General features: G+C 52.0%; 3 protein-coding genes and 1 long non-coding RNA gene across 11 annotated transcripts in view; 3 read left to right on the top strand and 1 right to left on the bottom strand.

The window, feature by feature from the left end:
- Nucleotides 1-2295, top strand: part of U2AF1 (U2 small nuclear RNA auxiliary factor 1) — an 11983-nt gene extending 9688 nt beyond the window's left edge. For 3 of the 4 annotated variants that reach the window (XM_082655392.1, XM_082655393.1, XM_082655395.1), the window contains 5 exons: nt 714-763; nt 916-1014; nt 1573-1706; nt 1778-1870; nt 2021-2295. In XM_082655392.1, coding sequence (XP_082511518.1) covers nt 714-763; nt 916-1014; nt 1573-1706; nt 1778-1870; nt 2021-2159 — 515 coding nt within the window. In that variant the 3' untranslated portion in view covers nt 2160-2295. The remainder of the gene's footprint in view (nt 1-713; nt 764-915; nt 1015-1572; nt 1707-1777; nt 1871-2020) is intronic. The other variant, XM_082655394.1, reaches the window with a different exon arrangement.
- Nucleotides 2296-18077: 15782 nt separating this feature from the next.
- On the top strand, nt 18078-48519 carry CBS (cystathionine beta-synthase). 2 transcript variants are annotated; one of them, XM_082655126.1, is made up of 16 exons: nt 18078-18167; nt 21808-22015; nt 25189-25286; nt 27246-27380; nt 28749-28828; nt 28908-29042; nt 29583-29652; nt 30906-30997; nt 31764-31889; nt 32532-32616; nt 32938-33043; nt 40767-40844; nt 41008-41142; nt 41859-41967; nt 45710-45794; nt 47682-48519. In XM_082655126.1, exons 2-16 carry the CDS (start codon nt 21816-21818, stop codon nt 47825-47827), a joined length of 1680 nt encoding a protein of 559 aa, XP_082511252.1. In that variant the 5' UTR covers nt 18078-18167; nt 21808-21815; the 3' UTR covers nt 47828-48519. The 2 variants fall into 2 exon arrangements, with proteins under 2 accessions (XP_082511252.1, XP_082511251.1); XM_082655125.1 differs by having other exon boundaries at nt 25189-25295.
- A 16247-nt stretch (nt 48520-64766) lies between these two features.
- Nucleotides 64767-112576, bottom strand: PKNOX1 (PBX/knotted 1 homeobox 1). 3 transcript variants are annotated; one of them, XM_082655233.1, is made up of 12 exons: nt 112453-112576; nt 93548-93616; nt 92485-92591; nt 89845-89972; nt 87659-87830; nt 85700-85870; nt 81852-81951; nt 80868-80965; nt 75266-75394; nt 71550-71626; nt 69228-69400; nt 64767-66885 (listed from the first exon to the last, which is right to left on the bottom strand). In XM_082655233.1, exons 3-12 carry the CDS (start codon nt 92533-92535, stop codon nt 66674-66676), a joined length of 1311 nt encoding a protein of 436 aa, XP_082511359.1. In that variant the 5' UTR covers nt 92536-92591; nt 93548-93616; nt 112453-112576; the 3' UTR covers nt 64767-66673. The 3 variants fall into 3 exon arrangements, with proteins under 3 accessions (XP_082511359.1, XP_082511361.1, XP_082511360.1); XM_082655235.1 differs by lacking the exon at nt 75266-75394; XM_082655234.1 differs by lacking the exon at nt 93548-93616 and having other exon boundaries at nt 112453-112536.
- Nucleotides 112577-113417: 841 nt separating this feature from the next.
- On the top strand, nt 113418-131809 carry LOC309823091. Of its 2 annotated transcripts, XR_014296809.1 has the most exons (6): nt 113418-113577; nt 114202-114255; nt 127081-127210; nt 128640-128950; nt 131108-131253; nt 131443-131809. It is a non-coding gene; the product is annotated as an uncharacterized lncRNA (long non-coding RNA). The 2 variants fall into 2 exon arrangements; XR_014296808.1 differs by lacking the exon at nt 127081-127210.
- Nucleotides 131810-140746: the final 8937 nt, after the last annotated feature.

Here is a 140746-nt window from a genome sequence, read left to right as displayed (position 1 = left end):
CACAGAACTGACTTGATTTCACTTAGTGCATGTGAATTATGAAGAATAAACTTGATGAAAATAGTTTGAAATAGAAAATAATGCTTTCTTCAACGAAGCATTGTAACTTTCCCTTTATGTGAAAGAGGGCGTTCAAAATACTGTAATTGAATTTGGTAATTATCCTACTGAGTCTTTATTTTCGGTCATTTGGGTTTTAATCGCATCAGAAAGAACTTTAATGACATTTTGTGTGGCTGCTAATTGGTAAAAGAACCTAGTCAGGAACATAAGCTTTTAATCATTTACCCTGATTTCAGCTTTCATTTTAACCTAATAAAGGAAAGGAAAAAAATCAGTGTGATTACTTGGCCTGTATCTTAAATCTAAAAAGGAAGAAAATTTTCACTTAAAAGTTTCTTAATTTGAGAGTCAACCTTTTCCTCACACTTTCTGAAAATGTTGGCCCTTTGATGCTGATTAAAACTTGTTGTGATTTTAACATTTTAATAGCCAGAATTGAGATTGTCATAAGGGGCATTTAAAAATCTCACCACACTTTAAAATTTTAACAAGTGGCTGTGTAATGCAGTGTCTTCAGTCTCCAGTAGAACGCAGCTCTCGTTTTCTCTCTAGATAATCTGATGTGTGTTATGTAGCAGTTTGAGTTTAAGCACAGAGCTGTCTCAGTCACGGTTCCCTGCTCTAACCAGCAAGATTTCTGTTGTTCACAGGTGCTGTGAGCGATGTCGAGATGCAGGAACACTATGATGAATTTTTTGAGGTGAGCTGTTGACTGAAACCCACTGACCTGTTGTTCACCCTCTGTATATGGAATTAGGACTTTTCTCCATTAATAAAAATGCCTAAACGTGAGTTATGTTCAGTTACTCTTTTATTTCTGTTGTGATCCTCAAACCACTGTCCTCCCTTCAGGAGGTTTTCACAGAAATGGAGGAGAAGTACGGGGAGGTGGAGGAGATGAACGTCTGCGACAACCTCGGAGACCACCTTGTTGGGAACGTGTATGTCAAGGTAGGAGTGAGACGGCAGGTGAGGCTGAGGAAGGGTTAGTGCCCTTAGCCGCTAGCCTCGAAGTTCCACGTGCTCGGCCCTGTCCATGAATTCGATGCGCTGACCGGCCCTCGTTGGCTGCGGCTTGGGTCCGGTGGCCGGCCTGCGGGTGCCGGGAAGGCGCAGGGAGGGCCCCGGTCGGCGGGTGTCTTCAGCTGTTGGTTAGCGGCTGTTGGACTGGGGAGAAGAAGCTGGTTTATATGTTTGGTTTCTTCTCCCCCCACCCCTTTTTTTAAACAAAAAGCTTTCATTGCCTGCATAAATCATGACGTGTTCTTTTAACCAGTTGAATTTGAAAACCATGGCAGCATATAGGGCATGAGCTTGGACCGTAGCAAAATGAACTCACTGTAAATAAAGGGTGGGCTGGTGCTTAAATTGCTGTCCGACAGTATCCCACCCGAATTACTTTATCCCATGTGAATTACTTTTCCTGTGAGCGGGTGACGCGTAGTTGAGTCAGTAGTTGAAGACGTTTGTCGTGGAGGTGTGGGCGGCAACGTTTTTGCCTGTCTTCAGTTTCGCCGTGAAGAGGATGCGGAAAAGGCCGTGATTGACCTGAACAACCGCTGGTTTAACGGCCAGCCGATCCACGCCGAGCTCTCCCCTGTGACCGACTTCCGAGAAGCCTGCTGCCGCCAGTACGAGATGGGGTAGGTGTGTGCAGGCCCCAGGGGCGCCCTGGGCGGGGGGCACGCGCGTGACCCCGCCTGTTCTCCCGCAGGGAGTGCACACGGGGAGGCTTCTGCAACTTCATGCACCTGAAGCCCATCTCGCGGGAGCTGCGGCGGGAGTTGTACGGGCGCCGCCGTAAGAAGTGAGTACTCGAGTGAGCCGTGCCTGGTTCTCCTTTGCTGGCCTCATCGGCGCGATGAGCTGCAGTGTTCAGACGTGTCAGTCCCCCCGTCCTGTATGTTGCGTGCTGCGGTGTGGGTGCCACGGTGTCCTTTTCTGTCCTTGCTTGCAGGCATAGGTCGCGGTCCCGCTCTCGGGAGCGTCGCTCTCGGTCTAGAGACCGTGGCCGCGGCGGCGGCGGTGGTGGCGGCGGGGGACGGGAACGCGACAGGAGGCGGTCGAGAGACCGAGAGAGGTCTGGGCGATTCTGAGCCGTGCTGTTCTTGCCGCGTGTCTGCTGGGAAGCGTCGTCCGTCGTTGGTTGACCGAGCCAGTTCATAATGGGAGTTTTTTTAAAAAAAACAACAAAAAAAACAAAGATGGGTTTCTGAATAAAATTTGTAGTGATACAGAATTCCTGTGTGACTGATTTCTTGTGCCAAGTCTTTGTTTCCAGTCTCTTCCTTTACAGACCTGTGCATACATCATCAGCCCTTGAGGTGAAGGTATTACATCAGGCACTTCGCGTATAAATAACACACCTACCGGTTAAGGGAAAACTCGTGTGCGAAAAAGGCCTGTTTCCTGCCATCTGCACGTTAACAGGTAATCCAGTGTTTCTCTCCCGAAGCTGTCGGCAGACTGGAGTGGAAGCCCTGCAGACTGCGCTGGCGTCTGCAGGAAACTTGATCTCGACCAAGCGCAGTCCGTGGAGCCTGCAGTGTTGGGTTCTTATCCGTGAGCTTCTAGTTCTGCCCCAAGGGCTGCCTTGTGTCCTGAGGCACGGGTGGCATATAACACGGGGATGCGCTCAGGCACTCGCGTTTCTGTGTCACCGACTGATGGCTGCGTCGTAAACCACTAAGGGACAGGAGCACAAGCCCTGTGATCACATCTGCCTCGGCAGAACCCTCCTGTCTGGTGTCACCTTCCCAAACCATCTTCGTCATGGCAACGCAGGGCAGTGTGACTCAGGGCAGCCGTGGAGTCGTGTCCCGGCTCCTGCCGTGGCTGCGCCTCGGCTGAGAGCACAGAGATCCTCTTAAGAGAATGTCTTACCCAAAGGCAAACCGAAACACGCTTCCAGGTGACCAGCACACGGCACTGCGTGGCATCCCCGTGTTTCCTCAAGACAGCCCCAAGCACGGTTGCCCGCAGGCGTCCGACCCTCTTACCCATTCCTGAGAGGTGTGCCTGCTGAGTGCAGGGAGACACATTACTTCCCTGACCAGTTTGTTTCATGGAAGTCAGCTTTTATCTGATAAATTATAAAAAGTGATTTAGTGATTATGTTAGTTTTGTTCAGGCTTGCAGTGTTGAAATTCTGGGGTTTTTTGTCCTTTTGCAGTAGTGGGCAGATGATTTTGGATAAAGCGGCACTTGGAGTCGGTGGTCTGGGAAGTTGCCTTTAAATCAGTTTTCATACTCGCAGAAGAGTCGGCACCAGTACTTCAGAGTTTCTATCTAAGTCTCGTCAGTTGAAGAAATGACTGAGCCATTTCCACTGCATCTGAAGGCGGCAACGTGACAATGTTTAATTTGTATTTCTTAACTGTGATTAGAGTCACCTTTTCCTGTGAAAGTCTCTAGTTTCAAAAGTAAATGAAGATCCCTGGTGGTCCAGTGGTTAAGAATCCACCTTCCAACGCAGGGGACTCAGGTTCGAGCCCTGCTCGGGGAACTAAGATCTCACATGCCACGGGGCAGCCAAGCCCGCGCGCCACAACTACTGAGCTCGCGTGCCTCAACGAGACAGCCCGTGTGCCACAACTACAGAACCCACACGCCGCAGTGAAAGATCCCGCGTGCGGCAACTAAGACCCGTTGCAGCCAAAAATAAGTAGACTTTTTTTTTTTAAGTGTCTTGAAAACTTTGTCACCAAAGTCAGAAAGAGGAGCTTACAAAGTAAAGGGAAAGGAACCCTGCTGCCCCGCCCTCCACACCCTAATGCAGGTCTGGAGTGAAAGGCCGTTGAGGGCAGTTTGGGCCTGAAGCTGCCCCGTGTTGCCACTGGTTTGGGCATGCTTGGACCTACCCACGTCAGCAAGGAGCAGCTCAGTAGATAAGCCCAAGTAAAGGTGGTAGCAGCCAGGTCCAAGGGGATTTTTATTTTATAAAAATGGGGGGGAGCTTCCCTGGCGGTGCAGCGGTTCAGACTCCGCCTTCCAGTGCAGGGGACATGGGTTCGAGCCGTGGTCTGGGAAGATCCCACATGCTGCAGCGCAGCTAAGCCCTTGCACCACAACTACTGAGCCTGCGCTCTAGAGCCCACGAGCCACAACTACTGAGCCCGCGTGCCTAGAGCCCGTGCTCCGCAACAAGAGAAGCCACCACAACGAGAAGCCCGCGCACCACAACAAAGAGTAGCCCCCACTCGCCACAACTAGAGAAAGCCTGTGCGCAGCAACAAAGACCCAACGCAGCCAAAAATAAGTAAATAAATTTATTTTTTTTAAAAAAGCCACTTGAAATAATTGATTTGTAATGAGGACGGGCCCAAATATTACTGGAAAAGTTTCTTGTCCTGAATATTACACGATGTATATTAAGACTGAAACCAAATAGAGAACAGCTGCTGAAACAAACTCAAACACGGTATCAACACGTTTAATTCAACAGTTGTGTTGAATTACTTCAATTAACTTTTACAGCCTTTGTTTTTTTGCTTGCTGTTTTGACACACGTATAGCAAGCTTACCCTATGCATGTGTATATATATAATAGTTGAAAATCATTTTAAATATTTCAAACATTGGTGTTTGAGGTCACCACCACTATCGACTGGAGAAAATTCACTTCCTTTGAACAAGCTAGTATTGGAGAAAGGGTTGCTGGTGTGGTCACTGCAGTATCACTTTTTCCCTTCTCAGTTCAGGAGTCCTTATTTACCAAAAGGGGATGAAGCAGCAAATGATTTTTCTTTTTTAAAAGTCTATTCAGGGGCTTCCCTGGTGGCGCAGTGGTTGGGAGTCCGTCTGCCGATGCAGGGGACGCGGGTTCGTGCCCCGGTCCGGGAAGATCCCACATGCCGCGGAGCGGCTGGGCCCGTGAGCCATGGCCGCTGAGGCTGTGCGTCCGGAGCCTGTGCTCCGCAATGGGAGAGGCCACAACAGTGAGAGGCCTGCGTACCGCAAAAAAAAAAAAAAAAAAAAAAAAAAAAAAGTCTATTCAAAACACTGGCATTATAAATGTGCTTCTAGAGCCTTTGTAGTGGAAAGTCAGGCTGGGGTCTTGGCAGTCAGAGTGTCACACGGGACTCAGCGTGGCTGGCCCTAGTGAGGTTGGCTTTGTGTAGTCCAGTGGTTCCCAGTCTTGGGGGTTCTCAGACCATTTAGAATTTTCCAAAGAAACAACATAGGATTGTGGTCAATATAAGATTCTCAACTTCTGGTCTGCTAAGTGGGACTTTTTTAATTGCTCTCATCAAATTTCACCCATCGTTTGCTGAAGGAGCATTTCAGTTTTTTAAACATATTCAAAAGCAGAGAAATTGTGGTGAAGCCCCAGGTACTTAAACCTTGTGTACGTAAGATGTTTGCATCCCTGAAACGTAAGGACTTTTCCATGCTGCCACCTCGGGAAAGCACAGCCCGGAATAAGCTTGGCTCCATCAGCCATGGTGCCTTGCCTTGCCTTTCGTATCTCCTAGGGTTGGGGTGTAGCAGCACGTCCATCAGGGTGCTGTGACGTGTGTGTGTGTGTTTGCACACACGCTTGTGCACCAGCCAAAAGTGAGCAAGGTGGAATAAATGGCTTGTTGGCACTTAGCATTTTCGGCTGGCATTTCAGGGCAAGAATAGGCAAAGCTCTACACTTGAGAAAAGGATGCTCAACTGGAAGAGGCGCTTCAGAAGACCAGGTGCTCCGAGAACTCTTGGGTCCAGCCGAGCAACTTGGGAAGAGGGCTGGGGTCTGTCTAGGGGCGCGGGGATTAGGTTCTCAGAGGGCTTTGGAAGTGGCAACAGGAACTAGCCCTGGAGGCCGAATTCCTGTCCCTGTCAATCCAGACACAGGCAGCATGGAACAAAGCAGGAAGAGAAGGCACCTTGTTGGGTCAGGCTTTTTATTCCAGTTGATCTGCATAACCTTTTGGGAGATAGGAGGGGACAGCTCTAGAAATCAGGTAAATTGAGCACGTTGTCCCAGTGCAAGTAACAGCAGATACGGTGAGCTAGTTCCATCAACAAAAATAAAGGACGTATTGGCTGTGTTGACCCAAAACACATAGACTGCCAGTTATATCTCCAGCAAAGATGGGCTTTTTCAGGATAAGCAGAGAATCCAACTGGGGTCTGTAGCCGTGAGGAGCCGTGTGCAAGTCCCCGCAGCGCTCCAGCTCTAGTTCTCTGCCTGCCCCACCCCGTAGGGGTTTGCATCGCCTCAGCTTCTCCAGGGTTCACGTTCCAGAGCAAGGACACCTTCCCCCGGGACACCCAGCACCTGGCATCTAATTGACCCAAATTGTTACTGCGTATAGCTTCCAAATTCTTCATATGAAATGAGTACGGTACTGATAAAATCTCCAAGAAATGGGACACACACACACAAAACTACAGGGGAGTCTCAGTTCTGAATATGGATGCAAAAGTCCTAAATATGGGCAAACAGAATCTAGCAGCATATTAAATATGCCACAGTTAAGTGGGATTTATTCTAGGAGTTAAGGATGAATTATAACAAATATTTAATTTGTTCTATTTAAGTTTTCTTAGGAGAGTCCCAATCACATCTGTGTTGTATCTCTTAGCCGGCTCCATGATTGTCATATTTTTAATGAGCTGCGTGATGCCTACCGTACAATACTTAGAGAACTGTTATGAGGTGAACCCCCTAGAAGGTCCTGCCCAGTCAGGAAGTAGCTGCACCGGCCAACGCCCAGACCAGCCTCCCAGCCACAAAGCACCTCCCTCCTCGAGAAAACGACCATCTCAACACGTGTGGCCATCGACCATCTCAACACGTGTGGCCATCGACCATCTCAACACGTGTGGCCATCGACCATCTCAACACGTGTGGCCATCGACCATCTCAACACGTGTGGCCATCGACCATCTCAACACGTGTGGCCATCGACCATCTCAACATATGTGGCCATTGACCATCTCAACATGTGTGGCCATCGTCTTGTTTCGATTTGGTTTTATTATCTTAAACACTGTACATAGATAGACCTAGAGATTATCATACAAAGTGAACTAAGACAGAGAAAGACAGATATCATAGGATATCACTTATATGTGGGATCTAAGAAACCAATACAAATGAACTTATTTACAAAACAGACTCACAGACATAGAAAACAAACTGTGGTTACCAAAGAGGAAAAGGGTGGGGGGTGGATACATTGGGAGTTTGAGATTAACAGATACAAAATACATAAAATAGATAATCAGTCAGACTTCCTGGTGGCGCAGTGGGGAAGAATCCTCCTGCCAATGCAGGGGACACAGTTTCGAGCCCTGATCCAGGAAGATCCCACATGCCGCACAGCAGCTAAGTCTGTGCGCCACAACTGCTGAGCCTGCGCCCTAGAGCCCGCGAGCCACAACTGCTAAGCCCTCGTGCCACAACTACTGAAGCCTGCGTACCTAGAGCCCATGCTCCGAAACAAGATAAGCCACTGCAATGAGAAGCCCACACGCCACAATGAAGAGTAGCCCCCGCTCGCTGCAACTAGAGAAAGCCTGCATGCATCAATGAAGACCCAACACAGACAAAAGTAAAATTAATTAATTTTTTAAAATAAAAAAAATAAAAGAACCAACAAAGACTTACTGTATAGCACAGGGAACTGTATTCGATATAATAACCTATGATGGAAAAGAATCTGAAAAAGAATAAACATTGCAAATCAACTATACTTCAATAAAAACAAAACTAAAAATCTAGGGGGTGGAAGGATTTGGGAGATTGGGATGGACATACATACAATATTGATTCTATGTATAAAATAGATAACTAACGAGAACCTACTGTATAGCACCGGCAACTCTACCCAATGCTCTGTGGTGACCTATGAGAAGGAAATCCAAAAAAGGGGATATATGTATGCGTATAGCTGATTCCATTTACTGTACAGTAGAAACGAACACAATATTGTAAAGCAACTGTACTCCAATAATAATAAAAAACTCTACATAGGCTTCACCAAACATTACAGTTTTGCCTGTTTTTGAATTTTATATAAATGGAATCATTGCGTATCGCCTTGCCTTGCTTTGACTCAGCTTGTCTGCAACGTTCAGTATGTTTTTGGACGCCGCTGACTTGAAATTGCAGCTCGAGGCATATGAATCGAGTAGTTAATACCTGTTCCTGGCACAGCTGGCCAGCTGGAGGAACAGAAGGAGGAAGAGGAGGGGGGGCCGGTGCGGACGCGTCCCCTGAGGAAGGAGTGAGCTTGGACATGCCTGGATCAGGAAAGACCGGCACTAGGCTGTGCTGTGGAAGCACGGGGCCCTCATCCCCCCTCACCCCATGTGTCGGCCGAGGGCCAGCTGCTCTGACTCCCAGCACCGTCATCTTCCCTGGGGCGGCTGGTGGGGCAGCCCCACCTGGATGGAGCGTGGCCAGCCCGCGGGTGCAGAAAGGGAGGAAAACCCCTTGCCGGTTCTTCAACTCTGATCAGAGAGACACGTGAACTTCCTTCCACACTTCGTGGGTCAAAGCAAGTCACAAGGCCACTCAGCACTGCAGTGGGAGGGGCGCCAGAGGGAGGGGTCCTGGGATGCTGGGTGGACAGCAGCGTCCTCCAAAGTGCATTCAAGGCACAGCACACGGGAAAGAGCGTCAGGGCGACATTGTACAGGGCCTCGTGAGTTTGGGAAGGACCTGGAGCTCGTTCTGAGTGGTGGGAAGGATTTGAGCACGAGGACGATACATTCTGATTCGTGTTTCTGAAGTAGTGTCTCACCGCAGGGTGCTGGAAGGGGACCAGAGTGGAAGCTACTGCTGTGGTCCAGGCAGGCGGGGAGGGCAGCTTGGACTGTGGCAGGTGTTGGGGGCCGTTGAGTCTGGGACAGACGGTCTCTGTCCCCTTTGCCTTCTAGCTCTTCCAGTGGCTGCAGTGGCAGGTTGGCAGGTCCCTGGCTTCACCTGGCACGTCCACAATGGACGGATGAGGTTGGTGCCTTTTCGTGCCATTGGCCATTTGCGTGTCCCTGTGAAGGCCCTGCTCAAGTCTCTGCCCATTTTAAAATCAAGTCGTTTGTCTTTTTCCTGTGTATTTCTAGCAGTTCTTTACACAGTCTGAGTCCTTTGTTGAAGGTTGCGAATATCTATCCCGGTCTAGGGCTTCCTTTTCCCTCTCAGTGGTGGGATGAACGCATGTCTTCCCATGTAACTAGTCCAGTTCAGCAATATGTCTTCTGTGGACGGTGCTTTCTGGGTCCTGTTTAACACACCTTTGCTGCCGAGTTCCTGCTGATGCTCTGCCTCGCCATAAGCCTATCGTCTTAGCGTGCACACTTAGGGTACACGCAGGATTGCTCTCTGATCGTTTTGTGTGTATGGTGTAGGGGCGCTTGTCATTCTACAGGGTTAGCCAATCGTTCCAGCAACTTTTATTGTGGAAAGAGCCACAGCCTTCCCTGCAGAGCTGAGGGGGCCTCTGTTGAATCAGGTGACCACACGTGTAGATGGGTCCGTTTCCAGCTTCCCCAGTCCCGGGTACCTCCTCGTGCCTCCCATATAGTCAGAAAGAAGGAGAGCCCATAGGACCTGCTGGCGGTCAGATGTGGTCAGAGAGAAGGTTCCAGGTCGCCTCCACGGCTTTAACCTCAGCAGATTTTTTTTTCTTTATCAATTTCATTACTGATAAAGCTGATTGGAGAACATGAATGTGGGTTTTAAGGCCCGTAGAACTCGTACTGCCACCTCCATCCATGGTTTGACCTTGGGACAGCCCACCTGAGGGACAGCCTGTGTCCGCAGGACAGGCACAGTCTCCAGGATACTGCCAATGCCAACCTGGGGAGGGGACAGGAGAGTTGGTCCCCAGGGTTCGCACCTTTTAAACGGATCAGTGTCTTGCAGTCGGGAGAGAACGGACAAGTCAAGGGCCTCCGCCGAGCAGACCACCACTCTCCTCTCCTGGGAAGGAGGGGGCATGGGAGGGGAGGGGAGGAGGCAGCACTGTGATGGGTGCTGGTTCCTTGTGGAAACACAGTACTGAGCTAAAGGGGCGTCACTTCCCACCCCAGGATTCCTCAGAGCTCTCTCCCAGCTCCCTGGGAGGAGGCAGGTGGGGTCCAGAGTGGGCTGGGGAGGACTCACCCCTCAAGGCTGCCCTCCGTCACGCACAGGCCATGTCCCCAGTACCCCTACCCCTCCTGTTCCACGGATGGGCGGTTGGCTTCATCCCAAGAAAGTTTGGAACAGGTGAGAACCGTGCAGTAATCAACTCAAGGGCCGCCCTGAGGTCAAGGCTGAAACTTCAATCCCGAAGCATCTGTCTCCCCTGAGCCTCGGTCCCACTGTCCAGAGAGGCTTCCCAGCACCTGTGCGGGAGACCGAATGAGAACAAAGCCAGCAATCTGAAACTTCGGGAATTGAGAAAGTGTAACCCTCCTCCCACATCAAATCCCTAAGAGAGGGTAGTCCAAAGCCGCAATCACCTTCCCCCATAAAGTTCAAAGACATTGAAGCTCAAGGTCTCTTCCTCCTATGGCATCTTATGTAATGGAAGCTTCTCAACCAAACAGTCCTGAGGCCACCAGGTGGCTGCCTTCCCTTGCACCTGTTCCAGGAAGCAGGACGGGCCTGAAAACACAGCCCGGCAAGTCCACGTGGCCCGTCAGGAGAGCTCCCTGCCCGTGACGTAAGAGCTGCACCCGTCCCTGGCGGCGGGTTCCTGGTGGCCGGATGACTTACGTGGATGGCACCGTATGGGTCTCGGGGGGACCTACCATGCCCCCCCCCCGCTTGGGACTTACTGTTAGAGTGAGCTCAGGAGCTCTCACCTCCGAAACGGGGCCCCCATCTCAGGACAGACTGTGGCCTTTTGCTCAGAAGATGCCAGGTTCATCCAGGTGAACTTGGCTCACTCCCAGCTGGAGCTTCCTTGGCGTGCGTGTTCAAACCTTACACAGCAGAGCCTTAAACTCAGACAATCCCCACCTGCATCTGGTGAACAAACATTCAGGCACCTGCTTCAAATCCCAGGTCTTTTTATTTCTTTTTTAACAAGTTGAATCAAATGAAATTGCCATTTTTTTTGTAGGTTAAAAATGGTCAGACATCAGCAGTTTCATGTGGGTCAACCTGACATGTCCCAGGGTTGGGTTGATTGCCATTGCAAGACGGGCAAGAAAAGCAGAGATGCAGGCGTCCGACTGCCTGGGTCGAATCCTGGTTCTGCTCCCCTTTAGCTGCAGACCTTGGGCAAGTCACCCAACCTCTCCTCCTAGGGTAGTTATGAAGATTCCATTAGTTAAAGTTAGGTAAAGTTCCTCGAACAGTGAGTGGCACGTACATGGTAAGTGCTCAAGCAGGGCTAGTTGTTGTTATTAGTGGTAACACTATTCGTAGCTGAAGGTAGGACATGGTGGTACGGAGAAGGACAAGCAGAGGAATAACCAGGAACCCTAATAGGCTTGTTTTACAAGGTGAGGACTTGACAGGTGGTATAAGAAGTTACTGAGTACAGGCCTATATGGAAAAGAATCTAAAAAAGAGTGGACATATGATTCACTTTGCTGTACGTCTGAAACTAACACAACAATGTAAATCAACTATACTCCAATAAAATTTTTTTTTAAATAAATATAAATAAATAAAAATTTTCAAAAAGCAGTTACTAAGTACAAAACAGACTCTGAAATTGACAAAACATTGTTGGGAAAACTAGAGTAGAGCTAAATAAATAGACCCCCCACGTTCATTCATGGGCTAGAAAGTTCATTCCCCAAGTCAAAAAGAATCAAATACTTAGGAACAAATTTAATCAAGGAAGTGCCAGATTTGTACACTGAAAATGACCAAAAAATTGCAAAGAAATGAAAGAAAAACTAAATAAGTGGAAAGGTATCCTTTGTTCACAGATTGGAAGGTTTAATGTTGTTAAGATGGCAGTACTCCCCCAAAACAATCTCCAGATTCAGTTCAGTCCCTCTCACAATCCTAACAGCCTCTTTGTGCAAATGGAAAAGCTGATCCTAAAATTTTATGGAATTGCAAGGAAATCCAAGTAGCCAAGGCAATCTTGAAAAAGAAGAATGAAGTTGGAAGACTTGCACTTCCTGATTTCAAAAGTTAGTACAAAGTTACAGTAATGAAAATGGTGTGGTACTGGCATAAGGATTGATGTATAGCTCAACAAAATATTTAGAATTGAGGGTCCATAAGTAAACCCTAACATCTGTGGTCAATTGCTTTTGACAAGTGTCAAGACCAGTCAATGGGGAAAGAATTATCTCTTTAACAAAGAGATAATCCCTGCGCCACCAGGGAAGCCCAAGCATTTATTTTTATTGTTAAAATAGCTATGGCCTAAAGTTCATAAATCAAGAAAAAGAAATACTGGATATTGTCTACATGATGGCGATGAATACCATTTTGAAAATGGCCAGGGCTTCCCTGGTGGCGCAGTGGTTAAGAATCCGCCTACCAATGCAGGGGACTTGGGTTCGTGCCCTGGTCCAGGAAGATCCCACACGCCACGGAGCAACTAAGCCTGTGCGCCTGTGCTCTAGAGCCTGCGAGCTACAACAGCTGAGCCCGTGTGCCACAACTGCTGAAGCCCACGCACCTAGAGCCCGTGCTCCACAAGAGAAGCCACCGCAATGAGAAGCCTGCGCGCTGCAACGAAGAGTAGGCCCCGCTCGCCACAACTGGAGAAAGCCCACACGCAGCAACGAAGACCCAACGCAGCCAAAAATAAATAAATAAATAAAATGAAATGAAAATGGCCAAATAAATTGTCTCTGGGACCTGGAACTGGGGGTGGAAAGAGACTCCAGTTTTATTGGCGTATAGTTGATTTACATTGTTGTGTAATGCTTCTACCATTAGCTGTTCTCCTGCGTTTGCTCTGTCACCCTGTGGATGAGAACCATTTCCTCCTGCTGCCCTGTAACTGGAGGGGCCAGCCAGCCATCTGCCACCCAGACTCACCTCCGCAGGAGAGTTCACACGTCCCTCATCTGCCTCAATGTCCTGCCTCTTCCTGAGCTGCAAGCCCTTTTGCTGGCCCCTAGGGCCCTTGGGTGCAGGGACAGCAAACGCCTCCACAACAGACATTTATTTTTTCACAGTTCTGGAAGTCCAAGATCAGGTTGTTGCAGGATTGGTTTCTCTCTCCTTGGTTTGTAGATGACCGCTTTCTCCCCGTGTCCTCATGTGGTCTCCCCTCTGTGAGTGCACCCCTGGTGTCTCTTCCTCGTCTTATAAGGACACCAGTCAGATTGGGTTCCAGCCTGCTATGGACTGAATATTTGTGCCCCCGTCCCCCAACCAGAAAACCCCCAATGTGACAGTATTTGGAGGTGGGGCCTTTGGGAGGTGATGAGGTCATGAAGGTGGAGCCCTCGTCGTGGGGTTAGTGCCCTTATAAGAAGAGACACAAGTGAGCTTGTCCCCTGCTCCTTCCCCCAACGTCTACAAGCCAGGAAGAGAGGCCTCACCAGGCTGATCTTGCGCTTCTAGTCTCCAGAACTATGAGAAATAAATGTTTGTTGTTTAAGCCGAGCCCCTACTCTTGTTAAAGAAAATTATTCTGACACCTGTAAAAAGGGTAAAGAAGACGTTATTTGAGACTGTTGCAATAGGAGAGAGAGATGGGGCTCAACTCCAAGTACAAGGAGGAAGCCGGGGATCTGCTGCCAAAGAGCAGAGTGAGGACTCAGTGGATGGAAAACTACTAGGAGACATCAAGGCAAGGAGATTCCTTTTTTTTTTTTTTTTTTAATTTATTTTTGGCTGCGTTGGGTCTTCGTTGCTGCACACGGGCTTTCTCTAGTTGTAGCTAACGGGGGCTACTCTTCGTTGCAGTGTGCGGGCTTCTTATTGCAGTGGCTTCTCTTGTTGCGGAGCATGGGCTCTAGGCACACGGCTTCAGTAGTTGCAGCACGCAGGCTCAGTAGTTGTGGCACACGGGCTTAGTTGCTTCACGGCATGTGGGATCTTCCAGGACCAGGGATCGAACCTGTGTCCCCTGCACTGGCAGGCGGATTCTTAACCACTGCGCCACCAGGGAAGCCCTAAGGTGGGGAGATTCTTGATAGACAGACCTTGTAGAGTTCTTGCTAAAGGCAGGCCAGGGACTTCTACATCAAAAGGGGGGGACCTTGATCGAATGTCAAGGGAGACCAGATATGGGGTGGGGCAGTCTCTCTAAACTGACTTAGCAGGATTCCTGCTAAAAGTGGCCTAGGCAGGCCCAAAACAAGGTGTTGGGGGGATGCTAGTGGAGAAGAGGGCTCAGAGGAGCCTGACCAAGGTTTGGTCAAGGAGTCTTAGTTACCCTAAAGGCCTCTTTTTCACTTAATCACCTCTTCAAAGACCTTATGCACAAATATAGTTACATTCTTAAGTGTGTGTTGGGGGGCGGCACTTGACATATGAACTTGGGGAGGTCACAGTTCAGCCCATAACAAGGACACATTGTGCAAGCAGATAGGGTAGGGGGTCCCTGGAGAAAGAGAACCAGGCATGGCCTTCTCAACACAAGAGAAGCCATTTTTGGCCTAAGCCACTTTGTTTTTTTCTGTTTGTTTGTTTTTGCTTTTGTTTTAAAATTGTATTTTATTTATTTTTTGGCTGCATTGGGTCTTCATTGCTGCGCATGGGCTTTCTCTAGTTGTGGCGAGCGGGGGCTACTCTTCATTGCAGTGCGCAGGCTTCTCATTGTGGCGGCTTCTCTTGTTGCTGAGTGCAGGCTCTAGGTGCTCAGGCTTCAGTAGTTGCGGCACACGGGCTCGGTAGTTGCAGCGCGCAGGCTGTAGGGCACACGTACTTCAGTAGTTGTGGCGTACAGGCTCAGTAGTTGTGGCTCGCAGGCTCTAGAGTGCAGGCTCAGTAGTTGTGACGCACAGGCTTAGTTGCTCCGTGGCACGTGGAACCTTCCCGGACCAGGGATCGAACCCATGTCTCCTGCATTAGCAGGCAGATTCTCAACCACTGTGCCACCCAAGAAGTCCCCTAAGCCACTTTGTGATCTAAGCTTGGCCACAGTGCTTGCCCTTAAACTGGTCTCAGTAATTAATGATCTTTGGGGAAGTGAGGGAATGCAGGAACACAGGAAAATCAGTAAAGAAACAATAGTTCAGACGCTGACTTAGCACCACTGCTGTGGTCTCCATCCAGAGTGCATCCCCTGGGTGGAATCAGACCAAACCAAGGACATTCTACAAAATCCCTGGCTTGTACACTTCAAAAATGTCAGTGTCCTGGGGATTCCCTGGCCGTCCAGTAGTTAGGACTCCACGCTTTCACTGTTCAATCCCTGGTCAGGGAACTAAGATCCCACAAGCCACACAGCACAGCCAAAATAAAAAAGGGAGGGAGGAAGGAAGGAAGAAAAAATGTCACTGTCTTAATACAAAGAATAGCTAAAGAGACTGAGCCACTGAATGTGGCATGTGGTCAGGGACTGGCTATGCAGGACACTGTGGGAATGATTGGCCAACTGAGGAAGGTCTGTTGGTTAGATCATAGTTTTGTATCAACGTTAACTTTTTGTTTTTTAAAGTCTTTAATTTTTTCAAAGCAGTTTTAGCTTAACTTCTTGATTTTGACAGTTGAAATATGGTTATAGGAAACAATTCTTTGTTTCTGGGAAATACACATTGAAGTAGTTGGGGGTAAAGGGACATTATATCTCCAACTTACTCTCAACCGTTCAGAAAAAACAGATAGATAGATGGTAGATAAATTGATGACAAAGACTTACATACATACTTTATATGTAAGAATCTAAGGGAGACACAGAGAGAGAAGTGTAAAGCAAACATAATAAAAATTTAACATTTGGAAAATCTGGATGAAGGGCACCTGGAAATTCTTTATAGTATTTTACTATATACTATACCACTATAGTATGTACTATACTATAGTGTGTGTGTATATATATATATATATATAGTATATATATATACTATATACTATACCACTTTTCTGACATTCTAAAATTACATTAAAATTTTTTTTTAAATTTTTATGCTTGCCCTTTAAAACAACACAAGTTCATTGTCTCTCACAGCTCTGGAGGCCAGAAGTCCAAAATCACGGCGCCGCAGGGCCGTGCTCCCTCTGAGGCTCTGGCGGGGGTCATTCCTGCCTCTCCAGCTCCTGTTGCTTGCGTGTTCTTGTCTTGTGCCTGGATGACTCCAGTCTCTGCCTCTGTCTTCACATGGCCATCTCCCCTCTGTGGGTCTGTGTCCAAATTTCCCTCTTGTAAGGACACCAGTCGTACTGGATTTAGAGCTCCCCTCTTTATTCACTATGACCTCATCTTAAGTTGATTATATCCTCAAAGACCCTATTTCCAAGTAAGATCACACTCAAAGATTCAGGGGTTAGTAAAAGTTTAACATCTGGGAATCTTTGAGTATCTGGGAATTCTTATACTATTCCCGCCACTTTTGTGGCAGTCTGAAATTATGCCAAGATAACATAATTCGGAGCGTAATTTAAAACTCCCCACTGGAAACCCTCCCAAGCGCCCCAGGTCTTTGAGGCTAAAGTCCAGATCGTGGCCTGGACTCCGCCTCCCCTCCCACCTCTGACCGCACCTGCTTCTGCTCTGGCCACAGTGACCTTCCCTGCTTCCCCAGACACCCTGCTTTCTTCCTGCCCCAGGCCTTTGCACTGGCTAACTTCAGCCGGGGACATCCTTCTCCAGGACAAGATGTGGTGCCTAAGCTCTCTGCTCTAGGGTCACCTGTCCACAGAGACTTCTGACCACCTGATCTGGGACTCTGCCGCTCCTGTCTTTCTCCATTCCCCTCTGTATCATTCTTTATTATCAGTGTCATTAGTGGAAGTTTTTTTATGAAGTGATGTCTGTTGAGCCCCCTCCCCTAGAACAGCAACCCCACAGGCACAGAGGCCATTTGTCTCAGCCTGCTCTGTTTCCCATGCAGCGCTGGGAGCAATGCGGGCACGTGGCCAGCGCACTAAACAGTTGGGTGCTGGGCCAAGTAACTCCATCCTGTGTGTCTGCCCAAGCCTGGCGGCTCCACCTTTCACTTAGTCACTACGGTGCAGGAGAAACTCAAGGGTCAGGGATTCTCCATTCAGCTCGGAACCTCAAGAGGCAGGCAGGCTCTTTAAAAGTCGAGAGCACCCAGTCTGGAATATTGTTATTAGCGGTCGCCTTCCCAGCGACCAGGGCCATCCTGGCCGTCAGCCTTTGGCGCCTTAGGCGCCCGTGAGAGCCTGCCGGCAGCCCGGCTCCCAGCGGCTTTGTGGCTTCTGGCCATGTCCACGTGCGCTCAGCTTCCCTCCCGGGCTGGGCAGACAGAGGGGCTCGGCCGGCGAAGCACTGTGTATGCTGGGCCCTTGGACCGTGAGGGGCAGGAAATAAGTCGGGACAAACCCGCCGTGGTGGATCCGAAGCCCAGGTGCAGAGCGCCTACTGTCTGCGCGCTGGGTCCGCCCGCAGCTTTCAGCCCCCTGGGGTCCCGCGACCAGACAGAACCGTGTCCGGTGGTCGCGGGACCGGGCCAGCGTGAGGGGACCTAGCAGTTGGGATGCGTGCTGAGGCTCATCCTCAGGGCCTTCCAAGTCCTTCTTCTCTCCAGACCGCACGTTTTTAACTCATCAATCAATATTTATTTATTACACTCCCGCAGAGCAAGGATTTACCCAAGTAAAACAGAATCGGGACATTGGGTACAGTGTTCGCACACCCCTGGATGCGGGGTTCGGGTTGGGGTCCCGGGGCGGGAGGTGGGGAGAGGGTAGGGGTAGGCGGAGCGTGCTGGGGTCCCGGGAGTGAGGGGAGAAGAGGGGACAGAGGCCAACGGCCCACGGCTGCGTCAAAAGAGAGTAGGTGATGGGGGTGGGGTCTTGACCCAAGGTGCGGCAGTGGGGGAGGGGTGGGGGCGTGGCGGGTGGGCGTGGCGAGAGGCGGGTACGAGAGAGGTGGTGGCCGCGCGATCCGCAACCCGGGATTGGCCGGAAGCCGGCCCCCGCCCCTTCCTCTCGGCCAATCGCCTTCCTTCCACTCTGGCCGCCCGGTCCCCGGGGTGCCACCCAGCCCCGGGGTCGCGCTTTCCGGGTCACCGCTCGCCGCTCCCGGACGCGCCCAGCCCGCCGCTTTTTCCCGGTCTCGGTCCAGGTGAGCACTAGCCGGACCGTGACTCGCTCCACCCCTAGGCGGAGGGATCTGGCCGGGGTCTGGGACGGGGTCCTCGCCTCGGCAACCGCTGGGCCGGTGTTGCATCATCTACATCTGCCAGCCGCGGAGCTGGCCACGCGACCCCCGCGTCCAGGACCCTCCCCTTATCGCGAGTCCACACTGTCTTGAAGCTGGGGGTTCCGCGCCCACGTGGCCCAGGGCCTTCACTCCAACTCCTGCGGCTGCGGAGGGGACGGCAGGGGGCGCGAGCCGGGGGGCGTCGAGCTGAGACTTTCGGAAGATGCGCTCTAATGGTGGCATCATTGATTTTTCGCTGCATTTTGGATGGGAAATGGTTGTCTCGAAAATTGCTCTTTTCTGCCAGTTCTGTGGAGTGGGCGGGGGGGGGGCGGGGTGTAAAATATTGATGTAGTTGCGTAGGCTGCGCGGGAGGTGGCTGCCCGCGGTGGGAGGGAGCGCAGGGCAAACAGGGCCCTGCCTCCAGCACGTACTAAGGGGATGGGGGAGGGTGAGACCCTGAGACCCCCACTTCGAGCCCTAGGCTAGGCGGATGGCTGAGCCGGAGAATGGGGAGTGGTAGTGGGGAAGGAGCGGGAGCGCAAAACTTAGCCTCCCAAGAGTTACCTGGGGGTGTTTATCCCAAACGGTATCCCCAAAGGCCAGGTGACCGGGCGGTCTCCAGATCCTCTGTAGCGTCTCAATTACCCGCCTGAAAAGTCTCCCTTTGAAACGGGAGTTTACTACCTTCCGCACCCTTGGCCCTAACTGGCCCCCTTTGGCCGACTGGTGCGCGCGTGCAGGGCGCTGGGGGGCGCGGGGGGCGTGACCCCAGGAGGGTCTTGGGGTTTGGAGTGCGGCAGGAGCCAACAGGACCGCGTCAGGGGAGCCCGCCTTCCCAGCACGCACGTGCGTCGGCGCGCAGGGCGCTGTGCCCGCGGGGAGCTGTGCCCGCTGGGAGCTGAGACGGGCTGCACTGGACTGAATCCGCGGGTTCGAACCCGGGTCGCCCAGCGAGGGTCCCGCCGAGTGCCTGTGGGTTCCACGGAGGCTCTGTCGGTCTCGATTTGAGTTCCAGCAGCCCCTTACCTTTCGGGAGGTCGCTACAGGCGAGGCAAGTCGCCACATAGGAGGCGCAGGGCTGCCTGCGTCTGCGTGGCAGGTCTGCGGGGTGTTCTGGCCAGGGGGCTGCCGGCCTGTCGGCCTCTGATGGGGAGAGAGGTATACGACAGGGGCGCTTCTGCACGACGGAAGAACCACCTACCCGTGGGCGCACCGCGGAGCGAAGGCAGTGTTCCGCTTACCTCGGGGGCTTTTTAAAAGGTGGAAGAAGGACGCGGGGACGTCCCTCCGTGGTTTCACGAGGGGAACTGAACGCCTGAAAAAGTACTTGCTGATCCAAAGACTTGAAGGAACCTCTGCTCTAGGCACGTTTGGGGGCAGATCGGCTGGGAGGCTGGTTTCTCCCGGAAAGCCGTGCGCCGCGGGCCTCGTGGATTTGAAACGGATGTGATTGCCAAGAGTGGGGGTCTCCGCTTCCCCGGCGCGCAGGCTCCGGCCTGGGCATCTGGGGCGACCTGCTGGGCGCTGGTCTGCACCTGGCCCTGCGCTGGGAGACAGGGAACCAGCTGGGGCGGCCTCTGCCCTTGCTGATGGTGGCGGTACCTAGATGGGGCCGCTCCCGAGGAGAAATCCAGCGGGTCCACGAGCCTCCATGTGCACCTCCAAGTGAGGGGCCCTTTGCACCTTCAGCCCAGTTCCGCCTGGGCCACCGAAGCTTTTCACAGCAAACTGCCTGCCGAAATGTCCTGGGGAGCAGAGGGGCAAGGCTGGGGGCTGGAGGAGTGGTGAGGGCTGCATTCAGAGGTCACCCCGAGCCACATCCCCTACCTTGAGCTCCTCGCAGGGGCCTTCCAGACCCACAGGGCTCCAGAGACTTGGGGTGGGGGGAGCTTTAGGTTTACAGAAAAGTTGAGGAGAGAGCAGAGTTCTCACGTACCTCCCCCCTCACACTCACGGTTCCCCCTATTATTACCATCTTACGATTTTTACAATGAATGAACATTATGGTTAACGAAAGTCCCTACTTATTCAGATTTCCTTAGTTTCCCCTAATACCCTTTTCTGTTCTGGGATTCCATCCAAGACACCTCATTCAATTTACGGAACTCCTTACGGAGTTGGAGCCGTGGTGAGTGTTCGGTCATCAGCCTGGTGAGTGATGGCTCCGCGCCGGCCGTGGACCGGTCCTCTGTTCAGTGTGGGAAATCACAGGGCGGCAGCCGAGCGGCTGAGCTCAGTCCTGGTTTCTGAAGATGAGAGGTGGGCGTTTGCTCATCGTCACCAGAAGGAGCTGGGCAGGGCTGCAGCCTCTTTGAGTGTGCCCATTCCCTTTCCTTTCTTTCTTTCTTTTTTTTTTTTTTGTCATCTATTTTAAGGTTCCATGAGATTTTTAATTGATAAAATACATGTAATATACTGTTTAACTATTCATAAGTTTCTGAATTCAGTAGCAATGCACACATTCACAATGTTGTGCACTATTATCTGTACCCCAAACTTTTTCATCATAACTCTGTACCCATTAAACAGTGACTCCCCTCCCCCTGCCCCTGGGAATCTCTATTCCACTTCATGTCTCTCTGATTTGCCTATTCTAGGTACCTCATATAGGTGGAGTCATGCAATATTCTTCTGGCTTATTTGACTTCGCAGAATGTTTCATTCCTTCTTTTTTAGGGTAAAAATATATTTATTAACATCTTCATCTTCCTCTTGTTATTTCCATCATATAAATGTAGTCTTTTAAAATATATATATTTATTTACTTGTCTGCTCCGGGTCTTAGTTGCAGCATGCGGGATCTTCACTATGGAATGCGGGATCTAGTTCCCTGACCAGGTATCGAACCTGGGCCCCCTGCATTGGAAGCGCGGAGTCTTAACCCCTGGACCACCAGGGGAGCCCCTAAATGTAGTCTTTCTCAAACAACTTTATTGAGATCTCTTTGATATATAAAAGTCATATATATATTTAAGGTGTACAACGTGATGTTTTGATTTATGTATACATTACAAAAAGACAGCACAATCAGGCTATCAAGATGAATACACTCATCACCTCTACATAGTTGCTGTGTGTGTGTGTGTCTGTGTGCGTGTGCATGCGCTCACATGTTGAGAAGATTTTAAAACTTCATTGTTTTTTCATGGCCAAATACTCTTCCACTGTGTGGGGAAACCACATTCTGTTTATACATTCATCCGCTGACAGACACTTGGTTTGTTTCCAGGTTTTTGCTATTGTGAATAGTGCCGTTATGAATGCGGCGGGCACATACTGTATGTTTCCATTTTCTTTGGCTATATGCGTAGGGGTGGAGTTGCCGGGTCACACGGTAGTTGTGTGCTTAACCCTTTGAGAAGCTGCCCAGCTGTTGTCCACAGCTGGTGCCTGCGTAGTTATGCCTTTTCCTGCCGAGCTACTTCAGTGAATGGAGCTCCACGCCCAGTGGGGGCCGGGCGCGCAGGATTCCCAGGACAGGCAACAGAGAAGCAGGCCCTTCTGCAGGTGTTTGGAAACTGCCCGAACTGACGGCATCTCTTCCCCTTGCCTTTGACAGATCCCACCATGCCTTCTGAGACACCCCAAGCAGAAGAGAGGTCTGCAGGGTGCCCCCACCTCTCAGGGGCACACCTGGGGAAAGGAAGCCTGGAAAAGGAGCCTCCGGGAGACAAGGAGGTCCTGTGGATCCGTCCCGATGCCCCGAGCAGGTGCTCCTGGCAGCTGGGCAGGCCTGCCACCAACTCTCCACATCGCCACACTGCTCTGTGAGTCCCCTTTATGACCATAAGATGGGGGAAGAGTTTGCTACCTGAAGCCAGGTCGCCACAGGGACCTGGGGTGTGAACCACCACCCCACCACCCCCGTCCCTTGTGGTCGCTCTGGATGGATGGTGAGCTGGGGTGGGAGGTGTTTTATAGCTGAGTCCCCCAAGGCTCAGAGAGGCCAAGGCTCGTTTGTGCTGTAGAGCAGCACCTAGTTCAGTGCCTCCCAAGAGCGGATGCTCAATAAATAAAGGGATGTGCCCAGGTCCCACGCTCTGAGTGACAGGTGGGGGGGGAGGTTTCTGATCCAGATCTGTCCGGTTGCACACTCTTGTAGTTAGGATCATGCCTGCCCTTCTCTGCTCAACTCCAGGCTGTGAGATATTTCTCTGTAGTAGGGTCTTTGTGGTTGGACTGAGACTGTTGGATGAATAAACCGCGACTTTAAGCCCTCTCTTGGGTATTCACGTGTCTGCAATGATCTCATTATGAATAACTGCAGTGGAAAATGCAGTTCGTTTAGTCACAGCACCTACTATATGTGTGCCCTGTTCTAGGTGCACAATCAGATCAATCAGTGGGAAAGGAAAAAAAAAGGCAAAAATCCCTGAGCCATCATGAAACTCGAACTGAGTTCACTAAATCTTAGGATTATCTTTATTTCCTTAGTGTTCTCTCCCAGAAATACAACAAAGGAGTCGGAAGAACATGCCTTTTGGATGTTTGGTTCTTAGCCTTCACACACTGCTGTACCAACGTTTATGATTATTGATTTTCGATTCAGAACTGGGGAGGGGGAGGGGGAGGGGTGCTCTCCTCACTGGGGCCAATGGACCGAAGTAACATTTACAAACCCAGAAGCTCCCAGCGTTAAACATACCTCGATTCTGGGAGCTCAGGAGGCCAAGTTGGCCGCCGGCCATAGGGCATGAGCCCCTGCTTCCAGAACAAAGCAGGGGGTGAAATGGCTCCGTGAGCTTCTCACTGGGCCTGGGGTGGCTGGGACACCATCCTATCCAGGCTGCAACCTAGCATCCCACCTGCACTTCACGTGGTGGCCTGACCCTCCTAAAACGCCCTGGTGCGGTTGCTGTCCCATCCTGAAACTGCTTGTCCCAGTTCAGGTTATGAGGAGCTGGGCCCGGGCCTGAGGCTCTGGGGCTCACCCGCTGTCAGGACGCTGGACCCGGGTCCCTGGACGAGGCAGCCTAGGCAATCCCGGTGGTGAGAGCACAGGGGTGATGAGACGGGTGGCCTGGGGAGACCTCAGAGCCGGTACCTGGATGGGCAGGAGGTGCCAGCCCTGTGGGTATCTGGGGAAGGGGTTCCAGACGGTTCCCAGGTAGGGTGGGCTTAGAACGAGGAACAGAATGGGAGCAGCAGAGGGAGGGGAGGGGCTGCTGAGGGGAAGCAGAGCCAGGCGCCCTGCCAGGCGAGGGGGTTTCAGGTTATTCCAGGGGGCTGTAGGGCTCTGCTCCCGGAAGCCTGCTGGGCTGTCTCAGGGAAAGCAGCTGAGATAAGGTGTTAAATTCCCTCCCCAGGCCCGGCCGATCACCTCAGGCAAGCTTCCCAGGTGACTTTCTGCGCCCCCCCCACCCCCCCACCCCCCGGTGCTGAATCAGGAGCCCTGAGTTCTCCGCAGGGGCGGGCTGGGCCTCCCCGTTCTCAGGCCGCTACAACCTCTGCTGGGGGTGGATGACTCAGCCGCCCTCCAGTCCCTCCCAGGTATTTACCCCTCCTGCCCTGGCTTTAACTAGTTAATAAGTCAACCCCGAGGTCGCCCCTAGAGCCTGGTCTCCCTCCAAGTCTGGGGTCAGGAGCCCTTTGCCCCCGCCCGGCTCTCCCCTCACCCCAACTTCCGCACCTCTCTTGGCCAAGCCTGCCTCTGGGGGGGCTCGGGGCGTCCGTGCCACCTTGGAGGGTGCAGCTGGGCTCTGGCCAGGCCGTGTTGCTGCCCGTGTGGGCCCCGGGGTGGAAGGCGGCATTCCCGGGAAGCGGGGAGGAATGTACATGGTTAACGGGCCCCTGCAGTGGGGCCCGCGGCTCACGCAAGCGTGAGAGCCGTGGGGAGGGCACCTGAGAAATCCAGGGTGTAGGAAGCCTTTGAGTTTCTTGGAACTCACGTCAGTTTTGCATATTCCGGGATGAATAGTCGGTCCCTGAGGATGAGGATGGAGGCAACATCGTGGGGGCCACTCAGGAAACGCAGGTATCACAGCGTGCACAGCTGAGCAGCAGCTGAGCTGTCCCACACCTTCCTGTCACCTGTCACCGGCTGCTCAGCTGGAAGAACCACTGGGGGGGGGGCAGTCACTCGAATGTGAAGGGGGACAGCTGGTCCATGAGAAGCGAATCCCGTTCTGAGCCTGGAGGCCCACCTGGGAATTCGCCTGACCTTAGCCCCAAGGACAAGAGATGACCCGCCAGAGGCCTTTGTTCTTTGGTCTGAGTATCAGGCTTCCTGCCACCTGTGCCAGACACTCTGAGTGATGCCAGGTGCCTGGGTGGGCTCTTTGCAGTCACTGTCACTGTCACTGCCCGGTGGCCAGACCGTCTGAGGGAGGCTCTGTCCAGGGGTCCCCACCAGTTTTTTCATCGAAGAAAAGGAAGGGAGGTATCCCAGGAGGCAGGTGCTGAGGGGAGGAGATGAATTGAAGATCAAAAACCTAAAAAGATCAGGACTTCCCTGATGGTCCAGTGGCTATGACTCCGCCTTCCAATGCAGGGGGCGCGGGTTTGATCCCATATGCCAAAAGAAAAAAAACCTAAAAAGGTGGACCAGGACGTGATGTTTTGAAATCAGTGTTTGTTTGTTTTAACTTTTTTATTTGGAAATAACACTCAAATGAAGTTGCAAAAATCATACAGAGAGGTCGTGGGGACGTTCGCCCAGCTGCCCACTGATACCATCTGTTACCACAGCGCGTTTTCAAACCCCGGAAACGTTGGTGCAGCTGTTCACTAAACTGCATTCGTTTTCATAGGTTTTGAGGTGAACTTGCCTGTGCATATGTGTGTGACCTTTTAGCAAATGTGGATGCGTGTACTTGCCACCCAGTTCCTCATGAAAGGCAATTCTTGGCTTTACTTCTTGATTTATTTAAAAGAATGTGCTGGCGTGCCAAGGCTGGTACCATTTTGTTTTTCTGAGTAATCGTGGACTCCTCTGTTTTAGGGAGAAGTCTCCCAAAATCCTGCCAGACATCCTGAAGAAGATTGGGGATACCCCGATGGTGAGGATTAACAAGATTGGGAGGAACTTCGGCCTGAAGTGTGAGCTCCGTGAGTGCCGGCTTCCTGCGCGCGGCTCGCAGGCCGGGGGCGCGGGTGGGCCCCTCACACCCTGCGGGAGGGGTGTTCGACCACGTCAGGTGAGGTCGGGAAGCACCCAGGACAGGGCGGGCTGCTGGAGGGTGAGCGAGCCCTCACCGGAGTCGTGTAAAGGAGGCCGTGGCCTGTGAGCTGAGGCCTGGATTGTGGAGGGAAGCGTGTCCGGGCAGATGTCGGGGGCAGAACCCGAGCCGGGAAGGCGGTGCTCTAAGCCGGCAACTGCAGGAGCAGAGCGGCGCCGTTCTGTCTCGGACTCTCGTAGGGAGGGGCAGCCATGCCGTGGGTGGGGTGGGCTGACCTGAGAGCCGGGGCGGGTTTTGTGATGAGGGTCCCAGCCATCAGCCGGGCAGGAACTGGCTGCCCCGGTGCTCAGACAGACAGTTCGCGTCTCACTTAGGAGACAGAGTGGGCATTTGGGAGCTGCGTCTGGTACACGTGGGGATCACCTGAGAGTCTTATCCAAGTCCTATGGAGAAGGGACTTCTTTGCAGGAGGCTGTTTCCAGGAACACAAGAGGGTGGGGGCCTTTCTTCACCTCCACTGTTCTCCCAGCTCGGAGCCCAGGTAGATGTCAGCCTTGTCCCAGAGGAAGTGACAGGTGCAGAGGCCCTGGGGCGGACCAGGCCCGGTGCTGCTGGGGCAGAGAGAGCTGGGAAGGGGAGGGCGTGGGGGTCCTTGGGGGTCAACACCTCCTAGGGGAGGGACCGAGGCCACGTGGTCGATTCACCCCAGAGGCATCACCACCAGAGGCTTCCCGCGCATGCCTCTGGTGAAGAATTCTCTCATAAGCAACAAGCAGTACGCACTCCCAGGCGCTGCTGGGGGTGTATCAGAACAGCCCAGGAGAGCTATCTGCTCTGTGCTCCTCCATCAGATAACAGAGACCAGTAACTAGTACCCCGTAGGCATGGGCCTGCTGCGTGCGCGTCAACTTGGCAGGAGCCCCTGAAGCAGGTTTTACTGTGTCCATTTTACAGATGGAAAAACCAAGCCCCCGGTTGGTTACTTGGCTTGCCCATGGCTGATCAGCTTGAATCCCTGCGTCTCTGTTGGCTTTCCCAGGGGCTCATTAGAATTTTCTAACCAGTAATTCAAGTGTGTGACCTACAAGAGTCTGGGGTGCAGGGCTCCTCAGCGGTCAGACATTCAAGAGCCCCTCCTTCCCTGTCCCGGCAGGGGCCTCTCTGGGTCTTGTGGATTTCAGAAACCAGGACAAAGCAGGAGGAGCTTGTTTTGTGGGTGCTGCAGGCCGGCCTGGGCCTTCAGTCACATTTGGTGCCACTCTCCCCCTTTTACGAACACTGCATGTTTTTGAGAGGTGGGAGGGAGCCCTCCCCCAAGGAAAGAAGAGCAGAAGCAGAGGCTTAGGCACGGGAGAGGACGTCGTATCTGCTAGGTGGGGAAGATGGCGGGAGGCAGGTGTGGAAGGTGTGTGGGTCCTGGTCTGGGGGTGTGACGGGCGAGCTGTGGCTTCAGGACATCAGGTCGTCTGTCATGATCCGCTGGGTACGGCGGGGCTGTCTGCCCTGATTTAAGCCTGGCTCCAGTCGGCCACCCCCTGCACGCCCAGCAAGTCTCTTCGGGACTGTGCTGCGTCACGGGGGTGGCTCTGCTCCATCCATCCAGTTGGGGGGGCTCCTTAGGCTGCTCTGTCTCATGCACTTGGAGTTGCCACGTGGTCCATGGGGGGGTGGGACGGGCAGGTGGCAGAAGCTCCCGTGGGCAAGCACCCTCACCCACATCAGGTGTGGGAGGTGGCAATGGAAAGGCGATGATTTTCAGGACCACTGAAGCTTGTCCCTGCGTCCTGGGCGTATCGGCTGCTGGGGAGGGGACGGCACGGCAGGCATCCCTTAGCGGTCGGGGTCCTCTTCCTCTCTCATGATGCGTCTCTGGCTCCAGTGGCCAAGTGTGAGTTCTTCAATGCGGGCGGGAGCGTGAAGGACCGCATCAGCCTGCGAATGATTGAGGATGCTGAGCGCGAGGGGACCCTGAAGCCTGGGGACACCATCATCGAGCCGACGTCGGGGAACACAGGTGGGCGCTGCCACGGGCCAGAGCTCCCGGCCCGGGTGACCCGGGGCTGCACGTGCCGGTCTGTCCGGCGGCCCCTTCCCTTCCCTCCACGCACTTCGCTCGGCTCCTGATACCTGTGTGCAGGTGTGTGGCTGCGCCCAGCTTTCTCTGATATCTTGCCGTCCCAGCTGCACTGGTGATGTTGGAGTCTGTTATGTGGGCAACTACACCTTGTAGTAAAAATCTGTCCGAGTTTCCTTTGGCTGCGGTAATAAGTCCCACAGCCTAGGCGGCTTAATCAACAGACATTTATTATCTCGCAGTCTGGAGGCTGGACAACTGACATCAGGTGTCAGCAGGGCGGGTTCCTCCTGAGGCCTCTCTCCTGGGCATCTTCTCCCCGTGTCCTCACGTGCGTCCCTCTGTGTGTGTCTGTGTCCTGATCTCTTCTTATGAGGACACCAGACATACAGGGTTAGGGCCCACACCCATATGACCTCGTTTAACCTTAATCTCCTCTTCAAAGGCCCATCTCCAGTTAGAGTCACGTTCTGAGGGGGGTTGCAGGGTAGGACTTCAACAGATGAATTTTGGAGGGACACAGTTGAGTCCATAACACTCCACCCTCTGGCCCCCAGAATTCATGTCCTTCTCGAATGCAAAGTATATTCACCCCCATCCCGACAGCCCCCCAGAGTCTGAACCCGTTCCAGCACCGCCGTTAAGTCTCATCTAAGGATCACCTAAATCAGAGGCGGATGAGACCTGAGGCTCGATTCCTCCTGAAGCAAAGTTCCCCTCCGGCTGCGAACCTTCAAACCGGACAATTTATGTGTTTCCAAAGCACAGTGGCAGGCCAGGCACAGGACAGACATTTCCATCCAAACCCAGAAAGGGGTCGTGGGTCCCAAGCAGGTCCGAAGCCGAGTGGGGCAAACTCCAGGAGATCTTGAGGCTCCAGAGCCCTCCTCTCTGGCTCCGTGTTCTGTCTTCAGACTAACTGGGGTGGCCCCTCCCCTCAGCCCGGGGCAGCGGCCCTGACCCCTTTGGAACCAGGGAGGAGGCGTCCGGCCCGGGCCTGTGCCCCGGCCCCGTGGTGGGGCTGGGGACGGGAACACGCGGGCTCCACAACGTCTGCTGCTATCGTCACCTCCCAGGCGCCCAGTAAGAGCTGGAGGAATTGGGGTTCATGGTGGGCAGCCTGCTTTCTTCTCTGGGCGCACTTGCCTTTTTATCTCTGCCTCCGCATTCTCCTCTTATCCCCTCATTTGAGGGCAGAAGGGGATGACGTAGGGCATTTCTGCAGCGCCCTCTCCCCTGGGCCTTTGGGGCTGGAAGCGGGGTCTCGGGGGCACTGTGGCCCCCTCTCACTGCATGTGCTGTCCCCAGGGATCGGGCTGGCCCTGGCTGCCGCGGTGAAGGGCTACCATTGCATCATCGTGATGCCAGAGAAGATGAGTACTGAGAAGGTAGGCGGGCATCTCCCCGGCCCCTGCCCCTGCGCTGTAGGCCCGGTGGAGAGGTGAAGGCCACCACGTACCTCTGCAGGTGGACGTCCTGCGTGCCCTGGGGGCCGAGATCGTGAGGACACCCACCAACGCCAGATTCGACTCCCCTGAGTCACATGTGGGCGTGGCCTGGAGGCTGAGGAACGAGATCCCCAATTCTCACATCCTGGACCAGGTGAGGGCCGGGCCCTGGGGGCGACTGTGTGCCCAGAGGCTTGGGACCAAGTGGGGCCTTCCCTGGGGGATGTCTCCCGGGGGCTTGGGGGTGGTGTCACATCTGCAGCAGGAGCAGAGGCTGCAGAGGGACCGACGCGCTGGGACGCGGCCACTGGCCTCTCCCAGCCCAGCGTGTGGCCGGCAGGGTCGGCCAAGCCTTTGGCTCTGCTGTCTGTGTGCTGGCTTCGAGGGCTCAGCTCAGTGCGCTGGAACGCCCTTTGCAGAGGACCCGGGAAGCTCTCTACAGGCATAAAATACATGCAGACCTTTTGACTGGAAGCTCTTCTTTGTCACTCACTCCACGTCTGGGTTAATTCAGAAATCGCACCTTGTGGAGAGCTGGTTTTCGTGCTTGGTGTCTGTTGAGGTGCCCGGGCCATTCCCCGAGCTGCCGGCATCCTCTCTGGCTTTGCACTGAGCTGTTCGCCTGGTGCCCTGGGGCTGCTGCCGGCTCTGTGCCTCGACCTCAGCACGACTCCTTTGCTCTCTTTCCTTGCAGTACCGCAATGCCAGCAACCCTCTCGCTCACTACGACATCACGGCCGAGGAGATCCTGCAGCAGTGTGACGGTGTATACTTCTAACCCTGCTGTCCATCTTGACTGGGAGTGTACAAGTCACTGACCCGCTCCTTCGTAAACTCCTTTTAATCCTTCAAAACCCAGCTCCAATGTCCCTCTCCGTGAAGTGCTTTCCAGAACATTTCTCTCGAGCGGTTTCCTCCCTCTTGGACTTTGCCCGTGCCTCTGCTATAGCGCCAAACATACCATGTGGTTGTGTCTGCTTACCTAGCAGTCTTTCCTCCAGACCTGTAGGAGCTCCTGAGTGCAGGGCACAGGGGCGTCCCCGGCTGGTTCTGGGCTCACAGCTGGGGCTTCACGTTGCTGGACGGCACTTGGCCTCCAGTCCCAGCCTGGGCACTGAATTCAACATTGGGGTTTTCTCATCTGCAGAACTGGGGTGGTGACATCTGCAGTTAGCTTACTCTCTACAGACATGAGGCTGCTTGGAACCTCTCCGCACAGCTGGTGCCGAGGCCGAGGGGGTTGCGATGTTTTCTGACGGGCCGTTTCCCTAAGAGGTCTTCGGGAAGAGTTGCCGGGGGCTTGGCACCCCTGGCTTCCTGTTTGGAGCCTAGCGTTGGCTTAAGTGCCCTCGTTCCGTGCCCAGGAGCCGGGCAGCAAGGCCCAGGCATTTGCTCACCCAGGTCTTATGTGTGAGAATCCTCTCATTCGGTAAACACAGCCTTTCCGCCTCCGCACGGGTGCCCGCGCTGACTTGTCTGCAGGTGCCTGAGCTGGCCGCCGGGCACTGAGAGAGCCCAGACGACGTCTGAGCCAAGCTGAGCGGTTTATTCTGGTCCCTTTGATAGTTCAGTTCACTTATCCACGTCGTCTGAACCAAACAGCTTAAGGAAGCGTGAAGAGCCCCCCTGGGCTCAGCCCTCAGCCAGCTGGGGCCCACCTCATGCAGGAAGTCACCTCGTTCTCGATTCACGACAAACAGGGATTTCAGGGACTGGCGCGTTTAGCCTGAAACGGGGCTCCCTGGGGCTCTGTTCCTGTGACTGTGTCTCAGAGATGAAGGACTGTGATGAGAGGCTTTACATTTGAGAATAGGTTTGCTTTTGCCCTTTCTGATAACTTGCCTTCGTTGTGGTTGAGGACCTTCTTGCTTCTTATTAAGAGTGGAGGGCTGAGCAGAAACTAACACGCCATTGTAAAGCAATTATACTCCAGTAAAGATGCTTAAAAAACAAAAGAGTGGGGGTCGGCCGCTCCTGCCTGAGGATGTTCTCCCTGACATGCCTTCTCCCCTGTCAGGGAGGCTGGACATGCTGGTGGCGTCGGCGGGCACGGGGGGCACCATCACGGGCATCGCCAGGAAGCTGAAGGAGAAGTGCCCTGGATGCAAGGTGAGGGGCTGCGAGGGCGCCACCCTGCCCCGCCCGGGAGATGTGGGCCTGGACGTGTGCGCGTTTCCCACCTGCGGCCTGAACTGCAGCTGGAGGCTTAACTGTCGGGCTCCTTGGCCTTGGGCCCACAGAGTGGCCTCTGCTTTAGAGCCGGAAGTGCCCATTTCTGACACTTCTGCGTAGACGGCCTTGCATCTTATATAGGGGGTGGTGTACCTGTGCCTGCCCCGGGGATAAAGGACCCAGCAACCTGGACGCCCAGATGAGCTGGGGGTGGGAGAGTCCATTTGGGTGGCCTCCAAGGGTCATTCCAGAAGCCGAGAGCTCTCAGGTTCAGGTCCTACCGCTGCCCCACTGGGGCTCTGAGAGTAGGGGAGGGGCACCTGAGCCTGGGGAGGGGCTCAGAGAGACCCTCACTGGAGGTGCCAAGCGCACCCTTCCTCTCTGCCCATTTCTCCGCCATCCAGGAGAGGTCAGTCTTAGAAGCCCCCTCGCCCCAGGCTCCCGCTGTCCCGGGGCGTCTCCTGGGGCTGTCCTCGGGCACCCCGCGCAGGAGAAGCTTTCCAGGACGCCGCTTCCCCCAGCCTCGTGCTGCCCCTCGAGTGCCCTGAGCTGGACATTCATTTACCTTGCGATCTCCCAGCGCCCGGGCCTGGGTTTGTGGGTTTCGAGCCTCGTGCCCGAGGTCCGGGAACAGGGCCCGCGCCCGGATGACAGCCGGGTGCGTCCAGGTGAGACTTGAGCCCTAAGGCTGCCCACCCTGCAGATCATCGGGGTGGACCCCGAAGGCTCCATCCTCGCAGAGCCCGAGGAGCTGAACCAGACGGAGCAGACGGCCTACGAGGTGGAAGGGATCGGCTACGACTTCATCCCCACCGTGCTGGACCGGACGGTAGGCGGGGCGGCAGTGACAAGCCCCAACCTCAGGCCACAGCCTTGCCTAGCTGGGCACGGTGTGTGGGGGGGGGCGGGGCCTGGCTGAGCGGGAACAGAGACGCGAGCTCCGCGCTCCACGGGGCAGTAGTCTCGGGGGTCATGACGTGGTGACTCGCGGTACTTTACCTGACGAGCATGTACCACGGCCCTGTTGGGCAGACACAGAGGCCGTTGGGGGGTGGCAGGTGGCACAGACCACCCTGGCAGGGGGAGGGAGCCAGGTGGCCGGAGCGGGTAAGCAGGCCGACGTGGGAGAGCTAAGGACCCCAGAGAAGGCTCCTTTTAAGGACCCTAAAGGATGCTTCGGTCAGAGACCTAGACTAGAAGTGTGGCCCTCAGCGGGGCTGCTGGGCGGTTTTACTGGCCACGTGCACAGTGTGCTGGACCCGGGAGGAGGGGGTGGGGCGCGACCTAGGTCTGCAGATGCGAGTCCTGGATCCCAGACAAGGGGCTGGGCTGCATCCCTGGAGGGTCACGACCTCCTGGACCGAGGTCCTCTGTGAGGTTGCAACCTGGGCGGTGGTGCCCACGCCCACCACACCCCCACTGCCCGGCGCCCGGCGCTGCCCGGCCTGACCGCCTGCCCTCGGCCCCCCAGGTGGTGGACACGTGGTTCAAGAGCAACGACGAGGATGCCTTCGCCTTCGCGCGCATGCTGATCGCGCAGGAGGGGCTGCTGTGCGGTGAGTGGGGCGCCGGGCGCTCGGCCTCTGCCAGCTGCTGGGCCAGCGCCGGAAGGACACCCTCGCTCTGGGGCTGCCCGGCCCACCTGTACCCCATCTGCTGCAGGGCTTGGAGGTTCTGTGCGAGGAGGGTTTGGTCGTGACAGTCGGTGGTAACGAGGAGAATGTGGGTGGACAGTGAGAATCGGGGGTCCTCCCAGCACCCCGAGCCCGGTCCCTCCACCGAGGACCCCTCCAGAGCGTGTTGGGGCGTGCACACGCACTGGCACGCACACGCGCATCGCACGCCCCCGCCGGGTCTGACCCCGACCCTCCCGGCAGGCGGCAGTGCCGGCAGTGCCATGTCGGTGGCCGTGAAGGCCGCCCAGGAGCTCAGGGAGGAGCAGCGCTGCGTGGTGATCCTGCCGGACTCTGTGCGGAACTACATGTAAGGAGCAGTCCCTCCGGCCCCTCGGCTGCCCGCACTCCGCCCCCCAGGCGCCTGTGCCGGCTCTGCTGCCCACCAGGCCTCCCCGAGACGCGGCAGCAGGAGGGAGGCGGCATGGGGGTCTGTGAGGCCGCGGGGGACGCGGAGGAGGACGCAGCCGTCCTAAGAGCGCCTCCGCAACCCCCGCTGCAGGGAGCACCGGCTCTGCTGCTTCACTCACACTGCAGCCCCAACCTGGCGAGACCCAGGCTGGGCTCGGCAGCCCCGGGGACGGGCTGTGCGATGCCTGCCTGCTGGCCTCCGAGGCCCCTTCGAGCCCGATGGTGCTGAGTATCTGCACACCTGCCCAGGTGGCAGCTTGCAGCCTCCTGCTTCCAGTTCCCGTCCTCTGGGCCGATGGCGCCCGTCTGGGGCCACCGGCTGAAAGAGCCAGGGTTGCTGTGCGGGAACAAGGGCACGGGGAGCTAGAGACCTCCCCCACGGACCCGTGGGCTTCCTCCCTGGCCCAGGAGTGGCAGGTTACATACCTCGGGTGAGCTCCGCTGCCCCTGGTGGGCGCCCATTCCAGCAAGGGGTGAGGCACGTCTGGGTGTCCACTGCCAGGTTGCCCTGAGCATGGCCGTCCGCTCACACCGCACGGTGCGTGAGAACGGCCATCTCGCCGTGTGCTGGGCCAGCCTGCTGTGCGTGCGCACTCCTGCCTGTGTGTGTGAGAGAGAAATGGCGAGAGTGTGACTGAATGATCATGTCTCGGGCACACACGTCTAGGCTGGGGGGCTGGGGGTCCTCCCTGCTCCCCACTTTCTTGGTCCTCGTCTGCCTTTTTTTTTTTTCTAACATCTTTATCGGAGTATACTTGCTTCACAATCGTGTGTCACTTTCTGCTGTATCACAAAGTGAATCAGTTATACATATACATATGTTCCCATATCTCCTCCCTCTTGCGTCTCCCTCCCACCCTCCCTATCCCACCCCTCTAGGTGGTCACAGAGCACCGAGCTGATCTCGCTGTGCTATGCGGCTGCTTCCCACTAGCTAGCTACCTTACGTTTGGTAGTGTATATATGTCCATGCCTCTCTCTCGCTTTGTCACAGCTCACCCTTCCCCCTCCCCATATCCTCACGTCCATTCTCTATGTCTGCGTCTTTATTCCTGTCCTGCACCTAGGTCTTCAGAAACTTTTTTTTTTATTTTTAGATTCCATATATATGTGTTAGCATACGGTATTTGTTTCTCTCTTTCTGACTTACTTCACTCTGTATGACAGACTCTAAGTCCTTCCACCTCACTAAAACTAACTCAATTTCGTTTCTTTTTATGGCTGAGTAATATTCCACTGTATATATGTGCCACATCTTCTTTATCCATTCATCTGTCAGTGGACACTTACCATGTCCTGGTTATTGTAAATAGTGATGCAGTGAACATTGTGGTACATGACTCTTTGAATTATGGTTTTCTCAGGGTATATGCCCAGTAGTGGATTGCTGGGTCATATGGCAGTTCTATTTTTAGGTTTTTAAGGAACCTCCATACTGTTCTCCATAGTGGCTGTATCAATTTACATTCCCACCAACAGTGCAAGAGGGTTCCCTTTTCTCCACACCCTCTCCAGCATTTATTGTTTGTAGATTTTTTGATGATGACCATTCTGACCAGTGTGAGGTGATATTTAATTGTAGTTCTGATTTGCATTTCTCTAATGGTTAGTGACGTTGAGCCTCCTTTCATGTGTTTGTTGGCACTCTGTATATCTTTGGAGAAATGTCTGTTTAGATCTTCTGCCCATTTTTGGTTTGGGTTGTTTGTTTCTTTGATGTTGAGCTGCATGAGCTGCTTGTATATTTTGGAGATTAATCCTTTGTCAGTTGCTTAGTTTGCAAACATTTTCTCCCATTCTGAGGGTTGTCTTTTTGTCTTCTTTATGGTTTCCTTTGCTGTGCAAAAGCTTTTAAGTTTCATTAGGTCCCATTTGTTTATTTTTGTTTTTATTTCCATTTGTCTAGGAGGTGGGTCAAAAAGGATCTTGCTGTGACTTATATCATTGAGTCTTCTGCCTATGTTTTCCTCTAAGAGTTTTATAGTGTCTTGCCTTACATTTAGGCTTTAATCCATTTTGACTTTATTTTTGTATATGGTGTTAGGGAGTGTTCTAATTTCATTCTTTCACATGTAGTTGTCCAGTTTTCCCGGCACAACTTATTGAAGAGGCTGTCTTTTCTCCATTGTATATTCTTGCCTCCTTTATCAAGGATAAGGTGACCATGTGTGCGTGGGTTTATCTCTGGGCTTTCTGTCCTGTTCCATTGATCTGTATTTCTGTTTTTGTGCCAGTACCATACTGTCTTGATTACTGTAGCTTTGTAGTATAGTCTGAAATCAGGAAGCCTGATTCCTCCAGCTCCGTTTTTCTTTCTCAAGATTGCTTTGGCTATTCGGGGTCTTTTGAGTTTCCATACAAATTGTGAAATATTTTGTTCTAGTTCTGTGAAAAATGCCATTGGTAGTTTGATAGGGATTTCACTGAATCTGTAGATTGCTTTGGGTAGTAAAGTCATTTTCACAGTGTTCATTCTTTCAATCCAAGAATATGGTATATCTCCCCATCTGTTTTATCTTTAATTTCTTTCATCAGTGGCTTATAGTTTTCTGCATACAGGTCTTTTGTCTCCTTAGGTAGGTTTATTCCTAGGTATTTTATTCTTTTTGTTGCAATGGTAAACGAGAGTGTTTCCTTAGTTTCTCTTTCAGATTTTTCATCATTAGTGTATAGGAATGCAAGAGATTTCTGTGCATTAATTTTGTATCCTGCTACTTTACCAGATTCATTGATTAGCGCTAGTAGTTTTCTGGTAGCATCTTTAGGATACCCTATGTATAGTATCATGTCATCTGTAAACAGTGACAGTTTTACTTCCTCTTTTCTGATTTGGATTCCTTTTCTTTCTTTTTCGTCTCTGATTGCTGTGGCTAAAACTTCCAAAACTATGTTGAATAATAGTAGTGAGAGTGGGACAACCTTGTCTTCTTCCTGATCTTAGTGGAAATGGTTTCAGTTTTTCACCATTGAGAATGATGTTGGTGGTGGGTTTGTCATATATGGCCTTTATTATGTTGAGGTAAGTTCCCTCTGTGCCTACTTTCTGGAGAGTTTTTATCATATGTGGGTGTTGAATTTTGTCAAAAGCTTTTTCTGCATCTATTGAGATTTTCATATGGTTTTTATCCTTCAATTTGTTAATATGGTATATCACATGGTTTGATTTGCATATATTGAAGAATCCTTGCATCCCTGGGATAAACCCCACTTAATCATGGTGTATGATCCTTTTACTGTGCTGTTGGATTCTGTTTGCTAGTATTTTGTTGAGGATTTTTGCGTCTATGTTCATCAGTGATATTGGCCTGTAGTTTCCTTTCTTTGTGACATCTTTGTCTGGTTTTGGTATCAGGGTGATGGTGGCCTCGTAGAATGAGTTTGGGAGTGTTCTTCCCTCTGCTATATTTTGGAAGAGTTTGAGAAGGATAGATGTTAGCTCTTTTCTAAGTGTTTGATAGAATTTGCCTGTGAAGCCATCTGGTCCTGGGCTTTTGTTTGTTGGAAGGTTTTTAATCACAGTTTCAATTTCAGTGCTTGTGATTGGTCTGTTTATATTTTCTATTTCTTCCTGGTTCAGTCTTGGAAGGTTGTGCTTTTCTAAGAATTTGTCCATTTCTTCCAGGTTGTCCATTTTATTGGCATAGAGTTGCTTATAGTAATCTCTTATGATCCTTTGTATTTCTGCAATGTCAGTTGTTACTTCTCCTTTTTCGTTTCTAAGTCTGTTGATTTGAGTCTTCTCCCTTTTTTTTTCTTTATGTGTCTGGCTAATGGTTTAACAATTTTGTTTGTCTTCTCAAAGAACCACCTTTTAGTTTTATTGATCTTTGCTTCTTTCATTTCCTTCATTTCTTTTTCATTTATTTCTGATCTGATCTTTATGATTTCTTTCCTTCTGCTAACTTTGGGGGTTTTTTGTTCTTCCTTCTCTAATTGCTTTAGGTGTAAGGTTAGGTTGTTTATTTGAGATTTTTCTTGTTTCTTGAGGTAGGATTGTATTGCTATAAACTTCCCTCTTAGAACTGCTTTTGCTGCATCCCATAGGTTTTGTGTCATCGTGTTTTCATTGTCATTTGTTTCTAGGTATTTTTTGATTTCCTCTTCGATTTCTTCAGTGATCTCTTGGTTATTTAGTAGTATATTGTTTAGCCTCCATGTGTTTGTATTTTTTGCAGATTTTTTCCTGTAATTGATATCTAGTCTCATAGCGTTGTGGTCAGAAAAGATACTCGATACAATTTCAATTTTCTTAAATTTACTGAGGCTTGATTTGTGGCCCAAGATATGATCTATCCTGGAGAATGTTCCATGAACACTTGAGAAGAAAGACTATTCTGTTGTTTCTGGATGGAATGACCTATAAATATCAATTAAGCCCATTTTGTTTAATGTATCATTTAAAGCTTGTGTTTCCTTACTTATTTTCATTTTGGATGATCTGTCCATTGGTGAAAGTAGGGTGTTAAGTCCCCTACTATGATTGTGTTACTGTCGATTTCCCGTTTTATGGCTGTTAGCATTTGCCTTATGTATTGAGGTGCTCCTCTGTTGGGTGCATAAATATTTACAATTGTTATATCTTCTTCTTGGATTGATCCCTTGATCATTATGTAGTGTACTTCTTTGTCTCTTGTAATAGTCTTTAGTTTAAAGTCTATTTTGTCTGATATGAGAATTGCTACTCCAGCTTTCTTTTGATTTCCATTTGCATGGAATATCTTTTTCCATCCCCTCACTTTCAGTCTGTATGTGTCCCTGGGTCTGAAGTGGGTCTCTTGTAGACAGCCTATATATGGGTCTTGTTTTTGTATCCATTCAGCCAGTCTGTGTCTTTTGGTTGGAGCATTTAATCCATTTACATTTAAGGTAGTTATTGATATGTATGTTCCTATTACCATTTTCTTATTTGTTTTGGGTTTGTTATTGTAGGTCTTTTCCTTCTCTTGTGTTTTCTGCCTAAAGAAGCCCCTTTAGCGTTTGTTGTAAAGCTGGTTTGGTGGCGCTGAATTCTCTTAGCTTTTGCTTGTCTGTAAAGGTTTTAATGTCTCTGTCGAATCTGAATGAGATCCTTGCTGGGTAGAGTAATCTTGGTTGTAGGTTTTTTTCCCTTTCATCACTTTAAATATGTCCTGCCACTCTCTTCTGGCTTGCAGAGTTTCTGCTGAAAGATCAGCTGTTAACCTCATGAGGATTCCCTTGTATGTTATTTGTTACTTTTCCCTTGTTGCTTTCAATATTTTTTCTTTGTATTTAATTTTTGATAGTTTGATTCATATGTGTCTTGGCATGTTTCTCCTTGGATTTATCCTGTATGGGACTCTCTGCACTTCCTGGACTTGATTGACTATTTCCTTCCCCATATTAAGGAAGTTTTCAACTATAATCTCTTGAAATGTTTTCTCAGTCCCTTTCTTTTTCTCTTCTTCTTCTGGGATCCCTATAATTCGAATGTTGGCGCGTTTAATGTTTTCTCAGAAGTCTCTGAGGCTGTCCTCCATTCTTTTCATTATTATTTTTTTTATTTTTTTATTTTTTTGTGGTACATGGGCCTCTGACCGCCACAGCCCCTCCTGTTGTGGAGCAGAGGCTCTGGACGCACAGGCCCAGCGGCCATGGCCCACGGGCCCAGCCACTCCGCGGCATGTGGGCTCCTCCCGGACCGGGGCACAAACCCATGTCCCCTGCATCGGCAGGCGGACTCTCAACCACTGCGCCACAAGGGAAGCCCCATTCTTTTTTCTTTATTCTGCTCTGCAGTAGTTATTTCCACTATTTTATCTTCCAGGTCAATTATCCGTTCTTCTGCTTCAGTTATTCTGTTATTCAGTTATTGATTACTTCTAGAGAATTTTTAATTTCATTTATTGTGTTGTTTATCATTGTTTGCTCTTTAGTTCTTCTAGGTCCTTATTAATCATTTCTTGATTTTCTCCATTCTATTTCCAAGATTTTGGATCATCTCTACTATCATTATTCTGAATTCTTCTTCAGGTAGACTGCCTAGTTCCTCTTCGTTTGTTAGGTCTGGTGGGTTTTTACCTTGTTCCTTCATCTGCTGCGTATTTCTCTGTCTTCTCATTTTGCTTAACTTACTGTGTTTGGGGTCTCCTTTTCACAGGCTGCAGGTTTGTAGTTCCCGTTGTTTTTGGTGTCTGCCCCAGTAGGTAAGGTTGGTTCAGTGGGTTGTGTAGGCTTCCTGGTGGAGGGGACTGGTGCCTGTGTTCTGGTGGATGAGGCTGGATCTTGTCTTCTGGTGGGCAGGAGTGCCTCTGGTGGTGTGTTTCGGGGTGTCTGTTAACTTATGATTTTAGGCAGCCTCTCTGCTAATGGGTGCAGTTGTGTTCCTGTGTTGCTGGTTGTTTGGTGTGGGGCGTCCAGCCCTGGAGCTTGCTGGCCGTTGGGTGGAGCTGGGTCTTAGTGTTGAGCTGGAGATCTCTGGGAGAGCTCTTGCCGATTGATATTACGAGGGGCCGGGAGGTCTCTGATGGACCACTGTTCTGAACTTGGTTCTCCCACCTCAGAGGCTCAGGCCTGACACCCAGCCAGAGCACCAGACCCTGTCAGCCACGTGGCTGGTGAGGGTCAACAACTCTGCTTTGCCCTCTGGGCTTCAGTTTCCTCACCCCTGGACTGAAGTCACTCTGGGCTTTCAGCGGTCTTCCCTCCAAGCCTGCCCCTGTAGCTCCAGGCCTAAGCAGCTGTTTGTCAGGTGCTTTCTCATCTGCCTTTTTAGGGCAGGTCTCTGGCAGACCCCAAGGCCTGGTCTGGTGTCCTCTGAGCCCAGGTGGGATGGGGTCCCCCATGCCCCTCTGCCAGAGCAGATATGAGGACAGCCAGGGAAGAGGCCACCCAGGAGCCCCGAGGGAACATGATGGCGCAGGATCCGGGACAGAACTGTTACCCACCAGGGTTCTTGGACTCTTTAATCAATAGAAATTAATAAGAGGCCAGACGAGAAATTCAGGCAAGGCTTTACTGGGACTCATTCTGTAGCAGGCGGGAGTGGAAACAAGTAACAGCTTCCCTTGCTCTCTCGCTGAGGAGGGGGTGAGCTGGTCCCTTAAGTGAGGTGAGGGAAGGGGTGGGTCCAGGGGTCAGGAGGGGTGGCTTAGGTGGTCTGCCCACCCCTTTGTGGTACTGTGTACACGGGGCATTTGCAGGACCCTGCTTTTGCTCCCAGCAACTCAGAAGTGGCAGTTGGGTTTTTGGTTTTCTTCTATCTTGTTTTGTCCTTAATTTGCCCCAGCTGTGCTGTGCATGCAGTTATTTTTAGTCCCTCATAGTCTCTTTGTATCTGTTGCTTGAGAAGACGTTTGTCCAGGTGCAAGCACTGCAGAAAAGGGTCCCAGGTCCCAGGTCCCAGCGTACCACAGAACCTTCTGCTGTGCTCTGAGCTCATTCAGCCCTGGTTGACCAGATGCCCCCGTCGACCACAGTTCCCTAGGGGGTCTTTCTGGACTCTGGCTCTCAGGCCTCTTCGCGGAGCCTCCGGCCAGCCCCTCTGGGGTCTCTGCTGGGCCGTGGGGTCTGGGGAGGGATGCTGGGCTTTCCCTCTCTGAGCACCTCCACCCTCAGTGTGGGCAGAGGTGGTGGTGAGCCCCTGGTGACTCGTGGTGCCGCAGGTCCAAGTTCCTGAGCGACAAGTGGATGCTGCAGAAGGGCTTCATGAAGGAGGAGGACCTCCTGGTGAAGAAGCCATGGTGAGGACGCCTCTGAGCAGAGATGTCTCCCCAGCCGCACACGTGTGGCTCGCGACTTGCGTTCCTGGTACCCCGGGCACGTGTGCTGTCCTGCACCTGGCTGGGCGCCCCTGCGGCCTCCCTGTCCTGGACTCAGCCTCCCTGGCCCACCCTCTTCCTGCAGGTGGTGGCACCTCCGAGTTCAGGAGCTGAGCCTGTCGGCCCCGCTGACTGTGCTGCCCACGGTCACCTGTGAGCACACCATCGACATCCTCCGGGAGAAGGGCTTCGACCAGGCGCCCGTGGTGGACGAGTCGGGGTCAGTCTCAGCCTCCATCCAGAGCTCTGCCCTCAGAGGGCCCTGCCGGGCGCCTCCAGCCTGTGCTCCACGCTGCTCTGTGTCCGCGGTGCTGGACGGGGCAGCCCAGTGGACCCCACAGCTGGCCGGCTGGCCTTGGTCACTTTGCACTCAGATGCTCAGAGTCTTGGACGGCTGGTCCCTGAGCACCGGCCAGGATGGGGGCTGCTTGTATTAAGCCTTTGGGCTTTAATGCCTTGGTCCCAGCCCATTGCACCCAGCATGTGCACAGGAGGCCGGTGTAGGGTCCTGCCCTGGCTCTGGGCATGTGCCTGACAGTGGAAGGCCGTGACAGACGTGCCCTGGTGACAGTGACGCACCATCAGGGCTCTCCCGGGACTGTCCCAATTCTAGCACCGAAAGTCCCATGTCCCAGGACACTGGCCAGCTGGTCACCCTTGACACCTGTCAGAATGGAGATGCCCAGAGGACTCACTGGTTTCCCGTTGCCTGCACTGGACGGTCAGCTCCAAGGGCAGGGTGTTTGGTCACTGCTCGGCTCCTGCCACACAGAGACCCTGGGTAGATAGTGGTTGGTTCTAAGAGGAGTTCTGGGCTTGACCCTGAGGGTGGCTGTGCTGGACTCTGCTGTCTTGGCAGGGGGTGGGGTGGGGTGGGGTGTGGAGGGTGCGGGAGAGGCACCAGTGCTGACTCCTGCACCGCCTCTGCTTCCCCAGGGTGATCCTGGGGATGGTGACCCTGGGGAACATGCTGTCGTCCCTGCTCGCGGGGAAGGTTCAGCCGTCGGACCAAGTTCGGAAAGTCATCTACAAGCAGTTCAAACAGGTGCGAGCCTCGCGAGGCCTGAGCAGTCGGTGCTGAGACCAGCTCCGTCCCGGGAGGCGGGGCCACGCGTCCCTCGCCCCTGACCCCATCAGACCCCTAAATCTGACAGTTCGCCCCAGCTTCACAAAGCGAGAAGCCCCAGGGGGGTAAGGCCAGCATTGGTGAGGGCTCACCCACGCCTGTACTTTGGCAATGCCTGTGGTCACTGGCAAGCCCAGGGACCGTCATCCCAGCCGAGCCGGGCATCTGCCAGCATGACCATTCCCAGGGCACCGGGCCCTGATTTTGTCCTGTGCACACCTCATTTAAGATCACCTGGCACGCCTAAGTATTTAGTAAGTACTAGAACGTTCTGGGGGCTGAGCCGGGGCTGGTCAGACCCCGTGGTCATCCTGAGATGATGGCCACCCTGTGATGGGCCAGGGCAGAGCCGACTCTGTGTCCCCGAGGGTGCCTGGGGTCAGGGCAGCCCCTCTCCCTGGTCTCCTGGCATTCCACAACCCCTTTCTCCTCGGACCCCCAGTGAGTGGGAGTGCTGGGTCGCTGGCTGTCTCCCGCTTGAAAGGCTAGCGGTGGAGCCCATATCTAGGAATGGATTTGATTTTCCTTTTTCCCCACCTCACACGTAGCCGAAATGTCGCCAGAATCTGTGTGTTTCTCCCCATATCCACCGCGCTGCCATCGCCTCTGGCGTGGTCCCTGCATGGCCCCTCACTCCTGGCCCTAAGTCTGCGGCTGGAGAGACCACAGGAGACGTGGGTGGGGTCTTGCCCCTTCCTGCCAAGCCCAGCCGGGAGGGTCCCGGCCCTGCGACCCCGGCTGCCTCCACTCCTGCCGTCCACCTGCCCTGGTTCTCAGATGGGCCGGTCCCTTCCTGCTGCCTTGGCACCGCTGTGTCTGCTCTCCTGCCCCCCACCCCCCGTCCCCTCCCCTCGGCCTCTCTGACCCCCAGGCCCCGAGCACCTAGCACACGGGGTGTGTTCTTGGAGCCCTTATTGCCCCCCAGTCCAGTGGAAGCTCCAAGAGGCTATCCTGGCCCCCGTGGGCCCTGAGCGGGGAGCACAGGGCCCAGCGTCACATGCATGTGGGTGGCCAGCCAGGCTGAGCAGGGGCAACCTTTCCGCCCATGCCATTGCCCACCAGCCTTTCTGGAAGTTTCTGCCCCTCCTTCTCTTCCCTGCGTTGAGCTGAACATAGCGTGTCCCATTTGATGATTTTGAAATGAACACACACTCGCGACACCACAGTCAAGAGTGAGCGTATCCATCCCCTCCCCCACTTCTACCCCGGCTTCCTCTCCCCTCCCCGCACGTCTGTCCTGTCCTGTAGACTGTGCGCCCTCCCCGGGCCATGCGCATATGCAGCCCCACCGTGTGTACCCTTGTCTGGCTTCTTTCATGCAGCAGAGTGGTTTGTGGGTTTTTTTCTATATAAATTTATTTTATTTTATTTTTGGCTGCGTTCTGTCCTTGTTGCTGCGCGCAGGCTTTCTCTAGTTGCGGCGAGCGGGGGCTACTCTTTGTTGCGGTGTGAGGGCTTCTCATTGCGGTGGCTTCTCGTTGCAGAGCACGGGCTCTAGGCGTGAGGGCTTCAGTAGTTGTGGCTCACGGGCTCAGTAGTTGTGGCTCGCAGGCTCTAGAGCGCAGGGCTTAGTTGCTCCATGGCATGTGAGCTCTTCCCGGACCAGGGCTCAAACCCGTGTCTCCTGCATTGGCAGGTGGATTCTTAACCACTGTGCCACCAGGGAGGCCCAGCAGAGTGTTTTGAGGTCCCTCCGAGGTGTGGTGTGCTTGCTGTCCACCCCCTCCCATGCCTGAGTCCAGTCCTGTTGTGTCTCTGGCTTCTCCTGCTGATTCTCTGCTGTGTGTGCCCTTCCCTCCCCCAGGGAAGAGCCGAGCGCTCTAATGTTACTGCGTCCAAGCTTGCTCTGCTTGCCGCACGACAGGCCAGTAGATCGGGAGACAAGGTGTCGAGGCTATAGGAATACAACGTTATTTGGAAAGCCAGCAGACGGAGAAGATGGCAGACTGATGTCTCAAAGAACCATCTTCCCGGGGTCTGGATGCCAGTTTCTTTCACAGAACAGAGAGGGGGAGGAGGTGAGGAAGTAAAGTAAAAAGGCCATAAGATATGCAAATGTCCCCTGGAATGGCCAGCCTCGGGGAGGGGATGTGTTTGTTTCTTCTTTCTTGCAGCCATCCACAGGTGGGCAGGGTCAGGACGTTTCCCTGAACAAAGGCACTTGGGTTTAACGTTCAGGCAGAGGGGCGGGGTTCCCCGAGGCAGGCTGTCCTTTTAGCAAACAAAAGCAACGGGAAGCAAAGGTTAAAGTAAAAGAAACAGATGCAGCCTGTAGTCAGGATTGGCTCCTCCCTGTTCCACTCGGTCACCCCCCTTAGTGGCCGAGGCTGACCTCCAGCTGCAGCCTTCCCCCGGGGTGTAGCCGAGCGTCAGTTCCCTGGGCTCTAGTGCCATCCAGGCCCTCGGGGGTCTCGACGCCCTGCCACCGAGATGTTGGGTGGGGCCGTGCGTGCCTGCTCTGCTCCAGGAACCGAGCGGTGGGTGTAAGCGGACACAGGACGTCCTTCAGCAGGGTCCCCGGCATCCCTGGTGCAGACAGTGTCCCGAGGAGAATGCGGCCCTGAGGAAACCTGGGTGGGTCCTGTCTCCTGGGTACACCCTCCGCATCCAGGGCTGCCCCTTCCTGCCGCCACGGGGGTCTGGCCGCCGGCAGTGAGCAGCAGGGGGAGGTGCCCATGGAGCTGTGGCGCTCCCTTTCCGCCCTGTTCTCCTGGCGGAGAGGAGAAATCCTGACCCCCGTGGTCTACTGACCACACCCAGCGTCTGACCTCGTAAAGGCAAGCATGGGGGAAGTTGCTTCCGCAGCCCGGGGCCGCTGTGTTGTGTACCGCTCAGCTGCTCTAGTGCTTGGCGGGCAGTGGTGCCCAGCCCTCCTTACACAGGTTAAGGCACTGCTGGCGCTTTTCCTCCCACCCCCGAGCTTGCGTCCTCTCCCAGGGAACTTGCCTCCTTTGCGAGAGCTGAACTAGAAACGGTTCCAGTGGGGCTCACAGCTTTGGAGATCGCCTTGGGCTTTGAAAGACGGACCTAAGTGTCCTTTTCTTCTTTTTCTTGGAAGCTCTCATCGTGTGTCTACTGAGCAGATGGCCCAGAGTGGGCGCTCACGTTGCCCGCCCCTCACCAGGCCCTGTACCCCCGCCCCTCGTCACGCCCTGTCCTGTCACATCTTGCACTGATGTAGGATTTGTTCCGATGGATGGCGCATGTTACGCTGTTCGTAACTAAAGTCACTCGTTTACTGAGGGTTCAGTCTTTGGGTTCTATAGCTCTGTGGGTCTTGACAAAGGTACAGTGACCTGTACCCATTACAGCATCGCACACAGTAGTGTACGTGCCCCACGTGCCCTGGATCCCTGTACCCATTCCCCACTGCCTGAACCGCCAATCTGACTAGTTTTGCGTTTTCCGGAAATTCATAGAGGTGGAATCATACTGTGGGAAGCCGTCCTACTGGCTCTTTGCAGAGTGATATGTACGGACTCTTCCAGGTCATCCAAGTGTCCTTTCACGTGTGTCAGGGCTCGTTCAGTTTCTAAGTCAGCAAGAGGCTCCAGAAGAACCTTCTGGAGGGACGCCGGCCCCTCCTGCTGCCTTGTGCTTTCCTCGGGCTCCGGCCGAGCTGGGCTGCCCTGGCGAGCGCTGACCGCGGCTTCCCTTCCAGATCCACCTGACGGACCCTCTGGGCAAGCTCTCACACATCCTGGAGATGGACCACTTCGCCCTGGTGGTCCACGAGCAGATCCAGTGTAAGTGGGGCCCTCTGCGGGCTGGGGGCGGGGGCGGGAGCCCTGTGGGGTGCTGGCCACCGGGCCCCCGGCCCAGGCTTGTGTGTGCGCTTTCCTGCCGTGAGCGCACAGGGCGTCTGGGAGCTGGAGAAGCTGATCCCCAGCCTTGGGTGCAGATCTCAGAGGGACCCCGCTGTGGGCCAACCTGGGTACCGGCTCGCGGTGAGATCACAGGGCTTTATAGCCTGCTCACAAAGCCCTTCCCGGACCTCCTGGCCGCATCTCTGGAGGCCCGGGATGTTATTCTGGTGCCGGGAGAGGACGAGAGTTATACAGATCCCGAGAATTGGGGCCGGTGGGGGGGTGGGCCTTGGAGCCCGCCCTCCCACCCGCCGAGGGCTGGTCCCGGGGCCTGGGCGCCCCCACCTAACCCTCTCCCGTCCTCGGTTCCTGGGCGCGGGACCTGGCCTTGGGGATGGGGGGACCTGCAGGTGTGTACGCCCCGCCCAGCCCTCGAGCTGGGGAGCGGCGCTGCGGTCAGCCTCGCAGCCTCCAAGTGCCAAGGAGGGCGTCCAGGCCCCGGCTCCCCTTCTTGTGTCGCACACTCGTGTTTGAACATCTACACACCCTGACGTGGGATCCGGTTTCAGGGTCTGTAAATAAAGTTTCCTTTGACACCGCCCTGTCAGAAAGCACGGTCGGCGGCCGCTTTCGTGCTGTGTGGGCGGATCTGAGGGGTCATAACAGAGACCCTACCGCCCTTTACAGAAAGTTTGCTGACCCAGCTCTGGCCAGTATCTCCTGGGGGACCTGGAGACCGCTCCGACTGCCCGCCCCCGTGGGGCTCAGTGCTCCAAAGCTGCCCCTTTGCCTCGAAGCCCCTCATCTCTTCTGGGTGCCCCTTGCTTTCTCCTGAGGTGCTCCGAGCCGGCCAGTAGGGTGCCTGGCCTCTCTGTGTCTCCAGCAGCCCACCCTGTGTGACCTCTGCCCTCACAGGCGTGAGGGACAGACAGGGAAGCGGGGTCTGGTGGAACGGGGTGTGACCTGGGCGTTTGCCACCGGCGGCTCAGCTCTGCCCGGCCCGCTGTGTGCTTCACAACAGCTGTCAGTCAGGGTTCCCCGAAGAAACAGAACTAGTAGGATGTGTGTATACAGAGATTTGCTCTAAGGAATGGCTTATAGCCTGGCAAGTCCCAAGACCTGCGGGGCTAGTGGCCAGGTTCAAGGCCCCAAGAGTCAACATTTCCGGGTCCAAAGGCCGGACGTTTCCATCTTACTCGCGTTGGGTCAGCCCTTTCGTTCTATTCGGGCCTTCAACTGACTGGATGAGGCCCACCCACACTGGGGAGTGCAATCTGCTTTACTAGGTCCATCCAATCAGGAGTTGATCTCATCCAAAGACACCCAGAATGTTGGCCCAGTATCGGGGCACTCCATGGCCCAGTCGAGCTGAAATGTAAAATATACCATCTCCATCCCCCTCTCTGCCCTTGGGCGGCAGGGCAGGGGGCCAGCGGCCTGCGTGCATTCTAAGCCTGAGAGAAAGGCATGGGTTTGAACACAGAACTGTAGGCCAGAGATGTGAGCCGGTGGTGTTGGGTGTGAGTAGGATTGGAATTTCGTGCCACGACTCGGGCCTTGGGCACCAGGGGCGACCCCCGGCTGTTCTGAATGAATGTGGCCCTCGGGCGTCCCTGGTGGGCGTGGCTCAGCGGGGTCAGGGCCCTGCTCTCTGCAGCTTCGCCCAAGTGGCTTGCGTTGGGAGGGGACGGCGCTTGTGCTTGGGCCGCCAGGGCACACAGGTGCCCGTGGACACGGGGCATCCTCCCCGCACACCCCCGCCACCCTGTGCCTCAGATCCGCTCCGTATGAAGGCCCCTCTGAACCTGCGGCCTTGTCCCCCCTCAGACCACAGCCACGGGGAGTCCAGTAAGAGGCAGATGGTGTTCGGAGTCGTCACTGCCATCGACCTGCTGAACTTCGTGGCCGCCCGCGAGCGGAACCAGAAGACAAACTCGGGAAGTGGAGGTGCCGGGGCCGCAGCCCAGCTCTGACCACCCCCCAGGGCTGTGCGGCTGTTCTCGTTCGCTTTCGTAAACACTAAACAAACACACACGATTTTAGCCACCTGGCACTGGGCGTCACTGTCACAGTGGGTGTCAAGGATGCTAAGTGCTTAGCCCGGGCCCAGCAGAGATGTTATAGGTCCCCGTCATTAACACCTGGCCACCTAAATGAATCTACATATGATTTATTCGATTAGATGTGTTCTTCTTTAACTAACTTTCTCTTAAGATGTTTCAGCAAGCAAATCTTTTCAAAGAGAACTCAGCCAGGCGGATGGACCCCTGCCGTGACTGGGGTAGGGGGACTGAAGACAGAGGCCAGTGCCTTTCCCAGGAGTCCAGAGGGGGGAGCAGGAGAATGGGGCCCAGGAAGCGTGCGTCGGCACCGTGGCCCTTCTCCCAGCAGCATGGTCCACTGGGGGATGGCTTGGTTGGAGTGGCTTGAGTGTTTGGGGTTTTTTAATTGAGGTGAAATCCACTTAACCTAAAATGATGATTTTTCAATGTGTAATTCATTAGCGTTTATTAGAGGTCGTCCAGCCACCACCTCTGTCGAGTTCCAGAACATTTCATCCCCCATTAAGCTGTCACTCCCCTCTCCCCTCCTCTCCGGGCACCCACGACTCTGCCTTCCATCCCCACGGCTTTACCTGTTTGGGATATTTCATATAAAAAGAATCGTACAATATGTGACCTCTCGTGTCTGGCTTATTTCACTTTGTCTGACGTTTCTGAGATTCACCCACGCTGCCGCATGAATCTGCTCCATTTTTGTAGCTGATCAGTATTCCTTATACGCACAGACCACGTTTTGTTTATCCATCGTCAGTTGATGGACATTTGGGTTGTTTCCACTCTTGGGCTGTTGTGCCTAGTAGTGCTATGCACCTTCGTGTACAGGCATTTGTTTGAACACCTGTTTTCAGTTCTTTCGGTTCTATACCCAGGACTGGAATTGCTGGGCCACGTGATAATTCTATGATGAATTTTGGGGGAGCCACCAAATTGTGTTCCACGGTCGCACCATTTTACATCCCCACCAGCAGTGCATGGAGGTTCCAGTTGCTGCACGTCCTCACCAACACTTATTTTCTGCGTTTTGTTTTTTACAGCCATGATAGTGGGTGTAAAGTGTTATCTCACTGTGGTTTTGATTTGCATTTCCCTAATGATATTGAGCATCTTTTTATGTGCTTGTTTGGTCATTTGTGTATCTTCTTTGGAGAAATGTCTATTCAAGTCCTTTGCCCATTTTAAAATTGAGTTGTTTGCCTTTTGTTGTTCAGTTGTAGAAGTTCTTTATATATTCTGGATACCAGAGCCTTATCAGACATGTGATTTGCAAATATTTTCTCCCATTCTGTGGGGTAGCTTTCCTCTTTCTTGATAATGACCTTTGGTGTACAACAGTGTTTTGTTTTTGATGATGTTCAATTTATCTGTTTATTCTTTTGTTTCGTTTTTGGTGTTATATCCTTGCCAATCCAAGGTCATGTTTTCTTCTAAGAGTTTTATAGTTTTAGCTTTTACGTTTAGTTCATTGATCCATTTTGAGTTAATTTTAGTACATGGTGCAGGGCAGGGGTCCAAATTCATTCTTTTGTATATGGCTGTCCATTTGGGGAACAGACGTTCTTTCTCCATTGAATGGTCTTGGCACTCTTGTGGAAAATCAGTTGGCCATAGATGTATGGGTTTATTTCTGAACTTTTGGTTCTGTTCCACTGGTCTATATGTCTGTCCTTATGCCAGTACCACACTGTTTTAATTACTGTAGCTTTGTAGTAAGTTTTGAAATCAAGAAGTGTGAGTCCTCTGACTTTGTTTATGTTCAGTATTGTTTTGGAAATCGTGATGTATCTTTCTTCATGTTTCTTGTGCTTGGAATTCTTTGAGCTTCTTGGGTTCCAATATCTGGTTTGTAGGAGTTCCAGAAAAGAGGAAACAACAGAGAAGGAATCACCAGTGAAATAATTCAAGAAACTGTCCCAGTCTGAAAGACACGAGTTTGTAGATTGAAAGGTTCCACCTAGTACCCAGCGCAACAGATGGAGAAAGACCCACACAGGGAACATCATCGTGAAATGTTAGATCACTTGGGACAAGAAGATCAGAAAAAGTTTCCACTTAGGGGTGGGGAAACCCAGCTCACAGAGAGAGTCTAGGGAATGAGAAAGGGATCCAGCTTCTCCATCTCTAGAATGTGGAGGCTGGGAGACAAGGGAGTGAAGCCTCAAGACATCTGAAAGAAGGGACGTGGGCCAGAATCCTGGGTGCAGGCACGCTCTCCCTTAACCCTGGAGGGAGGATGTAGACGTTTCCCCCGAGGCAGGTGGCCTCCGGGCCCAGGGGAGCACTGGAAGATGCACTCCACCAAAATGAAGGGGGAAAACAAGGGCCCCAGCAGGCCATCAAGACAGGTACCCCCAGAGTGACAGGGAACAGGGCTGGGCAGCCATAGATATTGCAATAGACGGACACAGCGTGCAGGACATGCTGAAGACGCAGCCCTGAGGGCCCACTCTTGTTTCCTACACGCCGGAGCCCCTTCCAAGGCCTCAGACCACGTGGGCAGGCCGAAGATTCGACGGGAGAGGCCACCGTCCCTTGGGAGCTTTCTGGCGGGGCTGGGCTGTGTGGAGGGGGTGCTCACAGCTGCCTGACCCTGTCCCGGCTGCCGCGCTCCATCTATCTTCCGGGAAAGGCCTCCTGTCGTGGACGCGGCTTCGCTCCTCTGTAAAGAGCCCCAGGTACAGCTGGGTGTGCCTTTTGGGAACGGCCAGTTCCTTAGTCATCAGCTATTTGTCTCTAAGACCGAGGCTCCTTCTGGGTGTTCTGCAGCCCTGGGCCCCCGGCAGCCGCGAGCAGGCCACACGCCGCTGTCCCCCCGGGGGCTGTGCGGGAAGCCGTCCCGGTCCCCACAGACAACCTGGCAGGCGGAGGCCTTCCCCACCTGGTCCGAGGAGGGCCTGGGACTGCACAGACCTGGCGGGACATGTGCTCTGACCTCAGGGGGGCTCATTTGATGATTTGACTGAGGATGGGGAAGTTTTTTCAAAAAAGTATTTTTCAGTAGAACTGTGGTAGGACAAGTAAGAAATATCAGGTCCTAATCCCTGGAACCTGAGAATGTTCCCCTCTTTGGAAGTGTTTGCAGGTGTGATGGGGCGATTATCCTGGGTCATCCAGGTAGGCCTAAAGGCCCTCACGTGTGTGACAACAAGGGTCCCTCTAGGGGAGAGGCAAGCGGAGACCTGAGACTCACGGACAAGAGGAGGAGGATGTGGCCGTGGAGACGGAGACGGGAGGGATGCGGCCGCAAGCCAGGGATGCCTGGAGCCCCGGAAGCTGGTAGAGCTGGAAGGACCCGCCCCCAGAGCCTCCAGAGGGAGCACGGCCCTGTGACACCCTGATCTCAGACTCCTGGCTTCCATACTGGGAGGGAACGAAGGTCTGTTGCTTTCAGCCCCGTTCGTGGTGCTTTGTTTCAGCTGCCCCAGTGTATCAGTGGAATCATCAGATTATACTCTTGCATTTGACTTCTTTCACTCAGCGTAATATTCTGATTTTAAGGGAATATTTCAGACATACAAACAGGTGGAAAGAACAGTAACCGCCCCGCTGAAGAAATAAAACCTCACAACGGCAGCTGGAGCCCCGCGTGGCTTTCTGATGGCGCCTGTGTCGTCTCGCTACACACGCGTGTGTCCCTGGATGGCGTGTGTTACCGGTATCATAGGTACTGTTGTGCCGCCAGCCTTTTCTGCTCAGCTCCGCGCCCTCAGGATGGTGTGTGTTGACGGTGCCGCACCGGCTCACCCACTTCCGGCCGTGTCATCTTCCATCAGACGGCTTCGCCCACCCACACGGACGGGCTTGTTTCCAGTGCTTTACTGTGACACGTGGTGCGGCCACAAACATCTCTGAACGCGGTGGCCAAACCTTACGGATCGCTATTATGAACTGGCCATTGCTCTAAGCATTTCATGTGTATTCACTCAGTTGAAGTCCCGTGATTTAACCTCTAGACTTCTATGAGAGAGAAAGACACTCATTCCTCTGTTGCATAGGCCACTGTTACTCTGGGTCTGTGCTACCTACAGCTGGGCCCGACCCTCCCTGGGATGCTTAGGCAGGAGGAGGGGGCTGCTAGGAGTGACGGTGTCTTCAGTTTTTCCAGAGATAGACGGCCGCCTGCCCCCCACCCCGCATTAGCTAGAGCCGCCCCCCGCCCCCCACCCCGCATTAGCTAGAGCTGGCGTAACAAAGTACCCCAAACTGGGCAGCTTAAACGACACAAATTAATCCTCGCACAGTTCTGGAGGAAAGGGGGCCAAGATCCAGGTGTGGGCAGCGTTGGTTCCGTCCGGAGGCTTTTTCCCAACTTCTAGGGGTTTGCTGGTAACTCTTGGGCTTCCCTGGGGTAGCCTTGACCTCTGCCTCCATCTTCACACGGCGTCCTCCCTCTGCATGTGTCTCTGTTTCCAGGTCACCCCTTTTTATAAGAACCCCAGTCATCAGGTTAGGGCCACCCTAATGACCTCATCTTAATTAACTGCATCTATAACTACCTCATTCCAAATAAGGTCACATTCAGAGGTGCTGGGTTAGGACTTCAACCTATGAATTTGGAAGGGACGCAGTCAGCCCCTGACTCCCCCGACATAACCTGCCCTCATCCCTTTGTTGACACTCCTGACGTCATACCCGACACTTCCACTTGGATCCTATTGGCTGATCCAGCTGCCAGCACACAGGGTACCTTTGAGGGAATTTGAAAAAGGCAATCCCTCTGCTAGATGCAGCCCTGGGGGCACACAGCTTGGCAAGGCGACAGTGCCTTTGTGCAAATTGTGCTGGGACTGTTAGACCCCAACAAGCATTGAGTCCTGCAGAGAGCAGCGTCCTGGGCCCAGTTCAATCTGGGTTTGAATCCTGACTCTCCCGCTTATCAGTGCGGCGTTCCTGGGCAGATTGCCCTGATTTCTGTGTCTGTAAAGAAGGAGGTAAGTTCGACCTCACTGGTATTTGGAATCCAATCAAACTAGATCAGGGTCCACCCACGGTCATGGTAAGCCTCAATCATGGTAATATTACCATCCCTCTCCCCGTCCCGCTTCCCCGTTTGCCCCTCCTCAGGGCACTGCCTTGTGGGACATGCCCCCGTGCTTCCATGCACTCACTTCCCAGAACTTGCACACCCTTGGGACTTACATCAACCCATCACTATGCGATGGGACTAAATTCAGACTCTGCAGGGAGCAGTTCCAAAAGCTAGTTATTTGAGGACAGATTTTTTTTTTTTTTTTTTTTTTTTTTGCGGTACACGGGCCTCTCACTGTTGTGGCCTCTCCCATTGCGGAGCACAGGCTCCGGACGCGCAGGCTCAGCAGCCATGGCTCATGGGCCTAGTTGCTCTGCGGCATGTGGGATCTTCCCGGACCGGGGCACGAACCCGTGTCCCCTGCATCGGCAGGCGGACTCTCAACCACTGTGCCACCAGGGAAGCCTGAGGACAGATGTTTTTAAACACAGTTGAGAGCCTGAAACCTCACCGTATCTATGCCTGAGACAGTTGACTCTTTCCCTCTCCCACCCATTATTAAGAAATGGAATCCCAGGAACCCAGAACGTCTCCAACCAATCACTGTGGATTAAGTCTTTAGAATGTGTGCTTTGACATGTGTCCATTACTGAGTCATAATTTGTGTGGAGCTGTCACCCCCAAACGCTGTTCCTCTAAATAAAGGGACTCCTAAGGGGTAAAGAGCTGGGTGGTGAGAGAGTTCTGTGGTTGACTGTTTGGCAAGCACTGGGGAAACAGTTGTTTTTTTTGCAGGACTTCTCAGAGCCTTCAGTTTGCTAATGAGCATCAACACTCTCTGTATCACTTATAATTCGGTTCTCCTGCAAGTGATAGAAAACCCAGATGACAATGGCTCCATTCAGGTTAGAGGAGATTTTCTCTCACTGAATCACAGTGCAGAGGCCAGCAGTTCCATCAGCAGCAGAAACCCAAGACCTTTCTACCTTGCTGCTCCTCCATCCTCAACACAGGCTTCTACCTCATGATCCCAGATGGCTGCTGGAGCACCAGCCATTATGTGTATGCTCCAGCAAGCAGGGAGGAGAAGGGGATAAAGAAGAGTGCCTGGGCTTCCCTGGTGGCGCAGTGGTTGGGAGTCCGCCTGCCGATGCAGGGGACGCGGGTTCGTGCCCCGGTCCGGGAAGATCCCACATGCTGCGAAGCGGTTGGGCCTGTGAGCCATGGCCGCTGAGCCTGCGCGTCCAGAGCCTGTGCTCCGCAACGGGAGAGGCCACAACAGTGAGAGGCCCGCGTACCGCAAAAAAAAAAAGAAGAGTGCCCTCATCCCTTTGTTGACACTTCTGACGTCATACACGACACTTCCACTTGGATCCTATTGGCTGATCCAGCTGCCAGCACATGAGGTACCTTTGGGTGAATTTGAAAAAGGCAATCCCTCTGCTAGATGCAGCCCTGAGGCCACACAGCTTGGTAAGGCGACAGTGCCTTTGTGCAAATTGGAAAAATGGTGAATTAGTCCATCGCTGCCATTTCTCCAGGCAGACCCAGGACGCAGGCCTGTGCTGGGGACCCTCTAGTGTGAGCAGAGGTCGGCCTGGAGTCAGCTAGCCTCACCGTCTCTGCTCCACACCCTTGCTCTGGCCACAGCAGTATTAGCACAGGAGGCTGCCCTGCCCACTGGCCTGAATGTGGGAACGTGTCCCACCTTAGCTGCAAGGGAGGCTGGGCAGTGGAACATTTATTCCGTGGCCACAGGCTCAGCTTAAAATGGGGGGGGGGGTGTGTGTCTAAGGAAGTCCTAAGGAAGAAGAAAAAGTAAAAGTTGGGTGCCGGTTTCAATCTCTGCCACACCCTCACACCTTCCCAAGGTGCCCTTTTTAATAAAAACCCAAATGACAGAGCTGGCTCAGGACACTGGTGTCCCAGAGAGCAAGCAAACTGATGGAGCTCCTTGGGTCCAAACCCATGGTCAGCCCACGTGGCTGGTGGACCCTCCCTCCCCCGAGCTGGGGTGGTGGACATGGGTCATGCCTGGCCGTGCTCAGCAGGAAGGGGGTCTTCCTGGGTTGTGGATTGCCTCGTCTCATGACTCAAGTCCTGGGGGGAGACAAAGCCCACCTCCTAACCTCTGGACCGGAAGCGCCAGCCACTCCCGCATCATCCCTTGCAGCTAGGGTGCAGGCCCCCCGACATGCCTGGAGGATGAGATTCGCCACCCCGACCAGGTCCGGGGCCAGGGCCACCAGGAGGGAGGAGGGACGGCGAGCCTCTCTGCAGGGTCCGGCCGGCATGCAGAGGGCAGTGCCGTCCCACCCACTGGTGGCAGCAGCGTGGCCCCCTCCCCATCCCTGGTGTGACCAGCCATGGGTGGGTGGCCAGCCTGAGCCTGGCCCTCCCACTTCGTGGCCATCAGTCAGGCCCCCCTGACAGTTCCCCTTCTGCCGAACAAGCCGCGGGCTGTGCCGGTTGCAGCAGGAGCCCTGAGCAGGGACATGTCCCCTCCACCGCCGCCAGGGATGGCTGGGTTTTCATCCCGCCCTCATTCTCCCTCAAGCTGAGCGCACAGTGGGTTCCAGAACCCTTCCCGCTTCCCGGAGCCAAGCCAGCTGGAGAAAGAAGCAGCTGTTCTCCGTGGCGGTCTCGTAGTGCCGGGAAGACTCCTGCCCCCGTTAACAGAGCGCTTCAGCTTGAAATACTGTCAGCAGCCCCGCGCTCCTTAGGAGACGTGCCTCCACGTGCACAGAGACCTGCAGGCTCACAGCGAGGCTCTTCTTTATCTACCAAATCGGCCAGCATTAGAGAGGAAGCAGCGGGAGGTGCTGGGCATCCCCGCCCACCAGGCGTGGGCCTCCACCAGCTCCCGATGAGGGCAGATCAAACCGGGACAACCCCCGGGGAGGGCGGCTTGAGAGCAGGAGCCTTAAAATTCTCCCTCATTCACTCACTCGCTCACCCGATAGCCACTGAGGTCCCACCACTGATCAGGCAACGGGGCCTCCCTGCTCGTGGGAAGAATCAAAAGAAGAAATAAAACAACTGCAAAGGCGATCTGTGCCACCAGGAAAAAGCAAGAGACCTATGGACGATGGATAAAAAGCGCCGTCTATGCACGCGGTAGAGTAGTATGTGGCCTCGAAAAGGGGCATCTGACACATGCCACAACGTGGATGAGCCTGCGGGACATTACGCCGAGTGACATCAGCTGGTCACAGAAGGACAAGTACTGTACGGTCCCTAACTCACAGAGGTCCCTAGAGGAGTCAGATTCATAGGGACAGAAAGTGAGAATAGTGGGGGCCTGGGGCTGGCGGGGGGCAGTGACAGGGAGCGAGTGTTTAACGGGGACAGAGTTTCCGTTTGGGAAGATGAAATAAACTGTGCACTTAAAAATAGTTAAGATGGTACATGTTACGATATGTGTATTTTACTACAATTTTTAAAAAATTAATTTATTTTTGGCTGCTTTGGGTCTTCGTTGCTGCGTTTGGGCTTTCTCTAGTTGCGGCAAGTGGGGGCTACTCTTCATTGCAGTGCACGGGCTTCTCATTGTGGTGGCTTCTCTTGTTGCAGAGCATGGGCTCTAGCCGCGCAGGCTTCAGTGGTTGTGTCGCGTGGGCTCTAAAGCGTGGGCTCTAGAGCACAGGCTCAGTAACTGTGGCTCGCAGGCTCAGTAATTGTGGCTCGTGGGCTCTAGGGCACGGGCTTGGTGGTTGTGGCTTGCAGGCTCTAGAGCACAGGCTCAGTAGTTGTGGCTCAGGGCTCAGTAGTTGTGGCTCATGAGCTCTGTAGTTGTGGCACACGGGCTCAGTAGTTGTGGCTCATGGGCTCTAGAGCATAGGCACAGCAGTTGTGGCGCACGGTCTCAGCTGCTCCACGGCATGTGGGATCTTCCCGGCCCAGGGCTTGAAGCCGTGTCCCCTGCGTTGGCAGGTGGATTCTTCACCACCACGCCACCAGGGAGGCCCTCACCGCAATTTTAAAAAGAAAGAAACAGCAAGGAAAGGGTTGAAGATCTCTGGGAGGCAGAGTGGCCGCGTTTCCCAACAGACTGGCAGGGCTGCCCGGTGGACAGCAGGGGAAGAGCCCAGCAAGCTGAAGGTACAGAACGTGCAAAGGCCCTGGGGCAGGAGATGCTCTCCAAGTCAGGGCATGGGCCGAGGACCAGGTGCGCAGCGGGAGCAGGTTCAGAGCCGAGTCAGAGGGCAGCCCCGCAGCTGAGGTGGCCCGTCGCTTCTGGCTCGGTGCTCTGTTCCTGCAGGAGCACGTCTGCCCTGGTCTGAGCCATGCACCCACCAGAGGCTGGCTTTGGTGGAGTTCACGTCGGCTCTTTGGTGAACGGAAGCCCCGTGCGGCACGCGTGTGCCGGTGCTCTGGACACGGCAAGTCCACGGTGTGCAGAGGTCTTGCCGAGAATCTCCTGATGCGGTTCTTACAGCAGAGGCCACGAAACCACGAGAACAGAGGAGGGGTCCAGGCCGGCAGGCGTCGTCAGAGCTGCATCGCCAGCTCCTCCTCAATCCTTTACCACAGGGGTCCCCAGCCCCTGGGGGCCGCGGCCTGTTAGGAACCGGCCGCACAGCAGGAGGTGAGCGGCGGGCATTCAGGACAAGCTTCACTGCTGCTCCCCGCCACCGGCGTCACCACCTGGACCATCCCCCACCCCGCATCAGTGGGAAAACTGTCTTCCACGAAATCGGTCCCTGGTGCCAAAAAGGTTGGGGACCGCTGCTTTACCAGAATGGCCAGGAGGACAGCAGGGGAGCGGAGAGGGAGGCCGGGCCATGAGCAGGGCCAGGCAGGGAGAGACAGCCCGGCGTCTGGGAGCTGGGGAGAGCCAGTGGGTGTGATGAGGTCGGCTCTGTATGAAGGCGGGCCCCGCCTCAGAGACTGCCCCCCGCCCGGGGTCCCTAAAAGCTGGCCGTGGAACTGGAGCTTTGCTCAGACGGCTCAGTGTGCCCCCCGGGGTCCCCTGGGCAGGATGCTCGCGTGGGCTCTGCCAGTGGACACACCGCCCTCGAGTCCAGGATCCCCACCCTTGAGTCACCATGGCAAGGCGGGCGGGCGGCGTGCCTTTGGGAGTCGATCTCCTCAGAACTTTTTAAGTTCTCTGTTTTTTTTGAAATTTAAAATTAAGTGAGCATCTCAGTATTGTGTAATAATAAATACATGTCAGCTATTTTTAACTGGGTGGGTAGAATTGTAGAGTGCAGTATTTTGGAGCACGTATTTACTTGAAGGTTTACAACTTGAAAGAAAGGGGGAGATGGACGAACCACGTGTGCCACTGGAAGACTATGGGAACCGTCAAAGGCCAGTTGATGAGCCCCGAGGGGACGAACACACCCCGAAGGGGGGCAGCTGGGGAGGAGACGAGGAAATGCTGCGGGACCATCAGATCTACCCCCTCCACGTGTGACGCTGCAGCAAGGGGAACACGATGCAGGGTGGGCCCCGCGGAGGCACCGCGTCCCCTTGCTTCCTGGCCGGGGTCTTGCGGGAGCCCCCAGGGCAGGACAGGAGGAGGAAGCCAGGGTCCTGGACGCTGCTGAGGGGCTCCCCCAGCCCCCAGCCCCTCCCTACAGCCATGACGTTGGGGATGGGGGCGGCAGTGACTCCCCCACCCGGGGAGGGGCCTTGGCTCGGGCAAGCCCTTGGTGCCTACGTCCCCGGCCGGGCACGTGACCTCGCGGGACGGGCAGCCCGCAGCCCCAGTTGCTGCGGCTGCCCCTGCAGGACGTGGAGCCTCCTGGGCAAGGCAGGCACTGGGGGGTCCGCGGAGGGCGGCCACGTGCGCATTTGTGCAGCCGTTGGCGGTTCGAGAACACGCATCATCGCTTCAGAAACGCAGCGGCACTTGATCGCCAGGACGCGCAGGCTGCTCGTTACAGACGGGCCGTAATTTAAACAAGGCCCTAAAGCCTCCGTCCTAGGGACACCTGATTTGCCGCTGGCGCGTTTCTTGTGCGTTTTAGCGACAGGACTGGTCTCTCTGCAGTCTATGGCTCAGCCTTCTCATGGACGCCTCCGGCTCCCGTGATCTAGCCCAGCCATGTCCCCCGGTGGGACCGGGCCGGCCCACGTGGGGATCGCCACATCCACCTCCTCCATCAGGTCAGGAGTGTCCCAGGCAGGCCCGGCCTCCTGCAGCCCCAGGGCTCTCAGCAGGCAGGGTTGAGTTACAAGCACACCAGTCGGGAGGGAGCGGGTGGGAAGCTGAGCCCCTCGCTGCACAGCCCCGGATGCCTGTCCTCGCTGAAGACACCACCGCAGGGCCAAACGTAAGCTCCGCACCCTGGACAAGGCAGGTGACGGGCTGGAGGGCGGCGTCCCTGGCAAGATGGGCCCTTCGAGCCCCTCTCAGTGCCTCTCCTCGGGCCCAGTATCCAAGTGGGGGGAAGGTTAGTGACTGGATCCAGACCAGCATCAAAATCGACGCGGCTCACTCTCTTCTCCTGGGTCCAGTGCCTGACGTGGTGAAGGAGAAGAGGCACCGCGAAGGCAGGGCACCGCGGAGCGCGGGCACCGGGGCTGCCCAGGTAGGCACCCCCAGCAGCATCGGGCAACGACGACATCTACCTGCTCACACTTCCCACGTCGAGCAGCTGCCCCACCTCCCAGCGCAGCTCCCAGCGTCTGCGAGGCCACCCGCCCGTGCGTGGCAGGAGGCTGATGCCGTGGCTGGAACCTCTGCACGTGGCCTGGGCTTCCTTACAAGGGCACGCGTCCCGAGTGGTACAGCGCCAACAGGACGCTGTCCACTTTTGTTCTAACCTCAGTCACCAGCGTCACAGACACGCATCCTGCCCGACGGCAAGGTGAAGCCAGACCTCAGCCAGTTTCTAGAGAAGGGGACTTGCTCGACGGACAAAGTTCTAGAAGAGCACATGGGCCTGGGAAGACTGCTGTGCCACCGCGGGGAAATTAACCTGTGGAGACCCCAAGGCTTGCCGCGAACCAGCATTGCCGGGCAAAGAAGCAAGACGGGAATGGCTTTAGGTCGCTCAACAGTAAGGTGGGAGGCGACCGAACAGCCCCTTCAATTCCCAATGAAAACAGTCTCTAGGCACAGTTCTTCCCACTCCCGATTCCCATTTTTAATTCCTGACCTGCGGTGCAGAGAGCTCGTTGTGCACTCCGACCCTGTCTGGACAAGGCCCCACCTCATCTGAGACGGGCTCATCCTCAGGACCCACTCCTAACGCCTCCCTCCCCCCTCCCTCCCAGGCATCCTCCCTGGGACCTTCAGAAAGATATGTATCCTTGAAAAACAGCGTTTCGTACATTTCCCATGTGCCTAAATGGTGAAACAGGTCTGGTTCCACTTCCTTTTTCTCCACTCAAACCGATCGTAAAATCTTGTTTTCAGTAATCATTTTGGGGCCCCAGTTCCATTTTGGATGTAGAGGCCATGAGAACACTTCGCAGCCTATCAAGGAGAAAAAGTGGATAATCTACATCTTTAATGCTGCTTGAGCTCAGAGAGCTGCGGTTGCAAGGCGAGCAGGTGACTGAATCCGAAAGAGGGACAAGCCCCCCAAGGCGGGAGGCGGGGTTGCAGGCTGGTTCCCCTTTGGCATAGCCGGCAGCCCAGCTGCAAAGGGCACCGCCTCGGCCGGCGAGCGTTCTCTCCCCCGTGTGCCGGGGAGCAGGGCAGGGGCTGGAGACCTCCCCCACACCCCCAGCCCGGTGCCCCGGGGGAGCAGGCGTGAAACGCCACCCACCACCCTGACCCTCCCCTCCTTCGAAGCAAAGCCTTAATCCAGCGGGGGAGGGACAACCCCCCGACCCCACCCAGGTGAAGGCTGCTGCTTCTGGGGAGGAGCAGGGAGCCTCTCAGCCCCGCCCCAGGCACACGCCCCCAAACCCCGAACCACACCCAGACGCGAGGCAGAGGCTGCGGCAGAGGCGGGAGGGGGCAGGATGGCTGGAAAGGCCGACCCCTGGGCCCCAGGACGCAGGACCTGCCTGCGACCGAGCCTGGACCAGGAGAACACCTGCCTCCACCTGGGGGGCGGGGCGGGGGGGAACAGAGCAGAGAGACACGCCCCCCCCCCCCCCCCCGGCCGTGGGCAGGCAGAAAGCTGGAGGCCGGGCAGGAACACCGACGGAGACCCTCTGGCAGGAGGAGTCTGAAGGCCACGAAAGCAGCGACCAAACTAAACCCCAAACCCAGCACAAGGGCCCAACAGACGGACTCAGCCCCGCACCGCGAGCCTGCCGCTGGCTGCACCCACTTCCGCGCGAGGCCTCTCGGCTTTGGTCTCTGCCCTTCTACAAAAAGTGTCCGGCATTCGGCCACGTAGCATGAGACACGCGGCGAAGAGAAGACAACCCCTCGTCCTCAGAACCAGCCCCGAGAGTGTCCACGTGCCGCCCGTCGCTGTCCGAGCCCGGACCGCACGGCCGCTCCACTCGGCAGGGACCCCCAGGGCGCTTCCCTGACTCCTGCCGCCACGGACAGCACGGCCGCGGGCACCTCTGCAGGTCCTCACGTGACCCTGCAGAGGAATTCTGGCAGAGCCTGTAGGACCAGAGTCCAGCGCCATCTCCTTGGGGACGGCCATCCCGGTGACGCTCCCACACTCGGTGCCACCTTCCGAACCGCTGCCGGGCAAGGGGCAGAGTCTCGTGGTCTCGGTTCAGTCTCTGGCGGCGGTGAGGGCCAGAACGTCTTCACGTGCTTGCTGGCTGCGCGGGTTTTCCCTTCAGTGAACTCACGATCCTCTGCCCCGTTCTTCTGATTTCCGAGAATTCTCCCTTTACCCTCAATATGAACTCCTCGCCAGCTTTGGATGCTAACAAGGAAAGCGAGGGAGCCGCGTTTCTCCCCGAGTGTCGCCTGTCGGCGGTCCGGGCTGCCGCCCTTTTGCTTTGGCCGCATCCACCAGGCCTCGTCCTCTGACTCGTGCATTCGGCCTCGTAGGTCCTCCTCGCCCTGTGGTGATGACGGTGAGCTCCTCCATTAGCTTCCGCTGGCTTCGTGGCCACCAGCCCTGGGAGCCCGGCCGCCCGGTTCGGCCCGGGCCCCGCGTCCCTGAGGCTGGGTGCCTGGGGCCCCGTCCCACGTCCCCACACTCCGCTCCTCCTGGGAACACCCCTTCCTTGGCTTCTCTGGCTTGATGCCAGGGAGCACTTCCTGCAGCTCCAGGGCTGTCCTCCTGCAACAGAACTCTGGCTGGAAAACTCAGGTCTACACTCAGAGCATAAACTACAAAGGGCTTCACCACTTACTTGGGTTGACTGCAGTGTTAATATCAAAAAAAAAAAAAAAACTGAGTTAACATAAAGCAAAATATTTTTTAAATATACCTGATTTTTTTCTCCCAACCATTTTCTAAAATTGTGTAAGCAACTAGAGCCATCAACATCACTAAAATGTTCCTTTTCAAAGACACTGGGATAAAAGAATTCCTGATTTATCCCTGTATATTAAAGCCATTATTGGCTTTTATAGGGTGCGCTCTTGGGTTCGTTTAAACAGTGATATAAAAAAATGGAAACATCTGTGCGAGCAATGCCTTCTCAATACTATTTGTATGTAAAATACTTACCAAATTATTTCATTAAGCAACACTAACTAGTCCTTTATAGACTAACAGGGAAGAGCCGGAAGAGATCTTGCTGAGCTGAGATGGCCCTGGACCCTCCTCTGCAGAGGCCGGGCCTGGGCTGGGGGTCAGTGGGTGGAGGTGCCCGCCCCCTAGGCCAGCATTCGTTAAGTGATTAAGCTATAGCTCTACTGTTTTGCAAATTTTAGTTTTAAAATGGTAAGGAGACCTTAGGTCTCAGTGAAAATAAGAGGATCTGTTTGTAAAAGGGCAAAACTAGCTTGTGCTAAGAATTTCTTAAGAGTGTGTATAACACAGCACGTGGGCTAAACATAATACATACATTGTTCAGGACATCTCCTAATGCAACAGGATGAAAAACACTGGGTACTTGGTCCAAATTCAGTTCTTATTTTCACGATTTGCTAGCTCATTACTTATTCACTCACCTCTCTCTAGGTAGAATTTTATTCATCAAATATTACCTTGAGCTAGACCAAATCTTATAAAGCAATTTCTTCCTTTTATAAACCAACTTCTTCCCATTTACAAATGAAGCCCTTGAAGCCCAGAGGGGCCCAGGGCTGAGCCAAGGTCTCACCTGGTGAAATTTCACGCCTACCCTCTCCCCTCTGACCTCAAAAGAGTTGGAGAGAGAGGGGGGTGACTCCCTTTTTCTGTCAAACGGATCCGAACAATGTCTTGGAGCAACACATTACATAGCTGTCACTCCTCATTCCAGCCAAGTTCACGATTTCAGATGCACTTTACAAAATCACTTAAGTCTGCGGACTTTAGCTTGTAAGTATAAACGGTTTGGGAGTTAAAACTCTCTGCCAGTGTTTCAGTGGACACCCCCCTTCAGTATGTCTGGCAACTGCTCTGGCGGGTAATGTGACAACGTGAACCATCGAAGGCAATACCTACTAATGAATCATTTTCTCATTACTATCAAAGTAATTAGATTTGTGGTGAACTACAATAAAAAACAAGTAAAAACTTTCCAGTTTTTCTCCTGGAAAACCAATGATGACCTGAAGAAACTTAGAAAAGGTTCTTGAAAATGTAACCGGGCCCGAACGTGCCAGGGCGGTGCGGCCCTCATTTTAAGGATGCGCGGGGCTCACCGCGGACCCCAAGCGCCACCAGCAAACATGCCAACGTCTGAACGTTGTTCTCAAAATGGAAAAGCAGCTGCGGTGACACGGACTCTAGAAAATAAAACGTCCATGAAGCATGTTTCTGTTTTTAATTTTTTTGCTTTGATAGATCAGTTGCTTCACAAAAATCCCTTTCAAAGACAACAATCCGAGAAAACAATTGTTACAGTATTCACATTTAAAGATTGTCAGTTCATAGACCAAACAACGGAAACGGGAGGACGGCGGAGTTATTCCTGTCCCTAACTGCCAGAGGTGGGCCGTTCTCACCTTCCGGGGATGTCTGAGCTTGTCTGAAAGAAAAAGTGCTCCAACACTTTCTCGCCCAGGTAAGAGTCGGGTCACGGGCAGGTTATGCAGAGATGACTCCCGGGACCCTCGGGGCTGAGGTTCCAGCATCAGGGCTCTGTGGTCTGTGAGCGAGCTGGGGCCGGGGCCCATCTCACTTTGCATGCTGGATAAATGCTTACACTGTCTTATTTCTGGAATCAAGACACGGAAAGCTCCGTTAGTGCAGCAGCTGGAGCGTGGCCAGGGCACGGACCAGCCGTCCGCTACCGGCTCGCAAGCTGAGCAGCAGGTAACACATCGCGCTTAACCTGGGTCTCAAACCACCGTCAAAAGCATCCTTCACAGGGAAAGAATTTAACAAAAGCAAAGTCAAGGTCGAATTCGTTCATTTAAAATGAAAGCTCAACGGGGTCGTGCGCTCACAGATGCTCTCAAAAATCCGAGGGCTGGAAAACGGGTATTTATTAGGGACCAAGTGACCAGCAATACGCCGGGCAGCAGTTAACAGTCTGCCTGTCGGGTTGTTTAAAATCCCCTTGGTTACTCAGGGGAAGGGCTTAAAGGAACCTCAGGCTGTGTCCAGAGCGCCCTCTCTCGAGTGGGCTTCATCCTTGTCCTCTGACTGTGGCGAGCAGCACGCAGACTTCGGCTGGAGGGAGTGTGGCCGAGACCCCGGGCACCGACGGCTGGACCCCCACGCGGCCCCGCGTGAGCACTGCCGTGGCCTGTGCAGCACACATCCCAGGACAGGATTTCTGCTGCAGGGAAACGCGGACCTGGCGCGACCACCTGCCCCTGTCACTGATCTGAGCCCAAGGGCAGAGGGATGGTGGGCGGGGGGGGGGGGGGGGGGGGGGGCGCGCGGGCGGGGGGGGGGGAAGCGAAGGGAGGGAGGTGGGAGGGAGGGGCTGGCCAGCTTCCACAGGGCCTCGTCTTAAATTCTAACTTCGTTGGACTTCAAATGATCTTTTAAACTGGTGTAGACTTGACTTAAAATACTTGAAATTGTTTACAAATGAGGGACGCAATAGCTGCTTTAAAATGTTATTTTCTCCCCCAAAAGAGTCGAGAATCAAGTTTTTCTTTTAAACCTCCTGAAATATTTTAAAAGAAATTCCTGTGTGTTTCTTGCTTCCTTCTGAGTCACCTAGGAAGTGCTCTCCTATGAGTAACTTTAATTATTAATAATTTCGGGGGGGAAAGTCAGTTCCAGAAAACAACCTGCCCCAGCTCAGAATACCCCCATGTAGCCTTGGTCCACAACCAGTTACTGTCACTGCTTCTCAGGAGCTGACGATCTTCCCGACCGTAAGACTGTCCTTGAGAAGCGCGCTGAGCTTGACGGTAACACGAAGATTTCCTCCGTGAAACCAGGGCCTCTGCTTCCTCTCTGAGGAAAAGCCCCACTTGAAAGCAAACCAACAGAAACAAATCAAAACCCAAGGAAACAAACCCAGTCTGCTCTGCGGTTCGTCTGGTCACCAGGAACCGAAGTCCCAACACTGCTCCAGATCTGATGTGATCAAGTCAGAGGGAAGGACCACGTGCAGGAGAGAACACCGACCCCAGGACCAGCGTGAGACGCGGCGGCAGGAGGGCCACCGTCCCCCCATCCTCCAGGCCCCACTCGTTCCTGTCCCGCAGGGGATGTCTGTTAATCGTGGCACAAAGCCGAGGGCTTGCTCTTTACCCCGGCTCTGAGCCAGCGGGATAGAGGACAGTTCATATTAGTTTATCATAAACATTCTACACGTAACATATGGCTGACTAAAAACTCTAAAACAACACCCAGCTAACGTGGTACACTAACCATTTAACTGTGGTCAAATTTAAATTAGACTGAAGTATGTCAGTAAGAGCTTTTAACTGACCACTGGCTACCATTTCTTAGCTTACCTAAGCTCTACTTAGCAAGTACCTTTAGATGTTTGTTTAAGATAAGTGTAGGATGCAATCTGAGCACTTACGGATAGACTAAAATTTGAAGATATCAAACCTTCATTAAATAGGTGTTTCTTTTATAGGAGTAAATGTAAATTGCTACCCTGGGATAGCAGAGAGCCATGGAATGCTAGCTAACTTTGGGCAGGTTCGTCAAATTTGGTCAATTCAGAACATTCCAAATTGAGACAGTAAGCATGTACTGTTTCTCCTCTAGAAATTTTATCCTCGATATAGTCATAATCCAATTCATAACGAATTTATAAAAATAGCTTTTTATCCAATAATTCCAGCAAGGTAAAAATAGGAGTTTCTTTTCACATACAGCAAATGACACAGGCTCACGGAACACGAGCGAACGGAACCACATTTAACTCGCCATACATTCGCCACCAGGTCGCACGCGGTTTATTGCTGTGTGCTGTCATCCGCCTCACACCAGCACTTTTCAGGGCCAGAAGCTGCTTCCTAATCCACGGGCTCCGTCAATAAACCAGCCCACTGAGACCTGCTTTCACCACAGAGCTAAATTAAAACTGCATGATTTTCTAGAAAATGGCAGCACTATTCCTTAATCTAGTCGGGGGTTCAGGGGGCGGGGGAGGGGGTCTGTCATTCATCATACTTTTAGCATTAAACCTTGAAAGAATTTCCTTAAAAACACACACACGCACGCACACACACGCACGCACACACCTTGAAAGAAGTCGCTGCACCAGCAAAGACGCCCTGGAAGCTTACTAGGAAATACAAAAGTGCACCTTCTATGCCTACATATAAAACATATTAGAAATAAAACTGTGTAAAATGTTTGCTGTGCCAACTATAAAAGGCGGGGCGGGCGGCCCTACTGCAGGGAGTCGCTGTTCTCCAGCACCAGCCCGCCCAGGTGGCCGGGCGCCAGCGCCGCCCCGCCGTCCCCCGTGCTGTCCACCGAGTCGTCCTCGCTCTGCTCGGCCATCATCACCTGCTGTACCGCCAGCGTGGCCCCGTCCGACGACAGGGACTGCAGGCTGTCCACGTTCATGCCCACGGGCGCGGTGATGGTCACGACGGCTCCTGCGGCACAAGGCGGCTGTCACCACACCATCGGCGCTCGGATGCCAACTGTTACCCCTCGACCTGTGGGGCCGGGCTGCCTGACCTCCCGCGAAGCCCCCTGCCCATTCCTGGGACCATCCGCAGGGAGTTAAGGACCCGTGTCTCTAGGATGGGCCCCAGACCCTGCGCGGCTAAGCTCTCAGTCTACAGAGGGTCCGAGGGTCAGGACGGTAAAGGGCACAGATGCCCGGGGTGCAGAGCGAGCGCCACACAGAGGACAAGAGACCCAGGACACGGGGGAGAGGCCTCGAGACAACAAAGCGGGGAGACGGGGCGGGAGGACTGGGTCAGAGGAAGGCAGGCCGGTCTGAGACGGAGACGGAGAACTTGCGACACGCGTTCCTGCTCCCCCAGCCGACAGCGGAGGGGGGAGAGCACCAAGGGCCCGCGAGCGGGACGCCGATGAGACACGCTGGGCCGAGGACGGCGCTGCGCTAGGGAACCCCACGTGGTGGGTCACACGTGCCCGTCCATAAAAATCTGCACAGCACCAGCGGGTGAAGAAAGCAAGAAGGTGTCATCTGGGGTTTACATAATTCATGTAGCGTTACGCTTAGGAAACTTCTAAAAATGATTCATTCATGCATTCATTCTTGTCTGTGCACAGACCACGGCATCAGACACGCACTGGGAGCCTCCACGGGAAACTGGTACTAAGGGTTGTCTCTGGAGAAGATAAGAAGCCAGGGTGGAGGAAAGAGTACTTCTCACTGGATATCCTTGCCTGAAGTTCTTCCCCAGTGGATAGGTATTGCCTTTTCCAGGAGCGGGGCAAGGGAGGGGGAGAGAGAGAGGAAAAAAACCTTTCTAACTAATCCTTGAATTAAAAAGGAAAACAAAAATGGAAAATACAAATGATCTAAGTATGAAGGTAAAGCCACTGCCTATCAAAACCCAAATAAAGAAGCCAAGGCTTTACAGGCACATCCCGTGAGGGGCCCCTTCCGAGCCCAGGGCCAGCCCGGCTCTGGGACACCCTGAGCATTGGCAGAGGACAGATGAGTGCATGTGTGCAGGAAACAACCGAGGCCAGGAAGAGAATCAGCCCCAAAGATCACAGAGCACAGTGTCCAGAGCTGGCAGAGCTGGACTGGACACACCCTGGAGCACAGGCCCTGGGCCGGGCCACTGACAGGTCTTGCCTCTGTCGAGGGGGAAAAGCAGGCCAGGACCCAGCACTGCCGGGACCACCAGGCAAGAACCAATTGCAAAAGCAAAGCCCAAGAGGATCAGAGAGTGCCCAGTAACCTGACCGCTAGAACATAGCTCAGGGAGACCCGGAGCGACACGGAAACACCCATCCCCCAATAAGGTCACACCCACAATGTCTGGCCTCTAGTCAAAGATTACCAGGCACGCAAACAGGCCGGAAAACAGCCCATAATGAGAATTCAGTCAACAGAAACAAGCCCAGAGCTGACAGATGTTACAAGTAGCAGAGGAGGTCATCAAAACAGTCACTGGAGACTGTGTGCTGTTTGTTCAAAACTTCAGTAGACCGTGAAAGATACAAAAGCTCCCACGGAGCTTCTAGACAATGTCCAACATGAAAAACACAGGGATGGGATTAGCGGAAGATTAAACATCGCGGAACACAAGACTGGGGAAGCTTAAGAATAGAAACAGAGAAACTATCCAGGATGAAACAGAGAAGAAGAATCCAAAATCCTGGAGAAAGCAGCAGTAACTGTGTGAGTTGTAACACCCTATCATAGGGGCAACTGGAGCCCCTGGGGGAGGGGAGCTCAGAAAATACATTTGAAGAAATAATGGCCCCAAACTTTCCCAACTGAATAACAGTAAACTGCTGAGCGGAAAACGTAAGAGGAGAACGAGAAGGTAAGAATGCGATAATAACACAACTTACTACATTTAAAAATACACACACACAACCATCTTAAGTGTGAGGAACTCACGCACACAGAAGATGCTCGTCAGCTAAACACAGAAGCAGCGGCCCGTGATGAGGGGACGCGGGGCAAAGGGAAGAAGAACAGCTGGATGAGGGCCGCAGGGACAGAAAGAGTGAAGCGCCAGGCGGTGAGCGCACGACACGTCCACTCGCTGCACCGAAGCAGGAGGGACAGAAAGAGGCGGGAGGGACCTCGGGGGACTGGCCTGGGACCCGGCTCTCCCGGGCACACCTGCACCCCTAACAAGCACCGGGACCAGCGCTCTCTCGTGGTCAGATGCAGAACGACCACTGCCTGCCCTTGGTTCACAGCCTCACACCCCCCCCAGCCCCCAGGACAGCGGCCGCCCACCGGCTGCGAGGGCACAGGCCCGGGCCCGGTCCCCACCTTCGGACACGGTCAGCTCGCTGGCGGCTGGCTGTGCAGCTCCTGAGGCGATGGAATCGGGCCAAAACCTCTGGACGGGTCTGTTCTGAGCAGTTTTCTTCTTTGTTTTTGGAGTTTCTGAGCAACTAGAATCCAACATCGGCTGCAGGATTCGTCTTCTCGCATTGATGAACCTGCGAGCAGGAAACAGGTCAAAACGGCCTTTCCGAGGTCGCCCAAGGCAGTCACAGGCCCGCCTGACGAACCACACGAGCAGGAACACGTATTCCCTGTTAGAAGCAGCACTCGGTGACGACACGCATATTACCTAAATGTCCAGAGAACAGGGCTGCTTTTAAAGTGATTCATCTGAATACAGACCAGCTCTTCCATGGGACCTTTCCTCCACTGTAACCGACGTCTCCCTGTCGGTGAAACTGCTATTCATAATGACACTGATGATACTGTCAACGTTGTGAATGCGGCATGATTTTCTCTGAGGAAGAGGAAGGTCAAAGCAGCAAAACTACACGCCCTGCAGTCGTGACGCCCGAGGCCTTGCAGGCTGTGCGTCTCCTATCTGAGGGTCCCACCCGGCCAAGCCCTGAGTGTGGACAGATGTCCGGCTCTGAGGTTGCCTAACTTCAAAGTCCTAAGATTCAAAAACATCTACAGTTGCACTAGGACATATTCTAATAATACAAATGACCGGGCTGGCGCCTCAGAGCTTCGTTCAGCGTCGATCTCTGGTCCCTGCAGCTGAGCGTGAGCTGGACTCCCCGGAAGCTCACCGCCGACCCCAGCGCCACCTGGGAAGGGGCACCCGCTGCTACCTTTCAATCTGTCTCTTTATCCATCTTTGTCAAAGCTGCTACGAGGCAGAGGCCTAAGCTAACGATGAGTGTTGTCCAATCTCGCTCCAAGATATAATTTTTGCAAATATAAAAGGAAAGAAAGTCAGAAGAGGTAAAAATAGCTTCAAATATTAACTAAAAGACTTTAGAAAGTTTAGAATTTATAAAAGTCATGTTTTAAACTGTGATGAATTTCAAAATTAAAAGTTGAGGTCAAACCTTCTAGATAAGACAATTCTCTTAAGACAGCAGAGGAGCAACTTAGGGAAGGGCAGGGAGCCCACGAATGAGGAACAAATAGCGAGGAGAAGGCTGATTGGCGATAAACACACCAGAACATCCAGAGACGCACCTCTGCGTCTCTCATCCCTCAATCCATCCATCACTAAACCACACACAGTCTCTACGTGGGACCGCAGGAAAATAACGGAGAACATGCTAAGACATTACAAAACTCACAGCCACACAGTACTCGAAACTTTTGAACTCCTGTTAACACTCTATCTAAAAGGTCTAACAGGAGCTGACTCAAAGGGTATGGTCTATTATGGCTAGCTAAGTAAAAAGTACTGGCCCAAGTGCAAGATACTGGAAACACCTGATGCAACGCCAAAGCATACCTCCTGCATACACAACTGCCCAAAACGGAAGAATTTATCATTTATGTTGGAACTCACCTGACCTTCAAGTTTAAATTTTAACAGTTAAAATGAAAAGATAACAATGTTTACAAGTGGTAGAATCTGTATTTCCTTTTCTTTTACGCGAGCCAATTTCATTAACCTGAAATCAATTCCTACATCTGAATAAGAAGTAAATAAAAATGAGGCAAATGACTGCAAGCAGAACGCAAGTGCACACCCAGACCTCAACGCCGCTCAGTGATGTGAGCGCCTCTTGTGTAAGGGAAAACCATCACGGTCAGGGTCCAAGTGTCCACACTGCCATGTGACACGAGAAGCAGAACAGGGTGTTTCATAAAGAAACGCTTCCCTCTCAGGACCCTGAGGCCTCCTGTGGGGCAGGACCACCGCGCGGCCGGCCAGCCATGGGACTCCCTCCCCCAGTCACTGCTGAACAAGTGACACGGGTTTCAAAAGGTGTGAGGGGTGCGGAGGGGCCACCGGGGTGAGGGGAACTCACCTCGGCCGTCCACCGCCCAGAGGAGCTCGTCCACAGAAACATGGTGTTTGTGAGTGGAGGCTGGGGTGAGGGGCGCTGGCTAATGCCCTGGAGAAACCCATTTCTAATCGAGGGAGGGGGATGTCGGCCAAAGGCCCTTAGTGGGGTCCCGAGCATTGAAAATTTAAGGTGAAAGTGTGTGTGATTTACGCTTACCTGGCTGCCCCCGATTCCAGACTCTGATAACACAGGAATGCTAGTTAAAAGAACTCATGTACTTCAACCAAAATCTACTACCTATTGGCGTGAGGACTGCAGGTGCTCCGCCGTGCGGACGGCACCGTTTCGGAAAGCAGGGGCAGCTTACCAGTTGTTCACCTGGAGTAGCGTCAAATTTGTCTGAGCAGCAATCTGTTTTTTCTCATCTTCTGTCGGGTAGGGATGCTGAAAATAAAAAGAAGGGTCACCGTGAGCTCCAGCTTTTAAAAAGGAACTCAAGATCATCCTGGTGAAACAGAGGCACACAAACAATCGTTAGTAAAAACCGGCGTCAAGGGTGCTTGCAGCTAAAACCTAGCTTCAGTCTCATCATGTTTTCCAGAAATGCCTAAAACAAATGAAGCCTTTCTCCCAGCAGCCCAAGAACACAGGTGTTGCAGCAGCTAGTGAAAGCCCAGGCAGAGGTGTGACGCAGACAGGAGTCCGCACACTCAAAGGCCACGGCGAGGGGAAGGGCGCGGGGCACGCAGAGGGGCTCCTGGGCTGCACCAGCTGCTGCCCTAAGCACCCGACACAATCTATGGCTTTGTATCAACGTTACAGGTGTAATTCAAGGACCATAAACTGCAACCATTTAAAGCAGATAAATGGCTGAGTTTCGACCCACAGCAAGACAGAGCGCGCAGGTCACCCCTGTACATCCTACGGAGATTCACTGATTCCTCACGGACACAGAGCTGCCGCCACCGTGATGTTACGATGAGGAAACTGAGCAGGGCAGTGCACACCCTCCCCGCATCCTGGGCCGGCTGAACAAGAGGAGGCAGGAAGCGGATGGGGCTGCTCCAGGCCGTCACATTCAGGCGACACGTTTCCGTCACGGGAAGCGCCAGCACGAGCTGACACTGGGATGCACGGGTGTCACCTACGGCGTCACTAGACTCGCGTGTGCAGCTGGCAGAGAACCGAACTGAGGGCTGGGGACGGGGTGTCTGCTATTTACTCTTCATTTCACGTATGACCGAAACATTTCACTCAGAAAAAGCCAGAAGTATAATAAATACAGACACACCTAGGAAATACTGCAGGTTCAGTTCCAGACCACCTCAGTAAAGAGAATATTGCGATAAAGCGAGTCACGAATTTTTGTGTTTCCAAAAATGTTATATAAAAGTTATGTTTAGGCTCTACTGTAGTCCATGAAGTGTGCAGTAACATTACATCTAATAGAACAATGTACATACCTTATTTTAAAATACTTTATTGCTAAAAAATGCTAACCATATCTGAGCCTTCTTGCAAAAGTCACATCACAGATGACTGAGCACAGATCATATCAAATAATAATGGAAAAGTTTGAAATATTGAGAGAATTACCAAAATGTGACACAGAGATAAGAAGTAAGCAAACGCTGCTGGAAACAATGGCACCGATAGATGTGGTCCACGCAGGGTTGCCACAGACCTTCAGTTTGTGAAAAACGAACATCTGAGAAGCGCAATAAAGTGCAGTATGCTTGTACCAAAATTCACAGACGCACCAGAGGAAAACAATTTCTATCTGCAGTAATAAACAACTTCTCCAAGGTCGGTTACCATCTGCCTGTAGAAACCAGTACGACATTCACTCTAAAACGTGCACGCACTGAAGGCCCTTATTTTGCACCGAGCAGGACCCCAGGGGGTGACTGGCACCGACAAAGTAAGGAAGTGGGGGTCCCTTTTGCTTTTTAAGCGAACACTCCGTGTGTCCGGAAGGGCACTATGCCTTCTGGGATATATAACCGCATTTATCTCAACAGCAGTGGTCCCACTCCTCACACTAGCCCACAGTGACTCACTTTCATTCTATAGGTGAGCATCTGGCCCCAAGTGAGAGTTTATGGAAACAGAAATATTGTTCTCGTAAAATAGGGGCTTCCCTGGTGGCACAGTGGTTGAGAGTCTGCCTGCCGATGCGGGGGACACAGGTTCGTGCCCCGGTCCGGGAAGATCCCACATGCCGCGGAGCAGCTGGGCCCGTGAGCCATGGCTGCTGAGCCTGCGCGTCCGGAGCCTGTGCTCTGCAATGGGAGAGGCCACAGCAGTGAGAGGCCCGCGTACCGCAAAAAAAAAAAGGCTCGTAAAATAAAAAGGGGGCAGGAAGCAAGTACACAAACCAGAAAACAAAACAAAACAAAACAAAAAACCCACCAAAACAGTAACGAGTGCTGCCTAGAGTGTCAGGAAAACTACAAGGAAAGGACAGTATTTCAGAGAAATGAGGTCAAGAAGAAGACACAGGAAATGCTTCATAGGGAAAAAAAAAAAGGCATTTTAATTGAACCTCTGAGCAGGGTCTATTTTAGAAATGATTAAAACATTAAAGGAAACTTAACAGGAAAATAGCCAATTCCATCACTTACTTGTGTTGTAGTCCAATCACTACATTACAGACACATTTATCGGTTGTAATACAATGTATTTAGAAACATGTACGTTCTACTTTTTCACTTACGTCCACGTACCTACAGCTTCCTAGTGCTTTTGGCCCTCGCTTACCGTGTTAACTCGCTGTACAACCTTCCTAACGCGCACACCAACCCATTTCCCTTTATGGCAGCAAACAGCACTGTAACATTCTGTCCCTAAACGTCTCCCCTGCGCGTGACCCTCGCTAGGACCAGCTTCTAGGCGGGGTCGCACTGCCGATGACGACCGCGTTCTCCCGCGGCATGTGAGCCGCCCCCTCCGGGCCAGGGCACAGCCCGCAGAGCCCAGCTCCGGGCAGAGGAAAGGGTCTCAGCAGCGACCAGGGCCAAACCCCAGAGGGACTGGAGGCAACAGCCGGGTGAGGACGGAGGCGGGCGCCCAGGCACGGACGCGGCCGCAGCCCGGGCGGGGGGCGCCCCCAGGGGCAAAGGGGCGCTGCGGAGACCCGAGGGCACCACGGCGCACGGGGTGGAGGCGGGGAGGCCGGGGCAGTGAGGACGCGGCCGCAGCGGGTGACGGCAGCGCTGACGCCCAGGCGCAGGTCCGGGCCGACCAGCTCAGCCCTCAGGAGCGGCCGGGCCGGGGCTGCGGATGGACAGGTCCGCGGAAAGGGGTTTCTCCCTCCCGGCCCTCCAGACCCTCTGGACCTCCGCATCCGCCCGCACGCCGCCTGGGCCCCTCCCTCTGCCCGCACAGGCCGTAACCCAGCGGTGCGCCCACCTTCCCACCTCCATCCTACCGCGCCCCCCGGGGCCAGCCCGGTCCTTCCCAACACAGCAGCAGCGAGAAGGCTGTCACTCCTGGAAGCTACTCGCGGTCACATCCTCCCCCGAGGTCGGGGGCGTGGGGACTGGGTTCAGGCGGGGAACCAGCCAGCCTTCCCCAGAAATCGGTGGGCAAGCGTGCACCCTGAGACAGGACGGCTTCAGGGGGACGTGCCGAGGTCCAGGTGAGGAAAGGGGGTGCGCAGCCTAAGGCACACCAAGCTCCCCTTCACGGTCACGGCCACGTGCCGCCCCTCCGTCCACAAGCTCGACTCCTCATCTCCCTCCCAAATCCCACGTATCAAACATCGCTACTTTCCAAGGTTTTGCCCCAGAGCACCTCTTCTCTGCCCACTTCTCTCATCAACCTCACCTCCCCGCAGGCACCCTCCACGGGCAGTTTCTCTCGCGGGCGCGTACCGTTAACAGCGGCTGAACTTACTCCCTGTCACCAGCTTTTGGGTAACCCTCCCTTCTGTCCTGTGCTCGACCCATCATGGACAGTCAACAGAACACCGATTCTTAAACCCAGGCCTACCAGCCCACATAAGTCCATTTTTTCTAGAAAATCAGCCAGAAAGAAAGCATCACGGAGGTCTGGCTAGTTGCAGAGCACGTGTGTCCTCACCCCGATGTGCTGGAAGAGCCAGGACCTCATCACATTGGTGGCGTGCTTCGGCAGGACCCCCCTCTTGTTCTTAGATGAACCGTCATCTTGATGCAAGATGCTGAGATCCTGGTTTAACTGTAACTGAAGCTTTTAAACAATTGAAAAATAATGTTAGAAAGCATAGAAAATGATGACATACCCAAGTAGCTTATGAGTGCAGGTGTAGAGAACAACCAAGGATCTTACAGCTACGTGTCTTATTTACAGGAAAGGCATGAACACTGGGACCCTGTAGGGCTGATTTTCCGAGGATGTGGCCCCTCGCGTTGTAACCCTTTACACTCGCGTCTCAGCCGCGCAGGGGCCCCGTCTGGCGATGCAGGTGGGACGGGCACCGAGAAGCCCCGAGTGTCCCACCCTGCACGCAGCCGAGCCCCGCCCTCGCACACACTTGTCCTCAGCTTGTCTCCTCTGGCGACAGATGAGACAACAGCCCATTTCCTGGCCTGGAGCAGGATTCAAGCAACCGACAAGGATGGACAGGGAAGCTGGAAGGGCCACTAACTAGAGGAGCCCGGCCAGGAGAGAAAGAAACACACAAAGTGCGGACAGAGCGACCACAGAGCAGAGGGGCCAAGGCGATGACCTCTGCCCAGACGGCTCCACGGCCACTCAAGACACTGCCCCCCTCACCCTGAGAAGAGCCTGAGATACAGCCTGTTCATTCCATCTCGGAAGGAGAGGACACGTGTGTAAGTCCCCTTAGATGAGCGTCCATCCGCTCACACAAACACGAGGAAAGAGCATCATGCCCCAGGCGTCCAGCCAGGGGCTGCAGAGATGGTGCCAGTGGCGTTCATGCCCCAGACCAGGGAGAAAACCAACACCCCGCGCTGGGGCCTCCACACAGACACATCGGGACCTCTCCACTGTGATCCATGCTTTACCTTAGAACTTCTGTGTGACCACCTAGAGGGGTGGGACAGGGAGGGTGGGAGGGAGGGAGGCTCAAGACGGAGGAGATATGGGGGTACATGTGTGCATATGGCTGATTCACTCTGTTGTACAACAGAAACTAACATAGCATTGTGAAGCAACTGCATTCCAATAAAGATGTACTAAAAAAAAAGAAAAATCAATAAATACGCATCAACTTCTGTAGGTCAGTTTCAGTATAATACAGTCATAAACATCATTTACAGGACTTGGAAGTTTATTTTGGAGAGGTATCTATTATTTGTTCTTCCTCTAGATTGACATCATTTTGGATAATTCTTTAAAAGACTGAACACCAGCATCTAAACAGACAGAATTTATGACTTAAAGGAGACATTACAACCACTAACTAAAATTTCTTAAAACCTAAGATTATTACTAAGGGCATAACTGTTTTCTGGAATGCATGTGTTTGTTCATTAAAGGACTGAACAGTATTTTTTTTTTAAAGATTGATTAATTTTTGGCTGCGTTGGGTCTTAGTTGAGGCACGAGGGATCTTTCGTTGCAGCGCTCGGGCTTCTCTCTAGTTGTGGTGCGCAGGCTCCAGGGTGCGTGGGCTCTGTAGTTTGCGGCACACAGCCTCTCTAGTTGAGATGCGTGAGCTCAGTAGTTGTGGTGCGCAGGCTTAGTTGCCCCGCGGCATGTGGGATCTTAGTTCCCCGACCAGGGACCGAACCCACGTCCCCTGCACTGGAAAGCGGATTCTCTACCACTGGACCGCCGGGGAAGCCCCGAGGACTGAACAGTATTAAGCAAATGCCTATATGCTCACACTTGTGTGCAACAGGAAAAAGAATGAAAAATGGGCTTTTAAAACTAGTTCCACTAGGGCCAAAATGGAACCTGTCTGCTGTGTTTGCCTCAATTTAATACATGACCTTCTTCATGCAATGTGACATGTATTTCAGTTTCAGTGTTGTTTTTTTTGTGCAGGGTTAAAACAAGTGTGGACTCATGAACAGGGAAAGTGACAGCTGGCCACATGACTCGACCTCACAGATGCCACCAAGGGGGCCTGGGGAGGCCAACGAAGCCGAGGGCCTGCGGGGGGACCGGCCAACCGGCCCCCCGCCCTCCAGCAAAGCTGAGCCTGCGCGTGGCAGGGGGATTTAAAAGCCGAGGAAACTGGGTGAAAACCCATTTAAGAAGCAGCGGGGCCCCCATACCACTCCCCATCGTTCTCTGCGGGTGACTGATCTGCCCCCAGCCCTGCAGAGACTCGGGGTCTCTTTCCCAAAGAAACAGACCAGAGGCTGAAGACCGAGCCTAGCTCGAGGGTGGGAGGAGGGGCGAGGCCAGAACGAGGGTGAAGAAGATCTGCACACAAGGTGGGAGACCCCGCCCACTCCTGCCCCTGCAACTATGCTTCCGCCCCAAGCAAGAGATCAGAGTCCTGCTCCGGGGAAATGAAGGAAGAAAAGGCCGAGGGAGCGCAGAATTTGGAGGCCAGGCCACAGAGGAGCCGGCCCGCCAAAGAACAGCACCTGGCGAGCACCAAAGAGCATTCCAGTGCCTCGTGTTTACATTTAGAAGGACAGCCAACTGCCCCCAAACACTTGAACGCCTCCCTCACAAAAAGCCAACAGCAAAGCAAATGAATGGTATGATGTGCGGGAAACAGGGCAAGTGCAGAAAGCAAAGCACGTGCCAACCATCCGTGAACCAAGGGTAGGAGAGCACAGTGGGCAAAGAGGAGCCTCAGAAGTTACAACCACACTGAAATGTAAAACCTAACAGATGCGTTGGAAGATAAAAGGCAAGTTCTCGAAAGTAGATAGAAAGTAGACACTGGGGATACAAATATAAAAATACAGAAAAATCAAGAGACTCGGTTCAGAAGGTCTAGCGTCCGATCTGTAAGGGCTCTGGAAGGAGAGAATGTGCAGGTTGGGGGCGGGGGCGGGGCTGTCACAGAGAGGTCAGGAAAATGTCCCAGCCTCAAGGACACGAGGTCCCTGGCAGTGCCCAGCGCAGCCGACAAACAAGACCCGCGCCAAAAACTCAGGGGAAAGAGACGCATCTGACAGAGGAGAAAGCACCGAAGACGGGGAAGCGGAGCTCACACTGACTGTCTCGGAGGCAGCGCGGCTGCTAGAACACGCTGACGGCGCCCGGGGAGCCCCTTCCCAACCTGGAATCGTACATGCAAACCAACTGCGTGTCAAGGATGAGACCAAGTCACTTCTAGGTTTGCTAAGTCCCAACACGAGGCACCTTCCACACACGTTTTCTCCGCAAGTTCTCGAAGGGGCAGTGAAGCCTAGAAAGTAGAAGACGTGGGCTCGCGGAGAAGGGGTTCCTCAGGGTGACGCGCCGGATGCCCGACGCGCGACGCCCGGCCGAGGTGGAGACCAGGAGGCCGAGAGCCCCGAGGCCACGCGGCCCCGACCAGCTACCTGACAGGGACACCGAAAGCATGCTAGGCATCCGTGAGGATTCAGCCGCCGACGCCATGGAAACTGTGCGGGGGTGGGTGGGGGAGAACCCAGCTGCTACCTCGGGCAGCGTGATCACGGTTACACACGCAGCTCAGCAGAAACCAGCATTTACATGCTCATGAGGATGTTCACAATGAAAACGCATCAGCTGCCCTGTGTCTACATGGACGGCATCCTGGCCAGGGAGGGGACGGGAGAGAGCACAGCCCCCAGCAGGACAGAAAGCCCACGCTACAGGTTGTACGGGTGAGCTAGGGGAGGGGATTTTATTTCAAACACGGAGGGAACAGCAGAAGCAATGGCCAGGAGGCCTGAAAGCGGTCACCCAAGGGGAGCGAAGGTGAGGGTGGGAGCTGCTGTGAGTCTGGTCCAGGCCTCTCAGCAACGCGGGCACAGGGCGACCTGATACCAGAGAGTCAAGCATCACCGTAAATCGCGAAAAGGAGGCGAAAACTTGTCACACGTCAGACAATAGCACAACCCCGACCCATACGAATAACGGTTTTGTACAAATAAGACTATCCCGGGAAAGGGGAGCAGGGTGGGGCGAGGAGAAATCAGTGGAGTCTCACTGCCCTGGCTACTTCTTATTTTCTCGGAAAAAAATGCTTTTAAATGAGTATGTACTGCGAGCACAACGGGGGACCCTTCTGTAGAGGTGGCACAGCCCAGGAAGAGCGTCCGGCTCCTCCGTGTGACCGGCGCCAGGTCAGAAAACGCCCCCGTGGCCAATGCGCCCGGCGCGGGGAGGGGCCGGCCACCGCCGTGCGCCGTCAGAGACAACCGCGCGCTCTCTTGACCTCCAGTTTCTAGAACACAGAAGCCATCACTGCTGAGGGACTCACCCTAACTACCTGCAGCCCAGCAAGAACCCAGACGTCGGCCAAATGAGAAGGAAAAACGCCCGGAGTGACCACAACAGCTCTGCAGGATCACGTACCTACACGCGTGGGCTCCCTGGTCACAGAAGGCCCCAGCCGGGCCCCAGCCGGTCTATTTACTCTTCTGTGAAACCCCCTGCCCGCCCTGCGCGGGGCTTGTCTCTCCAGCTCCCCAGCCCTGCCGCCCTGCAAGGGACAGACACCGGGGCTGTGACGGGGAGGGGACAAGTGCAGGGTGGGCTGCGGGGTCACTGAGGACCAGAGCAGAGGCGGCTCCTGGCCAGCAGCCTCAGGGAGCAGGGGCTCCGCGGACGTCACCCAAACTCTGCACGTCTGCTATGTAAACTCGGTGAAATTCTTCCTTAAACAGCAGAACGAATGAGCCTCCACCGTACCAGTAAGCACTGGACTTCACAGTGTTTCTTTCCGCTAAAAACAGTTCACTGTGAGGCCAGGAAACGCTCTGAAAACCAGCTTTCTGTTCCCAGCCACTGTAAATGGAAAACTTCAGGCACGGCGGGCTGGCCGGGGATGGCGGGCCGGCGCTGGGTGGCTGGGCCTGGGGGCCACCTCGTGTCCTGGCCTCAGGTGTGCCCAGGCGGCCCCTGACCCAGGCCCTCTCACACCTGCTTCTGATATAAGAGAACAGTGACATCCCCAAGGCTGGGCCTCAAAGTGGTTAACGAGGATGTACAAAGCATCTGTGCAGGCCAAAGACAAAGAATAACATAAAGAATGAATCAATGGTCTTCAGTAAGAACTGATGGCGAAAACACTGCTTCTGATTTAAACCTAGCTAAGTGTAAAACATTAAAAAAATGTGTGTGTATATCCCTAGAACGTAGAGGGGACTGGTCTCGCGTTACCACAAAGGCACAGGGAGGGTAAGACGACCCCCAGGTCGGGGCACGTCACGGCACTGCCAGCGCTGGCGTTCTGCCGGCCCAAGCCCACCCCCTCAGCTGGAGGCCTGGGTCGGGGTGAACGTCCGGGGGTCCGGGCAGGGTGCGTCTACGCAGCCTCCGCCCTGCTGAAGCGGAGACAACCACACAGCCCCGCGTTAGACGGGACAGCAGTGGCCCCTCGCGGGGAGGGACCTTTTCCTCCTTCCTTAGGCTTCTCTGAACTCTGCAACAATGTGGAAGATGAACCGTGAAGAAGACGCATGACACCGACATTCAGGTTAACTGGAGACCGCCCGCATGGCCTTCACGCCGAGGGGACGGCTGGAGCCCGGGCCGCCTGTGCCCCCGTCCCTGTGCTAACACACCCCCAAGCACCCCGCGGGGCCAGCTCACGGACCTGGGAGTTCTGGATCCGGATCGTGCCGGGCGACAGCGCCTGTGTCACCACCTGGCCTTGGGGAGTGACGACTGTGACCGGCTGATAGACTGTGCCCCCTAGAAAGGAACACGAAAAGCTGAATCACTCTCCAGTCCTCACGGTTATAACCGCTCTTCTCGGTGTGCTCACCGAAGAACAAAATCTGTAGCTGATGAGCTCTGAAAATCATTTCGAACGGCAGCAGCACTCGGCTGGCTGACGCTTCACTTGGGCGGTGGCGGGCGCGTGAGCCAGGGCTCCTCGCGAGACAGCACAGGGCGGGCGGCTGGGGGTGGTCTGTGAGTCCCCTGCTTCGCTCGCCTCCATTTCCTGGCACGTATTAAAGGACTTGGCCAAAGGTGTTAGATAACAAATATTTTTATTCTGGTTATTTTTTCCATCCAACGTGCTTTCATCTTCCTGCGGAGGTTTCCCTTTGTGTGATTATGGGGAGGGTTTTAGTTTACTTTCTCCCCCTCCTTCTGTGCCCATTCCATCTTCATGATGGTTCTGTACGTGCAACGTACAAGAAAAACCATCACAGGAAGAGGACAGATTCCAGAGTTCCCTGCTGCATCCGAGACAAGTAACACTAACGCTAAGGCTGCATTTTCACCTGCTTATCATCGACTTCTGACGCTGCTTAAGGTTTTCCAGGTGCTGCTAAGAGCACAATTAAAAACTATGTTATTTGAAAATTTCTGTTCGTTTTTGCTATATATTTTCAACTCCCATATAAAACCTTTCCTGCCAATATTTTTTGAGAGGGAAACACAATTTGTATAAAATATTTGTTACTGAGAATGAACAAGAACCAGGCATTCAAAGAGCTCTAGACATTGACACTCCTGTATCGGGAACTGGCATTAATTAGAAACCACGCTGATGCACTTCTTCATTCTAATATAAAGGTCTTCTTTCTGCAAAAGCTCGAGGCAAGTGTCCCTTTTTCTGTCGTCATACCTGCCACTGTTGCCATGGTGACGCTCCCCTGCTGCAGAGCGGATGCTGGTACCACGATTCCTTGGGGGCTGAGAGTGCCTGTGATGGCGCTTTGAACCTGCTGTAAGTCATGAACACACAGCGAACGGGTTATGTTATCAGAAGACAGAAAACCCATGTTTAAAACTCCAAAACACGTGGCATAATGGCATCATCAGTAAAGGAAAGACGCTTGAGGCAAAGAGCATCATCAGAGGACAAGCCTTCGTAAGGCTTGCGTCACAGACGTATCTGGAAGCAAGAGGTGCCGAACTGACTGCGTGTTAAATGTGATCAACACTGAGGTATTAGTTTCAGCTTAGCTTCCAAAAGATGATCTCTCACCTCCTCCGCATACTAAACACCCTACAGCCCTGGAGGTATAACTAGGAAGACTAAAATCACCTGATCGAGTCACACACCTTCTCCATTCAACTTGGCTCAGAGTTTTCCAAGAACCAAAGCCTCCTGGACAGGATGAGCTATTCAAAAGATGATGCCACAGGCTGGGGAGTCCCCCCGGGGGCACAGCCTGTACCTGCCCTTCCCACAGCACAGAGCACGCCGGAGCCCCCAGTGTCCACGTCTGTGGGGTGCTGGGTCTGGGCCTGGCCTACTGCAGGCTCCATGCAAGTGTCCGTAAACACCATGTCGGAGAATCTACCCATCTGAAGTCAGATGCAAATGGGCCAATGTATCCATTTCCTGTGATGGCTGGACTGGGAGCCGGCGAGGGGCGGACCTCTGCACCCGGCATCCAGCACGGGGTCTGGCACACAGCAGGCACCCAGATGCTTGAGCGGTTAAACAGCCTAAGTAGAGAGCCTTCAAAGACAATTACCCTGTGGGCTATCACATCCACTTGAACGTATAAACTTTGCTAGGTCTACGTGAAGCTTGCTACATAAACTTGGTCAGGATAAAAATTAAGCAATCCAAATCAGTATTCTAAGCTCCCACATTAAGAACCTAGAAAAAGAGGAGGCAGATGGAACCAGAGCAAGCAGAAGGAAGGAAATAAGAAAGATGAAAGCAGAAATCAATGGAACTGAAAACAGAAAACCAGAAAAATCAATGAAATAAGAGCTGCTTCTTTGCAAAGATCAATACAGTGACAAACCTCTAGTAAGACGGACAGAAAAAAAGAGAAAAAAAACAAATTACCGATATCTGGAATGAAACAGGGGAGATCACTACAGACCCTGAAGATATCAAAGGATGAAAAAGGAATACTACTGTAAACCACTCGACACACGTAAATTTGACGTCTTAGACAAAATCCAACGTGAAACAGATAATCTGAATAGCCCTTTAAGTAATAAGGAAACTGAATTAGTAATTTTAAAATTCCAAAAAAGAAATCTCCAGGCCTAGGTAGTGTCACCGGAGAATTCTGCCGAGCATTTAAAGGAGAGTGAACACAACTAACCAATTCTACATATTGCTTCCAGAAAACAGAAGAGGAGGGGACATTCTCCAATCCATTTTATGAAGCTTATACTATCCTGATGCCAAACCTAGCCAAAGACTGTACAAAAAAAATAGCTACAGACGAATATCCCTCAATATAGACACAAAAATGCTTAACAAAATTCAGGAATCTATACAAAAAGAATTACGTGCCAGGGCCAAGTGGAGTTTATTTCAGGAATGCAAAGCTTGCTCAATATTCAAAAAAATCAAGTAATGTAACTCTACCACATTAATAGGTGAAAGAAGAAAAATCACATATCAATCTATGCAGGAAAGCATTTGTCAAAATTCAGCATAATAAAAACTCTCAGAAAAACAGGACTAGAAGGGAACTTCCTCAACCTGAAAAAGAGCATCTAGAAAAAAAAACAAACCTACCACTATTCCCCCGACACTGGGAAGAAGGCAAAGATGTCCCCTGAATCCCATTCCAGATAGTCCTGGATGTTCCAGCAGAGCAGTAAGGCAGGAAAAGGAAACAGAAAGTGTAGAGATCAGAAGGGACAAAACAGAACTGTCCCTATTTGCAGATGACAAGACTAAACAGGTAGAAAATCCTAAAGAATCTACAAAAAGGATCTCCTCGGACTAATAAGGAAGTTCAGCCAGGTCCCAGGATACAAGATAAAGATACAAAAATCAACTGGATTTCTACATATTGGCATGGATTCTGAAGTTAAAAATATAATAAATTTACGATTGTGCAAAAGAGTGAAATACTTAGGTATAATTCTAAAACCACGTGTGCAGGAATTTTATGTCAAAAGCGAGAAAACACTGATGAAAGAAATCACAGAAGAGTAAATTAGTGGAGAGAGCGCCGCAACTGTGGGCTGGGAGAGTCAACACAGTAAAGGTGTCAACTCTCCCCAAGGTGACACACAGGTTTAATGCAACTCCTGTCAAAACCTCAGTAACATTTTTTTGCAGATATAGACAAGATTATTCTAAAATTCATGTGGAAAGACTAAGGAACTAGAATAACTAAACTAATCTTGAAAAATAATAAAGTAGGAGGAATCGGTCTACCCGATTTTGAGACTTATATAGCCACAGGAATCAAGACTATATGGTCTAGATACACAGATCAATGGGACAGAACAGAGAACACAGCAACAGGGCCTACAAGTATGACCAACTAGTTTCTGACAATAGTGCAAAGGCAATTCCACGGAGGAAGGACAGCCCTTTCAACAAACGGTGCTGGAGCAAATGGATGAACTTAGGCAAAAAAACCCAAACCTGAAAATGGGCCATGGATTTAAATGTAAAATTTTTAGGAAAAAAATAAGAGAAAGATCTTTGGGACCTAGGGCTAGGCAAAGAGCTCTTCGACTTGACACTGAAAGTATGACTGATAAAAGGAAATTTGATAAATGGGATTTTATCAAAATGAAAAAGGTTTGCTCTGCAAAAGACCCTGTTAAGAGGATGGAAAGATACGCTAGAGACTTGGAGAAAATACTGGCAAACCATATATCCAATGGAGGACTTGCCTCTAGAGTACTCTCAAAGGTCAACCATTTTTAAAAATCCAATTAGAAAATGGACAAAAGACACGAGCAGACCTTCTACCAAGGAGGATACACAGATGGGAAATAAGCACATGAAAAGACGGTCAATACCGCTGGCCATCAGGGAAATGCGAATTACAGCCACAATGAAATGTCACTACACCCCTTCAGAATGGCTAAATATTACAGTGCTGCAACATGGATGAACCTGAGGACATTATGCTAAGGAAAATAAGCCAAACACAAAGGGACAAACATGGTATGACTGCCCTTACATAAGGTACCGAGATTAGTCAAGGTCACAGAGACAGAAAGCAGGATAGTGGGGTCCAGGGGCCGGGGGGAGGGGGAGGGAGAGTGAGGAGCCAGTGTTGCAGGGGGACAGGGTCTCAGGTTGGGAAGGTGAGAAAGTTCTGGAAAGGACGGTGGTGACGGTTGCACAACAGTGTGAATGTGCTTAATGCCACTGAGCCGTGCACTTTACAATGGTTAAAATGGTAAGTTTTGTGTTATTTGTGTTTTACCACAATCTTAAAAATTCATTAAAAAAAAAGAATTAGAAAGCAATGACTGGTGCGCTGGCCTCCAGAAACGTGGGGCCCGGGGTCCGGGACACAGAGTGAAGCCTCCCTTTTCACCCGGGAAGCCCAGGTGGGCCCTCTCTCTGGCCTGAGGGAACACATTCCCGGCACAGGCCACGTTCAGAAACCCAGAGGGTCCTCAGAGCAGGAGAGCCGAGGGCAGCCCCACAATCTGAAAGGGCTGCGGCCTCAGACATCAGCACGTTTCACCCTTGCCGACGCTGCAGGGGCCAAGCAGGAGCACAGGGCCCGCCGTAAGTACCTGGGACTGGACGGGGGAGTACGGGCTGCCAGGTTCCCCGCTCAGGAGAGTTTCACTGTTCATTTTCGTTTTTAGACAAGCAATATAGCGACTGCAGAAATCTTTGCAGAGTTCATTAACCTTTTCCAGCTCGAGAAGATGAATACGCAGAACCTGGATTGCTTTTACCATCTAGAAGCAAGAAAATGAAGACTTTCAGACCAGAAAAAGGGAGCATGACGGTAAGTTATCATTATCACCACACGACTCTCCTGGGTTATGAGCTTGGTAATGACTCAGCTTGGTTATGAGCCAGCCAAGGCCACCTGTACCGCCAGTAACAGGAGGAGAAAGACACCAGATGTTACGCAGAACCACCAAGCATTCCAGCCCCACCGACCTGTGGCTTGTTGTTTCGGCTCCACGTGGCTGCAGCGACAGAGGCGGTCACAGCTCTGGAGCCGCCGGGCCTCGACCTTGGCCTCACCTAGCGACTCACCCTCTCCCCGCTACTGCTCCTTCACCCGTAAATGGGGATGAATCCGTACGCACCTCCCGGGTGGTTCCTAATCTTGAAGAAGTTCAACTTACCAACTCTGCCTTTAATGGACTCTGCTTTGGGCGTCAAGTCTAAGAACTATGCCTGCCCCTAGATTAGCCCCAGATCCTAAAGAATTTCTCTTACAATTTTTCTAAAAGCTCTTCGGTTTTATACAAAGTCACTACATTTGGGGGTAATTCGTCTCCCAGCAGTAGATAACGGACACTAGTGATGAACCATTACCATAAACACCACTTCCTGTGAACGAGCAACCTAAGACTCAGCTCCTTCCCCGTGACCTTGGTGGTGACAGTTCACACATCTCTGGAATCAACCAGTCAGCCAGCGAGTAGTGAGAATGACTACTAAGTGCCGAGCTCTGCTAGGCCCTGTGCTAGGGCACCAGGCAGGAGAGCCCTGGTCCCTGCCCGCCTGGCCCATGCTGGCTACGCCCGTTCCCTCCTTGCTGATGGCCGCATACAGAGATGCGGAGGCAGAGGGAGCATCAGGCCCTCATCCCCAAAAGGCAGGCACTGTTGGTCCCATTTCGAAGACGAGGAGACAGACTCAAAGTCAGACAACTCACCTATAAAATCTATTTGGCTGTAAGGGTGGAATATTAATGAAAAATTAAAAACAGTAACACCTAAGACCAAGGCAGTTTATTCAGGGAAAAGTTTTCCAAAGACCCTTTCCTGCTGATGAGGGGCCTAGGGCTCTGGTCTGGGAGCTGGCCAACTCTAGTGGGAATCCAGCCCCAGACACAGGCTGCCAGGGCTGCCCGGTGCTGAAGGATGCCACTCCCCTTGGGCATAGCAGTGATGTCAGCCCAACGAACTCTCCATTGCTGTCGGGAAGCACAGAGAACCCAAGGTTTCGGAGCACTGGACCTGGGAGGGGGGCACCCGCGTGAGCCAGGCTGGCTTCAGACAGGAAGCCTAAGGGAGGCCGTAAGGGGTGTCGGTCCCTTGATAGGCCCGTCCCTGCTCTGTGCTCACAGGCCACTCCGAGTCATCCACAGTCTGTCACCCACCACCAGTGCCAGCCTCCAGACAGAGCTGTCTTGGAGAACAAAGTTGTGGTCCACGATCGGGGAAGAGCCAACACCTGAAGCTGGGCCCAGACACGTTCCCAGGAAGCAAGACACAGGGCACGCCGACCCCAGTGGACCTTCCTGAACATACAGGAGGGACTGAACCCCCAGCCCACTCAGGATGCAGGCTCAAGCCATCCTGTTGGATTATTACAGGAAGGGGTCAACAGAGGAGGCTGGAGACCTGGCGACATTCAAGTCACACACGGAAAATTATCTCACGAATTGTACAGTTCTCCCCTTCGGCAGAGCCACACACAATCTGAAGTTCTAATTAGAAATTTAAAATTTATCGAACAGATTAAATTTAGAAGAAATAAAAATTAAGACCATGTATGTTACTTACTAAGTTGTCAGTTTCTGGATCCTCACAAAAGAAGGGCTTTCCTTCCTTCTCTTGCCTCCTTACGAAGCTCTCAATGTCCACGTCAAAGCTGGCAGAAGTTGTGCCTTCCGAGCCCTGTGTGGACTGCTCACATTTTTCAAACAACAAAGCTAATAGTGGAAACAGCGGATGCCTGGGGGGAAAAATTTAAAAGATGTGTTCTACACTTTCATGAAAATGTTTTACTATGTACATGTGCAATGTTTTCTATAACAGCTTTGCTGAGATATAATTCACACGCCACACAATTCATCTATTTACAGTTTATAATGCAACGGATTTTCGTATAGTCACAGGGTTGTGCAACCATCACCACAGTCGATTTTATAATATTTTCATCCCCCAGAGAAACCCTGTAACTGCTAGCAGTCACTCTCCATTTTCCACCAAACCCCAGCCCCAGGCCACCACTAATCTACTCTCTGTCTCTACAGATTTGCCAGTTCTAGACGTTTCATATAAAAGGAGTCATATACTACGTGCGCTTTGGTGTCTGGCTTCTTTCACTTAGCGTGATGTTTCCTAGGCTCATCAGTGTTGTAACATATAACAGTACTTCATTCCTTTTTATGGCTGCATAATATTTCACTGTATGGTTAACACCAGTTGGACAGTTTTAAATTTTACTTTCAGATCCATACTCCATTTTGAGTAGATCTTTGTAAAGGATGTGAGATTAGGTCAAGGATCTTCTCTCTGCATGTGGATGTCCAATTGTTCCAACTTGGACAATCTGTTGGAAACTCCACCTTTCTCCACTGAGAAGATCAGGTAGACTGATTCTTCCAACTTTATTCTTCTTTTCACAATTGTTTTAGCTGGTCTAGTTCTTTTGACTTCCATATAAAATTTAGAAATAACTTGTCTATATGTACAGAAATATCCTGCTACAACGTTAATTGTAATTGCTATAGAGCAATTTTAGGAGAAGTGACATCTTTACTACGTTGAGTCTTCCAATCCATGAACATGGTATGCCCTTTATTTAGGTTTCCTTTGACTGCTTCCATTGGCATTTTATAGTTTCCAACATAAAGGTTTGTATGTGCTTTATTAGAGTTATACCTACATTTTTTTGGAGCTCTCGAAAGTGGTATTTTCTCTTTAATTTCAGTTTCTAATTGTACATTACTGGTAGAGAAATAGGATTGGTTTCCGTGTGTTGCCCTTGCAACCTGTGACCTAATTAAACTCACTTATTTAGTTCTGGAAGTTCTTTGGTACACTCTTTGGGATTTTCTATATGTGGACAATCATGTCAGTTGTGCATAAAGCCAGCTTTATTTCTTCCTTTCTAACCTGATATGCCTTTTCTTTCTTTGTCTTGCCTCAGTGAACTGGCTAAACGTCCATTACAGAGCTGAACAGGAGGAGTCAGGGCGGACATCTCTACCTTATCGCCAAACTTGGGGGAAAACATTCCGTCTTCCGCCATTAAGTACGATGCGAGCTGCAGGGTTCTTTTGTAGTTTCCCTACATCAGGCCAAGAAAGTTCCCCTCTATTCCTGCTTCACTGACAGTTTTTAATCATAGCTGGCTGTTGACTTCTGTCAAATGCTTTTCTGCATCACTTGATATGATCACATTGTGCGTCTCCTTGGTTGATCTCTGAACGGTGAACCAGTCTCACATTCCTGGGATGAGCTCCATTTGGTCACTAAGTAGTCTTCCCTCTACACGTTACTGGATTTTACTTGTTAATATTTTATGAATGATTTTTATGCCAAAGTTCATGAGGCATACTAGTCTTTAGTTGTTTCTTTTTTTATATTGTCTTTGTCTGGCTTTCGTATCAGGGTGATGTTCAATTCATAAACTGAGTTCAGAAACATTCCCTCTTCTTCTACTTCCTGGAAGAGACTGTGTCGACTTACTGCTTTTCCTTCTTTTTGGTAGAATTCTCCAGTACAACTATCTGGGCCTGAAGATTGCTTTTTGTAAGGTTGACTAAAATGTAGATTTACATTCCAAAACTTTTTTTAAAAGATATTAGGAACAACATTGTAATCTGAGAAAACTTTTACACCAGTAGTTATCACATCACGCCTCACTGCTCTGTCTGGCTAATAGCTCACGTTCCGTTTAACCAGATTTTCCATTCTCTTTACTCCTCTGAACACCCACACGCTTCACATCGCATTGCTACCTATAAATGGCCTGCTTGTCTGCGTCCATCGGGGTCTGGGACCCCACAGGGGGAGGGCTCACTCCTTCCACATCTGGTTCAGAGCAGGTGGGGTCTTGCTCCGTTTTTAACTCTGTTACTACTTGCATCTGTGAAAGGAGGAAGAGAACTTTTGTTACTAGAAAGAAAATAAGCTGCTACCAAGTACAGTAAGTCCCCTATGTACGAACCTTCAAGTTGTGAACTTTCAAAGATGCGAACAGACTATAAACCTATTACAGTACAGTACTATATAGCCAATTGTGTTAGTTGGATACCTAGGCTAACTTTGTTGGACTTATGAACAAATTGGACACGAACTTGCTGTTGGAAAGGAACACGTTTGTATGCAGGGGACTTGCTGTATTCTATTCTCAAACAGAAATGCAGTGGAATGGTAAACTGCCAGACGGTTATATGACAGGCAATAATACGGAAAGAATACTACCAACAAAGTCCTTTGAACTTAATGTGCTTCTAAATGGCTAAAACAAAGGTCAAATTTCCAAAACATTTAAAAATTGAGAGGACCGCTATCTGTGAAATGCTTGTGATTTTCAAAACCGTAATAACTCTACATCCCTGAAGGGAACTGGTACACATGCAGTCTTTCTCGTCTGCCTCTCCTTGTTATCTGTCCTCATGCTGAGTAACGTTGCAGGAAGAGAAGAATAAACAAATAATCCAAGCTTTCTTATCTTGTCACAAAAGCAACTCAAACCCAAGATGCTCCATATTTGTGACAGGGCTGAAATCCTCCCTTACCTATCCTTAAACTCAGGAATACACAAGCTATAAAAATGTTACGGGGACTTCCCTGGTGGCGCAGTGGTTAAGAATCTGCCTGCCAATGCAGGAGACGTGGGTTCGAGCCCTGGTCCGGGAAGATCTCACATGCCGCAGAGCAACTAAGCCCGTGCGCCACAACTACAGAGCCTGCGCTCTAGAGCCCACGAGCCACAACTACTGAGCCCACGTGCCACAACTACTGAAGCCCGCGCACCCTAGAGCCCGCGAGCCACAACTACTGAAGCCTGCACACTCTAGGGCCCGCGTGCTGCAACTACTGAAGCCTGTGCACCTAGAGCCCGTGCTCTGCAACAAGAGAAGCCACCGCAATGAGAAGCCTGTGCACCGCAACGAAGAGTAGCCCCTGCTCACCCCAGACCCAGTGCAGACAAAAAAAACCAAAAAACAAAAGCGACTGACTAAAGCCCAATCAAACACAGTCCTTCTGGAGAGAAGTCTGACAGTATTATAAAAAAAAAGCCTTAAAGGATTTATTTCAGGATTTAAAAAAAATGATCGTGAAAAAAGAGGAATCTAAATGTTCAACCTCGGAGGACCGGCTAAGTAAATGCGGTCTGTCTGTACTGTAGAAGATCAAATGCTTACTGAAAGGAATGCTCACAAGCGGTTCTCCACGTCACGGGAAGTGCTGAGCTGTTACAAGCGAGGCCTTTCCCCCACTGCGCCCAGCCCTGCCCTGGACTCCCTGCATCAGGGCAGGGACCAGCTGGAGGGAGACGGACACGTAACAGGGTGTGTCAGAAGGTGATCACTGCCACGGATGGAGAACAAAGATCAGAGGAAGGGACCGGGAAGCGGGTGGCAGGTGGGGAGCAGGCCGTGGGGGTAACCAGGGCCGGTGGGGGGTCCTCGCAGAAAGCGGGGCGAAGCAAAGACCTGCAGGACGGAGCGGAGCAGAGCCAAGGGGCAACCAGAGCCAGGGCCCCGGGGCAGGCAGAGGTGAGAGCCTGTGAGGTCGTAGGGCCCTCCGGGCAGGGAGTCCACGAGGAGCCACCGCAGGGCCCAGGGACAGCGGGGACATCGTTAGATGTGCATTTGAGAAACAAAATCTCTTGGAAATATCAGAGGACTTCCTGGTGAAGAGAGCAGCCTGAAATAGAGTTCCCTACCTCTAAGAAGCAAAAACACTTAAAACATTTTTTTAAATCAACAAAACCAAAATCACTGCAACAGGAAACATCCCAGGAATGGAACAAAACTGTCCATCAAGGAAAGACCCGACTTGAGAAGGGGACAGGGTCGCAGCTCAGGTCCTACACACCCCCTGAGTCTCACCAAGTGGGGAGTGACAGGTGGGCGAGGCGCCCCAGGCCTGTGGGGGGGTGTCCCTAAACCCTTGAGCAGGGAGCCGGGCGTCATGACCGTCTCCTGCAGGGGCAGGAGACGTACAGACAGCACCGCAGCTGCACCCCACGTGCCATCGGACGGTCCCCTCTGCCACCCACATGCAGGGGAACGAAACCGCACAGCTCCCGCCCAGGCCAGCAACTGGGCAACACGGGAGTCTATGATTATCACCACAACCTTTAAGAGCAACGACACTTACTAACACTGACATTAGAAAGGTGAATTCCCAAGAAACTATGACTTGGGGCCTCAAAATCACTGGCAGCCTCGGTGTCATTCAGGGAACTACTTGAACAATTCTACCCCTAAGCTTTCTGAGCACCCAGATGCAATAAATGCACCAAACGTTCACCATTGAACCTGCACCCTCACGGAAACTAGCTTGCGAATACACAAGGCACTGTCCGTGTTTCAGTACTAGGTCGGCTGACTACTTAGGATGTGGAGCAGAGCGCCCGTGCTCACTTGTTGCCCATCTTGATAGCTGTCTATGCTCAACGTCTGTGTAGCCATCATGGTGAGTGAGTTCTTTATAAAACATCAAATCATCTTGAGTCAAAAGCAAACGGCGTCTGGGAAGACAAAAGCAGAGAAGCATCGGTTAATAACTCAGAGCATTTCTTGTCCCTTATTCCACAGCACCCGTATACCTTTTTAAATACATATCTTCACACGGAGAGTAAAAGCCATCCTCCACACTACGGTATAAGCCAAATCCTACTCAGCAGCCCCGCACCTGCCTGGCGATTGCGTGTCTGCACTTGCCCCAGGCCCGGACACGTTATCACGTCTCCAGGCATTTGGGTTTATTCCTTCACTCACCCAGCAAACACCTAGTAATGTCTACACGTGCGGGACACTGTCCTGGGCCCTGCGGCTTTCCTGGGGCCACAAGGAAGAGGAAGGCCAGGCAGCACACGGAGGGCGTAGGGGCGCTCAGGCAGGGTGACACGACAGAGGGTGAGCACGCAGCTGGCAGGTCACACGGCTGCGTGACGGGGCAGGTGCACTGACACTGAGCCCGGGGAGGCCGACCTCAGGCAGGAAGGACACAGGTGAGCTCAGGGAGGCTGCGCTGGGCATTGGCTCACATCTGCACGCGATGCAAAGGTGGGAACGCTGTCATTCACCTGTCACCACGCACACAGGTAAATGAGACGAGAGAAACCAGGTGGGGATGCCACCCGTGCCCCCCGCAGACAGGAGGACAGTGGAGCCACGTGCAGTGGGACAGCAGAGTTGGGGGGCAGTGGGGGACCCGGGAGCAGGTCACACCCACTCATGGGCCACGTGGAGACTGTGCGCCTTCTTGGGGCGGGGGAGGGAAGCCCCAGGAAAGTCTGACCAGAAGGGCCCTGAGGCTCCCGGCTCGGGACGGTCCCTCTGACGGTGTGCAGGGCAGGTGAGAGACTGTAGGGCCGAGGAGGGCGGAGGCCGTGTGGCCGGGGCCGATGGATGGGAGCACAGGGCGTGCAGATGGCCCGGGATGGGCAGGGGGGCGGGTCCGGGGAGGGTCGACAGTTCCCACCTGAGCCACCGGCAGAGCAGAGCCGCATGTCCCGAGGTGGAGCCAACGGCGGGGAGCGGGGTCTGCGGCCTGGGAGGAGAAAGCGAGAGATGGGACGTTGAAGGTTTGAGACGCTTCTCAATACCCACGAGGGAATTCTGGACGAGCGAGTCTGGGCCACCAGTACCAGCCCGGTAATCGTCAGGGCGTGGCCAGCACGTGCAGCGGTGTAAACGTGTCCTCCAAGTAGCCCAGGTCCTGACCCCCAGGCCCTGCAAGTGGGGCCTTACTTAGAAACAGGGTCTTTACAGGGGTAATCACGTTAGGGGTGTCGAGAGGCGTGTCCTGCCGAGAGGGGGAGGGGAGAGGCGCCGAGGGCGTGGCCACGTGAACCTGTGTGAATCCGAAGCAGCCTGGAGTGGTGCTGACACAGGCCGAGGACACCCAGAGCCGGTCCTGAGCCCAGTGCCGGGAGGGGCCCGAGCTGCTCACCTACAGGCGTCCACCTGACAGTGGCTTCCCAACAGCTGACCTGAACAAAATGCACAGCAGAGGCCCTGGAAGGGCCTCGACCAAGAAGGCAGAGCCACAGCCACGTGGGTCTCGGCTGGGGGCCAACTCTCCACGGTCACTTTCCAGCATCCGGCCGGCCCGCCCCACGAGATGACACTGCGGTCGAGCCCACAGCTGCGGGATCTAGGCAGTGGCGGATCACTCTTCCAACTCTGGGGGCTTTCAAAATGCCCATAATAAATAGTGGGGACAAGTCAACGTTTCATTTTAAAAACATATAGATGTGTAGTCCTTCTCTCTACCAACCTGGTTGAAACTTCAGTATCTGACATAACTTGGTACAACCGTTCTAAAGGAAAAAATTTGAAATTTGCGTCAAAAGCTTTGAAAATACATACTTCCTGTACAATGGAACACCACGCAAGAAGTGGAAAAATAAGAAAAAAAAGGCAACTCCATATGACTAACATTTTGTTGAGTAAAAAGGTGGGGACAGAGTGCCAAGGTCCTACTCCCGCAGGACACCGAAGGCGCCTGGAAGAAGCTGCCAGCAGATGGCGCCGTCCGCTTGAAAGGGTGGTCCAGGCCCGCTGGCAGCCATCTATCTGCAAAGTCCTCAGGTGCTCAATTCCAGGCTGCAGCAAAATGGTCCTCCATGTTGGGGCAGAAACACGGCCTGGCACCTGCAAGCGGGCAAACAGCCCCCAGCAGAATTCACAGGCTCACACATCCCGCAGAGCTGCCTGGGCTTGGGAGGAAGCGCGTGCCCTGGTCCAGGCCTCTGGCAACCTCAGCTACTCAGCTACAGGCCCTCCCAGCCCTGGCCAAGGCAGGCCCAAGACAGAACCTGAGTGACTAAGGGAAACCTACCATTAACTGGGAAATAAAGCATCCAACCCAAGGATGAAAGGTCAGCAGGCTCATCTTTGTTTAGCAAAAGCTCTTCTTTTAGGCGTTGTATGAAAACCAAGGTTAACTTGAGATTTCGAAACAATTAATCCCTAATTCTCTCCCCCATTACACAGAGAAGTAAGCTTCTATTATATTCAAACTCAGCAACAGTGTCCTCACTTCTTTTTTTAAAGGTTATACTCCATTTATGATTATTAAAAAATATTGGCTACATTCCCTGTGCTGTAAAATGTATCCTTGTATCTTATTTATTTTATACCTAGTAGTTTATGTCTCATAATCCCCTACCCCTACCTGCCCTTTCCTTCTCCCCCCTGGTAACCACTAGGTTGTTTTCTATATCTCTGAGTCTGTTTCTGTTTTGTTATAGTCACTAGTTTATTTTATTTCTTAGATTCCACGTATAAAGGAAACGTACAGTATTTGCCTTTCTCTGACTTACTTCACTTACATAACACCCCCCAAGTCCCTCCATGTTGTTGCAAACGGCAGGATTTCACTCTTTTTTATGGCTGAGTCATACTCCATTGTGTAAATATATACCACTTCTTTATACATTCATGTGCTGATGGACACCTCAGTTGCTTCCATATCTTTGCTACTGGAAACAGTGCTGCTATGAACATTTGAATCAGTGTTTTCATTTTCTCCGGATATACGCCCAGGAGTGGGACTGCAGGATCATATGGTAGCTCTATATTTAGTTTTTGGAGGACCCTCCATACTGTTCTCCATAGTGGCTGCACCACTTTACATCCCCAGCAACAGTGCACACGGGTTCCCTTTCCTCCAACTGTCTTCAATTCTTAACGTCACACAAGGCTCTAAAATCCAAGTCAAAGAACTGCCGACCCAACAGGCTTAACAACACCATGGTGTTGAAGGGTGAGACACGGTTTTGTCCATTTTATTTCTACAAGTTTCATCCAGTTAAAAAAGAACACATTTATGGAAACTGTCACTTTGGTACCCTTTCAAGAGTTCCAGCCAGACTTGAAGAAAACACAACTTTCCAATTTTCATGTACAGAAACGTTAAAACTAAAAGTAATTAAAGAAATACAAAATTTAAAATTATACATCCTTTCTCAGCTAGCAATTATTAACTTTAAAACAACAGTGCGCCACTTTGCTAGCAAAGACGAAGTGAAACCCAGCACTCTGCAGGAATCCTAGGTCTCACAAACCGTGTAATTGGTTTGGAAGGCGATTTGACCGTATGTATAGTTACCCATAAAAAAAGTTACACTCTTCTCAAACTCAGCTAAGAAGACAGCATTAGTGTTGCAACCTGAAAGGCAGACAAAAAAATGAAAGGTGAGCCAAATCTAACAGGCAGGTGTTTTAATATCTCTAAGCATCTAGTCAAGGACAACTGACAAGTCAGGGAAGAACCAGAGGCAGACAGACTGGCTGAGTACCACCAGGTGGAGAAGGCCTTCCTGCTCAGAGCAGACGGTGAGTCTGGGAAGGTCCAGGACGGCTCAGTCTGCAGAGACAGGAAGAGGAGGTGCAGCATGCGGGTCAGACGGTGGAGGGGGCCCCAGGTCAGCAGCACCCCAGCTCCCCTCATCCCAGCCCACGTGGTCCCTGAGATGAGAAGCCCGACTCGCCTGAGATGACTTCCTTCCTGCCTTAGTGGTGTCTCTAAGCCCTGTGGGAGATTTAGATTTTAATATTTTTGTGTTTAGCTTCAGAATAATCTATGTATTTGACATTTAAGTTGTGTGCAGTACGCAAGAAATTTTGGCAAATTAATCTTAGGTTTTAGCCTTGATTCCAGTTTAAAAGTATAACTGAGTTACTGATTTTACACATTTCTTTTTTAGTGAAAAGGCACAAGAAATTTACTAAGATTGTAAACATTACTTCATTTATGCAAGTTTACCGACTGCCAGGGTCTATTCTAGGTCCTGAGGGTGCAGCAGTGAGGAAAACCAAGTTCCTCATCCGACGAACGTCACTTCCTGGTAGAAGGTCTGGAAAGTTTGAGAACTTGAGATTCACTACATGTGCAATTTTAAGTTACTAGATCTACTGAGAAGGTTTTATTTATTTGGTCACATATTTAAGGTGCTTAAAACAAAAAGTGTATCTACTAAACTTAAAACGGGTTCAAAATGCATAAGATTTAAGTTGTATATGGGACTGATCATTAAAAATGGTGCATGTAGTCTGATCATCTTGAGTTGATCAAAGGCTGTCTTATGGGTGAAAGATCAAAATTTACTAAACTTATAAAGAGAAAAATGAAATCTATAAATTCTAACATAAAAGCATAGAGAGAAAAACAGGGCTGTAGCTTTGTAGCCTTAATAAATGTTGATTTAAAAATAACCTCAGGGCTTCCCTGGTGGCGCACTGGTTGAGAGTCCGCCTGCCGATGCGGGGGACACGGGTTCGTGCCCCGGTCCGGGAGGATCCCGCGTGCCGCGGAGCGGCTGGGCTCATGAGCCGTGGCTGCTGGGCCTGCGCGTCCAGAGCCTGTGCTTCGCGGCGGGATAGGCCACGGCAGTGAGAGGCCCGCGTACCGCAAAAAGAGAAAAATAAAAAAATAAAATAAATAAATAAAAATAACCTCAAATAATCTCTTCTCAAAAGAGAAAAGCTCAAAAGCCTCATTTCAAAGGGCATTAAAAACTCACGGCAAGCAGAACAACTAAGCCCGTGTGCCACAACTACTGAGCCCACGAGCCACAACTACTGAATCCCACAAGCCACAACTACTGAGCCCACACACCTAGAGCCCGTGCTCCTCAACAAGAGAAGCCACCGCAATGAGAAGCCTGGGCAGGGCAACGAAGAGTAGCCCCCGCTCGCCGCAACTAGAGAAAGCCCGCACGCAGCAACGAAGACCCAATGCAGCCAAAAATAAAAGAAATTAATTTTAAAAAAAAAAAGAATGAAGCCTTTTGTTTAAAAAAAAAAAAAAACTCATGGCAAGAAAGTCAGAGGCAAATAATGTTTCTTATCCACATTGATAGAAAAGAGAACAAGAACCTACACGTCATCCATAGGGGAATGGTGAAATCCATTACGGTTCCAACCATCAATCACGAACATGAAGGTTAAGTCCAAGGAAAAAGTCTCATGGGTGCTGTCAAATGGAAAAGCAGGGCACACAATCTGCTGTGCACGTAACTGTGCCTCTCATTCAATCCACAAATGTTTACTGAAAGTCTTCTCTGGGCCAAGCTCTGTTCTAAATGCTGGGTATGGAGCAGCAAACCAAACAGTCCCTGCTGTCAAGAAACAACTTTACAGGCTTCCCTGGTGGCGCAGTGGTTGAGAGTCCGCCTGCCGATGCAGGGGACGCGGGTTTGTGCCCTGGTCCGGGAAGATCCCACATGCCGCGGAGCGGCTGGGCCCGTGAGCCATGGCCGCTGAGCCTGCGCGTCCGGAGCCTGTGCTCCGCAACGGGAGAGGCCACAACAGTCAGAGGTCCGCGTACCGGGAAAAAAAAAGAAACAACTTTACAACAATGTTGAAAAAGTATTTGGAAATTAATGTGGGGAGAAGAGACAGCTCTCTAGGACCAAGAGCGTGGGGTCCTCTCCTACATCCTTTATTAAGTTTGATGGTCCGGGGACTTCCGTGGTGGCGCAGTGGTTAAGAATCCGCCTGCCAGTGCAGGGGGCAAGGGTTTGAGCCCTGGTCCGGGAAGATCCCACATGCTGCGGAGCAACTAAGCCCGTGCACCACAACTACTGAGCCTGCGCTCTAGAGCCCTCGAGCCACAACTACTGAAGCCCATGCACCTAGAGCCCGTGCTCCGCAACAAGAGAAGCCACCACAATGAGAAGCCCGCTCACCGCAACCAAGAGCAGCCCCCGCTCGCCGCAACTAAAAAAAGCCTGCGTGCAGCAACGAAGACCCAACGCAGCCAAAAATAAAAAATAAATAAATTTATTTAAAAAATAAAATATAATTTTAAAAGTTTGATGGTCCTCTCTGTGGAGGTCTTCTGTAGCCCTGGTTAATTAATCCTGAAACACATCATGGTTTTTCTTGCTACTGTCAAAAGTATCTCATTGTCACTATACTTTCTGGTGGACTGCTGGGTGAGAGATGCCCCCAGTCTGCGCAGGCTAACCTTGCACCCGCCAACCTTCCTAACAGCTCATGGAGAGGCTGCTGGTGTTTCTCAGCACACGCAGATGCAATCCCAATCAAGATTCCTGCTGTTTCTGAAAAACTCAAAAAATTGGAAAACATCCTACAAGGCCACAGGTAACAACTAAGAAGTGGCTAACGGCACAAGAACAGGTAAACAGGCCAATGGAACAGCAGAAGTGAGACGCTGGACTCGTCAGGGCTGGAAGGAAAAGTACCAAAGATGCAAAAAGCTTTGGAATTTTGATGCTTTTACAAACACCTCTCTGTACTCATCAATTGCTGCGAAGTGCTGGTGAACGCGGGCTTTTGGTGTTGCTACACACACACACTGTACGTGGGCAACCACGCGCTCCCGCTCAGCCACGGGCACGCGGACTCTCGGCCACCTGGGCGGGCCAAGCAGAAGCTCCCGCAAGATCAGAGCTCTGCATCAGAGTCCTGTTTACGGGGCCCACGCTAACGCAGAAAGGCACAGAGAACTGGTCCAGGAGGGTCCATCTTCATTTGCACTGCCAGCATCACAGCGGGGCTTAGTGAGGGCAGGAAGGAAAACGAGGGAGGAGATATCTCCCAGGGTCTATATATGTGCAGACCTAAGTGAGGCACTTTTAGAGCACATCCCCAAACTGCGACACTCCTCCCGAGATGGGGGTCTTTGTTCCCTCCTCTTCAACGTGGCCTACGCTCAGCGACTTGCTGGGAAGCAGGAGAGCGCATCCGGAGCAACGCTGTGTGACTCCAGGGCTGCGGAAGCTCCCGCCGCCATGTTCACCGGGACACTCACTTCCGGAGCCCCGAGAAGTAAGAAGTCTGACTAAACAAAGCGCCCCCTGCGCTCACTGTGAGGAAGCCCAGGCCACAGCGAGAGTCCACGCAGAGGTGCTGTGCTCAGCAGCCCAGCTCACGTCCCAGCTAACAGGCAGCAGCAACTTGCAGATTTGAGGAAACCCTTCCAAAAGACTCCAGCCCTCAGCCACCCAGCCATCCACGGCCCGGCGCCCTCCAAGCTGAGGACCCCAACCTTGTGGGGCAGAGACGGGCCGGTCCCACCGCAGCCCTTCCAAACTCCTGGCCCCCAGGCCCGTGAGCAGAGTGAGGTGTGCAGCCTCCTGTGCCCCCGCCAGTAGGGACCGGAGCGCTCGGCAGTCTCTGGAGCCCTGCTGATGAGCAAACAGGTGCAAAGAGGTGGAGCGCCTTTGAGAGGCCGATCTGTCTGGCTCCCAGGCCCTGCCATTCCCCTATGTGCTATTTCAGAGAACACAACAGAACTCTGTCTAGTAAAAATTAATAAACAGAACCCTTAATTAAATAGAGTTGGGGGCTTCCCTGGTGGCACAGTGGCTGGGAGTCCGCCTGCCGATGCGGGGGACGCGGGTTCGTGCCCTGGTCCGGGAGGATCCCGCGTGCCGCAGAGCGGCTGGGCCCGTGGGCCGTGGCCGCTGGGCCTGCGCGTCCGGGGCCTGTGCTCCGCGATGGGAGAGGCCACAACGGTGAGAGGCCCGCGTACCGCAAAAAAAAAAAAAAAAAAAATAGAGTTGGGAGGCCATTAGGCGCACTCCCACACCCCGACGGTAGGGCCACCCGACAGAAAGTGGACAGACTCCTCTTCCCGCCTGGCAAGGCCTCAGCCCAGGAGACGCTGCCCCAGCCCAGCCCAGCAGGGAAAAGCCGCCGGAGGGACCCATTCCTCCGGCGGACTCTCGACTCCAGAGTCAAGCTCTTTAAAAGAGCTCTCCTCTCCTGGCCACGCAGGGACTTGCACGGGCGCCCCATGGTTGCAGACCCCAGATTTCAATTCTTTGTTGGTCCCGAATAAACCCATTTTGCTGGAGAAGTAACCAGCAGTCTATCTGTTTTATGGCAACCGTTTCTAAGATAACTGTAGAACTCACAAGGAAATCAGGCAAATGTTTGACAATCTGACAGCTCTGATGCCTACAGATGTTAATTACCTCAAGTCAATCTATGAATTATAGTGTCATTCAAAACGGGAAACACTAAGAGAATGGATGAAGAAGGTGAACCACCAGGTACGCACCACAAATGACCTCCAGTCATGTAACATTCAACGCTGCACACACAGGTAACTCTGCTTTGCAAACAGTAACGAGTCTAAAGAAAATGACGGCCTGGTGCTAAGTGTACAAGTGGCATCTCCCAGTAACAGCCAAGGTTTGCAAGTCAGACATCTCCAAAATATCGTAACAATTACTGAAAAGGAAAGGAACTCCTCCTTCCTGCCCGATCAACATGTATGAGAAAGACATGATGCAGCCACCGTATGTTGCCAGCACATGGTAACGATACTACCCATGAGCATGTAAGAGTTGAAATGCTGGGCGATGAAGACCCCAATTGCAACCGTAAAGTTTATTTTCCAGAATTTCACTTTGGAGAAGAGCCATCTGGTGGTGTTGATCCAACAACTAAGCTTACAGAACAATCACCAACCATCACACCTCCATCCCCTGAGCTCCCCGTAATGCCTCCGGACCTCTCCCCCATGGCCACTCTTCCGAACCCCACCCGTCCCCCAAGTCCATTCTCCACACTGCAGCCCCAGTGATGGGGTTTCTTAAGGCTTTGCTGCTTTCCCTCTGCTATCAATTTTCAGAGTAACGTGCTGGTTCCCTAGCGTTCTCAAATAGTGACCAGTGAGGCTGTGATCCACGGGTTTAAACATGTAAAAAATAAGTACAGGGCTTCTCTGGTGGCGCAGTGGTTGAGAGTCCGCCTGCCGATGCAGGGGACACGGGTTCGTGCCCCGGTCTGGGAAGATCCCACATGCCGCGGAGCGGCTGGGCCCGTGAGCCATGGCCGCTAGGCCTGCGCGTCCGGAGCCTGTGCTCCGCAACGGGAGAGGCCACAAGAGTGAGAGGCCCGCGTACCGCAAAAAAAAAAAATAATAAGTACAGCTTTTTTATATATGTATATATTTTCTGATGTTCCAAATTATCCCATCTTTTTCCAATGTAAGCCCCTTCAGTTACCTCCTGCAGCTTTTAACGCACTCTACTAATTCTTTTTTTTTTTTTTTTTTTGCGGTACGCAGGCCTCCCACCGCTGTGGCCCCTCCCGCCGCGGAGCACAGGCTCCGGACGCGCAGGCCCAGCAGCCATGGCTCACGGGCCCAGCCGCTCCGCGGCACGTGGGATCCTCCCGGACCGGGGCACGAACCCGTGTGCCCTGCATCGGCAGGCGGACTCTCAACCACTGCGTCACCAGGGAAGCCCTTTTTCTTCTTTTTTTTTTTGTGGTACGCGGGCCTCTCACTGTTGTGGCCTCTCCCGTTGCGGAGCACAGGCTCCGGACGCGCAGGCTCAGCGGCCATGGCTCACGGGCCCAGCCGCTCCGCGGCATGTGAGATCTTCCCGGACCCGGGCACGAACCCACGTCCCCTGCATCGGCAGGCGGACACTCAACCACTGCGCCACCAGGGAAGCCCTCTAGTAATTCTTGATAGCTTTCTTGCTTTCAGGTAAAACGAGATACTCCAGGCTCATATTGTTTATTTTCTATGTCAAACCCAGACTTTGCCATTGATCCAAGGGGCTTTGATTCCAATGGGAAATGATACGTAGAAACCACAATCCAGGTGCTGTGTGCTCATTGCTACTGGTTGGTCACTGTTTCTAACCTTTCCAATGGACAGGGATAAGAAATGTTTTCTCATAAAAATTTTGTACAAAAAAAAAAAAAAAAATTTTGTACAAACAAAATAACACGGATACCTCCAATTCAAATTTGGGATTACAGGGTACTTACTTTACTTCAAATTAATATTTGTATATCTCTTTTCTTACCCTGAAAATAATTTCCAAATGACAGTAACATAATGACCTATTTATCACTTTATATGTGTGTGTGTGTATATATATATATAGTTTCAAAATAATATGAATATTACTACTAACAATACAGGTACTAAAAATTGTTTAAGATTTCTTTGTAGTTTCTTTGTCTTTAGGATTTATCCCACTAGGATAGATGTACAATCCAAGTTGTTTTGAAGTCACTGGAAATAATAATTCTCTGTGTACTTAAGCCACCAATCCAATTCCTAGTTAGGTTCTTGTTCTTTCTTTCTTTCTTTTTTTTTTTTTTGGCTGTGCTGGGTCTTTGTTGCTGTGCGTGGGCTTTCTCTAGTTGCGGCGAGCGGGGGCTACTCTTCGTTCGTTTTGGTTCGTGTGCTTCTCATTGTGGTGGCTTCCCTTGCTGCAGAGCACGGGGTCTAAGTGCACAGGTTTCAGTAGTTGTGGTGCACGGGTTTAGTTGCTCCGGGACATGTGGGCTCATCCCGGACCAGAGATCGAACCCATGTCCCCTGCGTTGGCAGGCGGATTCTTAACCACTGGACCACCAGGGAAGTCCTCTTTTCTTTTTTTTTTAAGTATAATTTCCATGTTATTGTGTTTTTAGAGAATAGTATTTCTTCAGTCTTTAAGGACTTAGCTCCTTACTTGGGCTCTGGTGGAGGCCATGGGGCAGCACCCGCAGGTCTAAGTCAGGGTGGGAGTGTTCCAACCTTCTGGCTTCCCGAGAACCATTCTTGACTACCATGCTGTGCTCACACAGTAACGTACTTTCACATATAGCTTGGGAAGCACACAGGTGTCGAAAACACTTGCTTCGGAAAAGTCCCTGACGGCTTCGGCCTTTACTATGTTCCGAATGACGAACTTCTTAATGGGCTTATTCTTGGGCATGCATTGGGCACAGCTGGCTCGGCCCCTTTTGACATGACCATTTTTCCTTCTTTTCTTGGTCATCTTAGAAGCAAGGAGGCAAGGGAGCCCTAGTTAGATTCTTTTGATTCATTTTGCTTTAATTTTTAGGTAGTCCTCCCCCCTCCTTTTGATTTAATTTTACTATAGAAGATACGTTTGAAACCTAATCTATAACCCTGTCCCCTCCCTCTCCAATAAGGAACTCATTTTAATAGTCTGGGGTTTAAGCTTTTTTATCATAAGCAAATAGTCATACCCTCTCTCAGATAAGAGTGCACACTCTTCTCAGCTCCGGGCCTTCCTTTTCTCACTTACCACATCCTAAAGGTGCTTCCCAGCAGGCTGTCATCACCTTCACTCCTGTTTACAGCTGCAGAGTGAGTACTACAGGTGTAGCAGACTCAGTGCAGTTATTTAACCAGCCCCTCTGTGGACATGGGTGTGTTTCCAAGTCTTCAAAGGGATCTTCTGGAAACCCAAATCTGATCAAGACACACCCACTTAAAACCCTTCAGAGGATTCCCACTGCCTACAAGATACAGATGATAACTTGTAAGGCAGCATGACTGGGTCATTACTGTGCTCCTCCCTCCCCGCCCCCCATCGCCTCACTCTCTGCACCGCAAGCATACCAGGCCCTTCCAGGTTCTTCAGAGCCCTGGGCTTCCCCCAACCCCCAAAGCCTCTGAGCACAGTTCCCGCCCCTATCTGGACTGGTCACCCTAATCCTCGTCCCCTCGCCCACTCCTGTTCCCCTGGACCATTCACATCAGTCATCCCCATCTTAGAAGAGCTGCCCCTGACCTCCGACCCACATCTCAGAGCAAAACACGCCTCCCTTTTACAGTCTTTCCTACAGCTGTAATCTTACATTATTCCGATGGGCCTCGGATTAACCTGTGCCTTTACTACTTCCTGGCAGGAAGGAGCCGTGTCTATTTTGTTCACCATTATACTCCCCACCGCCGTGGCAATGTCTAGTACACAGCAGGTGCACAGTAATTTTGTTAGTGAATGGCTGTTACATTTAACACAGTAAGTATCTGTTCCATGAAAATCTGACCTAACTCACGCCAGTGCCTTTCTAAAATGATAAATCTTGGGACTTCCCTGGTGGCACAGTAGTTAAGAATCCGCCTGCCAACGCAAGGGACACGGGTTCGAGTCCTGGTCCGGGAAGATCCCATATGCCGCAGAGCAACTAAGCCCGTGCGCCACAACTACCGAGCCTGCGCTCCAGAGCCCACGAGCCACAACTACTGAGCCTGCATGCCACAACTACTGAAGCCCGCACATCTAGAGCCCGTGCTCCACAACAAGAGAAGCCATTGCAATGAGAAGCCCGTGCACCACAACAAAGAGTAGCCCCCGCTCACCACAACTAGAGAAAGCCTGTGCGCAGCAACGAAGACCCAACACAGCCATAAATAAATAAATAAAAATTTTTAAAAAAAGAATTACTAAAAAAAATTTAAAAAGATAAATCTTGACTACCTTTCTCCATTTCATCTAAAGTTGCTGGTCTGTACAAGTTTTCTACCTCCAAGTTCAATTCTTATTTATTTATTTATTTAGTTGCACTGGGTCTTAGTTGTGGCAGGCGGACTCCTTAGCTGCGGCATGCAAACTCTCAGTTGCGGCATGCGTGTGGGATCTAGTTCCCTAACCAGGGATCGAACCTGGGCCCCCTGCATTGGGAGCTCGGGGTCTTATCCACTGCGTAACCATGGAAGTCCCTCCAAGGTCAATTCTGATCATTTATATCTTCTTCATAAACTATCCACAGCTTTTCAGATTTACTGCCATCAAATTGTACATGGATGTTCTCACTTGTAAAATTTTCATATTTGTAGTCATATCCCTTTTTATTTTTTTTTTAATTTATTAATTTATTTTTGGCTGTGTTGGGTCTTCATTGCTGCGCGTGGGCCTTCTCTAGTTGCTGCGAGCAGGGGCTACTCTTCGTTGCAGTGCACGGGCTTCTCATTGCGGAGCACAGGCTCTAGGCGCGCAGGCTCAGTAGTTGTGGCGCACGGGCTTAGTTGCTCCGTGGCATGTGGGATCTTCCCGGACCAGGGCTCGAACCCGTGTCCCCTGCACTGGCAGGCGGATTCTTAACCACTGCACCACCAGGGAGGTCCCCATCTTCTTTTTCCTCTAAAATGTACTATGTATGGCTCTAGGGCTGTACAAAAACAGGCCACAGTGGGACGTGGCCCATAGGCCTGCAGTTTGCCAACCCCAGGCCTAAAGTTTAGCTGTCCCAAGAGACATGTTGTACTTGACAAATATAACCCCAGCTACAGCGCACTCTCTAACTCAGTTTCGGTGATGTCAAGTCTCTTGCACTTTTCATTTAATCCACACACATGCTGGTGCGTCCAGGCAGCTCCCTCCCTCCCAGGCTGCCACGCCCACCCAGCTAGGCTTCAGTTTCCCCAGCAGGGCACCTCCCCAGCTGCTCTCAGAAGCTGCTCTAAGAGTTCCACCAATTCCACTAACCGAGAAACACAGGAAATTCTGGGGTAATTTCAGTCTTAGTGGCTGTGAGAGCCGGTTATGAAGCCAGAAAACGGCTGGGAGACAATATAAACTATATCTCTAGATTTTAGGGGGCAGCTGCTTATCTTTCCCAGAACATTTAATTGATGATCCTTTTCTAAACCAAACCTGTGCACTAATAAAGCTAAGAAAGCTGTCAAGGAACCCAAGACTCTCAAAATTCTATATTCAGAAAACCAGATCCTTTCCGAGACACCATGCAGGACACCAGCTGTACGTCACTACAGTGCAATCAGTTTTCCTCCTGTGTGTGGGGTTGAGGTGACTGCCACTCGAGAACACCAGCCAAGTGTCCCCTGCCTTCTGTCCTGGCTCCATGTCCCATCCCAGGGCGGTGTTCAGTCAAGAACTCATTCTGAGGAAAACATTTAGCAAGATATCACTTTATTTTTCAAGCAAGATTTTGGGAGGTACCACTTGAAGTTTAATATTCAAATAAAATCAGGCGTTAAATCCTATTAAAATCTATCCCCCCAAAATATTTCCAAGCCAACCACCTATGTCCCCAAGAGACACAGCAAAATTCTAACAACAAAGGTGTTTAATGGTTTCAGAACCCATTTCAGTAAATTCCGGGCTGAATGGCCTTTCACAGCTGATAGATTCGATTCACACCACAGCTCTGTCTTTAGGGCCATGACTATCACCGGCATCACTAAACACTGCTATTTAAAACTTTCATGACATACTTGCTACTGACGGTCAATGAATATGTCGTAGGAAAAACAGGAACCCCCACCCTTCAAGGCAAGGGCTCTTTCTTGGGACCATCTTTTCCCTAGGGCACCGTCTGAGCTCAGGGACAGAGCACCGTGGACGTCGGCCTGGCAGCACCATCCCTATCCTGATCGGGCTGGCGCTCAGCTTGGCAGCCCAGAGGATGATCAAATAAACATGGGAAACAACAAGACCTAAACGCTTGAAAGGCTTCACAACATCGGGCACGGCCAGAAAATAAAGAGACTGTAGGCAAATATTTAAAATGAGAAATGTGTCAATTATGTAAATACATGAAAACATATGTAATAACACTGACTAAAAACACAACTCAAAGGAGCTGAACTGATGAATTTGTAAAAATTTATGCCCATCCCATGAAACTCGGGTTCCACACAAGGCATTTTGGGAAATGCCATTCTAGGTCAGTACTTCTCGACCAGGGGGGATTTTTGTCCCCCAGAAAACACTTGGTGATAGCTGAAGACATTTTTGGTCATCACAACTGGGGGTGGGGGTTCCTCTGGTGTCTGCTAAAATCCCACAACGCACAGGACACGAAGTACCCAGCCCCAAATGTCAGCGGGGCCCCAGCTTTGAACGCCTGCCGTAGAGGATCACAGGGGTGTTTCACTTAGGCTGCAATAAATTGTACTGAAATAAATATTTGTTTTATAGGGTTCTTTTTTATTTATTTATTTTTGGCTGCGTTGGGTCTTCGTTGCTGCGCGCGGGCTTTCTCCAGTTGTGGCAAGCAGGGGCTACTCTTCGTTGTGATGCGCGGGCTTCTCATTTCTCATTGTGGTGGCTTCTCTTGTTGTGGAGCATGGGCTCTAGGCACACGGGCTTCAGTAGTTGTGGCACGTGGGCTCAGTAGTTGTGGCTCGCGGGCTCCAGAGCGCAGGCTCAGTAGTTGTAGCACACGGGCTTAGTTGCTCTGCAGCATGTGGGATCTTCCCGGACCAGGGCTCGAACCCGTGTCCCCTGCATTGGCAGGCGTATTCTTAACCACTGCACCACCAGGGAAGCCCACGTATTTGTTTTTAAAAAAAACTGTGCACAAACACATAACTGAACTTAGACTATCGCAAAGTTAAATTCCTGATTTTTAATGCAAAAAAAAAAAAATACAAACTTTGGGGGCTTCCCTGGTGGCGCAGTGGTTGAGAGTCCGCCTGCGGACGCAGGGGACACGGGTTCGTGTCCCGGTCCGGGAAGATCCCACATGCCGTGGAGCGGCTGGGCCCGTGAGCCATGGCCGCTGAGCCTGCGCGTCCGGAGCCTGGGCTCCACAACGGGAGAGGCCATGACAGTGAGAGACCCATGTACCGCAAAAAAAAAAAAAATACAAACTTTGGTAAAATGTCTCAGACAACATGTGACATATAGTGAGGGCTTGCCAAACTCTCGTGAAGGCATTATCTCTGCAAGTCCGATCAGACTGTTCAGGAAGCTGCGATCACAATTCCTACCATCCACAGTCCCTTCCGAGTGACCCCACCCACCACTGCAGACCCTGCTGAAAGGAGCCCACCCCTCCCTGGGGAGAGCTCAGGGACCAGGAGCCCCTGGAGCCCAGGTGAGCACCTGGGAGACACGGTGGAAGGCGAGAGAGCTGTCACCCTGTCTCCAGGATGTGTGCTGGGAAACAGGAAGAGGATGAGATGGGCAGAGCTGGGAAACGGAGAACATGTAGCAGACAGTGTGCAGAAGCAGTCAGTCGTTAAGAGCAACAGTGGAAGTGAACAGGGAAGGTCAAGACCAGGGTGGCAGCCGGATCCCGCCAGGGCCCAAGCCGCAGTTCCATCAGCCCCAAGGCCCAGCACTACCTTGGTCCCTGGACCCCGCTGGATTCCTTTTTTCCTTATTCCTGTGTGACCCTAAACCCCCGGACTGGAAGTCGGCCCGCTCCCTGCCGTCCTGGGGCCTGACTACAACAGCCAGGCGTCCATCAAAGACAGACACAAACGATAAAGGCAATTCCCACCACGTGCCCTGCAGCCTGCCACCAACAAGGCTCTGCTAGGCCAGAGGTTACACCAAATGACACACACCATTTGGGTGGCAGGGTCGCCCTGAACAGAAATAATCCCCCAGACAGGAGCGCATCACCCCATACTGAGCAGCTCACCCTGAGGGGAGGGATGACAAGGCCTGCTGCTGGACCCGTCAGGACGAGCACACGCCAACACTGAAGGGAAGACTCAAGACAAAGGGCATCTGAAAGGTTCACTAACTCACTGGCCCTCAATCCTGCAACGTGACTGATCAGTACTTTTCAAGATTCTGACAAAGCTGTAGGACCCTTTTCCCCAAGGAATCCTAGATGGAAAGAAGCAGCTGCTCTGTCCCCTCCCCAAGTCCCCCAGTCGCATCCTCAGGGCCACAGTGCTTCTGCATCAGGAGTCTACAACCACCTCGTCAGACGGCAGGTCTGCTGGGTCAGTACCAGGCCCTCTGTGAGTGAAACTCCCAGAAACAGTGACTAGACCAGCGGGGCTGACACACCGACACTAGGCGCGGCTGCTGGCGAGGGCACAGCAGCTAGGCGCCCTGTCCACTCGCTGGAGGGCAGACAGCACGGCCGGAGGGGCCTCATTTGATGCGGCCCTTTGCAGCCAGCCCTTTCCAACCAAACAACCATGCCTCCCAGCCCTTGAATGTTTATTCTAACAATTTCCAAACTGAACCTTTTCTACACTATATTTCACTTTCCACGTCTTCCTAAACAGATTGTACAAGACAGAACAGTAACCCATCACAGTTGTGAGTCATCACAACTGCTGTCAGGCAGTAAACCCACGTGGCCTCACCCCACCATGACCCCACACTGTGAAGCTCTGGGTTCCCTCGCTGCACTGTTTTTACTTCCTCGTCACCCTTGCCATCAGTATAACCACGTGAAGAAGGAAGAAGGAGGCACATACATATTCCTACTAAGGGATGGGCTGAGAGTAAACAGCCTTCCAGTGCAGAGGTCCTTAACTTGGTCTCTGTGAACCTGAATGAGAAAAAAAATCACATCTTTATTTGCAATAACATCTGGCTGAAATTTAACACTCACTCAATTCCACCGGCAGACGTGAAATCCTGGAGAGCACCTGTGACTTCTTCACCAACAGAAACCGCAGGTATTTGCACAAAGCATTAGCATCATATACTCAAGAAGAAATTATTAGAGCCAGTGTTCAATCTGTTACTAAGTGAGCTACTAAAAAGCATGTAAAGAAATTTATCACCAGTTTGGTTCAGTATTTTGATAACTGTATTTCAGTGTAATAGGTTCTCTTCTTGATCCTCTCTTATTTTTTCTAAACCATTTGTAGGAGGAGAGGAGGGGTCTGGAGACGAGCAGAGCGCAGGGAAAGGTCCCCTGGGGCGCATGATTTGCATCAGTCCAGAAGTTTCAAGGTTTTCTTCTAAACAGTTTCAATTAGTTTGAAACAAAAGCGAAAGTTATAACCAGAATGTTACCTTTCACTAATCCTAAGTAATACTTTCCTGAAGTCACAACACACTGATATGGAAATGTAAATGCAGGACACTGAGGACAGCTGTTTACACCCAGTTCCATTAGTGCTGACACTTAAATCCTCAGCACAGAACGTTAATCTTCCGAATCGTACTTCACCTACCATATTTCAATTCCCACTTGTAAATCTCTGAAGCAGGAAGAGTCCTTCCACTGCTGCCTTCCGAAAGCCCTGTGTCAGTCAATATCACACAGCCGTGCATCGCTGATTCAACCAAATACTGTAACTCAACGATCTACATACCACTCTCCACGCTCGGTAAATTAAGAAAAAAAATGATGCGAGGCAGATCTGAGTCAGTGAGCCATCTTCCAAATGCAGGTACAACTAGACTTGAGAGTATCACCAATGACTGACTGGCAAAATGTTTACATTTCACTGCGATTCTTCCATACAATATTCAAAATACTTCATATAAAATTATGTATTATATAAATACATAAATCCCTTTTCAATATGTCAGGAAAAATCATACAAGTATACCCAACGAAAGCTGAGAGTTTCATTTACCATAAAGTAGAAAGCACTCCCTTCCTAAGGAAAAACCAGTAGTTTCTATTAAAAACTAAGTCTTGGGGCTTCCCTGGTGGCGCAGTGGTTGAGAGTCCACCTGCCGATGCAGGGGACACAGGTTCGTGCCCCGGTCCGGGAAGATCCCACATGCCACGGAGCGGCTGGGCCCGTGAGCCATGGCCGCTGAGCCTGCGCGTCCAGAGCCTGTGCTCCGCAACGGGAGAGGCCACAACAGTGGGAGGCCCGCGTACCGCAAAAAAACAAAAACAAAAAAACCTAAGTCTTGGGATCAAAATTAATTTCAACCCTCTTACGAATGGCAAATCTATCCTGGATGGTTGCAGGTGTGCGATCAAATTTACCAAATGCATATTCGCGCATGTATAGGTATCCCCCCCGCAAGGATCTGCCTTCTGCCCTTACCCGCGCCCCCAGTCCGCCCCGCCCCGCGTCGCCCCCGTCCGGGACTCCGACCCCAGCAGCACGCGCTGAGACGCATTCTAGGAGTCAAACTTCAAGAAGGAGAACCTGGCTGGCCGAGGCTTGGAACCGCTAACAAAACGGCGTTTCAACAGCCCTGACGATGATATAAAGCAGACTAACGCTCCCTGCCTTTTCTGAAGTGACTCACGATCTCTTTCTAAAGGAATGTGGAATTCCAGCGAGTGGCCGGACCGTGCCCGACGCGCCCAGGCCTCTACTTCACATCGGCTGTTTATTACTCGCGACGCATTTGTCACTCATTCCAGACACCGGGCACCCGGATCCCTCCCAGCCTCGGACTCGGCGACGGCCAACGCAGTGCCTCGGTGACCCTCCGAAGCACCCCCGCCACCCCCGCGACGCCGGCCCCGCCCCCGCGCGCGCCCGCTCCAGGCCCCGCCCCCGCGCGCCGCCTCAGCCTGGGCCCCGCCCCCGCCGCGCGCCCCCGCGCCCCCCGCCCCGCCCGCGCAGGGGCGCGCGCCGCGCTCCGAGAGGGACGGTTAGGAGCGCGCGCCTCACCACGGGCCCCGCGCGGCGGCGGCGGCGGCGGAGCCTTCCAGAAATTTCCGCGTCCCTAAGCCCACACCGAAAAACAAGCGGGGCGCGCCCCCGCGCCGGCCCGGCGGACAGCGCCCCTCCCCGCGGCCGCGGCTCCCCTCCCCCACCCGCGCCCCCTCCCCGCCCCCTGCCCCGGGCGGCGGGTCTGGCGCGGCCCTCCCGGGCGGCGGCAACCCGCGGAGACCCGGGCAGCGGCGGCGGGGCGGTGGCCGCGGCGCCTGCAGGCCGGCGTGATTGATAGTGACGGGGCGGCGGAGCGGCGGCGGCGGCAGAGCGGTTGAGTGACAGCTTACCTGGGTGCCAATCTTCATCACACTGACAAGCGGCTGCAGCAATCGGGACCCGCAGTGCCGCGCCCGCGTCCAACCGTCACGCCGACGCTGGGCCACGCGACACAGCCTCGCTCAATGGGAGGAGGGCGACGCCGACGCGCGCCGCATCAATATTCACAGAGGGGGCGGGGCCTTCCGGGCCCGGGCCCCGCCCCGTCCCGGCGCCGCGGCGGCCGGGGGCGGGGCCTGGCGCCGGGGGCGGAGAGTGAGCCGGGGGCTGGCGGCGGCCGGCCCCACCCCCGCCTCGCTCCCCAGTCGGGCCCCGCCCACGACCGCTGCGCCGCGGCGCGAGGAGAGGCCCACCCCGCTGGCCGCGAGCCCCACCTCACTACTACGCAGATGGGGGCGTGGCCTTATCTCGCCACGCCCCCTCCGCTCGCCCCTCAGCGGCCGGGGGAGGTGTGTGGTGGGGCTCGGGTGGGCGAGACCATTCGCGATGGTCCGGCGGGGAGGGCGGGCTGTACCATCCGCGGGAGGAGCCTCGGGTCCTCTTCGCGCGCCAGGGCGCCGCGGGGCCCGGCCCCCCCGGGCTGCCCTCGGAGGCCAGGCCGCGCGGGCGTTTGGCGCCCAGGCCCCTACTCTGCGCAGCGCCCTCTTTGTGTACAGGCCCGCGGCAGCCCCCCGCTTTCTTCCCCGCGGCTGCGCACGTGCGTCCCGAGCGCGGCGGCTGTGCTCAGAGACCCGCCTGACCCCGAGCGCCCTTAGGCCTGGTCCGGGCTCCAGCCACTGAAGCACGCTCGCCTCTGGTCTCGCGCTCTGCCCTCAGGCACCTGTCCCCCGGTGATCCACGCAAGGCCCAGTCTCTAGGTGAAGTGGCCTCCCTTAGAGCGACCCGGAAAGTGTGGTCGTATTTCAAGGTGGACTTTCAAAGGCGGTGCTGCCTTGCGTCCGCGGGGGCCCCGCCGGTGGCCGTGCGCTCCAAGACGTTAAGGGAAGGGCAGGCCTTCCCTAGTGCAGAGGCACGGGGCTTGGATGACTGTCCATTTTTGCAGAAACCTTCCTCCTGTGTGGGATCGCTGTCTGGAGAAGGGCTCCCGCGCTGCTCCGGGAAGAAGCAGACCCAGGACGGGAACACGTGGCTGAAAGGTGCCTGGGGTGGGTTCAGTTGTGAACAGCTCGTCAGGACATCCCTCCTCTAAGTCTTCAGGGTTCCAGCAACACCAGGAAGCCACAGACAGTCTGTGTGGCCCTGCAGAACGGCTCTGTTTTCCAGAGAGTAGGTTGTAGCAGCGCTTGGGCTCAGGCGAGGCCAGTGAGCCACTGACCAGTGGAAAGTTGGAGGGAGGGGACCCCAGAATGTCAGTGATGCAGACCGGCTACCTATATGTGCAGGGCCCAGTGCAAAATGGAAATACAGGTCCCTTGTTCAAAGGATATTAAGAATTTTAAGGCAGGGACAGCAGAGCATTATACGAAGCTCGGGCCCAACCGTCTGCACTGGTCACAGGCGTGGTGCAGCAGCCCTGGCCTCACTGGCTTCATCCTAGTGCTGGCCCAGGGCTGAAGCTTTCACCTGGTTCCCATCAAGTGTGTGAGGCAGCAGGGATCTCGGACCAGGAAGACCTGGGGGTGTGCAGCCCCCTGATAGCCAGGTACAAGTCACCAGGCAGTTGAGGCCCAGGCCCTGCACGCCAGTCTGGCCTCTGCGCCTGGTCTCCTCTACCCGTGCCCCCCATGATCTGCCCGCTCTTTCTTTCCTTCTCTCTACAGGGCCATCTCCAGAAAAGAGGAAGAGCTGCAGGTGCCGTCGGTGATCCCCTCCAGGTTTGCGGCTCTGAGGCTCACACATTTGGGGGCCCTCTTTAGGAAAAATAATTCAAAATGAGGTAGAAGTGGGGTCACGGAGGGCAAGGCTTCCTTTGCTTCCATTTGCCTCCCTCCACAGCCTGCCCCCTAGTAGTGGCACCAGGGTGGTTTACTAACAGAAAAGGAACGTTTGTGCACAAGCAGCTCTTCTGAGTACTTTCCTTCCAATTTCTTTTTTATAAAGATTTGCTACTGTTTTCCCAAGGACCACGTCTAGGTGTGTGAAATGAAAAGCCTCATATAATTGTTTCTAGAACTGTCCAGATGACAGTAGGTGCTGTGAGGCCAGGAGGGGAGGGCACAGTAGGTGGGCGCAGGCAGGGAGGTGGAGGAACGCTTTGAGGGACGCACAGGAAAGGCAGAAAGAACTCTGCCAAGGCGCCGGCCAGCCTGACAGAGCCCCGCCCTGTGCAGCGCTGTCTCAAGCTGGAGCGGGTTGGGGAGAATGTAGGAGAAAGGCGAGCCTTGGACCCTGCCTGGCGGAGCTTATGAGCCAGTGCACAAAGCCTGTAGCAGCCTGGATGGGGTGCAGGGAGCTGCACTGTGTGGGGGAGATTACGGGGTGAAGGCTGGAGGAGGTGACGGGGGCAGGCAGGGCTTGGGCCATCCTCAGAGGATGGCTGGGATCTGGGGCTTTGGTAAGAAGAACGAGTGAGAAAAACACCTAAAAATAAGGGCAAGTCTCTTGGCTTGTTATCGCGGCCAGTGTGGCTGATGTGTGTAAGCTGCTTCAGTTTGCATAGGTGAGCAGGAAGTCACCAGCGATGAGTAGGGGATGATCCTTTTAAAAATATGTCAGACCTCGTCACTGCTGTGCTCAACCCCTCCGAGTGTTACCCATCTCATTCAGAGCAAAAGCAAAGTCCATGCAGAGCCCCTGAGGGTCTCCCGGATCTCTCTCCCCTCTGCACTTCTGACCTCAGCTCCCACCATCCTTCCCCTCACCCACTGTGTTCCAGTCTGCCACCTTGCGGCTCCTTGCTCTCTGCAAGCATGATTCAGCCTCAGGGCCTTTGCACTGCCTATTCCCTGTGCTTGAAGCACTCTTCCCAAAGATATCTGCATGGCTTTCTCCCTCACTCCCTGAAATCTTTCTCAACATCACTTTCTCAGAAGAGGTTTAAAATTGCAAACTCCCAACCCATTCCCTGTCCTCACCCTGCTTCCTCCTCTGTGGTACTTGTGTAGATACATGTAACATATGATGTAACTGTATAACTATGTAGCTTGTTTGTTATGTCTATCATCCAGCACTCCCACCCCCAACACACACACACATAAACACTAGAATCTACTCTCCAGGAGAACAGGAATTTTACTCTGTTTTGTTCACTGATGTATACCGAGCACCTGTACTAGTGCCTGGCAAGGAAATATTTGTTGAATGCATGAACGAGTGCTTCTGAGGCATGGTGTATTGGTTAGCTATTGCTTCATAACAAATTATCCCAAACTTAGTGTCTGAAAACAACATACATTATCTCAAATTTCTGTGGGTCAGGAATCTGGGCGTGTCTTGACTGGGTCCTCTGCCTCAGGGCCTGTCACGAGTGGCCGTCAGGGCTGGGGTCTCATTTGAAGGCTTCACTGGGGAAGGATCCACTTCCAAGCGCACATCATTGTGGGCAGATGGACTGAGGGCCTCAGGTCCTTGCTGGCTCTTGACTGGAGCCCCTTCAGTTTCTTGCCACATGGACCTGTCCAGAGAGGAAAACAGCAGCTGCTTCATCCAAGCCAGCAAGGAATAGAGTCTGCTAGGCAGACAGAAGTTACAGTGTTATGGAAGGTAATCCCAGAAGCATCTTCCCATCACCCTTGTCTAGTGTATTGGTTAGAAGCAAGTCTCAGGTCCTGCCCACACACAAGGGGAGGGGGTCACAGGAAGACACAAACACCAGGAAGAGAGGATCCCCCAGGACCATCTTAGGGCCCACCCAAGTGGTATTTCTTTTTCTGTGTAAAGGAGAGCACTGTGGTGTAGTCAGAAGAGCCCTGGGCTTGCAGTCCACAGTGCTGGGGGTGGAGTCTGGCTTTGCCACTTGCCGTGTGAATGTGGATGAGAGCACTTGACCTCCCTGAGATCCAGCTCCCTGCCTTCAGTGGGGACTTCGTACATCTCTTGGGATTCTGCAGAGGAGGCAATGAGCTGCGTGTGGAAGGCTCCCAGCACACAGTGGGTGCCCAGGGCCAAGACTGGAGGAACCATGGTTCTTCATGCCTGAGCCCCGTTTTTTTTAATTGTGTAACTTTTTATTATGAAACATTATCTATCTGCAAGGGAGCAGATAGCATATACGTACATTTATATAATAATAAAAGGAATATAAATATACTTATCAATCTTGGGAAATAGAACAATGCCATTACCTTTCAAACCCACTGTCCCCTTTCTTAAATGCTTTTCTTTTTCTCTAACCAGAAATAAACATATCCTGACTTCTGTTTTTTGTTTTGTAATTCCTTTGCCCTTCCTTATAGTTTTACCATCTAGATTTGAAATCTCAAATAATATATATATTTTACTTTTCACTGTTTTAAAACAATACTTGAATTTTATTGAGTCTTGTTCTTTTAACCTAATCTTTGGTTTGAGACATCCATTTATGAGTCTGCACAGTACTGAGGTTCACTCGTTTCAAGGGCTGTGTACTATTCCATCTGTATAACCACTGTTTATCCAATCTACCCTTTTTTTTTTTGACATCTTTATTGGCGTATAATTACTTTACAATGTTGTGTTAGTTTCTGCTGTATAACGAAGTGAATCAGCTATATGTATACATATGTCCCCATATCCCTTCTCTCTTGCGTCTCCCTCCCACCCTCCCTATCCCACCCCACTAGGTGGTCACAAAGCACCGAGCTGATCTCCCTGTGTGATGCAGCTGCTTCCCACTAGCTGTCTGTTTTACATTTGGTAGTGTATATATGTCCATGCCACTCTCTCACTTCGTCCCAGCTTACTTCCCCGTGTCCTCAAGTCCATTCTCTACATCTGCGTCTTTATTCCTGGCCTGCCCCTAGGTTCATCAGGACCTTTTTTTTTTTTTTTTTAGATTCCATATATATGTGTTGGCATACGGTATTTGTTTTTTTCTCTGACTTACTTCACTCTGTATGACAGACTCTAGGTCCATCCACCTCACTACAAATAACTCAATTTCGTTTCTTTTTATGGCTGAGTAATATTCCATTGTACACATGTGCCACATCTTTCTCCATTCATCTGCCGATGGACACTTACGTTGCTTCCATGTCCTGGCTATTGTAAATAGTGCTGCAATGAACATTGTGGTACATGACTCTTTTTGAATTATGGTTTTCTCGGGGTATATGCCCAGTAGTGGGATTGCTGGGTCATATGGTAGTTCTGTTTTTAGTTTTTTAAGGAACCTCCATACTGGCTGTACCAATTCCCATTCCCACCAGCAGTGCAACAGGGTTCCCTTTTCTCCACACCCTCTCCAGCATTTTATCCAATCTACTCTTAATGAGATTTAGACTGTTCTTTCTTTGCAAGGATTATAGACATGATATTAATATTCTTTTGCATGTCTCCTGGGGTACCCGTGCAAGAACTTCTCAGGGGTGTGCATCTAATAAAGAATTGTTGGGGGCTTCCCTGGTGGCGCAGTGGTTGAGAGTCCGCCTGCCGATGCGAGGGACGCGGGTTCGTGCCCCGGTCCGGAAGGATCCCACGTGCCGCGGAGCGGCTGGGCCCGTGAGCCATGGCCGCTGAGCCTGCGCGTCCGGAGCCTGTGCTCCGCAACGGGAGAGGCCACAGCAGTAAGAGGCCTGTGTACCGCAAAAAAAAAAAAAAAAGAATTGTTGGATCATAAGATATAATGAGTGGCTAAAGCAACTCCCAGATGAAGTTGCCATTGAATAACACGGGGAAGGCTCTGGCAGAGATGGTATTTGGGGGAAATGCGAAAGTTCAGTTTCGTGCATGCTGATTTTGAGGTATTTTCAAAATGACTTCTGAGAATAACAAGTGAGTGTTTTGTAAACAAATCTGGAGTTTGTGGGAGAGGTTATAGGTAGAGATACAAATTTGGGAGTTGTATCAATCAGGAAGATTTCAAGAGCGGTTTAATAAAAGTACTATTTTAAAAAGATCCTTAAGTATCCAGGGGACTAATTAACAACAAACCACTGTGAACTCCTAGGCTGAAGGGAAAGGGAGAGGAATCAGTCACTAGAACGCTGAAGAAAGATGTGCGTTCCTATCTTTCTATCTATCTACTTTCTCTCTCTCTGTGTCTCTCTCTATTTCATGGCTCGTGGTTTTGTTTTTATTTATTTTATTTTTAAATTTTTAAAAAATTAACAATAATTTTATTTGTTTACTTTCACCTGTGTCAGCAATTTGGGGTTTTTTTGTTTGTTTGTTTTGGGGGAGTGTTTTGCCACTGGTTATTGTATTTATTTATTGACTTTATACAGCGGGCTCTTATTATTAGTTATCTATTTCATACATATTAGTTGTATATATGTCGATCCCAGTCTCTCAGTTCATCCCCCCACCCCCCCCCCGGAGCCCCGCTTTTCTAAAGAGGACAATTCCAACAATTAAGTCCCTAAAAGATCAGGGTGGGAGACGCTGCCCCAGCTGTGACGGCTCCTCCTTAAGGATCCCAGCACAACGCAACAGGGACGTGGCAGCCACGGCCAATGTCAAAAGATAATGTTGACCAAAGAAGGAATCGTGACTCTCAGGCAGACGTGCAATCAACAGGTGGCCAGCAGCTTCCTGAGCTTGTTAGTTGAGCGAGGGAACTGGTAAGACGCTCCAGCCAGTTCAAAGGAAAATGCAAAGAACACACACCTATATAGGCAGGAATATTGGCGGGAACTTGCAAATTGTGCAAATCTGGCCTTGGGTGGGAGGATTTGGGGACCATGGGGTGAGGGCTGTCCCTTCATCACAGAGTCCAGAGACAAAAATAATTTGCATCGTCACTCATTCTCTACAACCATAAGATAGCTCAAAGGCAAGGAAGAGCTAGAATCAGATGACCCAGAAGGGTGAGCTCCAAAGAATGCGCAGTTGCCCACTGGAGACGCCCAGGCAACGTTTCTGCTTATTCCAGGTGTCCTTACACCAGGTGTATTACTTTGCTAGGACGGCCGTAAGAAAGTACCATAGACTGAGTGGTTTAAACAACAGAGAGTTATTCTGTCTTAGTCTGGAGGCCAGAAGTCCGAGATCAAGGTGTCAGCAGGCTTGGTTCCTTCTGAAGCTGAGAGGGAGAATCTGTCCCAAGCTCTCCCCCAGCTTCTGGTCGCTTGCTGGCAAGCTGTGTCACTCCTTGGCTTGTAGAAGTTCACCCTGATTTCTGCCTTCGTGGTGTTCTCCCCGTGTGCCTCTGGGTGCCCAGTTTCCCCCCTTTTTTAAGGATATCAGTCATATTAGATTAGGGCCTACCCCAGTGACCCCACTGTAACTTGGTAAAGACCCCGTATCTCCAAATACAGTCACATTCTGAGGTCCTGAGGGTTAGGACTCACCATATGAATTTTGGGGGGACACAATCCAACCCTCACACCAGGAAATCCTACCCTGGAAACACAACTGGCCAGGCAGAATTGTGCAGGGGACTAGGGCCTGAGCTCTGGTCACAGCATCAAATCGCACCAGGTCCGTGCTGTGTGGGTCCCTTCCCCACCCGTAGGTCAGCGTGGTCCCGTGGCCTCTCCTGGCCAGTGGGCTCCAGCCCTGGCACCAGAACGACTCGGCTTACTCGGGGTGACTCTCTGTCACTAACTGAAAATCTGCTCATCAGGAAAATGTTTCCTGAGGCATTCTGGGGGCAGGGGCGCTGCAGTGGTCCTTGTCTCCCAGGCTGGCCTCCTGGCCAGGCATGCTCCCCTGAGATGAAGCCAAGGATACGAAATACCAGTCAAAACAAACAGCAGATGCTACAGGGAAAAGCCAGCTTCCTCTTGGTTTTATCCTGACCTTTTATTAACCAATGTTTTAAACTAAGTCTTCTTACATGAACACGTTCCCTGATGCAACCTCACGTTTTTAGGCCGTGAAACCAATTTTCTCTTGATCATTTTCAGGCACCCGGAGCCTTAACTGAAATACCGGATCGTTCCCTAGATTTTTGCTACATTAAACTATATTGTCCAGTTAAAAAAACAAAGTACGAAACACCGTGGTCGAGGACGATTCCTGGCTGTCCCCTGACTGCACAGCCTTTGGACAACTTTGCCAGTGAAAGCTCTGTTCCAACCACCTGCCCCAGCGCAGCTGTGCCAATGGCACGACGCTTCGTTCCGCAGCTCCTGTTTCCCAGCGGTCCCTCTCCCTGGCCTCGTTGTGGGTCACACCATGATGGCTGCCCACCCCTCAGAGGGACCACAGGTGCTGGAGTTGGCTGCTCCCGAGGAGAGCCGGGTGGCGACTTTTTTGAGCGGGACCAGAACAGGCCTCCTCGGGCCGTGCAGCTGGAAGTGGCACCGTGACCCAGCTGCTCGCTTGCAGCCGGCGACTTTCCCAAACCAGCAGCTGCTTCAGCTTCCTTTGTGATCGGGCCAGTTTCTAAACTGGGTAACGGTCAAGAGGCATGGTCTATGCTGTCACGTATTTAAAAATCTGTTTCTCGTTGAAGTTACAAAAGTAATGGCAACACGAGCTTTCGCAGGACCGAGCTCACTTCGTTTTGATCGTTGCCGCCGGCGTAGGGGGTCCAGGGTGGTGGGTGGATGAAGCCCACCTCTGCCCGAAGCATCCAGCCAGGCTGTGCATCCACTTCCTGGTCTGAGAAACAGAACTAATAAGCAGAATACAGCTTCTCTTTATTGTTTGCTGTGAAGAGTGATCTGATTTAAGCATTACTCGAAGGCCCCTGCTTATCTTACCAAGCACAATGTCCTCAACGTTCCTCCATGTTGTAGCAGGTGACAGGACTTCCTTCTCTTTTAAGGTTGAATAATATTCCATAGTCTGGATAGACCACATCTTGTTCATCCATTCACCTTTCAGTGGACACTTGGGTTGTTTCCACCCCTTGGCTAGTGTGAGTAATGCTGCTCTGAACGTGGATGTACAAATATCTGTTTTGAGTTCCTGCTTTCAGTTCTTTGGGGTCTATGCCCTCGTGGGCGTGAGGCGGTATCGGTGATTTTTAAGACTGCTTTGCTTCCCAATTTCTCTCCCCTCCTACCTTATGAAATACTTAAGAGGTTAAATGTGTAAGATAAGGAAATTCCCAAAAATGAGGAATTGGGAAGTTTAGACTTACATTTCCCAGAGGGATTGGAATGAGTCCCTTTTTACCACCCTGAATTCTCGCAGCCAGAACCTGCCCTTTCTCACTTCACAGCTGGCTTTGGGTTCATGAAAACACATACAATATTAGAAATTAAGACTAAAAGATTGTTTTTAAAAGATTTTTATTCATTCATTTAAACCTACAATTAGAAACCGATTCCACGTTACTCAACAATAAATAACATTTTATGAAAAATCATTATTTTCAAAAAATGATTAGTGAGAACAAGGGACTTGTTTCATATTTTTGCAGATCTCTTTAATGTCTAGCTTGATAAAAGACAGCTGGATTCTCATAGCTGCTTCTGTGTTCAGTCTCTTGTAATATATTGTTTTAGTTGATGTCTGTGAAGAAAATTTGACCTCTCAGGGATGTGTAGCAGGAAAGTGGAGGAGCGTTTATATAGGTTCTCCACCAAAACTGACACATGGATGTTCCTTACAGGTTCATTGCAGTGTGGACTCCAGCAGCGCTGCAATGTACCTTTCCTGCTGTTAGACTAAAACCCACTGGTCTCTCTGGCACTTTGGATGGATCTATGACCCACACATGATTTTGTAACGTGGCCATTTGGTCATTTGGAAAATATTAATTCACTGAATGGTGCAGTTATTCCAAATGTTGACCCATTTCACTAGACAATGTTAAAAATCACAGTTGTGCGGAATGTAAATTGGAACAGCCACTATGGAAAACGGTAAGGAGACTGCTCAAAAAATTAAGACTAGAACTACCATATATGATCCAGCTAGTCCATATCTGAGTATTTATCCAAGGAATACAAAAACACTAATTTCAAAAGATAGATGCACCTCATTGTTCATGGCAGCATAATTTACGATAGCCAAGATGTGAAAACAACCTAGGTATCCATCAACAGATGAATGGATAAAGATGGTGATATATATATATGTACCATCGTGTCCCCGCAAAAAGGCAAGGACCGTCTTAGTATTATTAGAAAAGTAGTTTTTTTTTTTAATACCAGTTATCTTTTAATTGAAGTATAGTTGATTTACACTGTTGTGTTAGTTGCAGGTGTACAGCAAAGTGATTCAGTTATACATATATATATTCTTTTTCAGATTTTTAAAAATTTACCGAGGTATAGTTGACTTACAGTGTTGTGTTAATTTCTGCTGCACAGCAAAGTGATTCACTTATACAAATATCTGCTCTTTCTCAGATTCTTTGCCATTATAAGTTATTTATAGTTGCTATACAGTAGGTCCTTGCTGTTTACCTATTTTATATATAGTAGTGTGTATGTTAATCCCAAACTCCTAATTTTTAAAAGTAGCTATGGGCTTCCCTGGTGCCGCAGTGGTTGAGAGTCCGCCTGCCGATGCAGGGGACGCGGGTTCGTGCCTCAGTCCGGGAAGATCCCACGTGCCGCAGAGCGGCTGGGCCCGTGAGCCATGGCCGCTGAGCCTGCGCGTCCGGAGCCTGTGCTCCGCAACGGGAGAGGCCACAACAGTGAGAGGCCCACGTACTGCAAAAAAAAAAAAAAAAAAAAAAGTAGCTTTGACCCTAAACTGCTGAACCCTGAACGGGTCTGGGGGCCCTTGGGGCCCATGGGCCACACATTGAGAGAAGCTGGTTAGACGTGCGTGCCGCACGGAAGACTAGTTAGTTCCCCGCAGGACCTCTTCAGCATCGTCTTTTCCTCCTTTCCATCGTTCACCTGCTATTGTCCTGTAATTGAGAGCCCACGGGGTGTGAGGTCCCGTGCGCGTGTTCAGTGATCGGTGTGACGCTCCCTCTTTTTATTCTGAGCGGAGCCCACGTTTCGTACACCCCTCCAGGGCCTCCCCCTCCACACGCCGGACACCGTACAAATATCGTCATATCGTGTCCACTCCAATCGTTCTGCGTATCACTCGATTCTGTAATCCTGTAAGAGACCCTTTGCTGAGGAGGTCACTGAGCAGTGGAAACATGGCAACAACAGCAGGACGGAGCAAGCCAGCAAGTGCGGTCAGGTGTCCGGGAATTTAAAAGGATTCCAGTCGTACAAAGCCCGTCCTCCCACCACAGTGGAACTACACTACAGATCAGTAACAGAGAGATAATGGGAAACCCCCAATATTTGGAAACCGTATTACACACTTGGGTAGAGTATGCGTAACACAAGGTTTGCCTTTCCGACTGTGTGCAAGTGTCCAGGTCAGTGGCCTGGCGCACACGCGCTGTAGTCCTGCCATCACCGCGCATCCAGAGCGCTCTGTCGTCTTGCAAGGCTGAGGCGCTGGGCCCTGGAAGGGCAGCTCCCCGCACACACCCCAGCCCCTGGGGGTCACAGCTCTGCCTTCTGTCTCTGCCTCTCGGGGGCCTCATCTGAGTGGCCTCGTCTTTTGGTGACTGGTTTATGTCACTGGGCACGGTGTCCTCAGGGTTCATCTGTGTTGCGGCATGGGTCAGAATTTCCTTCCCTTTTAAGGCTGAATAATACTTTTGCTTTATTTTTTATTTTTTTTAAATTTATTTTTAGCTGCGTTAGGTCTTCGTTGCTACGCACGGGCTTTCTCTAGTTGTGGCGAGCAGGGGCTACTCTTTGTTGCGGTGCACGGGCTTCTCATTGTGGTGGCTTCTCTTGTTGCAGAGCACAGGCTGTAGGTGCACGGTCTCAGTAGTTGCGGCATACGGGCTCAGTAGTTGTGGTTCGCGGACTCTAGAGCGCAGACTCAGTAGTTGTGGCGCACGGGCTTAGTTGCTCCGCGGCATGTGGGATCTTCCCGGACTAAGGCTCGAACCAGTGTCCCCTGCATTAGCAGGCGGACTCTTAACCACCGCGCCACCAGGGAAGCCCAATTGTGCTTCATTTTAAAAGAGAGACAACGCCCTCAGGCCAGAGGAAGACAGAGGCAAGAGCTGTGAGATGACCCAGTGTAGGCAGCTGGCACTGGGCATGGGCTCAGCTGCATTGGGTCAGGACAGGATTTCCTGGGCTTTGGCACCTGGGATGGTTAGTTTCCTGTGTCAGCGTGGCTGTGCTGGGGTGCCCAGTTGTGTGGTCACATACCCGTCTAGATATTGCTGTGAAGGTATTTTTCAGATGTGATTAACGTTTGAATCAGCTGACTTGGAGTAAAGCCAAGCGCCCTCGTAATGCGGTGGACCTCATCCGACCAGCTGAGGCCTTTAGAGAGAAGACTGAGCTTCCCTGAGGAGGAAGGAATTCTCCCAGCCGACTGCTTACCAGAATTTCTAGCCTGCCAACCTGCCTGCACACTTCAGGCTTGCCAGTACCCACGTGGCATGAGCCACTTCCTTAAAATCAATCTCTCTCTGTCTCTGTGTCTGTCTCTCTCTATGTGTGTGTCTGTATCTACCTATCTGTCTGTCTCTCCATCCTATTGGTTCTGATTCTCTGGAGACCCCTGAGTAAGACAAGTACCCTTTCTGTCTCTAGTTAGGCCCTGAGAATGGCACATTGAGGCCACCACGAGAACAGGCAGGCTCCATTTACTCGCTGCACCATTTCGTCCTTCCCTACCGTGGATGGCAAGGTGGCCGTGGGAGGACCCTGGGAGGCTCAGCTCCAGGTTCTTCCTACAGGAATGATACAGCTGAGGCTCGGCCTCAGAAGACGTGCTTTCAAGTCCTGCTTCCTCTCTGCCCACAGCCATCCGTGTCCTTGGGAAGGGTGCCCTCCTGCCTGAGGAGGAGTGGGGGCGGGTAGAGAGGATGAGGGGGGACAGAGAGATGGTGGCCTAGCTGCGGGCCCCTCTCCCACCCCTGCCCGCCGGCTGGCTGCACTGGCCTTTGCAGGGCCTGGCGTCTCTGTGGCTCATCGGGGAGGCTGATGATGGAGGCCCAAGGGGAGAGGGAGGCGGAGCTGGCACGCTGTCCTCCTGCCCCCCCCCCCCAGAAAGCACGAAATTAGCACAGAAAGGAGCATGAAAATGAGAAAATGTTTCTCTTTCTTCTTGCCGCCTCATTCTTGGCTCTCTTCCTGATCTTGCTGAAATGAATGTTTACCATCTCTTGAGACGTCAGAGAACAGAGCTGCTACCTCTGCAACATATTTTCAATGAGAAGAAAAGAAAGAACCAAGCCTGGCTGGGTGGTGGGCTGTGCCGCCCTCCCGCTGCCCGTCGGGCTGGGTGGCCCCATGTTTGGCTGTGTCACCATGTATGACATTATCTAAATGCACTTTTACTTTTTTTTTACTTTATTTTTTTAACATCTTTGTTGGAGTATAATTGCTTTACAATGGTGTGTTAGTTTCTGCTGTATAGCAAAGTGAATCAGCTATACATATACATATGTCCCCATATCTCCTCCCTCTTGCGTCTCCCTCCCCCCTCCCTATCCCACCCCTCTAGGTGGTCACAAAGCACCGAGCTGATCTCCCTGTGCGATGTAAATGCACTTTTCTTACGTGCAAATATTAGTCAGGATCAGTGGAAAGATTAAAGAATAGATTTGTTACCCGAAAACAGAAAGTGCTCATGTAATTAGAGACCCGGAAGGAAACCCGGGGTCCTTTCATGGGAAGAAAACTGGACAAGTTGAGGGCTCCCAGCAGTCCCGAAGGGCCATGAAGCCGGCCGGGCCCTCATCCCGGGCAGTGGTCTTCACGGCTTAACTAACTGGGCGTCCCCTTTTACTGCCTTCAGAGTGAACGAAGAATACAAACGCTTCCCTAGTAAGGATTCAGAAGGCTTGTTTAGCAGTGGGGTGGAATCACTTAAAATTAGCTAAGCTTTTGCCAATTGTACGTAAAAGTTTTCAAAGGCTTTAATAAAAGCATTTCTTACTTATTCTGATTCCACTATAGGCTTATCTACACCATCGTATTATCTCGTGGCCAAAAGGTTTGCGAACTAAGATAAGCTTTCACTCATGCCTTGTTCCAATCCTCAGCCATCCTGCATTCCCAAAGGCATGTTAGCCGTTTTTAAAAATTAGGGGGCTTCCCTGGTGGCTCAGTGGTTGAGAGTCCGCCGGCCGATGCAGCGGACACGGGTTCGTGCCCCTGTCCGCATCTTTCCAAGCAGGGGCAGGTTTGTTGATCTGCAAGGACACGCGTTCCTCTGCTGCACGCACGCTGATGCTGTGTGTCGCCGACCACGCTTGGTAGCCTTGGTGTTGAGATGAACGCAGTTTCCTGGATGTATTGGCCTCTCCCGCGGGCTCTTGAATCCGCACCGTGAGTCAGGCTGGGGGGAATTAACCAGCTGCTGCAGCTTGTTTTTATTCTGTGTGCTCATCTGCCTCTGGGAACCAGTGATTTATAAATAAACATTTATTATTTACAAGTTCGGAAATGTTACATTTATGGAACTCCAGAAATAAACTGTCAGCGACCAGGAAACATATTTTTGATGTATTGCAAATGTACTTCCCACGTCAACGATTTGCCCAGATGGCCCTCCAGTTTGTCAGTTGAAGATGAGCTCTTTCCTCGTAGCATCCGATGCTTTGAAAGTTTATCTTCCTCTTTCATGGCCATGCTTCCCGTGGGGTCTAATCTATTTTCTGTCTCCTTGTCAAGAATACCTCAAGGTGTGATGCAGTAATCTGAGGGCCAGGGAGTAGTGACTCGGTCCTGTATTTACGAGGCATCCTTCTCCAAGGGAAGCAAGGTGCTCTAAGGACAGCTCATGTGCGGTACACAGGGGCAGGTATTACTGTTATCTTTTTAACCTTTTCATTTTGGAAATTTTCACAAAAATTCACAAAATTTTTTGCATGCACAGAAGTAGAGGGAAGAGTATCATGAACCTGTGTGGACTCATCATTCAGCTGTAAGATTACCAACATTTTGCCAATCTTTTTTTACGACTTTCTTTTTTTCCCCCCAAACAGACAACCCTTTATTGCAGGTTTTTTTCTTTTCTTTTTCTCTGGCCGCTCCATGCAGCTTGCAGGATCTTAGTTCCCCGACCAGGGATCGAACCCATGCCCCCTGTAGTGGACGCGTGGAGTGTTAACCACTGGACCGACCACCAGGGAATTCCCTGAAGTATAGTTGATTTACAATGTTGTGTTAGTTTCTGGTGTACAGCAAAGTGAGTCAGTTATACGTATATATATATATATATATTCTCTTTCAGATTCTTTTCCATTATGGTTTATCACAGGTTATTGAATATAGTTCCCTGTGCTGTGCAGCAGGTCCTTGTTGTTTATCTGTTTTATGTATATAGTGTGTATATGTTAATCCCAACCTCCTAATTTATCCCTTCCCCACCCTTTCCCCTTTGGTAACCAACCGTAAGCTTGTTTTCTATGTCTGTGAGTCTATTTCTGTTTTGTAAATACGTTCACTTGTATCATTTTTTTAGATTCTACGTATAAGCAATAGCATATGGTATTTGTTCTTCTTTTTCTGACTTACTTCACTTAGTATGATAATCTCTAGGTTCAACCATGTTGCTGCAAATGGCATTATTTCATTCTTTTTTATGGCTGAGTAGTATTCCATTATATATATACACCACATCTTCTTTCTTCATTCATCTGTCGATATTTTGCCAATCTTGTTTCATCTATTTCCCATCCTTTTTTCCCCTTACATAGTTTAAAGCAAATCCCAGAGATCATGCTATTTCACTGCAGTAGGATGCAAGTGTTAATAATTCCACTTTATGGGAAAATAGAAGCACTGAAAAGTATCGCCCAGAATGATACACTGAGTCTGTGGGGGAAGGTAGGCACCAGAAGCCAACTTGCCCCCGTCCTCAACTTCCCCCTGTCCTAACTGTGCTCCTGCAAACTGACGCAGCCATCCCACACACAGATTGACTCGGGCATGTAGAGAGCATGTCACCCACGACACAGTGTCAGCTGGGACAGAGGTCTTCAACCAGATCCATCACATGGAGAGATTTATCTCAGCCCACAACTATTTAAATAAATTAAGAGCTTACTTCCAGAAAGTAAAAATCAGAGTGCCTCTGAAGAATAACTAGGAAGCTAAACGCCCCAAATTGCATTTACTCAGAAGAATGTTATTTAAAATCCAAACATATGGAGTCATAAAGAATAAATGTGTGACCTTTTGTTTAACTGCAACCCTAAAAATACTTATTTTTGTTGTTGCACTGGCAGCTCCAACGTTCCTGCGAGGAGAATGACAGCAAACACCATCTCCCGCCAAGACGTCTTGAGTGTCTGGGGTTTTCTGCTGAGCTTTGGTTGCCGCCGCATCGAGGAAACTTTGCCAGACGCGTCACCCCCTCCGGCCTCCCCACAAGGGTGGGGCTTCCGGGGCAGCTCCCAGAGGCTAGAAGTCCAGTTCGGGAGTTTCCTCGGCGCCTCGAGGCACCCCCTGGGCAGCTGTCGTACAACAAGAATTCAGCCGTCTTTGTCTCCGGTTCCGGCTCAACCCCTCAGACCACACCTGAGTTTATGCTAATGAGGTGACTAACCGTGGCCCCTTGAGAGCTTCAGGTGTGGGCGGGGGGCCCATCGTGCCAGAAAGACCTGGGTTTTGAGGGTGGGGACCTGGTGTCGAGTGACATCAGGCTGACCTCTGACCTCCACTGAGAGAGGCGGGGTGGGGGGGGCTGGAAACTGGATTCAATCACAAGATCAGAGTTCAATTATGCGTGTGTAACAAACCCCTAATAACTCCAGGCGCTGGAAACTCAGATGGGCGTCTGGATCACGTGGCTGTGCTGATGGGCGGAGGGCGCGCCCAAGGGCCCTCCCGGACCTCACCTGTAGTCATCGGGACCTGCTTTCCTGAGTTCCGTGAGCCATTCTGGCGAACCATGGAACTGGAGGGGGTGCCGGGGACCCCCAAATTTGTAGCCAGTTGGTCAGAAGCACGAGGGGCCTGGAACCCCCAAAGTGCAGCTGGTGTCCGGAGTGAGGATGGTCTTGTGGGGGGCCGTGTCCTCAACCTGCAGGGTCTGCGCTGAGCCCGGAGTTGGTGTCAGAGTCGTACCGCTCACCCCAGCGCACTCGCCTTGGGCCCAGGCGCCCGGTCCAGATCTGTCCTGCGACCACCCCCAGGTCTCAACATGGCACCCCGGGGGCCTGGGGGCCACGCCCTAAGAGGAGGCAGTACCTCCAGCCTCACCGCGAGCGCGGGGATGGGCCAGCTGCCCTAACGTTTCCCCCCGTCGCCGCTTCGTGTACGTTTGGGAACGGACCAGTTGTAGTAGATTTTGTTATCGAATAACACACGTCGTTGAAAGCTCAAATATAGAAGCAAACAAAAATATAGACGCCGATAAATGAAAATACCCCCAGTGTCCCCATGGGCTGTCGCCGTGCCCTGGAAGAGGTGCCCTTTTCAGGGGAGAAGGAGGAAGCCGGCCCGGTTCCCGCAGGGAAGGCGGGGATGCTGCACCCGCCCCCAACCCTCCCCCTGCCCCCTCCTGCTCTGTGCCCTGAGGGGCCATCGCACTGGCTGCCCCCAGGATCCTCCTCCGGCTCCCGGGTGGGCTGGCCGATGTGGGCACCTTCAGAACGCAGAGGGTCAGCAGAAAGCGAGGGGTCATGCCTGGGTCACCGTGGGTGCAGGGTTCTCGCCCGCTGTCACAGCCCCAGGCATCCGCCTGCCTCCTGGTTCTGAGACCGCCCCTCCCCTGCCCTCCCTCTGGGGGCTCTCAGCTCTCGATAACCAACCCCATGTGAGGAACCAGCGGTGCCTCATCCCTCGGCCCCAGCTCGCAGCCAGTGCCCGCAGGAAGTGTCCTCAGATGACCGGGACAATGTCCCACTGGGAACAGGGAGGGGGCCAGAAAGCAGCCTACGCCCCGCGGGAGCAGCCGCCGTCCGCCCAGCGCTGAGGCTCATGGCGGGGAAGCCCGGGTGGTTCTGGTCCGACCAGGCTGGGGTGAGAGGGGGCAGGCCCGCAAAGGTCACTGAGGACAGAGGGCAGAGGGCAGGTACCCTAGGCTGGCAGACCCTCTGTGCGGCGGGGACGGGGAGGCCCCTCCTCCATCGTGGGCCTGGGGTCTCCCCAGTGTCAGACGTGGGAGACCCACCTCATGGGCCGACAGCAGCAAACGCTGGAGAGGCTGGGACACCTGCACCCCGGTGGTGTCTCAGGTTGTCACAGGACCAGGAGATGGCGAAGGTGTTACCAGGGCAACACGGGCCCTCCAGCCTCTCTCAGATGCTCCAGGGGGAGTTTCTCAACGTCTGGTCCAGTCCCACCTGCCCCTCAGTCACTGAGCATTTGTTAAAGTGCGGATCGTTGGTGCTGAGCCCCGGGAAACCCCTTGCCCCACAGACTTAGATAAGTCCGCGCTTCCTCACGACCCCCGTAGGACTCGCAGAAGATGCCCCTTGTTTTTTTCTAGAAGATGCCCTTTTACACACAGGCCCTCCAATGTCCCATTGTTTGTCTTGTGAAGGGTGAGCTGAGATTAAATTGTCCCTGTGAAACCAGCTGGACACAGAGACAAACATTTCCGTTCAGCGAACTGAGCCGTCTCTCGATGGCCCTGCCTGTAAAGCCCAAGGCAGGCCCCCTCCGCTGAGCAGCTCTGATCTTGGGCGTCCCCTTCCCTTAGCAGCCTGAATAAAATCAATCTCCACTCTCGCTTGTTTTGTCCCCGCAGCTCCCACCCTGGGCCCAGGAGTCACCGGCACCCTTGGGCGATTCCTAACGGGGTCAAGTTTGAGCAGCTCAGCCCTAGAGGCAGCAGCATCAGAGCATCTCGAGGGCTGCACGGTCCGACCTCAGACAGACACTGTGCACAGCCAGGTGAGGGGCACGCGGGCGTCAGGCTGGGGGAGCCGCTCTCCAGATGCAGGTGTGTCCTCGGACTTGTGTTCACAGGCCTCTCTGATCTGCTCCAGGGGGCAAAAATTAGACTTTGTAAATAGAAACTGATTGAAGTAAGTAAATCAACGGTAAGCATTTTGGGGTCAAAACAGCCTCTTCACTCCCCAGGGACCCAGACTTCTATGCTCACCAGGTCCTGCCCATGCAGCCTTTTATTGGTTTGCCATCATCACCCCTGCTGACAACGAGTGATCTCCCTGGGAGGATCCCAAGAACTGTGGTGGCTGCCAGGCGCTTTGGCACAGAATTCCTCTCTGAGTCGGAGCCCGAGGCCGTTAGCGCGGGGGAACAGCTGCGAGGGCCACACCTCCTCGAGTCATTTGAAAATTTTATGACGAATAAAAACGATCCATGACACAGACTTATGCATTATATATTAACCTAATACCTCTACAATTACACCACCAACAGTCTTTTGTGGCACACATATTTTCCTAAGGACGCTCCAACTCCAATAGTAAAACGTTGACTAGCCAGTGACACTACATAAAATTTCCTCCTTCTGTGTTGTCAAATCCTTAATAACAATGACAAGTCTAACATTCAGGGAAAGGAGGAGAGCGAGGTGGAAACCCCAGGAATGCTAAAAGTGTGGAAAAGAGAATTATGCGTTTTAGATTAAATAACCAAAAGACTGAGCAGAAATACAGGGTCAAAAGATGCTGAAAAATAGGGCTTCCCTGGTGGCGCAGTGGTTGGGAGTCCGCCTGCCGATGCAGGGGACACGGGTTCGTGCCCCAGTCCGGGAAGATCCCACATGCCGTGGAGCGGCTGTGCCCGTGAGCCATGGCCGCTGAGCCAGCGCGTCTGGAGCCTGTGCTCCGCAACGGAAGAGGCCACAGCAGTTAGAGGCCCGCGTACCGCAAAAAAAAATAAAAATAAAAAAATAAACCTTAAATATGGTTGAAGCACCACAAGCTCTTTAAGCTGTGCCCTGCGTGCAGGTGACCTTCGTTTGCAGCAGTACACCTGGCGATGCCATCACGATGCTTTAAAGGACCTGGTGGCACAGTGAGAACGGGGAAGGTGGGAACTGAAAGCCGTGAGCCAGAGAAGGACCTGCTTAACTATTACATTTCAAATGGATAAACAACAAGGTCCTGCTGTAGAGCACAGGGAACTATATCCAATCTCCTGGGATAAACCATCATGGAAAAGAATATTTTTAAAACATGTATATATATGTATAACTGAATCACTTTGCTGTACAGCAGAAATTAACACAACATTATAAATCAATTATACGTCAATAAAATAAATTTAAAAAAAAAAGAAAGAAAAGGATCTGCTTGGAGGACCACGAGGCCCAGGCTGGAGCTCGTCCTGCCCACAAACCTCGCTGTGCAGTGTGCACGTGTTAACTCTATCCAGATCTATCTCCTTCCCTTCCCGGTCGCCATCTCAGGTAGGACGGTCAGGTCGCCAGCACCCAAGTGAGGTTTCAGCAATGCCTTTCCCCCTTTCTGTTTCTCATTAACTCTGTCATTTAACAATTCACTCTGAAGGGCTTCCCTGGTGGCGCAGTGGTTAAGAGTCCGCGTGCCAATGCAGGGGACACGGGTTCGAGCCCTGAACCAGGAAGATCCCACATGTCACGGAGCAGCTAAGCCCGTGAGTCACAACTACTGAGCCCACGCGCCTAGAGCCTGTGCTCCGCCACAAGAGAAGCCACCGCAATGAGAGGCCCGCGCACCGCAACGAAGAGTAGCCCCCGCTCGCTGCAACTAGAGAAAGCCCACGGGCAGCAGCAACGAAGACCCAGTGTAGACAAAAATAAATAAATTTAAAAAAAAGAAATCTCAGCTTAAAAAAAAAAATTCGCTCTGCAAACAGCATTTGGTGGCATGAAGCTTTGTCTATTTCCATGCAATGAACCCACATTTTAATTTCACGCCACAGCATCCTTTCTCTCCTGATTTCTCCCTATGCTGGCAGCAGCGGCTGGCCATATGCTCAGAGGGAGACGGTGTTTTCCTTTGGCTTCCCCCAGCTGGCTCGGAGCAGAGGATGATGTATTTTAAGCCCCACGCTTTAAAAACCTTGGCAAGACTTCTGATGAACTAAAGACATCAAGATACACTTGTAACCTGGGCTCTGAGTAGTTTGGATTTTGTCAGGTTTTAACACCAGTGCTTAAGAGAGAGAAAAAAGGAGCCCAGGCCACAGGTCGGACTCCATCCCTCGAGGGCTGGTCCCGCTCCGGGGCGGGGCTGGCATCCCAGGACAGAGCGTGGTGGTCCAGGAAGCCGCTCCGTGGCCCTCAGAGCCTGGAGGCAGCTCTTGCCAAGGGGGTGCAGGTGGTCGGTTGGCCTCGACCACCTAAGAAAGCGCAAAGACGCTTCTCTCCAGGCTGCCCAAGTTTGCCCCTTTAATGTGTTTGCCGGGTTGCCTGTTTTAGACGTTAGACGGGCACGGCTATGCGTGGCCATATTCTGTCCCTGATTTGTTCCACCCATTACGTCCCTGCTCAGCTGGGGATTCAGCAGGCGGGGTCAACAGAAGAAATAGCTTCAACCTCATTTGGTGAAAAGAGTTGCTTCTTTCTTTCTTTAAAAATTTTTTTCCAAAGATTTAAAATTTTATTTTTGAGTGAGTAATAAATTCTCATACTTCAAAAATCCAAACGGATAAAAGGAACATACGTGGAGAATTTGCGTTCCAACCCACGTCTCCATCTGCCACAGGCATAGTTCTAACATGGACCTAATCGTTCATGCTGCCCTAGTATCTGTTTTGTGGAAGGTCCTCTCCTTGCGTGTGGGTAGACCTTGCTTAACCAGGTCCTGAGCAGCCCACTTTCTGGGACACCCATTTCCGTCTTCACCCACCGCCCGGCTGAGGTACTCCACTACCCAGCCCCGCAGTGGCTGAGGAGCTGATTCGGTTTTACTGTTTCATTTCCAATATTACTTAGGTTAATACTTGATTTGTAAGTGTCGAACCCGGTATAAATGAAAGGTATTTTAATATGTGCTGGGCAGCAGGGACCGCTTGGGGCACAGGGTCTGCACCCCTCACCTTCCCCTGGGTCTTCCTGTGCCCTGATGTCTGGAGAAGGCTGTGGTGGGTGCCTGCCCTGTCCATCTCCCCTTTCACCAGCACCTTGTTCCCCCCACAGAAGGAAGGCTGGCTTCTCACTCATCTGGGAGACTGCTCAGATGCATCATCCCAGAGATGTTAAAAAAAAAAGGAATCTCCGGGGCACCCCTCAAAGAAGCAACTCACAATGTCAGAGGACGCCCCACTAATCAAGGCCCTAGGACCGCGCAGTGGGGCTCCCATCTTCCCAGGGCTTATATGTGTATTTCTGTTATGAACAAAATGTAGCATTAGACACAGACATTTTGGCCTGTGTCACGACGTTGGGTATTTGAGGGAGGGGTGGTGGGCTTGAAAGCAGTGGTCCCATGTAGCTGTGCCCCTTCCACCTCCGATTAGGGAAGAAGGACGAGGGTCCTCAGACAGCAGAGCAGACTCAAAGTCAGACCCCCTCCCCTGGCTCGAGGGTACGACTCCCGGCTTCATCCAGGCGATAACCTTTGGCAAGTCGGAGATCCCACCTAGCCGTGTGTGCGTCAGGGAGCTGGGATACTCAGTATTTGCGGGATGCAGGAGCACCTGCTGCACGTTTCCCACAAGGAAGTGTGTGGTGAGTGCTCTCCCTAACTGGGGTTCAGCTGCACAGTTTTCATGATTTCAAGGAGGCGGGGAGAAGTCCTCACTTCTGACAGATCAAGGTAACATCCTCAAGTAAAAGAAGCAGATACCGGAGAAAACTGAATGTTTCACGTGTTCTCCAGACTTGGGAAAACAGTCACTGATTTTTGCCAAAAGGTAACTGGCTACTATAAATCCACACTCTTTTATTTTTCTTTTTGACATGGGGCAATCTTGCCTGCTCTCACTCACTCCTGCCTGCACGAATGTATGTGTTATATTTAAATGAGCTTGATGGGAAGTGCTGAGGCTTTTGTGTGAAGATGCACTCAGCCATCATCATGGCACGTGTGCAAGCTGGACGCTGACCCCAGCCCAGGGGTGGCTCCCCCGTGGCTAAGGGGACAAGCCTCAGGCCCCTCCCGGGAGCAGTGGAGGGGCCAGCCAAGGCTTCACACAGTCAGGTGGCGTCAGACTTGCAAAAGGAGGGTATTTGACCACAATCACTTAAGACCACAGTCTCTTGGGACTTCCCTGGAGGTCCAGTGGTTAGGGCTCTGCACTCACACTGCAGGGGGCACGGGTTCGAACCCTGATCAGGGAACTAAGATCCCACGTGCCAAAAAAACCAAACCAAACCACAGCCTCTTTCCACTGCAGGGTCCTCCATCACTTTCCACTCCTGGCCGGCTTGGAGTGGCTGTCGGGGCACACTTTGTCTGGGTTTAGAGACATGTCTATGGGTTCATACCGACTTCCTGTGTGGCCGAGCTACTGAGAGCTGTCTGCCGTGGGCACGGCCTCCGGGGACACTCCTGCTTCCCACCGAGCCGACCCGCCAGGCACACGGATGTGAAGGTGGTGACCAGAGGGGAGACTGCAGTATGAGCGTCACGGACATGTGCTATGACCATGTCCCATGACCGTGAACATGTAGCATGCTTACAAACATGTGACGTGAACGTAAGCTGTGACCACGTCCTGAGAGGTTTGGCAGCAGCGGTAGATGGGGAAGGAGGAGAAGCAAGTTTTTATTTTTGTCTTTTTTAACGTTTATTTATTTATTTATTTTGGGCTGCATCGGGTCTTAGTTGCGCACACGTGATCTTCCCTTGTGGCGCACAGGCTTCTCTCCAGGTGTGGCCCGTGGGCTCCAGAGCACGTGGGCTCAGTAATTGCAGCACACAGGTTAGTTGCCCCGCAGGCATGTGGGATCCTAGTTCCCGGATCAGGGATTGAACCCGAGTCCCCTGCTTTGGAAGGCAGAGCCTCAACCACTGGACCACCAGGGAAGTCCTGAGAAGCAAATTTTGAAATGCAGGGAGCCAGAAACTAGTCGTGGAAAATTCTTTAAATCATGAAATACGGCATCAGATTTGATTCCCCTCCATACCTAGACGAACAGAACTTCTCTCTGTGGGGAACAAACTCCATAATACAGTACATGCAATTAAACATAGGCCTTGCTTTCTCTTTTTTGATGGGAATCATGTGAAATTATATTGATCAGAATTCCTGTGCTTGAAGCAGTGCTACAAACAGCGAGGATGTCAGTGTGCGGTCACAATTTTTACGTGTCCAGACTAAAAACAAATTTTGATCAACCCTGCAGGTGGAAAGACTGAATTGTCTTTCTCTTCTATCAAAATAGTACTATAAAAATGCCATGTGAAGAAGGATTCAAAAAGTATGCGACCAAAAATTATTTTTTTATTAACTGCTTGACACATAAAGAGGTATGTCAAGCCATTAATCAAAATACCATGTTATTTTTCTGGATTTTGCGAGGTTTACAGTATCTACCAAATTTTAAAATTTGTAAGCTAGTTTTTCCTCATTCTAAATAATATCACTTTCATACCTAATTTTGAATTCATAATTGTGCATTATTTTTATTTAAGAGTGCTCCATATTCTGTCAGATTTAGGCCCCACAAAACCTGAATCAATCCTCAAGAGTGCGCTATACTTTCTCTCTTTTTTTTTTCCGTTAATTTTCATTGAACCTCTTCTAGCCTTAAGTACTAGTCATTCATGGATATAGGAACTAACTGAAAAAAATAGTTTCAATACAAATCACTAAGAAATACGTATCCAGTAAAAACTTACTTTGTAAGTTTAGAAATGTTTGTTAAAATTGGACTTTATAAGTAAGTTACTGAGACTTGTAAAAAAATGCTTTAAGAAAAATTAGGTTTTTATTAAGAATACTGTATTTTAAAAACTTTAATGTTTTCAAAAAATTTTAAAAATTGTTTAAATTTTAAAATATTTTTTAAAAAATTTAATATTAATTAAAAAAGTCTCTTCTGTACAAGAATCTGTCAGACATAAAAGAACTCATCTGACACTTTCAAAAATAAAAAGCATTAAATTATTAAATTTTAACAGACGGAAAGAAATTGAAGTAAAAAAGGAGTTCCTAAACGTCAGAAACACATTTTTTTTCAAGACACACTGGTTCCTAAAAATCCCACTGGATCCAGAAACAGCCCGTGCGAGCCCTGCAGAGCCCGGTGGCTGCTCTGCGAGTTTCTGCTCTAGGCCCCAGCTAACTTGCTCTGAAGGTCCAGCTGAGTCACCCTCTCAGGCTTCCCCCCGACCCCCTGCCTCCTCCAGACCCCTTGACTTGTTTGATTCTTCCTTAGTCGAGGTTTCTGACAGTTCCATTGTCTTGCCACCCTGACCCCGTGCTCTGTCCTAGCTCTGTGCAGAGGGGCTGTGTGGTCAGCCCGGCCCCCTCCGCGCTCTCCAATCCCTGGGTCAGAAACGAGCTCATTCATCTCTGAGCAGCTGGATTTCACTGCCTAGTTTTTTTCCCACCAAGGGCGCGGGGTGATATGCTGTCTGGAGAAAGGAGTTAGAAGATGGTAGGTGTGGGGACAGACGGAAGTGCTATCACCGAAGGCTAGATGTCCAAACACATGGAAAAGAAAGAGAAAAGGAAATGTATTTATTTATTTTTTAATAAATCTATTTATTTATCTGCGGCTGTGTTGGGTCTTCGTTGCTGCGTGCGGACTTTTCTCTATTTGCGGCAAGCAGGGGCTACTCTTCGTTGCGGCGCGCGGGCTTCTCACTGCGGTGGCTTCTCTTGTTGCGGAGCACGGGCTCTAGGCGTGCAGGCTTCAGTAGTTGTGGCACATGGACTCAGTTGCTCCGCGGCATGTGGGATCTTCCCGGACCGGGGCTCGAACCCGTTTCCCCTGCCTTGGCAGGCAGATTCTTAACCACTGCGCCACCAGGGAAGCCCTGTAAAAGTCTTTTTATTATGAAAGTTCCCAAGGACTTAATAAGTTGCAGAGAACTGAATCGTCGATCACCCAGGCTCAGCAATTATCATTTTCCCATTCTTTTATCATCTCTGCAGCTCAGCCCTTCCCATACTTTTTGTCAGAATATTTCAAACAAATTACCAGTTAAAAAACAAAATAAAACCAGACAGTGAAATTCTTCTCCTACAGGACAGAGCCTGTTGTGGACTGAATGTTTGTGTCCCCCTCAAATTCATATGTTGAAGCCCTAACCCCTGATGTGATGGGAGGAATTAGGACTAGAGAGGCCAGGAGGGCAGGGGGCCCAAGATGGGATTAGTGCCCTTATAAAAAGAGACACCAGAATCTTACTCTCTGACTCTGCCATGTGAGGACACAGGGAGAAGGCGGACACGTGCAAGCCAGGAGGAGGGCTCTCACCAGACTTTGAATCAGCCGGCACCAGATCTCTTGATCTTGGACGTCCAGCCTCCAGAACTGTGAGACAGTAAATGGGTGTGGTTTAGCCACTGAACCTGCTGCATTTTGCCGTGGCAGGCGGAGCCCTGGCTGCCTGGTTCAGCGCCAGCACTTACCACATTAGCAATGCCAAAGGACTTACAGCTTCCTGAAAACACAACGCTCTTCCAGCATCCAGGCCCGTGCATCATACCCCCCATCCCCCGTGCCTCGGAGACCAACCTTCAGGGCTCCCTCCACCAGCTACACCTGCACCGGTGAGTCCCTGGCCCCCTTCCAGCATTCAGGTGAGACATCACGCCCCACAGAGCCTCCTCTGATGAACGCCCACCCTCACCTCTTCTCCATACAGCTGACTCATGTCGTGAGACTCGGCACGTGGCCTACAATGTGCCTCACAAGCCTCCTTTCTCTCTCAGGCTGTGAACTCGGGAGAGGCCGGCGGCCTTTACCGTCTGTGAACCCAAGGCCCAGACCCGAGCCCAGCGTGGAGCAGACATTTAGACTGATGTTGATTCCAGGCCTGCTAGAGAGAAAACTACTCCCAAAGGAGCATCACTTCGGTGGTTAATATTTTACATCTTAGTCTCTGTTTCAGACCCTTCTAGAATAAAGGCCAGAGGAGGGCGGAGGGAAGGAGGGCAGGGGAGAGGGCAGTAGAGCTGGGGCGCTGAGCATGTGGAGAACGCCACTTAGCTGGCCTTTCACTGAATCAAATGATCTGTGGCCGCCGCATAACACTGGGGTATTAACACTTAAAACTGCAGCCCTCAGACAAACCTCGCTCTCCGCGTCTTTCTGTAAGGCCCACAGCAAGAATGGTTTTTAACATCTTTAAAGGGTTGAAAAAAAAGAATGACTGAGCCGCACTGACTGTATGTGTCAAAACCAAAAATATTTACCATCCGGCCCATTTCTGGAAAAGCGTGCCACCCCCCCTGCTTTAACAGACTGAGTCGGTGTGCATCGTTTCTAGCTCACGCAGCCTCCCTGCAGGGTGAGGCACATCGTGCCGTTGGCGAACTCATTTTACAAACCTTTGCCTGCATCCGGCACGCAGGGTACGGGGCCACGGTCACACAGCACTGGGGGTGAGCGAGGAAGCGCCGAGCACTTTCTTGGGTTGGGAGACAAATAGAACATACGAACTATCAAAACACAAACCTCGGGCTTGGAAGCAGCATCAGAAAAGCCACACGATAACCTGCTGAGTTTCAGGTTAAGCAGCGGCCAGTAAGCATTAGAACCAGGGTCCACAATAAGCAGGGCCTGGACTTAGGGTCTCTGTACAGCCTCCTGCGGTCCCAGGGTATGTGTTGTAACAGGTGTAAAAGAACCAACATCTAGGAAGATGTCAGAGTTCAGGTGACGTGATGGGAAAAATATAAAAGGAGGTAGAATCATTACCTTATTGAACTCAAAAACATATTAAGCCGGTTTAAAAATCTCACAGAAATGAGAGCAATACTTGTGCTCATGAATCACTTATGATCATCAGCTTGGCTTCTGGAAATTCATCTTCAAGAAACAACACAAAATACAAAATGAGTTACATTCACAAAGGTGTTTCTGGTAGCACTCTTTAAAGGAGAACATGGGAAATTACACAAATCCAAAACGCTGCACTTGGCGGGTAACCACGGTGTTGCCCCCAGATGGAGGACCAGGGGGTCTGAAGACAGAGCCACACCCGGTGCTGTTTATCGTGGCCGCAGGAGGCCTTTTCAGGGGGCGGGGCAGAGGGAACCAAACTCCCAGAGAGACTGAGAGATGCGCCCAACAGCACTGGTTCCAAGGGAAAGCTTCATGCAACTTAAAATATATTTGGACTGGTTTTTATGTAAAAAGAACTTCAACTCTCCGTGGTGTTAACAGCCCAGGGAGACACACTCCGTGGCATCAGCGTCCATGCCCCCCCCAACCACCACAGAGCACAGGGGTTCTGTGGGCCAGTGTGAGAAGCAAGCTATCCAATGAAAAAAAGCCCCAGAAGGATAGAAAACTGTACATACATTATATGGT

The sequence above is a fragment of the Grampus griseus genome, assembly GCF_964374135.1.
Source record: "Grampus griseus genome assembly, chromosome: 5".
NCBI classification, from domain to species: Eukaryota; Metazoa; Chordata; class Mammalia; order Artiodactyla; family Delphinidae; genus Grampus; species Grampus griseus.
Note: the sequence above shows the minus strand (reverse complement) of the source record. Positions and strands in the feature narration are given on the sequence as shown.

What these genes read in the sequence shown, in the direction of transcription:
- CBS (XM_082655125.1), top strand. Translation starts at nt 21,816, where the DNA reads ATGCCTTCTGAGACACCCCAAGCAGAAGAGAGGTCTGCAGGGTGCCCC. An exon ending in CTCCTGGTGAAGAAGCCATG is followed by an intron (nt 40,845 to 41,007) that starts GTGAGGACGCCT and finishes CTCTTCCTGCAG; the next exon opens with GTGGTGGCACCTCCGAGTTC. An exon ending in TCTACAAGCAGTTCAAACAG is followed by an intron (nt 41,968 to 45,709) that starts GTGCGAGCCTCG and finishes CTTCCCTTCCAG; the next exon opens with ATCCACCTGACGGACCCTCT.
- PKNOX1 (XM_082655233.1), bottom strand. Translation starts at nt 92,535, where the DNA reads ATGATGGCTACACAGACGTTGAGCATAGACAGCTATCAAGATGGGCAA. An exon ending in GACAAGCAGGCCATTTATAG is followed by an intron (nt 87,831 to 89,844) that starts GTAGCAATGCGA and finishes TTTTCCCCCCAG; the next exon opens with GCATCCGCTGTTTCCACTAT. An exon ending in GGCTCTTCCAGCACATCGGG is followed by an intron (nt 71,627 to 75,265) that starts GTGAGGACACAC and finishes TTTTATTTTCAG; the next exon opens with CATCCCTACCCGACAGAAGA.